The sequence below is a fragment of the Amphiura filiformis genome, chromosome 4, assembly GCF_039555335.1.
Source record: "Amphiura filiformis chromosome 4, Afil_fr2py, whole genome shotgun sequence".
Lineage (NCBI taxonomy): Eukaryota > Metazoa > Echinodermata > Ophiuroidea > Amphilepidida > Amphiuridae > Amphiura > Amphiura filiformis.
This window is the reverse complement of record NC_092631.1, coordinates 8,946,419-9,090,597: the sequence shown is the minus strand read 5'-3', so window position 1 is coordinate 9,090,597 and position 144,179 is coordinate 8,946,419. Positions and strand designations below refer to the sequence as shown.

Here is a 144,179-nt window from a genome sequence, read left to right as displayed (position 1 = left end):
CCCCATTTGATTGTAGGCCACGGTATTGGCGTCGTTATGTGGATGATGTGCTTGAAATAATAAAAACAGGTCAAGTTCAAAACCTAACCGATCATCTCAACACAGTCGACAAAACAGATAGTATAAAATTTACCTACGAAGAAGAGAATGAAGGAAAAATACCATTTCTCGACACGCTAATTGTCCGGAAACCTGACGGTTCAGTAAAGCTCCTGGTATACAGGAAACCAACCCACACTGGCCAATATCTCAGTTTTAAGTCAGAACACCCCCTCCATCAGAAAATGGGTGTAGCCCGCACCTTGTTTGATCGCATAGCGTTGTCACGGACGAAGCGGATAGAGCAATGAATAGAAACATGTGCGAGGAGCCCTCAAAAACTGTGGCTATCCTAAATGGGCAGTGGATCAAGTGAAAGCAAAAATGCAACAAAACCAAAAACCAAAAATAGAGCGCAAAGAAAGATCAAAAGAATGAGGACAAAAGCAAGGGTATGGTAGTGCTCCCTTTTGTGAATGGAATTTCTGGACGAGTTCAAAGAATTTTCAAAAAGCATAAAGTCGACACCGCTATGAAACCACATCAAACCCTCAAAAAAATCCTGGTCCACCCCAAAGACATTAAAAGAGACAAGCTAAAAACAGACATTTGTATTTACGAGATCGGCTGCCAAAACTGCGATCTCAGTTATGTTGGCGAGACCTCTCGTTTGTTCGGTATTAGGCTTGTGGAACATCAAGCGGAAGTTAAGAAAGCCAACGAGAAAAAGTTCACTCGGTCAGAACGTAGGGCATCCGAGCAAGAACAAACAAAGTCAGCCATATCGGATCATGTCGCAAGGGCAAACCACGTCGTCAATTGGGAGGACGCCAACATACTTGGCAAGGAACATGTCAGAAAGTCTAGAGAAGTACGAGAAGCGATGGAGATCAGAAAGAGGGGGACAAAGACCATGAATAGAGAGGAAGGCACCTATTTCCTAAGTCACGTATTTGACCCACTTTTGAAGACTGGATGTAAGACTACTTCTCCGACAACGACTGATGTAACATATCCCTCTTCACTTGTCCTGCGAAAACCAGCGAAGTCCAGTGAACACTTGAGTTTATGAATATCCTTGCGTATGAAATCCTCACACAAAAATGGCGTTGCTTTCTCCTTGCGTTGCTTTCTCCTCCAAACTTGACTCCTTGCGCTGTTTGCTCCAAACTCAACTCCTTGCGCTGCTTTCTCCAACCTTGGTGCTATTTCCACCTTTCACACACTATTTTCAGGAAGCAGGACTGCGATGCAGTTGTCCCCACTTATTTTGACAGTTGCGTTGAATCAAAATACCAGACTTCAGCAAGTCGACAGAAGAATATATTTCCTTTCTTGGAAGAAGTACGTTCTTTGACGTATTCTAGATCTTCTCCGACAACACTGGCAAATAGTAGTACTTTGACTACATAAAATATTTCTGGTTTGCAATTTCCTTTCTTTGAAGGAATTGGACTGTAAGCATAGCCCAGATCAACACTATCAACTGTGAATCATTGTTTACATTTTCTTATTATATACCAAGCCTGGGAAAAACCCCATTCTATTCTGGGCCATTTACTGCCTTCACACTATGCTCAATCTGGGAAATTCCCAAGCCTTAATTATAACATTAACCTTTCTCATTACATCACTTTCCTGTTACAACCTCAGGGGGTTTCCAAATATTCCAAATTAGATATGATTCAACTTGTTTTGCTCAATTTGAGAGGGGAATTCCCCCAAAATGTCATCACTCATGTAACTTTGTAACCAAAGATAAATCATCAAATTAAATTACTCAGGGCACATCACACTACTCACAACCGAAAACCAGTTTCCCGGGAAAGTGGATCAGATGCTCACATCTGATGAAGTCCTCCGATGAGATGGACGAAATATTAGTAAGTAAAAACTTACTGGTTTTGGCAAGCAAAATTACTAATTGAGGTTTAGAAATGTTCTTGTCATGATAGGAAACTTATTACCCATTCAATTACCCTCACGAACCATTATTCAAAATAGTGGGTCAAGTGCCGTAACACATTCTACGCATAGCATTACGCTAGCGCTTGGTTACGCGCACGATATTTACATGATACGCGCTTATGTATACGCGCTCCACCTTTAAGTAAACAACCTAAACAATTTGGGCAAAAAAAATGATATTTTCTCTTTGAATCGTTCCATTTTGTGGTAATTGAAAAGAAATAAAGCGTGTAGCGTTATCCTTTACACTCAAATAATGTGTCTTCGCAGGTAAAAACATTAAATAATGGGTTAGGCTGCGCCTCACCAATTATTTACGTTTTTGATCCATCGGACACATTATATGGGTGTAAAGGATGCTGTCTTTATTTCTTAATTAAAACATTGCATTCAATAGGTTAATGGGGAAATATAATTTACTTTCCGTTGAAACAGTTGATATACAGGGTGTCCCAGAAAAAATTACCGAGTGAATAAAATTGAGTGTAAGTCGAGAAATAGACATCAGAATCAAAAACTTGTGGCGCATAGCCTATTTTATTGTGCATCACATACGAAAATTTTATTTGATTCGGTTGACTGGTTGCGAAGAAATTAACGATTACATAATGCGCGCATCAATGCAGTTCATTCCAAATTTGATCAACAGGCGCTTTTTCATACTCGCTCACCGCTTCCTCAAGTTTGTGTATCTCATTAAATTATCCACATTATCTATTTTATAATCCGACGGCGTTTTCCATGCGTCACTGAAGATAAATAACAGTTTGTCCGAGAAAACTTCGATTTCTGCAATTGGAAGCTTTCCATCTTCAATTCTTTATGTTGTGCAAATATGTTATATTTTAACTTTTCAAAGAACATTTGAGCCAAGAATGACAATGATCAACTGCTTACAGTTTTACGTGTGATTTTTGATACTATACAACATTAATGTTTTGCATTTTAATTTCTTGGAAATATTCCAAAAACATTAATGTGTGTGAGAAATTTCTTAAGCCAGATGGAATTCTTTTTACAATAATTCTTTATGCAACATTTATATCAACATTAACGAAAAAAGATATTTACAAGTACCAAGCATCATGTTACATGCAAGCTTTCATTTTCAATATCGTGCAGGTTTTCAAATTTGAACAAAACCTAATCAGATGTTTTGAAAGAAACAGATTGTTTAAAAAGAACGGAAAGGATTTCATCGAACAAAATATGAAGCCCAAATGACAGTGTTAACCACTAGTGCGCATGGTGTTGAATGATCTTTCTTTCAAACTTGGAATGAAGTGAATTGAGGTATGCGTTATGTAATCGCTCATTTCTTCGCAATCAGTCAACCGATTCCAGTAAAATTATCGTATAAGATGCAGAATAAGATGAGCTACACGCTGATGTTTAGAGTTTTGGATTCTGATGTCTATTTCTCAACTTACGTCCAAATTCATTCGCCCGGTAATTTTTTTCTGGGACACCCTGTACATGTATGTGTGAAGCTTTGCAATTGTTTTGTAATGTTTTTGGGGGTGGTATTTCAAACACAAACACAAACGTTGAACAAATTATGTATAAAATGTGCGTATAGAAATTATAGCTCTAGTTATAGAATTTCGCTTTAACGAGTAACTCAATTTTGTAACACGACGCCGAGTGGATTTGCAATAACTCTTTTCACTTTTCTGTACGACAAGGGGGATATTGGCTGGACTACACGGACCCATCCTGTCTCTTCCACATGTAAATATGAAATGCTAAATTGATTTCTTCCACAAAAGATTATTTTTATGTTATGATAATGAAACAGACAAAAATGATTACCTGGTTCTCTCGAATTCATGTAATTAAAATAACTGTAAATACATTATCTATTTTGTTGGAGTTCTAATAAATAATGACCATTTTGCATAATCTGCATTAAGATTGCCCAGTGCCACATAAGTCCAATTACCATAATACGATATGACAAACAGTGATTTTCTACTAAAACATCTACCATTTTTCGGGGTTTTGTTCAATCTACTCACCCAAATCAAAATTATACATATTGTTGTTTCATTTGAACCTTATCATAAGCTGTAAAGAGGCGTCTGTGAAGATACGATTGCAATTTTGATGCCCTTTTGTAAAAGTACTGAGAACCTAACAGGTGCAAAGGCTTGGAGTTTCAAATGAAGATTTACTTGGGCATCGGGTACGGACAAAGGTCCAAAATAGCTTCAAAGAAGTCGGGGTATTAACTGTTTTAATAATTTTAGTTACTTCGATGGGAATCATGCAAATTTGTGATAACAACTAATTTATGTTTACATTGTCATGAAACTGAGTGTATAGAAAGCACAGCTGGTATTTGTATTATTTACCTTGCAATATTTTTTGACAAGCATTGCTTGTTTTTGTATTATGCTTGTTCTCTAATGTATTTTATTATATATGATCTCATGTGCATGTAATTTTCAGAAATGGATTAATAAAGTTTAACTTGACTTGACTTGACTTGCTTTTATTCAACTTTTTCAACTACAAGAAATCTTAAATTCATCCTACATTCCCCACCCTACTTGTTTAATATCTACACCGTGGGACGTAAATAAGCAGGCATTGAATATTTAGGAACTCGAAAAGTTGTACTTTCAATTTGAAAACCATATGAAAAGTATTATTAATATAAACCCAGTTTTCTAATGATTAGCTAGTAGGCTGACGAAAGCAAAAAGTATCATCTGAAGTATATCACAAGCTGCACTATTCATTACCAATAAAACTGACCTACATTAGCGTAATTATATAGTATAGTATATTTCTTTATATCCATTTCACTATTGTATATAATAAGAGATACCGAAATAATGACATAGAGGAGATGACCCAAGAGACAACAGTGGCCAGCAACAGTCATCCCTTAAAGGGGGGTGACCCTATTGGTTTTGGATATGGATTGTCTTTAAAATTACATATAATATCAAATATCGTCCCCTTTATGCCGCTTTGTGAAAAAACGAGAGCATTTTCAGCGTAAATGTGAATAAATAACAAAATTTACACTCCAATACCTTGGTATGCGTGCACTGCATTATGGGCAGGCAAGCAACAACCTGTGCCGTAATTCCCGTTCGTCATGTGCCGTGCCTGCGTGGTACGTTGCACTGACAACCAAGCTCCACCGGCCAAGTCCACGTTCCGATACTAAGTTGTAACATTTGTTTTCATATACCACTCCCCACAACCAGTTTGTTCATGTATCTCTTTATAATCATTCATGATAGATTTTTGTGTATAAATTATGGGCATGGCATTAGCCAATATTGAAAGCAATATGTACATTTGTAATGACTGTAAAAAAGTTTGGGTTGAAAATGGAGATGAAAAAGAAAACCTGACGCTACCGGGTTTTGAACCGGGTACCTCTCGCACCAAAACATAGTGCGCTAATCAACTGCGCCACGCAGCCGACTACAGCCATCTTTGAATTTTTAGAACTTTATACTATCGTTGTCGATCTGAAGTCTCCTCAGCAGTTAGTGTGGTTCGCTCTTTTCACGCAATGTGAATAGCGAAACCAAACTAGCTGTTGAGGAGACTATAATTAACCACGATAAGCCTGTCCAGAATTCCAGAAATGGGTAGCCACCAGGGAAGCTATTTTGGCATGAATTCTCCGATTTCTCCGGAAATACATCGACTTGGAGCGTCAAATTTCAGAATAGGAATGAGAAAAATACGAGCGATTTTGTGGTACCAAAAACTTATAAACAATGACAAAAATCGGGGGGGATGATGTTGTCGATCGGGTTACGGACCTTTTATGTACCACAACTTGAAGGGAAAATACATAATTAAATGTATGATTTACAATATGTGTTTATACGTCTTGTTACCTGACGCGTTTAGTTGTTATAATTGCCACACCGTTAAAACTTCAACGAATAAACAATGATTGTAAAACTAAAACTTTAGGGGTATAAGAGGGGCACAATCGTAGGGGTATAAGAGGAGCAAAATCGTAGGGGTGTAAGAGGGGCAAACTCGCAGGGTCGTAAACAGCAAATCAATTGTCAATATTGAAGTAATTTAGAGTAAAACTTAATAAACATTAAACACATAATAACAAGAACACACCAATTTTATGTTGTAACAGAATTCCGAGTATTTGTTTTCAAGAATTTGTTTCCAAATTGTTTCGCACTAATTAACATTTTAATTATCTTTATAATCGTAATGAAAATATATCAAACAAATCATCAGAAAATGATTCTAAATGCAATGACTTCCATAAAGAAACTGTCAATAAATCTTTACGTGACCCGACACGGACATAACTATGAAAATAATTGATTTGAAAATGCGCGCAATCCATCCTGCATTTCCTAGAGACATAACATGTCATTTTTATATATAGTGTGTTTAACAACCAACTAATGAGTGGGCAAAAAGACGACTCCGATTTGATAGGCACTTATGTAAATTGACCTTCTTCGTGATACTGTTCTAATTACAAATGCTTTTAGGGGATTTCTTGAAAAATGTTAGCTTATTTTTAATTAAATTTATTGTTCTAGGGCTGGCAAGCGTTTGTATCACGATTTAAATGTCTTTTGCAATATGTAGATACATATAGCAATTTGACAGTTTTAGTAGGACGATTAAGGTTGGGTTCGTGTGTAAATTGTATGGGAGAATGGGTGATTTTATGGCTACCACCTTACATGTTGAAATCAAATCTACATCTAAAGTGCAGAAGCATGTCCGCCAGGTGTGTAGATGTGAGTATATTGTTTAATACGTTAAGATACAGGTATGGTTTAAGCTTCGCATCTATGTCACACTTACAGCTGCGTCCAATACTAACAATCAACATGCACTTTAAAGGAATTTGAGCTTTTGGTTAATATGTTAACAAAGTAAGTAGTATTCTGGTCACAGTATAAATCATTTAATTTAAACGAGCATAAAAAGTCAAGGTTTAACTGGGTGTAATGTCAATACCATCGACTATTCCCTAGGGGCAAAATCAGCCTTTTAAACCTTTCATAAAAAATATGTATATTTGCATTAAGTACAAATATACGATTATCTTTCAATAATGGATGGCAATAAGAAAATATACTACAGTGTGGATATTATTATATTAAAATTTTCAAAACAGTAGTTAACGGATCATGAATGTTCTCAAAACATTCTGTAGTAATGATTGCTCTGTTTGGGCGTGATTAAAAGATGCATGTCACAGGGGCTTCCTTATTATATATATCCTCATGGCTAGGGTATTCATGAATTGACCGGTGGTTGCACGGTCACGAATTTGGTGAATTTCTTATACGCTCCATTACATGATAAGTGCCACTATATTTCGTATGTATAGGCTGGTTAATTTGAAAATCTTTACAAGATATTTATCACGTCACAGAGATGGACGACACCAGATACTAATGAAATGATTTGATGTGAAAAACGGATGTAGGCTATATTTATTGCATTTGTACTTTTTACTTAAGGGGTACTACACCCTGACCAATTTTGTGCCTATTTTTGCATTTTTCTCAAAAATTATAGCACATTGGTGACAAGTAAGATATGTATATTATAGGGGCAAGGACTACAACTACTGTACTGAAAATTCAGCAACTCAAAGCAAGAAGTTATTGATTTATTGATCAAATATTGGTTTTCCCTCATTTTTGACTGTAACTCCACAACTGTTGTCTGTACTGAAATAAAATTTCCAGTGCAGTAGTTGCAGTCCTTGCCCCTATAATATACATATCTTCCTTGTCCCCAATGCGCTATAATTTTTCAGAAAAATGCAAAAATAGGCACAAAATTGGGCAGGGGTGTAGTACCCCTTAAATCGTGAGGCATGTCTTTTGTGGTGTTGTGTACATGTATGTCGTGTGTTAAACCTGGTTTGCGTCCTTTAATTCTTTCTTCCTTCTTTATTTATTGGAGTATTACGTGGGTCATTCTGGCCATTTAACTCCTCTGTTTTTTACATAAATATTGATATTTTAAAAATAAGGTTGATTATATTTGACGAATAAACGTACAACAACGGCATAATCTCCATCTCTTCTTCTTCTTCTCCTCCTCCTCCTTTTCCTTTTCTTCTTCTTCTTCTTCTTCTCCTTCTTCTTCTTCTTCTTCTTCTTCTTCTACTTCTTCTTCTTCTCCTTCTTCTTCTTCTTCTTCTTCTTCTTTTTGGGATAATATAAACGTCCTTTTATTATATAGTGGTTAAATATATTTACATTAGTTCATCCATGTGGGAATTGAATGACTATGTTTTGATTTCAGAGGATATGTGATGTCACGATTGATGGTAATGCCAATGGTATAAACCACCGATGTGACAAAATCGTCGATATCGAGGTAAGGTATGGTCATAATAATTATAGCAAATGTATGGATATGGATTGTCACCTGAAAAGAGTTATGTATATACAACAAAGATTCCTTGATGTTCTAGAATTTGGTCACGTGGTTTCCATTGCCATAGCTAATCTCAGATCGGAAGTTGTTATCAATAGATTTGTCTCTATCCTTTGTTACAAACCGAAGACTTAGAGAAAATAATCGGTTTAACTTCTAATTTCTTATGTATCATCTGAACGTTTATCTTCCTGCTTAGAAATCAGCTGATCAACGTTTTTAAAATTTTCAGTATAGTATATAATAATTCTCGAGCACAGATAATTACAGCTACATTTTGTAAGTGTATAAATATATAAATAGTCCTGGGGAGTATTTCCTTGTAACGTTATATCATGGGATGATGAATTGACACACGTAGGCTTTTTACAGGAAAGTGTCGCACAGTGTCGAGTTCTAGCTCCTGGTGCTTGAGGTCCCGGTTGCGATTCTTGGTGGTGGAATGTTTGATGGGTCTCATGTATAATTATGTTTCTTTGTTATATTCCATTACTTTGTAAGAGTACCGCTCAGAATAAAATTCCTACATTTGAAAAAATAGAAGTAAAGTGTAAGGACCGAAACTATGTTTTTGTTACTTCTATACTTTGTATTAATAATTTTAAGAATGATATTATATATGACAATAAATAAATCATACAGAGGATTACTGTTCCGTGTTTCTTTGTTATTTCAAATACGCACCCAAATGACTGGGGCTAATCTAATGTCGACGCCTCCCACTTCTTCTTCTTCTTCTTCTTCTTCTTCCTTATTAGTGGTGGCCTCATATGTATGAGTATAAGCGCACTGCGTACAGACAAGCTGTATTAATCTTTACTCTGGAAACTAGAGTAGATGAGTGTATTTTTGAAGTACAGTCAACAGTACCGGGATGATCCCCTGCTCTTTTCGAATACCCTGTGACGTTCTTTAACGTGCACAGTGCATTTATGTCAGAAATACATGTACACGGGACGGGACCGACGGCTTAAAGTGCACTAATTTTTTAAACTCATATTTAGCCAATAATCCAGCGATACTAGCATGTTGAACGATTTAGCCAATCGTCAATTTCCCAATATTGCGAGGCGCACTCACATTATGGCGTCACGATTAAAGCACCATGTTGGTGATCTATTTGGTATCACGTGATGGAGAATGTCCCAAAACTATCCATTGGTATACAAATAGAGCAACACAGGTTGCTGGTACAAACCATCGCTTAGTAAAGTGTGTATTCTCTTTAGATACATTAATAAATGCATACATTGACAAGTGGAGCACATTTGTCACTTTGCGCCCTACAGACCCGACAGAGATCCTAGGTAAAGTTTAATCACCAAAGATTCCCAACTTCAAAACCCAAAGAAGTGTAAAATCTACAAAAACAACAGGTACCAATAAAAGGTATATAATACATCACTGGAACAAGTAATGAAAATCACTGTACATTATTTTAAATATTTTACAGTGGTATTTCACAAAAGACGAACATCGCGCCATTCCTTTTGCAATCAACCACTGCCATGTCAGTGCCGATTCATGGGATGCATAGCAGGCACGTGCCTCCCTCCCATGCAAGAAAGGTTTAAAGATTTTTCCACATTTGCCCCCTAATAAAATGTGAAAAGTCTCCACTTTTGAGGCAAAATAGGCACAATATTCGAAATGTACGACTTCTTTACATTCAAATGTCAAAATTTTCCACCGGAATTTCCTCCCCTGAATATTTGTTCAAATTAAGGTTTTTAGTGGGCGTGAACTTCCAAGAAATAAGTGATTTCAATACATTCTATTTATTTACTCGACTGCGTCATTCTGTAAAAACAAATTTATTTGCGGGACCAAAACTATGCCACGTTGGCACCCTATGCCTCTCATGTACCTGTTTGCCCATGCAATTGGAAACACTCAACCGCCTTGTGTGATAGCTAAGAGGTACGATCGCGTAGGATATCAGAACGATGGTATTTACATCCAAATCAATGAAGAATAATATAGCAAGATGAAGACCAACAGCGAGTAAGGGCTTTTTGTAGTACTAGTTTACCAGCAATATGATCCAATGCACGTGCCTTTAGCATGATTAATGTAATTTCTCTTCATGTATTGGGTACTTCATTAGGCTAAAATCTTTACTAATAACGTGTCCGATACCTTTGCTATTTCGAATGTTAAATCTGACACTGATAAAACAGATTGGCAAGCAACTGACTCTAAACTGTGCTTTTCCTATAGCATCATAAAAAAAGCAGAATATTTTGATTATTTCGTGATAATGTATTATCTCACACAAATAATCTAAATTACCTATACCTATAAAACAAGGCAACGTTGCATGCGTTATGATTAATATTTGTTTTCCAAAAGATTTTAAACGCTCTAGTTGTGTAATACAACTATAGCGCGATAGAGAAAATTCGAGGAAAACGAGATCAAAAGTATAGCTTTGAGGCAAGACTTGAACATGTTGAAGGAGGTTGGTCCGACTAACTCCCACTTTCCGTTGTCAATATGTGAAAAGCCCGTACTTTTCCTCATTGGCGCACTCACATGTGGTGTTGGGGGTCGAGGTTATTCAAGCAAAAGTGAAATAAACTCCTCAACAAAAGTTTGGATCTCAGATTATTTGTGACATGTTCCTTTCGTATTGCATATCAATGGACACGTAATGTAGTCCCTTTTACAATGAAACCACATTTGAAACAATCACCTTTTTTCCCTGTTGAGTACACATCTTGTAGAATATGTGTGCCAAATTGACTATTATTTCGTGCAGCAAGATGCAATCCCAAATCTTCACATTCTGGGACCTAATGCAATCCTCCAAGAAGACAACTCTCGCCCCACAGAGCCAGATTAATCAACATGATCAACGACTACCTAAAAATATGGGCGTAGTGAGAATGGAATGGCCTGCCATTAGCCCAGACCTCAACCCGATTGAACACTTGTGGGATCATAGGCGGATCATCGTATTACTGAAGAAGTCAACCGACCTGGTTGACGAAACTGTCCAATACCGTGAGTAGAATATTGGATTTGGCTACATAATTAACGAACTTTATGACTTGTGGGATCAGTTTGGTCGTGCTGTGTGTTCCAGAGTAGCCAATGCAACCACATTGAATAACCTGAAGAACTTTTGTTGAGGAGTTTTTTAAGCGCAATGTTTGCCCGAAATGTCTTTATCACGTTATACTATGTTGGGTTTGAAGATAGTGGAGTTACATATATCAAACAGCCATTTTTGAAGTGTTGCAATGAAAGTGATGAAAGAAATTATGCTGTAAAATGTTAATAATATTGCTAATGTTAATGTGTTGTATGCAAAATGTGGAAAGCTCGTTCTCTTTCAAACAAACGGACATTGAAGTGAAGTAGTGTATAACAGGGATGACATCCCGCGCAAAGGGTTACAATCCCATGTAGGAGAGACTGGTAGACCATTTGGGGTAAAGAAGAAAGAGCATCAGAAAGACGCAGAAAATATTGTAACTAAAAGCTTCACTAGAGCTAAACACAAAGCTTTCCACCGCAGAACAGCACAAATCCGCAATAACTGACCACGTTGCACAAGATCGATTGAGCCACTCTTATTTGACCACATCAAAAACAATCATTTTCGCTAGGTTATAGTCGTCAAGTTTTCATCAAGATTACATTTTGAATAAAGTAAAATGGCTAGTAATATCTTTTGATAAAGAAGAAGATTAATCGCCTTCAGTTTCTGATTACTTCCTTTTCCTGATACCACATAATGAACATACATTTAAGAACATCATTATAGCGAAATTTATAGCACATACATGTTTTGATAATAATATATAGACTTTCGTACCATTTCAGCTGCAAGGAACTCATCCTTCAAGTCTGTGATGGCGGGATATGTTTACATAAAAACCATGTAATTAAACATAATCTACATCGCCACAAACCACCTGCTTTATGAGGCTCAACAATGCTACCAACTCATGTTACGTTCTATAAAGAGGCAAGAAATCTCCGAGCAGCTGACTTCCTTTGCCATAAATTATTCGTTGTGTTACATTCTGTAAGCCTCTGGTAAGTATAGTTACTGTCAGGGTGTGATGGGATTTTGATCTTATGATTATTTGACTAAAACTATTGTGCGTGCATCGCTCAACTAAACATGGGTGTACGACTGTACAAAAAGCTGTGAGTTTTATAATCTTAGAGACGTTGAATAATATTTATTGCTGTCTAGTCAATAATGACATGTGATTTGTTGTGACGATATTTCATCCCAGCATAATTGACAGCTTGCCGTGATCGTACGCCCGTCTATTCACATTACGTTTCACTACCTGGAGAGAATTGATCAAAAATTGAATTCCCTCCTGAGCTTGGTACATGTCAATGAGTTGACCAGATCACAAGGATATTATATAGCTGTTGGCAGTATATATAACACAAATGGTCAATGAGTTACATAAAAATGACCTTGTGTGGTATTTAGTTCCCAGGAAGTGAGTTTTGCCTGAGGCAATTTGTGGTTAAATGTTGATCCCTCACTACAAGATTTATTACCGTCGATTTGGTTGAAAAAGGAGGTGAGACATGATCAATCCTCTCCAGGTAACAAAACGTAATGAAAATCTTTTAGCGTTGTGTCTTGCTTGATGGAATTGTTTGCAATCCTCTTCAGAGTATTCCATAGGTTTTCTACTGGATTCAAGTCTGGGCTCTTGAAGGCCAATCTAGAGTATCTATCCCTTCAGTGTCAAGAAAGATTTGTGTTACTTTTACACTGTGTGGTGTCGCGTTATCCAGCATCAGAATAAATCACCGATGACAGCATATGGGACTACTTCTGGTCGTAGCACTTGGTTGACGTATACCTGTGCATTGATTCCTCCTCTCAGAACAATGAGGTCGGTTTTGCCTTTTTCGCAAATATTATTCCTGCCCAAACCATCCAACTTCTCTCTCCAAACAATTTCACATTTTCATACTTGTATAGGGTTTAGTGCAACTTTTGAAATCCGACCCGTTATCATTGAAATACTTTTTTCAACAAGATCGCAGAGGTGTCAAATTTGGCAGTATAAAATGCTGTATTCAGAGTCTGCTTTATATGCTGTAGTACCGCACAAACACACCTTTGGGATACGTGAAAGCAATGATACCACTTTCTCAAGTGGGGCGCATACACATGACTCTCTGTGCATCACTTATTGACAGTCTCCTACCATGTAAAGCGTTATTATACTATCGCATCAGTTACCAATTTAATGGCGGAACCCTTTTGTTCGAAACAATGGTACCAATTTTATGAAATCAATTCGGCACATGCCATGTTCATATAACCTCCCTGGACGTGTCATTTTGAAACGCTTACGTGTGGATGTGGCAATTTATCATCAATTCTATTACCTCCACGACCCATTATTCAAAATCTCGCACTGTGATTTGTTGAAACGCGTCACGTGAGAGCCCATTATTCTGCAATAATGGGTCGAGCGCCGTAACACATTCTACGCACAGCATTACGCTTGGTTACGCGTGCAATATTTCCGCGATGCGCGCTGTCACTTACGCGTACCCGCTCCACCTTGAAGTAAACAACTTAAAAAATATTTGTGCCAAAAAATGATATTTTTCTTTAAATCGCATTATTTTCTGGTAATAGAATAGAAATAAAGGGTGCAGCATTATCCTTTACACGCAAATAATGTGTCCTCGGCAGTAATAATGTTTAAATAATGGGTTCGGCTGCGCCTCACCCATTATTTACGTTTTTACTGCCTCGGACACATTATTTGGGTGTAAAGGATAAAGCATTACCCTTTATTTCTTAAATAATAATAATTATGTGTCTTTAATAGCATCAAAAATATTTTACTGCTCTACATTATTCACAGAGAAATAATCCCTACGATTATTTGAACATCTTCTTTTGTCTCACAAAGGAGATAAACGTACCACCAGTGGCACCAGAAACCAGGAACTTGAAAGGACCCATTTTTATGTTGTGCATACCCTTGTCATATAATAAGCAATATCCATACGTTTGGCTAAAAGTATTATGACCTGACCTTGCCTAGAGGAATAAGATTTATCATATTGACGCTTTTGTCATATCGGTGGTTTACACCATTGAAATTACAATAAATCGTGACATCGCATGTCCCATGAAATCAAAACACAGTCATTGAATTCTCATATGGATGGACTGATGTATATTATAGTAGCTTTGTAAGAGCCCGCTGCTGTATGTTAAAATTGAATGTTGTTTCAAACTCACCCGGTTGTTTTCTTCTTTTGTGTTTTTTGTGTGTTTGTTTGTTTGTTGTTGTAGTTGTTGGGGGCGGGATTTTATCCTGATAAGAGGAATATAAAAGAATATTTTCGTTGTAATTATCTTTGTAAATATGGTCTATGTTCTGTTTTTCCATTCAATCCTTTTTTTTATAAAATGCTAGAGTGAACAACAGCCCATGAGGAGTGACACAAGTCAAGAACTTATATAGGCACCTAGGCACTATAAAAGATAACCACATGGGCCAATCCAATCAGTGGTTCACAGCATGTTAGGAGCAACAAGAGTAAAGGGGTACAGTAACTGTGGATGAAGGTCCTGCTAGTAGGAACTGGTACTGTGAGAGCATGGCAAGGCATGTACAAGCTGGAGCGGTTAGCTCTTCTGACTACAAATGGCTTTGGTTGCAGTGCCTTCAGATCTGGTGGGAACGAGCCCCGGGGAACGAGCTGGTATGCATTTTGTAGAGGACTGTTGCTGCAACAACTTGACGTCTTTGATGGAGAGATGTGATGTTCAGTTCTGTAATCGCTTCCTCTTTGCTCCCACCTGTCAGTATTTGGTGTCGTCCATCTCTGTAATGTGATAAATATCTTGTAAAGATTTTTAAACTATCCAACCTATACATCAAAAAACATAATGGCACTTATCATGAAATGGTGCGTACATGAAATGCACCAAATTCGTGACCGTGCAACCACCGGTCAACATGGTCAATTCATGAATATCCTAGCCACGAGAACACCTAACATAGGATACCCCGGTGACACAAACTCACGCATGATAATGTTTTGTATATTGTTCAATATCATGAAGCTTTTGTACATATGGGCAATTCCACGGTAACTCGTGCTACACTTTATGGCATCCTTTTGCATACTTTGTGCTCCAGCTTTTAAATTGATTTGATTGGAATCTGCATTTTTTGTATTTTAATACCCAACATTCAAGGCTAGATCCTCATAGTATTGCTAATTCAGGATATCAACTTTTGTATGTATGGGACAGCTGTGAAAATCGGTAACTCGTGCTACGAGCAGAGGACATGCTTAAAAATCACTCATTTTTATTATTTTGATGGTGTGCTAAAACAAAAAACACTAAAGCCTTATTGATTATATGATAAGTAATTGCTATAATAAGGTTTGTTTTGGTATACCTTAAAAAGTTGTGCCCCTCATAGTTTTACATTGACTGGCAAAAACATGGTAACTCGTGCTACGGTAACTCGTGCTACAGTTTGTCCGGCCATATATAAAATGGTATTGTTCATCTAAATGTCAATTTTTTTTTTGATAACAATTCCTCAACAACTGGTGTAATGATCAAATAACTCAATCTATGTACGACGTACAAATAACCCCCCAAATAACCCATCTATGTACAAATAACACTATTCAGTGTATGTACCAGCATACAATGTACCACACACATTATATACAAACATCCCAGCCTTACATACGCCTTGCTTGATCCTGTTTGGATATTTTATTCTGGGGCTTAAATTTAAACAGTTAAATTGAACAGTCAACAATTGATAAAACTTTTACTTCCATGTTATTTGACTCTAAATTCCCTCACAAAACTTGTAATGTTCATGGTTATTTGCTCTGTAAGATTTTAAAAAAAGATTTCCTGCTTGGTGCAAATACTCTACAGTTTGCCCGATTTCAATCACTTCACTAAGCTGGAAAATGAGCCTCATTACACTCAACAACAAACCAATTTCCAATACAAATCTCAGAACTATACAAATCTCAGTATCAACAATGTCACTGTGGCTGTTAATCTCAGGATTTCCAGGTCACTTTTCTCTTTAATTTTTGGCCCCCACACATGTGTGGTTGCCTGGTTGTTTGTTTCTTTCTTTCTTTGTTTGGCTGTCCGGGCGGAAGCAAATTCATTAATCCACTGTACAGCTCCAACACAATAACTACAAACTTGGTACTGGTATGGTGATAGAATAATGGTGGCTTGATGTGCTGTGTAGTTTTGTGTTATGTTATTTGCATATTTATGAATATTAATGAGCTTACAAATTTTGCCTACATTTTCATTAATCCACTTTGCAGCATTATAAACACAATAACCAATCAACTTCAAACTTGGTTTGGTTGGATATGGCGACCTGATGTGCTGTATAATTTTGTGTCATGTTATTTGCATATTTATGAATATTAATGAGCTTATTTGCATATTATTTTTTATTTACAAACCTTTGTTATTTACACACTTTTGTGTGTGTGTGTGTATGGGCACCTTAATTACGAACTGCATAATTCTAGTTTGTCATGGGGCAGGCTGGCTACACTGCTGCTAGAAGAAAGCTGTTACCAATATCATGGTCACATATAAATGCATATTCATGTAGTTGGGAGATCCTCTATTGCTGCCAAGTGGTAGATTCTGCATTACCTTTGCTGGTACAGGGGGAAGCGGGCTATGGTAACTCATGCTACATCGGTAACTCGTGCTACTGGTAACTCGTGCTACAGTTTTTAATGGGTCATTATTATGTGATGGATAGTGTTTTGTATATTAATTTCTTATTTTTACTCAAGGCACTACTAGTAGAAGGAAAATAATAAGTGGCATCAATTACATTGCCAACATTTTGAAAATACATAAAAAAATGCATCTTTCGGTAACTCGTGCTACGCCATATTTAGTGCTATGAAAATGCAATGAAAGAAAAAAAATTAGTGGGGATTATTTAAAATGTGTTGGATGTTTCTTGAAGACCATATTTCAGAGATATAAAATGTATCAAATTTAAAAGAAAAGTGCCCATGTTTAATAAAATAGGCCCACTTGGAAAATAGCTAAGTTGAACAGGAGTTTTTCACTTAAAATACACTCTCCAAAGAAACTTTAAAAAAAAACCAAAATGTTAGAAAAATGCTGAAAAAAGTTTATAACTTGAACCTTACATCTGTTTGGAATAATATAAAAGTTAAAAGAAATGTATATTGGCAATTTCATTTTTTTGAGTCATGTCCACTTTTGCTTGGAATTGCCCATATACAGAGCACATAAATAACTGTTTGAAAATGTAAAGAGAATAATACCATACTGATAATCTTTTACATCTAATTTTGCAACTTTTTAAATGAAAAACACCCCTTGTGTTGGCAATTTTGCGCATTTTGTGCCCTTCAACAATGCCCTTTAACGCGAATGGTATTTCAATGTGCATGAGTACATGCGGATACATGGGACCGGGCTCGTCTACACTATATCGTTTATCCGATGTCCAGATTGCCTTCACATTAAGGAAAAGCATAAAATAGATTTAAAGTGCGTGTTCAACTAAATTTGACACCTAAAACGACATGCTGCTGTACTTAAGATGTTGATTTGCTTTGAACATGTGTTTAATAAGGTAGCCATAAAAACACCCATCGGCATCCGCTCCTCTATGCAACACGCAAACCCACCCTCTTATTTTATTTATTTATTTATTTATTTACAACATGTTTACCCAGGGTAGCCCGATTCAGCCGAAGCTGGTCTAACACGGGGCCCTGCAAAATACATAAAAGGAATATAATATAATTATAAAGAATTACAAAGAATATATTTAAACAATTTACAACTCAAGCCATTATTAAAAGATACATTAAAAGAATATAAATCTCAAGAAAATACATTTGTACAGTTTGCAATAATTATTAAAACTCACATGCCATTATTAAATGAACATTGATCCATAAAAAACATCATATAAAACACATAATAACTCAGTAACATATATATTTCAAGATGTTATTTACATTATACACTATTTAATTAAAACTGGTGAAAATATACATTTTTGTAATACCGTTTAAAAGTTTGCACATTGATTGAGTTTCTAATATCATTTTCAATTTTGTTCCATAATTTTACACCACTGTAACTGAACGATGATTTAAAACATTGTAAGTCATATCCATGAATTGAAGGTGGCAAAGCCAACTGACCAGCAGCAGCCTGTCGTGTGTTAACATTGTGAGTTGTACATACTTGGTTAAACATTTTTGCAAGATAATGTGGCGCCAGGCCATTAAGGGCGAATTTCTCGACGGGTGGCTTAGCAATTGGCTTGTCTAGCCTCAAGGCTTAAGAGATTTATAAAACCATTAGGGCTTTAAAATAATCATTACGAGTGTGAAGTCGTTCCCAACCAAGAATTCTAAACATGAAATCAGATGAAGTTAAGTTGTTCACGCTCAAAATCACTCTTGCACAGCGTTTATGAAGAACATTAAGTTTGGAACTGTCATCTTTAAAACGACCATACCATGAGATATTGCAATAATCAAATATAGGCTGAACAAACGATTTAAAAATAACATTTAATGTATCAATTTCAAGGAAAGGTTTCAGGCGTCTTAATAGCCCAATCTTACAGAAAACCTTTTGAATAATACTATTAACTTGATCATGCCATTTTAACTGATCATCAATAACAACACCTAGGCATTTTGCCTTTCTTACTCTTTCAAGCTGTTTACCATTAACAAATACAGAAAAATCTTTCTCATTAACATTCCTTAACTTACTCGCAGTTCCAATCAACATAACATTTGTCTTATCAGAGTTCAAAAAACAATTTATTAACATTCAACCAATTCATTATTGAATCAAGATCAGAAGACAATTTAGCAGATATATCTTGGGGGTCTTTACCACTGACGGAGAGTGTTGTGTCGTCAGAATACATAGATATTTGACTATGGAAAATTACTTTGTTCATACTGTTGATAAATATAAGGAAAAACAATGGACCTAGTATACTGCCCTGGGGACACCTGTTGAAACAGGGCGTGAGTTTGACATAGTATCTTTAAAACACACTCTCTGGGTGCGGCACGATAAATATGAAGTGAACCACTCATGTGCAGTGGCAGAAGCACCCAAATTTTTAAGTTTACTGAGCAATATGTCGTGATTGACGGTGTCGAATGCTTTGCGCAAATCTATAAACGAAACACCAATCATTTTACCAGAATTTATACTATTAATCCAATCATTAACCATATTTAACAAACATGTTTCAGTAGAATGAAAAGGCCTAAAACCTGATTGATTTTCATTAATCAGCTTGTTTTCACTTAAATAATCATACAAATGTTTGTGAACAGCCTTTTCAATGATTTTGCTCACAACAGGAAGGATGGCAATTGGCCTGAAGTTGTTAATTGACATATCACCACCTTTGTGAAGAGGAACTACTTTAGCTTCTTTCCATAAATCGGGAAACACACCTGTTCTTAAAGACAAATTCATAATATACACAAGGCTGCTCAAAATAGCAGGTTTGGCCAATTTTAAAATTTTGCTACCAATGTCATGAAGACCAGTGGCCTTTTTCTCACTCATGAGGTCAATTTCACTACAAATAAAATCAATTGAAATAGATGGTAAATCAAGTGCGGGTTTAGAGCAATCGCCAATTGGTTTATCTTGAACATAAACAGATTCATCATAATTGCAAATAGTACCATTGCTATCAACAAGTTTAGCAGCAATAACACATATAACACTAATAACACATAAACTACATCATTTATACCAACACACAGACTCACCCACGGGCTACCCAACGCCAAACATGCCTTTTTACTAAAACTGTCCAACGTCTAATTACCTACAGATTTAGGACGAAACACAAATGCTTGCAAGCCCTAAAACACTTATATTTGTTAAAATTACAACATCCTGGGAATATAGCACGTAGCGACTCAATAAAAGCAAACATTTCACAAGAAACCCCCTGAAAGCATTTGTAATTAGAACAATATCACAAAGAAGTCAATATACTTAAGTACCTATCAAATCGGAGCCGTCTTTATTACCCAGTCATTAGTTAGTTGTTTAACACTACAATAAAGGACATATCTCATATCTGTCGCTAGGAAATGAAGGATGAACTGCGCCCATCTTTTTCCCATCATTATCATTTTCATAATAATGTCCGTATCGGGTCATGTAATAGACAATTTCGTTTCGTAAGTGGAACTTTTGGTTAAGGTTATTTTAATGAACAATTCATTATTTTTTAATTATTTGTTTGATATATATTTCCAGTACGATTATTAAACGCTGGTACTCTTAATTGCATTCTAAGGATATTACAATATTGATATATTTGCGCCTAAATTGCAATATTTTGTGGAAAACAATTTGGCATTAGGGAGGGATTCTTTTAGATTCTTGATTTTGATCGAGCCATTTTTAAATGGCTCGATCAAAATCAAATTTGGCAAGATTCAGAATACCAGTCAGGTTTTGGCATATTTGTTAATCAAAGGGGTGTAGTTATGGGCCTCTTTGAATAGTATACGCCACACGTATTATAGTCACGACCACTAGCCATAACATTACTTCATCTTTCACCCTCCTCCTCTACCGGAGGTATTTTTAGTAACACGTCTACCTTCCTGGGGGTGGTTGTTACAATCCTCTCTGAATACTAAACGTATTATAGCGTCGCTAAAGGCCTATTAAGCGATCCAAACGGAATTGTACAAAAAGTAAAATTGTGTATGTATTGATTTAAAAGTGAAAGATAAGTTAGTAAAATTGGCATTATGTATTTCTGAAATGAGTGTTGACAAAGTTGTAGCCTCATGTAGCTAAAATCTCTACTTAAAGGGGCATTTCGTGATCCACAGCCTCATCCCCCCACTTTTCAAAAAAAAAGTTGAGATTTTTACACCACTGGATACCTCTGGCTACATAATGTTTATGTACAAAATATTTCTTGCAGATTAATTCGTTTTGCAAAGATATCGTGAAATTTGAATTTCGTTCTGGTGCACCAGAACGAAATTACAACGCATTATCTATGGAGCAGTGTAATACACATAATCATGCATAACTCACGAACGCAAAATCGGAATCAACTGAAATTTTGAGAATAGGTTTTTTTCGTGGGTATCTAATGAAAAATGACATAAATAGAGGATGCTAGGATCACGAAATACTCCTTTAAGTAGAGAAATTACATTTTCATGTCACATTTCCTGCATTGTCTTTCATACACGGCTTTCGGCTTAATCACTAGCAGGTTATGTTAACACATCTATACTACGAACAAAGGTGCAAATAACTTAATTTGGATGATTTTACGATTTTCAGAAGGAGCAACTCACTGACTGCGCCTTTAATTACGTATAGCTATGAGTCTTTAATTATGCCATTATGACGTCATTATGTGAGTGAGTATAACGTCAAGAAATTGTGCACAAAATATAGGCCAAAAACTGTTTGGCTGAAAAACGAAAGCATTATTCTAATCTAGATACCAAGTTTGACATCGCAATACCTTCGAATGTGTCCATCGGGGCAAAAAATAAAGATAAACAAAAATACGCTAATGTTGTAGACCAACCCACCAAAATTTTCTTGGGTGGGTCCACAATTACCTGGGTAAGGCAGTTGGCCCTTTTGTACTTGTTTGGGGCTAAATGTGAGCGTTTTAGAGTGCCAGAAAAATGTGATAGGGAATAATGCCCCTTTCGGTAGTCGAGGATTTAGACATGATATGGTTAGAAAATGAAAAAATGGGGAAAGTAATTTCACTTTGTATTATTGTGTGCAAATAATCTTTCGATTCTGTTAAGGAACACTTCATCAGATCATAGAAATACTATTTGAAAATATCCGTTTCCGATTTGATAAAACACTTTTAGGTTTGGCGAAACCCTCGCCTTCCACGGTAGCAAAATAGTCGGAATAAATTGTTGGCTTATTAATTTTTGCAATGAGGGGTTTCTTAGCGGATCTTACTCATACACTGTGTAGCTTCTGGAGTTCCACAGGGCTTCGTTATATGACTCTTAGTACAGCATTCCTATTTGACAGACCATGCAAATCACAATATCAAATTGCACCTTAACTCTGATGATGTTCAGTTAGTCTTCGCTTTTAACTTTGACTACCTTGCTAATGTGTGCTGCTCCCTCTATATAACTCATAAATGCATTTTTAAATTATTATCTTACCGGTAACAAGCTTAACCAAATCAATCTCAATATGGTCAAGACCGAGTTCTTTACCGCTTCGGCTGCCGTCCATTAAACACCTCTGCAGAGTCACACCCTTCTCTTTGATTGACATGGAATATCACCCAGTCTGTCAATGAAAAGTCTATCTGTGGTCAGATTCCGATCACATACGAAGATGTCCGATCATATCGTTATGAACACGTCAGAGTGCCGAATACGCAAAATTGCTGTTCTGAGTAAACGGCGTTTGAAAATCTTGGTACCATTCCATTGGTCCTTCTAAAAATTGAGAACATTCTTGAGCACTCATTTGAAATGTATATTATAGAAGTGAATGTGCACGAATTATTTGCAATAATCAAATGTTCTGAAACAATCGATATCATCCCTCCAAATGGGTATTTACAGCTATTCGGCTTTATGCTGAATCCAAAATGTCTCTATCGCTGCACAAATAGTTGTATACGAGGTCGAATACGCATTCAACTACGTGTAAAACTATAGGAAGCATTCTTGATTTTGGGCTTTTGTGTAGAAATTATTGGTTTGTCAAAGGCTGTAGACTTTATATTTTATAGTTATAAAATAGTCATCACTGTAATATTTAGCAAAACCCGAGGATTTTAAACCAAAAATAACAAGGTTGGCCATTTTGCATACAATTTTTGGGATTTTACGAGGGCGCACTCACATTATTAAGCCATAGCGATATCATGTGGGGAATGTTTGTACTTATATTGGTATCACTAGATAGATGACACCTATAGCTATCCATTGGTATCAAATATAATAGTATAGGACATTTAATATAGAAAATTCGGGGTTTCCAGCAACAATACTACAGATCAACCTGATTTGGGAAGTATTGGATTCGTCTTTTGGTCGAATTCATTAATTGCACTCAGGCGCGATTCGTCCAAATCAAAATTTTAGTATCTACGTCAGGGAGTAACATTTACCATTAATTTTTGCTGGAAATAAAAGAATCACCTGAAACATAAGCATAAGCATACAATAACTCAATTTATTCAAAATTCTCGATTCGTCACTCTGCCGAATTCATAACGACACCCAGCTCTCTCGTTCTCTAAAATGGCAAATCCGGAACCTCAGCAGGATTAGAAGATTTCTCGCCTTTGACTCTTGCAGAAATAATACCCTAGTCCTGTCCAGGCTGCGCATCCCTCTTTAATCTCCTCAAAAATAACAAAGCCAGTGAGTGACTTGTGTTCCGATTGCACAGGGGCTGGTCGTGGTTTTTTTTCCTAAAGGAAAACAATTATAAATTATTGTCATTGAATAAAGCAGACGCAACAGAATGGTTACTTATGTCTAACATTATACTATAGGCAAATTATATGAAGTTAGCCTTAAAAAGGAATTAAAGGTAAGCTTATAATGCCTATATATCTGAGTGAGTCTTAAGCTCAACTCAGAGACGTCCTAACTGGCAGTTTGATGTGTGACATTGACGATCTACAGGGTGTCCCAGAAAAAATTACCGGGCGAATGAATTTGGACGTAAGTCGAGAAAATAGACATCAGAATCAAAGAATCTAAACATCAACGTGTAGCCCATCTTATTCTGCATCTTATACGCTAAGTTTACCTGAATCGTTTGACTGATCGCGAAGAAATGAGCGATTACATAACGCATGCGTCAATTCACTTCATTCCAAGTTTGAAAGAAAGATCATTCAACACAATGCACACTGTCAATGGGCTTCATATTTTGTTTTGTGAAATCCTTTTTGTTCTGTTTAAGGGTGGTCTGAACCCTGGAATTATGAAAACTTTTGGCCCTCATAACTGCTAAATTATTAGTCTAAAGAATATAAAAGTATACATTTTTAGAATGGAAATGACTTGATGAATTCATCTGTGAGGTCCAATTTGGGCAAAAATGCTCATTTTTGGAGAAATCCCAAAAAACGGGTTTTTTGGCCCAAATTTTTTCGTGCAACGTAACAAAAAAATTGTTTGGCCAAAAAAATTTTTTTATTAATTTTTAAAAACTAGATAAAAATATCTAGGGACTGTTTTTTTATTTTTTTGAATTTTGACCAACTTTGAGAAATTTGCACCAAAAATGGTCAAAAAATGCAAAATTTTCAAAAAATCATAAAAAAGCCTGATTTTCACCCAAATTTCAAATACTTTTGGTGTAAGCACTTGATCATTGTTATTCTTGACTCAAATGTTCTTTGGAAAGTTAAAATATAACATATTTGCACAACATAAATAATTGAAGGAATTGCAGAAATCAAAGTTTTCTCTTAAGTGAAAGCATGAATGACATAACACCGATTATAAAATAGATAATGTGGACTAAATTTAATGAGATATACAAACTTTAGGAAGCGGTGAGCGAGTGTGAAAAAGCACCTGTTGATCAAACTTGGAATGAACTGAATTGTTGCACGCATTATGTAATCGTTCATTTCTTCGCAACCGTTCAACCGAATCAAATAACATTTCCGTATGTGGTGCACAACAAAATAATCTATGCGCTACATTTTAAAATTTTTGATTCTAATGTCTACTTCTCGACTAACGTTCAATTTCATTCGCTCGGTAATTTTTTCTGGGACACCCTGTATGTCAATCAGCTTACTTACAGCAAAACAATGTGTTTGCGTGGATATCTTAATCATATTAATCCAAAAGTAAACTCAGAGATGTCCTAACTGACAGTTTGTGTTTTACTGTAATGCCTTAAGTTGAATGGATAGTTATGTCGCTTACATCTTGATATATGTGAAGAGTACAGCCGTGAACGTTGAGCATGGCGTAGTCACCATAGCTCCTTCTTCTGGTGCCAAGTGTCCTTGAATTGATACCCGACACGGCTCTGTTGGAGTTAATTTATTATGCCAATTAGTAAAAACTGTCATATGGGCATGCAACTTGGTGGGTACAGACAACATTTAGAGCCAAAATTGTGGAAGGTCATTTGGGGGTCATCCGAGGACACCCTAGGGTCATCTGAGGTCAAATTTGTAAAAACTGTCGTATGGGCATGAAACTTGGTGGGTACAGTCAACGTTTACATTTGTAGAGCCAAATTTTTGGAAGGTAATTTTGGGGTAACCAGAGGTCATCTGAGGTCAAATTAATAAAAACTGTCATATAGGTACAGACACCATCAGCCAGGTATGGTTTTATTTTGAGAAATGTTTTTGTTTTGTTTTTTTGTTTTTTTTTTCCTGCTATTTTATGTACTTTTGAGTTGTAACTATTTATTCATGTGCAGGATGAGTGGGCACTTATGTGTTTGGACTTTTAGCCCATTCACTCATCCTGAATTACTTGCTTTTGTCATGTTTAAGAAATGTAAAGTCAAATGTACTGTTATTTTGTTACTTTTGTATTGCAAGTAATTCAAATAAATATTATTATTATTATTATTATTATTATTATTATTAAAGGTAATCGCGCCCAGCCGAGAACCGCCAAATATGGGTAACCGCCTAGTACCCTTTATATAACCCGACATTTAAACGTTTTCTGACAACCTTTTTTAACTTTTTGCGAATGATGTCGAAAACGTTTTGTGTTTGCTGGGAAGGTAGCACAGGATAGCCACCTGGAGGAAGTGATCATATTCTGATATCACCAATAAGCAGCAGCGCCTTTGAATATGTCTATGATATTATATATTGGCGATATATAAATGTTGCTAGTTGATTGATTGATTGATTGATTGATTGATTGATTGATTGATTGATTGATTGATTGATTGATTGATTGATTGATTGATTGATTGATTGACTTATGTACGCTGATCAGCTTACTTACTGTAGTGGAAATCTAAAAATGTATTACGTTGGCATTGCCCGCAGAACGGTTTGATTGATACCTGCAGTATCAAAAGGCGATAAAATGTTGATGCAACACGCTATTGCCAGGAAATAAAGCTGATTTAAAGGTTTTCTTTTAATGCAAGATTACAATTTACCTCTTTTTCTCACAGTATAAACAACCGTTGCGGAAGTTGATAAAAGTGAAGATAGATATACAAAGGAATCCATGGAATAATCGACGATTTCTTTGCGTATGTATAATAAGGAGTGGCTCTGTCATTAAAATAATTATAGGAGATGTCAATTAATATAGTTATTGTGAAACAAACGTGGCTGGATCAAGAAAATATAGTTGTGGGTGAAAGTAAATCATTGTTCTATTTCAAAGTGGAATTATACGCCTACGATGTTCTAAAATAGAGTGGTTATTAAAGATAACAATTTCACTGTTAAATATATTGCAGACACTTAAAACCATATTATATTAAACGTTTTTATAAACTAAAATGTGTCTGAAGCTGCTGGCTGCCGATCCTAATTGGCACTCACAAACACAAAGTATGGGTTTTCCAATAGTATCCTTTTTTAAATCATCGATTCTACTTATGTTATTTTAATACAGCGATCTCCCAAAATTTCTTGATACTGATTTTTGTACACGGATGATTTATCTGTTCAGGCACTGTATAATCTTAATGCAGATTCAACAAAATGGGTTGGGTAGAATCTTATGCTTATGCACCTTATGGTGCCCAAAATAAAACAATATATCTACGAGTATTGATTTTTGAAGCTATTTGAATTCAATGATTTAAGAGAATGAGATTTGTAGAACCAAATATTTCGTACAATTTGACGGATCAACATGAACAAGTGAGCATCAGATAAGCACCTGTCTGCCTCATTATTAATAATTTAGCATTTCATATTCACAGGGTGATCTGCAAAATCCAAATATTCCCCGTCAAGAGACATGTTGGGTCTATAGCAGTATAGTCTAGCCAATATGCAACATATTTTGTCTTACAGAGGAAACGATGAATTATGCCAGAACAGTTATTATAAGTCCACCCAATGCCCTGTTATCAAATTTCATTACTCATTAAAGTGAAATTCTATATAAGTAGATTGAGGACTATGATATCCGTACGCATATGATTGTAATTTTCAAATATTTCTACCCTTTCATTTGTGTTTCAAATATTACTATTTCACAGTCAATCTTCTCACAAATTCATATTAAAGGTCTGTCTCGTGAATCACTAACTAATACTGAAAATGTTTGTGCTCATGCATTTTCAATTTATGATTGAAAAATTGAAAGGGTCTGACTTGTCATTCTACGGTGTGATAAACGAGTTATGCCACAGATATGAATACAAAGTTGAAGATAGACTATGCTATCAAATTTCAGATCAATATGTAAAAGTATACAAGCAAGTATGTTGAGTGTTGGATGAATTATAGATTATGGATGATTATGGTAGCTTAGGATTTCTGATGCATTCTGCCTCAACAGTTACACGTTTTTATACCATGGAGCAAACTGGTTATCTTACGTCATGATTACACACAAAAGTATATACCAAGCTTTACTTTTGGAACAAAAAATTTTTTAAATTAATTCAATCACTAATTTTCAACAATATGTGGCGTGTTTTTGACCCAAACTTAAAGAGATGTCCGATAATTGTCTTTAAACTAGATAATAAATAACTTGTAATTTTGTACTGCATGAGGAAATATAGAAACTATATTGTCCTTATATTGACGTATTTTCGTGCATAATTTACTGCTCACTATAGATTTTCACGTTCACTTCGAAGTTTGTGCTTCTGAACCACATATCGCAAACTCTTTAATGAATTAAATTTCACTGGGCCTCAAACTTCGACTGACCACCTGTTCTACCCTACCCTACTCTACCTTTCCCTACCCTACCCTACCCTACACTACCCTACCCCCGGACAAGATGGTAGGTCAATTTTTGCAAATGAGGTGCGCAAAGGACAAATGATGAAAAGTGAAAAATATATTAGGAGTTGGCACCTCCTTGGTAGAAAGTTACTAACGTCGCTATTATTTTATTTAATATTAAGAGAGGTCACATTGTATAACAATTTCATGCAAGGCGTTGGATATTATCTACACATTATGTTCTACCCGACTCTCTATTCTGAAATGTTGACCAATTATAACAACTTGATATGGGGACAATTGAAAAGAACAGGATGCAGGGGACAAGACATAAATGTAGGCAGAGATCAAATCACACATTGCACAAGGAGGATAGTCCAATCAACAACATCATTCCTCTAAAATATGGAAAGCACATAGTATTGTTCTTACCGTCCCTGTGAATTATTTGGGCTGAATAATATTTTATTTAGGTTTTGTATGCCAAAATGTGTCAAAGTGGGTTAATCCACTTTTCCTCACACAGTATTCTATTGGGCTTTCAAAATCACATTTTGGCTCTCATATCAAATTGAATTGTAATATTGGCATGAAATTACAGAGGTGGGGAGTGGAGTGAAAGTAATTGGATTATTTCTCCATTGATGATTCTGTTTATCAGTGTTCTTCGACACATTTGGAAGCTTGAATAGTGTCATAATTCAATTAATTTATTTATTCATTTTATTCATGTTTTTCTTTTCTTTTCTTTTGTATCAGTAATATCAGTATACAGTCCATGCAGCCAAGTGCTGTAACGATTTCGTAGAACAAATGTTTCAAATGAACAAATCATATATCAAAGTATTCAGAAGATTCTGGAGAATCTTTTCTGTTATGTTGTCAAATTTATAACCTGAGTGTTTTATTCCATTTCCATGGCAACGTTCTCGCTTTTTGAGGATTTTTGTCATTTTTACCCAAAAAAAGTCCAAAGTAGCTATTTCTTTTAAACTAATTTGAAGCTATTATGATAATTAAAAGAAAATGCAGTTTCCATGGCAACGTCTCATTTTCAAGCAAATTTTCCAAGTAACATTGACACAAATGGGTATAAATGGCCATTGCCATGGAAATGTTTTCTTTTTGATTTCTCCTAATAGTTTAAAATTAAAGAAGCATTGTAGATCTATAATACAATAAGTAATGCAAGAAATTGTGTAAAATATTATGGCGATATTTTCTTTCAATTGATTTACTATGCAAATATCACTACGGGATATTTTCCCACGTCGATCACGCTTGACTACAGCTTTGATGGGAATAGATCGTGTAGTACTGAATATCATTATGTTATGTTATGTTGTGTCGCAACACCTTGTTTAATTATGAATTGCAGAATTTTTTTTTATTGTAGTGAAGTTTAGATACAGTGTTCTACCTATTTCTTCACGTGTGTTTGTCGGTCCCTGGAATGACTACGAGATCCGTAGGGCAGCTATCATGGTGTGAAAATAACCATAATAGCTGGTCATCGGAACTGGATAGTTGACGTGTTAACAAAAATGATGGCTAAAATGCACACAGTCACTATAAAAAGACTAGTTCGTGTCTAAAATTCTGACAACTAGACAGAAAATGGCAAACTAATGCGCAGGTCGGCAACCAGCCAATCGCGGCGCGCCTTTACCCAGACATCAGACGCGATTTAGTCTTTTTTTTTATCTCTGTCTTTCATTATAATTCATGCATTTTACGCCTACTTATGAATTTTAAGAGATCATAGGTCAAAACCATAAAGTAATATACTTGACGCATAATCATTTTCCCATGTAAAAATTAAATTTTTGGTCAAAAATGCCAAACAAATCACTAAAAATTCGCCCACAAATCAAATGGTTTGAATTAAGTGATAATTTTATATTAAATATCCATGTGTTATATATTCAGCACACAAAATATGGCGCTTCTACTCCATTAAAGAAATAGCTTTTTAAAATGTGACATTTCTAGGTAAAAAAATGTTAAATCCTAGAACTACGAAGGGGGTGTACCACCCCTAAAAAAATTATCCGTCATAAAAAAAACGCACGTTTACGCCCAAACGACCTAGCATAGAGGGGGTGGTGAAGCCCACCATTGATTTCTACAGTAAAATCACTTATTTCTGTTTTGCTCTTGTAAAATTATTCCAAGAGCTACTGACTTTTTTACTTGTATAAGTTAGGTTGAAATAGTCAGTAGTTTTTTATATATTTAGGAGAAACTTTGGTGAAAATCGCATTTTCGTAGAATTTTGAGCGAAAAATCAATATTGTACATAGCCAGACTTTGCATGGGCGCCCTCACATTATGAAGTCATACTAGCCACATAATGTGGGGAATGTTTGTACTTATTATAGTATCATTGGATAAGAGAGATCCATAGCTATACATTGGTATCAAATATACTGGTATGACGTTTATGCATCCCACCCCTCTTTCGTAGTCCGTGTTACAAAATATGGCTTAGTAGTTCTAACAAACAATACTTCAATAGTGTAACTGTTGCAATGGAAACAGAATAGAACGCGCGGGTTACACATTTGACAACATAGAAGAAAATATTTCCTAGATAAGACTCTTCAGAATATTTTGATGCTTTTTCTATTTGAAACATTTGTCCAACGACGCGAAAAAGTCATGGGCTGGTCTCTTTTATATATACTTGTGTATCCATATATATTAGTGTATTTATTTATGAAAGTATTTATTTATTTATTTATTTATTTATTTATTTGTTTGTTTGTTTGCTTGTTTGTTTGTTTGTTTGTTTGTTTATTTGTTTATTTATTTATTTATTTATGTATTTATTTATTTATTTATTTATTTATTTATTTATTTATTTATTTATTTATTTATTTATTTATTTATTTATTGGGCACTAGCCTTGATTGATTTCTTGATTTGTTGCAATGTTATGATTTTATTTCTTATATTTTAGTATATTTTATATGCCCTATTAATTTATCTATTATCAATTTTATATACATTTTTTAAATTTATTTTTAAATTAAATTTATCTACATTAAATTATATTTATTATGTGATTTTCAAGTAATCAGTTTATTTCTATATTTAGCTCGTCACAAAAGCTACTATTCCTAAATAGGTTCATAATTAGTTGGACTGTCAGGTCAATAAAAATAAGTGATTGGTTTTGCCAATATATTGCATTCCTCTAAATTACCTTTCACTTTATTGATTGTTAATTTGTTGTTTTTAATTACGTTCTATTAAAATGATTAGTTTCCCAGTAATATCGATACAACATCACAGCAAGAATATTACTCAACCCACACTTACGAATTAAATGTTACTGACTTGACCAGATCTGAATTATCTGCTTTATCCAGTTCTTATTGGTGGTTATCGATTCACACGTTACATTATTAGCCTGTTATTAGCTCCATAGTACCTATAATTATAGTTAGTGACAATATTATAGCTTTCATTCTGATTAAATCACACCTCTACAACACAAGATAGGCGTACAATTAGAGTGGACCATAGACTCTGAAGTGTCTATGGTTGTATTATATAACCGTAATGGAAATTGTATTCTACGGAGCGTTTCATTCTTGTGTTATATATATATATATATATATATATATATATATTAAAATATCCGCTATTATAGTTATTAAGAGTTTACACAAATGAAATGGAAATACATACCCATAATAAGAATTATTACGATCATTGTTTATTTAACATCAAACATGTTTTCTCATTTGTTTGCAATAGAACTTCATAAAAAAAAAATTGGATTGGTTGGTTGGTAGACAAGAAAGGATTTGTCTTGAAAAGGTACTTTATTGCCATTACCGCATGGCACATTTGTGACATTGTTCGATTTGGTAAAATATATACATGTATTTTTGCAATCTCGATGTTCCATTTTCACACTTACTGATATCATGCAACCGTTGTAGTGACTTGAATATTTGAATTATTGTGTTTTCCCATAAGTGATGTCCTCACGTTTCGTTACGCTATAGGGATAATTGTAACTACTTGTATAATCTATAATATATATTTATATTTATTTCGCCTTCTGTTTTATGAATATATAATTTCCCTATGTGTGTATGTTTCGAATCTATACTATAGGTACATGCGCTGCCCGGTGGGGGGGGGGGCAATATTTTGTCCGTAGTTAACACTTGAATAGGATAAACGTATATACATAACTTTCCTAACCCTAACCCTAACCCTAACTCTAACCCTAACCCTAACCCTAACCCTAAACTTAACCCTAACCCGAACCCTAACCCTAACCCTAATAGGGTTGTACGGGACACCACGTTTACAGTTGCATAAACGGGCTCCCTATTCAAATGTTAAAACGGAAAAATAACCCTAGGTACAGGCGCTGCCCGGGGTGGCAATATTTTGTCTGGAGTTAACACTTGAATAGAAGAAACTTATATACATAACTTTCCTAACCCTAACCCTAACCCTAACCCTAATAGGGTTGTGCGGGACACCACGTATACAGTTGCATAAACGGACTCCCTATTCAAATGTTAAAACGGAAAAATAATTCGCGCCCGGGGCAGTGATTACAATAACATTTCATTAGGTTAATGTTAATAAATCATTAATTAGCGCTATAGTACATGCTAATACTTTTACAATTATTAGTTCCACCTAATAATCTGTAGAGGCTAGTATTTCATCAGAAATCTTAATTTGTTTTTGCTTATTAGCTTTATTGAAAACACTTCCTGAGTCATTATTTCAGCTATTGGAAATAACGCCTCTCTAAAATATTCATAAGCTATATAACCGTGAATGGTCAGTCGCACAATATGATAACTAAATCAGTGACTCTTTTACACGTTTGTTGGGTGCTTGGATATATTTATACATGAAACCTTTGCCCCCATGTGTGGATTATTTTGATGAAATTTATTTATGAAAAGGTTTAACTACAAAAACGATTCTCTTATGCAGTTACGCACAGTTTCCAATTCGATCGCACAGACCAAGCACAGCGAGTCTAGACTCTACGCAGACTGTGTTTAACTACATAACATCATAGAGCTGTTTGAGATCTATTGGAAAATAGAAATCTGTGATTTTGTCAAAAGCTCAAGTGTTCCCTTCATCCAATCAGATTTTTTTTTGTATCGAACGAAAGCTACCACTTCCTCCTAAAACACTTTTTTTTCGTTAGGTCAACATATAAAGCATTTTAATGTTTATAGCAAGGCGAATGTGGTAAATCTGTAAATCAAAAAAATGTTAAAAGTCAAAACCTCAAGCGTACCTTACAATATTTTTCAACGTTTATGTCAAAGAGCACACTTATATTGTCCATATACTAGTTTCATATTAATGAGCAATGCCCAATTCTCTTTAAATTGCAAATCTGGTGCAAAAAGTTACTATTTTCGCCTGTTTTGTCATACGGTTGTAAATTCAATGAACTATGACTTTGCTAAAGAGCGCTTACAAATTGATACGCTTTGTCAATAAACCACGTATGAAAGGACGATACCACATACTTCATTACGTAATAGCATTAACGTAAAATCAACTGGCTACAGACACTAAAAACATGCAAAAGAGGCAGGAATTTTAAATTGTAGTAAAGACATGTGTTTAAAAACGTTAGAGAACATGGAACCTATGGTTAATGTGTCTAGTTTGGAGCATTAAAGCCACAATGTACTTTTAAAATGAGTTTGGTCATTTTTTTCGGGGATTTGCCATTTGGTCTAATACCATTTGGTCTAATATTCATTTCGTCTACATCCATTTCGTCTAAACCCATTAGGTCTATATCCACTACGTCCAATAATCATTTGGTCCTTTAACCATTTGGTCCGATAACCATTTGGTCCGATAACCATTTAGTCTAATAACCAATAAGTCTAAAACCATTTAGTCTAACAACCATTTAGTCTAATACTCATTTGGTCTATAACCTATAGGTCTAATAGCCATTAGGTCTAATACCCATTTGGTCTACACACCATTTAGTCTTACAAGCATTTAGTTTATTGATAAATAGACGAAATGGTATTAGACTAACTGGTTATTAGACCATACGAGTATTAGACCTAACGGTTATTAGACCAAACGGTTATTAGACCAAATGGTTATTAAAGAAATATTAGACCAAATGGTTATTAGACTATATGGTTAGTAGACATACCGGTTATTAGACCAAACAATATTAGACTAAATGGACATTAGACTATATGATTATTAGACTAAGTGGCAATTAGCCTTTCTGGCAATAGACCAATTGAATATAGACTAAACGGGAATTAGACCAGATGGTATTAGACCAAATGGCAATAGACCTTTTTTCAAACCTGATATTTTTTGGCATATTTGTAATGCTTACACATGTCCTGACCTAATTTGATTCAACCAAATTTATTGTGTGTTTAGAACAACATAGCAACAAGAATTAAGATAGTAAGTGAGTTTTCTTTCATTTTATCTTCAACAACTTTAGTTCTAGAAAAAATGTCTGAAAAATGCGGAAATTAAGAAACAATTATTAATAATGGCATTAATTATCTCCAAAATAAACCAAAGAAAAACATACATTGTTTGTGCAAGTACTGGTCAAGTAAAGACCGCAAAATAATTAGAACAACAGACAATTGCTGCATCTTTTAACTCTGATTTAAGAACTCATTTATTGAAATCGGTTGGGAAAGAAAGACACGATGATCCAACATCCTAAGAAAGATACAAATTCAAAAGTTGCAATTTGCTCCATTGCGTGCTCAAAGCGTTCTCGAATAAGAGAACTAGCGCCATGCTTTCCATTGATTAGAACACTTTCTCAACCGAATATTTATCTTTGTTCAGGGTGTAGGGGTGAATATAACCGGTACCTTAATTCTTTTGCGGTCTCTATAGGAGCTGATACTCAGTAAGGATTAAACAATAATCGGCACATGCGTGGGGGATTCAAAAGATGACCTCTCTATCTCTATGTGCTACTACTTTTTTATGTTTAAATGCAACAAATATGGGAATAACACAAATAAAAGAGGACATATCTCGATCTTATGTTATTTAAATCCCTGCCCATTCCACGCATTGCAATACAGTATATGTAGAGCTTTGGTTAACCTTCTAACGCTGTTACATGTTCAAGTATCTGGTATCATATTGATGGTACATTCTTTATGCGATTAAAAAGAAATTTCATGAAAATAGCCCATAGATAAATTAGGCAAGGGATGCTAATCTGAAAAGGTACTAGTATACTTTCATATAAACTTTCCAAAACGGCTATTTATCAGAAATATTTGAAATCTATTTCCATATTGTTTCATATCAATACAAACATTGTTCTTTCCTGTCAAAAATGACACCAAATTTGTGACCATAACTTATTCCATGGTTGAGTAACTCTCTTTGAAAGACAAGGAGGTCTCAAACAAAATGTGCCAAATCTGCCATTGTCTGCGCCATTTGCATCAGTTAACATGAGTAAGGAATATCACACTGTTTCATTAAAAACGGTATCGAGTTGCTGCCAGCCTGTTGTACCGGTCTTCTACAGCAGTTGTTTTTTCTTGGGCGGCCACTTCTGGGTGTGTATTTGACATCTCCGGTATGACAAAACTTGGCTTTTAGCTTGGAGATCATACTGCGGGAAACTCCTAAAGTTGCCGCAACTTTATTCTGAGGTATGCCAGCCTCAAACTGACCAATAGGTTAAATACCACTAATAGGCCTGGGCGATACATTGAAATACGACGAGTAACTATTTGTTTTCATGGCATTCAAAAAAGACTGCATTAAAATCGCTGAAATTGATCAAGTTATATAGCCAAAAAGTACTTTTTAGAGTTTGATGCTTCAAAATGGTACATTTTCTCTCATTATATGACATTTTTGTTGTAATAGTACCAAAGTTCATACGCATGGCTTCGGTTTTTAGTAAATATTCGCCCTATCATATTGTAACTTTCAGCTTCGAGGGCGCACTGTCATTTTAAGGTGTTTACGGTTCAGTGCGTTAAAACAAGAAACGTCTCAGGTCAACCTAATGATGTTGAATTTTTGATCATTTGGCATCTAAATCATATAGTTTCACCTGATATTGGTGGCATTGAACTGTGAGAGTTCTGAATATGAAAAAATCCCACCCGAAATTAGGCATTTTCCCATTGAAACCTGTGTAATACATAATTAGTGGTATTTAACCAATAGCTCGAGCCTTATCCAGATCTGATAATCGAACCGTGGTTGATTTGAACTTTCTTGCAAATGACCACTATGAAGAAGTAACCAGCTAGAGAGATTGACTTGCGTTGATTCATTTGAATCCACCTGTAGAACTGTTAATCCCATCCTAGCACTTTTCATTCAAAATCATATACTGCAAACAACAATTTGTTCATTCTTTTATTCATGCATCAACCCACTCATTCATTCATTCAATCAAAGCAATGAGATGAGCGCAGGCAATGGTCAGTTTGGCACATTTTCTTTGAGACCTCTATGTCTTTCAAAGAAAGTTACAAATGAGGTGTCATTGTTGACAGGAAAGAACAATGTTTTCACTGATATGAAACAATATGGAGATTGATTAAAAAATTTACAACCGTTTTTGAAAGTTTCTTAACTTTTTTTGAGGAGTTTACTTTAGACCAACACGAAAATGTTCTTCAAATGTTATAATCAGATTTCGGTTTTATTCAAAACGTTTTAATAACATATAAATGTCGGGTTATATAAAGGTCATGAAAACGTTTATAAAGCGTTTTACATGAAAAAACACAACAACAACATGTTTAAAATGTTGTCAAAATGTTATTATAACTATATTTTTGGCAAACATTTATGTTAAAATGTTTTTGAAACGTTATTTAAACGTTTTATACCCTTTATATAACGTTTTCTGTCAAACGTTTTGTGTTTGCTGAGTTAAGAGTTTATGAGGCCAACAATTTTCCATAATTCCAGAATGAAGACCAACCTTATATTAAAAAACTCATATATATTTTTTACTCTAACTGGCTTCCGGTCATTAATCGGCTTTTAAGACAGAAACAATAATTGACATTATTGATATTTAAAAAAAATAATGATAGCTATGAAGCTTGATAACTCTGACTCAAGATTATCATTTATATTTCCGCTTCACTAACAAAATATTTAAGAAATTATTCATCTCGATTCTCACCGGAGAATCAGCAGCGACGAAATTCCTACAGTCAAATTATTCCGGTGACAGATATATATGAGTTGGTGAATCTTACTAAATAACCTGTCAAAGACTATTCCATCACGTTTCTAGTGAAGCACAAATTTACACTCACATGGCGTCTTGAATCGAAAAGATATATAAAATATTTTATGGAAATAACAAAATTGTCAAACTAACATCAAAATAGACAAATTAGTAGACATGCATTTTAAGCAAAATAACAAGAAACGGGTACTATCGGTTACACTGTAAAGTAAATATAAAATGTAAAAATAAAATTATTAAATATCAAATATTTAAAATTTTGTGTGTTCTAATATACCTTGCAAGTGAACAAATGACATGACTGAGAGTAACCTAACAATGACAACATTTGAAACGACAGTTTAGCACATTCTTCATATTTATTCAGCGCTGCCGTTTTCTTCTTTGTTTGCATTCTTATCATAAGATAATGCCCACTGGGAGTATAGCAGACACATCATTCACTAATAAACCATTCCTTTAAAAAATCAAATAATATGTAGAGCCCTTTAGCGAGGTTCATTGAAATTGTCCTTAGAAAATGGTCACCTTTTAGTTGTAATTCTCACCAGTTTCAGCGTTTAAAGCTAGATTTTTCATCAGAATGAACACAATTGCCACACATGCAGGACATGATAGGAATCACCTTAAGGACCTACCTAACATTAACCCTAGTTTTACCCCATACATTGCTATGAAATTTATTGATATATGACGATTATAATTGAAAATTGCAACAACCCATCTTCCTTTATAGTGCGTGTTACAAAATATGGCTCAGTAGTTCTATGGTTAAAGCGACAGAAGTTCGCGAGTAAATGGGCATTTGGGAAGCTCAAAACCATACTAGTACTAGCGCAGTGTCGTAAATTATGTATGTAGCAGGGAGGAAAAGCCGACGGTCAATTGAAAATTTTGACCTTTCGTATTGAAGATATGGATTTTTTCCCAAAAAGACCTAATATTTTTTTGGTGTTTTGGGAAAAGAATCCATATCTTCAATACGAAAGGTCAAAATTTTCAAATGATCGTCGGCTTTTCATCCCACCTACATACACTTTAAGTATAGATCATCAGATTTATAAAGTTTACTTCGAGTACTGTTAAATATCAAAAATATCAATTTTTAATCATTTGCCATAAAATGTGTATTACATTGCGAATTTTAAAAAATCAAAATTATTTGATATCAGAAGGACATTCTTCGTATTCAGAATGCAATTCGATATGTCTGATGTGCTCAAATGTCCCACAATAAATACTGTCCAAACTTTCATACCCCATCCCTTAACGAAAACATAATACAGACTTAATATACTTGAACCCTCTTTTGCATTTAAACTTTAAAATGTTAAAAATGTGTAATTGAAATTCACTTGAATTTGGTTGGTAGTTATGTAATGATTTTGAAATTTTGAAATTGTGTTATAGAAAGAGTACTTCATTTGTTATAGCATAAGGGGATGATCATTTCTCTTGAGTCTGAAATAGTAAAGGTAGGTATGGTAAAAACTATGCGTGCAAACCGTTGCAAATTTTGATGAAGCGAGCCCTCTTTCACAAGATATCTGAACATACCGGAACATGCACAGCTGAACGTATAATTAGTTCTACATTGTATATTGTTAATTGAATCACAATTTTATCTGCATTCTTAAGTTGACATTGGAATGCAGTTGTATAAAATTGAATTAACAAAACAACAATATTATGAAAAATATACCAGATTGGGAATCGAACACACGATCTGTTGAAGGCGAATTCTAATAATCAACTGCGAGGAAAAGTCACGAGAAAGAGCCAAGACGTAGCTTTACTAGCGACGTAACATACGTTATAACGGTGTACTTAACACAAGACATATTGATCCTCAGCTTATTCCTATATTGCAAAACTCACGCCTAAGACCAGACCATGATTATAAAGTCTTAATTAATATGTCGACCCGCATATCAAAACCTTGCTATTAAAATATCTTTGGATTTTCAAATGTAATGCGTATAGTTTGAATATTACTGTAGTGTGATTAACTATTACAATGATAACTGATATATTTTGTCTACCTTTTCAAAATAATAATATTTCAAAAACCAAAATCATACGTTTTCCGTTGTCATTATTGCTCTTTGCAAATCCACCAATGTTATCCTCTCACCAGATTCCATTTAGTAGTTAAGTAAGTACAAATTGTCTCGTTTTCTCACGATACATCTCCCGTAGGATATTAGTGTAGTATTTGTTTAGTGACTTGGGTAAAGCCCTGCGCGTGGACATGAATGTACGCTCTACACTTTCTTGTGGTTCATCAGTAGAATAAGAGTACATCTAACAGTGTCCATTTCATCGACAATTCAAAGTGTCGGCACTATAAATTTTCAAGAGTATTGCCAAAATCTTCTAGACATTAACAGATACTCTGTCCTGTCAAATAACACTTTAGAGTCTAAGGTCGGTATGCACAAAAGAGTTAGACCGGGTCTAAAGTTAGACCTGGTCTAAGCAGAATTTAATCATTAAAGATATTTGTCCACAGATGATTAACTGATGCACAATATGACACACACAATATGTATTTAAATAATCACATCTATGAGAAAAGGAAAATATATAGATAGTCAAAGTACAAACCCAAGAACAGACCCGGAAATCATGGCATAAACCGAACGATGGGTCCGATCAGCGATTAACTAAATTGATCGCCAATCAAACCGACACACTTAACATAGTTGATATATTTAGAACGAGGACTGTAACAGTTTATGTCATTATGATAATTAAATAAAACATTTTCAACAGAATTACCAAAGTGCTTTTGAAGCTTTGTTTAGCAAAATTCCAAATAGGCATCGTCTTTATACAATAAAAAAGAAATATAATACCTTACAAAGATGATAAAACAGCTCATTTATTTTTGAAAATTATCACAAAAAGTTCAGGAAAAAGAGCATAAGCCAATTCATCATCTCTATGTTGGTAGATTAAAAGTGTTCACCACATTTTTCTATATGGTATTGACTTTATTGATAGTTGATATTTTAATTGAGACAATATATCACATTTTTTTTTTTAATGGCATGTATTCAACTTTAAATTATCATCAAATATTCATTATTTTGACATGTGCCAGAACTAGATCGCACTTTCTATGGTATCTAGCGAAAATAGAACAAGTCGTAATAGAGACATCTAAATAATAAAAAGTGTTGCAACAGATTGCAAAGACGTCAGCAAAAGAACATTCAATTGCTGGAAGAAACAACACAGCGCGCATGTGCCAAATCGTCTGCAAGCTTTACAGACCAATAAAAAACCACTTGTGCGTGATGTCACTGTTCTACGTGGGAGTGTGATGTGTAAAGATACTTTCTCTACCATTCACAAAACGGGTTAGTATAAGAAGCAGAGGATATACGTAGTAATGTTCATTTTAGTGTTGTAAGCAGAGCTGCCTGAGTTTTTTTTATACAGTGAACGCACAGGACTGAATCATTTTGGACTTAATCCCACACGGACATCGGATTCATAGGCAATCAACGGGGGAAAATTACAGGCAAGATTATCTTTCATTTTACTTATTTTACAAATGGATATGTAGTATTATTATCAAGTTATCAGAGTTCAAAGCTCGATATTCTTTAGTTCTTGACAAAGATTTATCGTTATTTTTTGTACAGTTTGAAAAGGTATACTTTAAAAAGCAACGAAATGTAAGAAAGAACTCACAAGGCTGAAAGGGAATGAATGTAAGAAATTACTCGTGCTGCTGGAGAAAATTTTCAGGTTCAGTCTTTCGGGTCTAAATAATTCCAAAGTATACTTGTACTATGTTAATGTATTTTTTATGAAAATCAAGATAAGTTATTAAGACTGTAACATCAAAGACCTTTGGGGAATTATTTGACTCGTGCTTTATTAACATTGTGTACCTACATCACAAAGTGTTGAACTAGTTTTCTTGGGCGACAACAAGAACTCTTCGAACAAAATCAGTACTGTCATAACGTTTTTAGGATTACCGAGGGAGTTGTTAATTTTGAGTAGTTTCAATTTCCATATCTTTATTAGCGCCAAAATTACGTTTTGCCAGGAAAGCAATTCAACCTAGAATAACATCTCAAAAGCATCACTGATTGCAAGCCAGCTTAGAAATTAATGCTTTTTCGTTTCCAAAGAAATGTCTCATTTCAGGCGCCTATTTCTCGTGCATCTGATTTTTGGTTATCAACCGTTGCTTGCTATTAGCATTATTTTTGGTGTGCATTTGTATATGTATTGAATTCATCTAAATATAATGTATATTTTATATATTTTATATTTTGATATATTGTTGTATATCATAGTGTTGGTGGTTTTGTAGTATAATAATGATAACTTTCTGCGTATTTTCAGTTTAATACGTTTCCGTCGATTTGATACTTCGAATGAGCATCATTCTTTATATTGTATTGATCATAGGAATATAAGCGCATGATAAATATTCCAAAATAATTATGAAGATTCCATTACAATTCCTCAACAGATCAAACCAATGATTGGACTAAAGAGGAGATGACATTGATCTTATCAAAATAATACATGTAAACTAAGCCACACAAACAAAGCTGGACATTTCTCAGCGTGCTCGCTTTATCTCATTACTTAACTCTGATATCATCTCTTTCTGTGAAAGAATATCTCGTTTTTTACCAATTTTCAATTTCTTACGTCTGATCATATTGATAATTGAGTAATAGCATACTGTTGATACCTAAAACTACCCTGTCTATTTTGTTGTTTTGTTCCTGAAAAAGAGCAGTTTATCTGCTCCAAACTTGGTTGTTTTTTCTTTTTTTGTCTGTTGGGTTTAAACCTCTACGGGCTCTGAAATTAGTAACTTTTGGCCATCGAACTTTACCTACTTCAGTGCCTACATTTGTAATTTCTTGTCATTGGTTCGGTTTGACTGCCAATGTGCATAAGGCCAAAAAAAAAAGGTTTGTCTCAAAGCTCACGAGAAATTTAAAAACAAATGCGAAATGCGATTTTTTTTTTTTTTTTTTATTATTCCCGACTTTTTTTCATGGTATTTTGAGAAAAAAGTCTGATTTTCGCCAATTTTTTCTGGAAAAAACTATAAAAATTTTTTTTTGAAATAAAAAAAATTTCCGCATTTGTTTTTTGTCAAATCGTGGGATTTTACAAACGCGCGCGTCAGCTTTGAGACGAACCTTTTTTTTTTTTTTGGCCTAATGATTTTCATTACTTGTTCCGGTGTACATATTCCTGTTCGTCCTTTACGTTTTTACCAGTTAACACTTCTGCGGGACGTGGTATCGTTATTTTTTTGGCTATCGAACTTTACCTGCTTCTGTGACTACATTTATTTTGATGTCCCCTCTGTATACCGTTCAGTGTGTAAAATAGCCCACGTTCGCAAGTTCGGGATGGTCTACTTTGTTGTCGGACGTGTTATTTCTCTAACCAGCTTGCCCGACGGACGCCCCTACATGTACAACTAGTAGTGGCGTTCCGACCTTCGAAATACTGGGGTAAAATTGATCAGGTATATGTAATGCTCATCTTCCGTTTGGACTGCTTTACGCCAATTGTTTTACAATTGCAAATTTTCGTCCTGGTGCAGTCAATTTGGTAATGGGTTTAGCTGAACGATTGTGTCCACCTTGAAAAATTCGTCGGATACGCCACTGAAAACTGGACACTTGGCGGTGCCAGAGCACCAAAGTTAGACATAACATACATGGACAGTTACATTCAGGCATGACAGGTTACTTCTAGAAACAACGTGTCTTGTGTACTAGTTGCTTTTTTGCTGTAAAGTACACACTGATACCGTTGTGTGTTTACCTTGTTGTTTTACATCAAGTTGGTGTCCATTGCTCTCTTTTTACTTTTCCTCAATAGATCAAAATATCGGAATAATTCTGGAATACCCTGCGCACTACCCTAACTACTTTATAACCCTAGCCCTAACCCTGACCCGAGCTAAAAATACAATAATATAAAAAAACAGGTCAACAGCAAGTCTAATTTCACTTGTAGGTCAACAACAAGTGTAATTTTACTTTTTCGGGCAGACAGATAATTGATATCGTTAGCTTCAAGTGTAAACAAACGGTAAAAATACAGATCTGCAGCACCCTATTAAACAGCATGTACACTCAACTCAGGAATATCTACGGGTGTTTTTCAAAAAGGTAATGAAAGGGAGCAAATTTACTATTATTATTATTATTATTATTATTATTATTATTATTATTATTATTATTATTATTATTATTATTATTATTATTATCTTTATTATTATTATCAAAAATTATTATGTGTCCTAATAGATTATTAATACGATTAATAAGAATGTAAGCTTACTGCTGACCATTAACTAATTACCAATGAACTCATTAACTATTTACTAATTGACATTTATTTCGGCATTGATATCATAAAAATATAAGCATAAACGCAGAACCTAAGTATAACATCATTATAATGGTTTCTCGTCTATCACCATTAGATATTCCTATTTAGTCTATTTCCGCAATTAGCAATGTTGAGTTAAGTCATGGTATCTCTGAAAGATCTATATCGTTGTGAATTACAATTTATTGGTATTTGATTTGATGATTTTGACTCCTTTCTACGGATTCAATACAGCCATGACAGCAGTCAATGATCTGTACTTGAAATATCATGCACTGAGAAAAAAGAATGAGGTATACCAGCTTGATCTGGGAAACGGATACAAAATAGACAGTATACATGGGACAAGAAGTAATGAATGAACACAGAGAAGTAGGTAGCGTTCGATAGCCAAATATTGCCAATTACAAGGCCCACAGATGTGTTAAACCAGCCAAACTAACAGAGATCAACAAGAATACAGCAAACGTGCACTGTGTAGATTAGGATTGAATTGATCAATGAGGTGCAATTTTCAAATTTCCAACGTTTAAATATACATGTGGTAACGTTGCCCAATAACATAGATTCATTATTCTGTTTTGCTTTGTTGTGGTCTTAAAATACTCACAAATTAAATTTCCAACAGTACAGTTCTTTTAGAGACACTCTGCCCACCCCACAATAAGCGCACAATTTGCTTGACATAAATGTATCCAGAGCATGCTAACAAACTTTACTGAACCTTATAAACATCTTGAAAACTCATCTGCTATGGACTCTCATAATAAAAACTTGTAAATAAAATATGAAATACGTTAATGCACGTTTAAAGTCATAATGTACGATCTTATAATATGAATTTGGTTAATTTTTTTTCAAACCTGATTTTTTGGCATATTTGTAATGTTTACACATGTCACAACTTGCACCTAAATGGAATCAGCCAAATTTGTTGTGTTTGTAGGTAAACAGAGCAAAGTTCGACATAAAGTCATAATTCAAGAAATTATGACTTTATGTCCGCCCATAGAACTGCGTGTTAAACGGCCAAAATAACAAGCAGTGTTTCTTTCACGTTACCTCGTTATTTCAGCTCAAAATGGACAGAAACCATTCCCGATCATTATTACTAGTATTATTTCAGCATTTTGAGTATATAATGACAAATTTAAAATTTGAAGGAAATCGTACATTAAGGGATCTAAAATGAGCGTTTATGGCGTTTCGACAGTATTTTTTGTAGGACATGAGAGCACCTCAGACCTATCGAATTGCATTCTGAATACGAAGCATGTCTTTCTGATATCAAATAATTTTCATTTTTTGAAAATCACAATATAATACAAATTTTATGACAAATTATAAAAAGTTGATATTTTTCAAATTTTTGATATATAACAGTCCTCGAAGTTAATTATATAAATCTAATGATATATTTTAAAGTGTATGTAGCAGGAGGAAAAGCCGACGGTCAATTGAAAATTTTGACCTTTCATATTGAAGATATGGATTTTTTCCCAAAAGACCTTTTTTTTTGGTGTTTTGGAAAAAAAAATCCATATCTTCAATACGAAAGGTCAAAATTTTCAATTGATCGTCGGCTTTTCATCCCACCTACATACACTTTAAGTATAAATCATCAAATTTATAAAGTTTACTTCAAGTACTGTTTAATATCAAAAATATCAATTTTTAATGATTTGCCATAAAATGTGTATTAAATTGCGAATTTCAAAAAATCCAAATTATTTGATATCAGAATGACATACTTCGTATTCAGAATGCAATTCGATATGTCTGATGTGCTCTGATGTCCCAAAATAAATACTGTCCAAACGTTCATACCCCAGCCCTTAAGCCTTTAAATAAGTGGAAAAGTACCAGTTAACATCCTGACGGAAATTCTTTTAAAGCGTTTTTCTTTATCATTATTAATTATTATTGTTAACATCACGATCATAATGTCTAATACTAAATGCAGATTTGATATCCTTGAAAAGATTCATCAAATTTGTTATTTTCTTTAAAATATCAACACCAATGTACCGAATTCGACGACGTTACATCGCGATGTAACGTCGTCGAGTGCATCGTCAGCTAGTGCAAAAATCTCGTAAGGTTAAATACCACTAATTATGTATTACACGGGTTTCAATGGGAAAATGGCTAATTTCGGGTGGAATTTTCTCATATTCACAACTCTCACAGTTAAATGCCACTAATATCAGGTGAAACTATATGATTTAGATGCCAAATGATCAAAAACTCAACATAGGTTGACCTGAGGCTTTTCTTGATTAACGCACTGAACCGTAAACACCTTAAAATGGCAGTGCGCCCTCGAAGTTGAAAGTTACAATATGGTAGGGCGAATATTTACTAAAAACCGAAACCGTGCGTATGAATTTTGGTACTATTACAACAAAAATGTCATATAATGAGAGAAAATATACCATTTTGAAGCATCAAACCAAAAGGACTTTTTTGGCTATATAACTTGATCAATTTCAGCGATTTTAATGCAGTCTTTTCAGATGCCATGCAAATAAATAGTTATTCGTCGTATTTCCATGTATCGCCCAGGCCTATTAGTGGTATGTAACCGTAAGTGCATAGTAATAACACAGCATTTGCGACCTTCTTGCACTTAGCTTAAGACATTGATTTCATAAGCTGTGTTGCAATTGATAAAATGTTTAAATTATATTTAGAAAAAGAAGCTGATTATTTCCAAATGTATACTAGATTATCATTGTTCAGATAAATTAATGAAAGTGTCATAAACTATCAGAGTTACCGTCACATTTCCATCCTATCTCTTCTTTATTACTAAAACTAGTATTATTAATGGTCAGTCTTATTTGAAGACACCTAAACGATGGATTTACAGTTTTGGAAGACTAACCACGGTTGTATATACACGTCGTTTTGGTTCATTAATAATTCAACTATAAGATGATGAATTTTATGCATATTTGTCATAAAAAAGTCCTTTTTACTGCATTCAAACTGAGCACTTTCAATCATTGTGATATATGTCGCTTTTAAGATATATTTTATTATTGATATGTATGTTAAAAACCAGTACATTGTTTATTTTACATCGGACTCGTTGAAATGTGACTTTGGAATTAAAGATTCATGGAAATACCTAATATCAATCTAAAGTACTCTTCCATTTCATTCTGAAGGCAACTGGTCACGGTTTATGCACAAACTAAGTGACGTGACCTTGGAAGACCCTTTGAAAGAATGAACAGAAATCTAATTAATATTTCGAACGAAGTGTGTGACCTGTTGTTAACATTCACATGCCATCATAATATATTATATACAATACAATATTTTCAGCCTGGCATAGACTACGTTTACCTATATAGCTGTTGTTCGATGTTGGTAACGGGGTGAGTTTGTTCACTGCGTATTTAACATATTTATCATTTATTTCCTGATTATACTAATGTGATATTTACTCCGCACGATATACTCGTGCGATACAATTTTTTCATTTTTATACACCTGTATAGGAAGGTCCTTGTGCACAGAAAATAGGGAAAGGATTTAGCATAACAAAGGAATAAGCTCCGAGATCCTGCATAAAAGCCACGGAGCGTGAAATTGTTGAATTACATAACAAGGCACAACTTTTTTATTAGAGCCAACACCCATTATATCAATTTTGTGTAGTTCTGGAGAAACTCATTGTTTGCATGTTGGTCAATGCAATTTGTGACCCAAATTTCAGACAGACATGTTAATGGAAGTATTTGTTGTATTGCATATTAAAGGGGCATTTCGTGATCCACAGTCTCATCCCCCACTTTTCCAAAATAAAGTTGAGATTTTTACACCACTGGATACCTCTGGCTACATAATGTTTATGTACCAAATATTTCTTGCAGATTAATTCGTTTAGCAAAAAAATATCGTTAAATTTGAATTTCGTTCTGGTGCACCAGAACGAAATTACAACACATTGTCTATGGAGTAGTGTAATACACATAATCATGCATAACTCGCAAACGCAAAATCGGAATCAACTGAAATTTTGGAAATACGCTTTTTTCGTGGATATCTACTGAAAAATGTCATAAAAAGAGGATGTTAGGATCACGAAATCCTCCTTTAATCAATCATAATTATATAGCTAACGCTAAGATCATTCTTTCTTTAGCTATGATGGTGACAATCAGCCGGAGTGACAATGTTAGAGTAAATGTAATCAGATGGAATCTAAGCACTTAGCGATATGGCAATGACAGGGTTATAGTAATGTATTTCGTAAGACGATATGTCAAAGTATAATAATATGTCAATGGGCATAATTATGTTGCGCACAAGAAGTCATTTAGAAAATAAATATTTCGATTTTGCCACTGTATATGCCTATTATCGGGTGACTCCACTCCACTTTCAATGCGATATCTTGGGATGTGGATGAATAGCAAAAAGTGTCTACAAGGCACTCCAATCCTCATTGGGAAATGATCGCGTAGTGAGTGTGTTATTGTACATGTACGTGTAGGGCGCTCATGACACGATTACGTGTGCGTGCAGAGCGCTTATGCCGCGTTACCGTCTGCATGCACAAGAGGGGTCATCAAATCAGAGGAAAAGGTTTTAATGTGGATTCCGCTTCTTGTGCAAATCCACCTATTGCTATAGAGTCGATCATTAAACAACGCTTAAGCTCTATTTTTAACTATTAACTTTCCGTATGATTTCCGCTCTCCCTCTCTCTTTCTGTCTGCAAGAATGTCAAAGGGAGGGGGAGGAAGTTTTGAAAAAAAAAACTTCCCCCACTACATGAAACTTCCCCCAACTGTACAAATGCATGAAAATTAAAAAAAAAAACTTGCTGCCTTTGGCGGCGAAAAAAACAAAACTTCGCCGCCAAAGGCGGTGAAAAAAAACTTGCCCCGACCCCAACTTCCTCCACCCCCCCTTGAAGTCTAATGGTGCGTCCCTAAATGTGGCGTACTTCACAGACGTTACTACAGTACAGCTTTGTACAAAACTTACAGAACAAATATAAACTACGATACGACCAACGCATGCCGTAATTGGATAGAGTATTCCACGAGGTTATTCTTCTTTCTCTGAGTACAGCATCATGTGTTTAATGTTGCGTATCCCAAGAATATCTGTTTCTTAACATAAGAGGCTTTTCAAAATTTGTAAGCATAATGTGCTCGATACATTGACCGGTACTTTTCTCTCCTTGCATCCACGGATTGAAATAACTAAGGGAATTAACGTATATCAATCACATGTCGTTCATATCATGTGTTTTTGTGGCGTAAGCATTGCGCAATTTTGAAATTCCCCTTGCTTGTTTATTTTCCATGCCGTTTGATTAGAGGGTGTATGCATTTCAGTCAAGTATTTTAATATTAACTTTGCTTAATTACTGTTTCTATGTTTATTTTTGTCAGTTTCTTGATAGCATCTTTCATAAAAACGGTTTATTTACATTGATGTCAAATACGACATCACGCTGATCAACATATTTGATTAACAAATATATTTTTTTTAAATCCACGTTGATTACTTTCCTATATAAACTAAAGCATTGTTTTTTTTTAAATATATTACATTAAGCGTCATAAACCATCAGAGTTATCGTCACTTTTCCACATCTATCTTTTCTTGATTACTTATAACCTGTTATACGCGTTGCATGATTGATACTCCGTGTTGTTGGGAGACACTTAAACGATGGGTTATTCCTATACTACGCAGTCTTCTGGAAGACTAACCGCAGTCATTTTGGTTCACTAATACATCAACTATGAGGAATTTCATGCACGTCATGAGAACGTCCTTGATCAACGGAAAAAGTAATAAACCCAATTGCTGCATTCAAAAGGAGCACGTTCCATCAATGTGGAATATATCGCTCTAATATTTTATCATTGATATGGTTAAAAAACAAGTATATTATTTATTTGACATCAAACCGCGTTAAAATGTAGCTTTCGTAAATAATTTTAAAATATAGTAAACCAAAGGAAGACGACAAACCCATTTCTCATGATTCTTTTAAAGGTACCGAAAGTGTTTTTTCATTTGATTCGGAAGGCAATTGGTCACATTTTGCATGTATTATACACATCAAACTAGCGACCTTGAAGGACAATTTGAACACACGAAGAAAAATGTAAATTAATATTTCACTGTGTGTGACTTATTGTTAACATTCACTAGCTGCCATAATAATATTCTCAGCCTGGCGCAAATTGCTTTTGCCGATAGCTGTTGTTTGAGATTTGTAAAGAATTGAGTTAGTTTGTTTTTTACTTAATATGTTTCTATAACACACAGTTTCGTATTTTATTTAAAGTGAAATTGAGGCTATGGTAAAGCCATATTTACAAATTATTTAGCAGAACTTTATTTAGCAAAAATTTAGCCGTCGATTCCAACTCAGTGATGTACATCAGACGAAATAAGTCTGTACATGTACCAATGGAAGGAACACTTACTTGGGTTTAGCCTGGGTATGATTAGAGTTTAACTAGGACTTGCTGAAAAATTCAATCACTCGAAACGATCTTATTTTAAAGCTGCCTTCTTTGTTTTCCTATTGCTGTTACTTCTGCTGCTGCTGTTGTTGTTATTATTATTGTTGTTGTTGTTTTTGCTATATTATTAATCATTGGTGATTGGTCTGATCGGTCACTCACCTACATTCACCTTTAACTGCTTTATTGCAATTGATTTTGTGGAGTAATTCATTGGTGCTATTTTGGTTGACAGATTGATAAATAAAGCAGATGGCGACAATTAGCCTGATTGACAGCATTATTAATTACATACTAATATAATCAAATATAATAGAACCTAGAAGCATGACGATGGTCTTATAACCATGGAACTATGGAAACCTTTGGGCCTAATAGCTGCTAAATTGTTGGTCAAAAGTATATAAAAGTAAAGGCCTACATATTTAGAATGGAAAAACTCGATGAATCCATTTGTGATGTTAAATTTGGTAAATAAAAGCTATCTGTTTTGTATAAAATAACAAACACTTGGTTGTTTTTGACCCAAACATTTACGATAAGCCAATAACCGGTGCACCGCGGTGGTGGTAATGTACATCATGTACATGTACAGACACAACGATGACTTTGTCGTCAATGGCATAATGTTCCACACAAGAAGCCAATTTAGAAAAGTTAAATCCTTGGATTTGTTCACGATTTATGCGTATTATTACTACTAGTGAGTCGATCATTGAACAACACGAACGTTCCGTTCTATTTTTAACCATTAACTTTTACGTTTCTCTTCATTATTTACCAAGGAGTTTGTGGTAATAAACAATAAATAGTCAATCCAAAACATAAGCCGGAATTTTTGACAATATAGAAATTTGGACATCCGGATGATCATTATTTCTTTTATGAAAGACTTCTTGCTGTCATCTATTAGTCCATGACTAGCTTCTTGAAAAATGCAGGTATGATCGTCTCTTCCTCTGCCCTCCGCCCTATTTACCTCAAACATATCTATAAACAAGTACATTATATACACCAGTTTAATATTGTTAAAACATTCAAAATTATGCACCCACTAAAAATAGAGTGATGATGAAGTTAATACCCGTAAAGCAATCAATTAAACTGAAAAGTTCCTGCTTCGTTTCTGTTTGGTTGTCCAACTTCGTTTCTCTACCTTGCTACTATAAACTACGATGCAATCAACTATTACTATACTTGCATACAATATAGGTAGTATCCCACGTAATAAACACTTGGTTATTATTTGCTTTGAGTACAGCATCCAATGCTTTTACTGTCGAGAATACTGCAGGATATTTTCGTACTCTCCTTTGCATGAGTCGCTTTTCAAAATGACATGTTTGTTTGCATGTTGTGTTCCACAGTGATACTCGTCTCTCCTTGTACGGATTGAAATAAGGAATTACTCGTATCGATCACTTTTTCGATTCCCAATCACAATTGTCATTCATGTAAAGTGGCGCTTGAAGGGGTGATACTAACTTCTGTGACGTAAGCACTGCGCAATTTTGAAACACCCCCATACCTGTGGTGGGAAGCCTACGCAACATCACGGTCTATGTGAGTTTCGGTGAACGTCGAAAGTACAGCAATATTGCATGATGGGAAGAACAGCATCATACTGAAACAATGCTAAAAGTTGCATTATTCAATACCGGTACGAAACATTTAAGAATGTACAAAGCGTTGCTCACCTCTTCTGGATCAGTTTCAGTTGAATGAACATGCTGAACCGATAAAGGGCTTGTCATGGAAACAAACGTATGATTACGTAATTAAAAAGCCTATCAAAGAATACGTACATTACACGCACATAGATCAGGTGCGATAATGTGCAGAAATAAAGTCTGGTTCGACTACATTCCCCACATCTGGCATACGATCAACCGTCTTGGAATAATATTCATTCATTAAGGGGGGTAATTACTTTTTGGTATGTGTTATCTTTAATAGATTTTTAACCTTCATGTAGCTAACTGTATATTAAAGTGATAGACCCGTCACACACCGACACCGCCTGGCTAATAATTATTTGGTGCAGCAGAGACACTAAAATGAATACACGGGATCGATACACGTGAATTGCTATGCACGATTTTGATATCAGACGAAAATCTTCGGATACCGGGTTAGAAAATGATGAATATCTCCCGTAAATGAATTTTTCTCAAGAAACCAGATGTGGTCTCATACACTTGAAAATACGTGTTGAACAGATATGATAGTCGCTAGAATGCGCTTTGAAAATTGGCCGTGCGCTTTGAACTCAAAATCTAACCAAAACTCTAATTTTATATTGCGTTGGTCAAGTATGGACTACAGCGTGTAGTACAGCTGCACTCACTACTAGGCAGTATAAAAGTCGATGACCATTGACCTCAATGGGGTATACAAGCTTATTCACGCACAACCAAGATCAATTACCCGGCTATTGTGAGTAGCCTTAGTCATGTCCCTCGACTAATTATTCGTCTCAAAGAGCTTCAAAGGTCTGAACCAAATGGCCAATCGTGGCTGTGGATTCAACCTACCATGGCGATTTCTGCCATGAAGATATAGGGTCGATGACACTGTGCGTCATAAATTAGAGGTTAATGACTGAATATGATTTTGTTGTAGTGTAAATGGCAATAGTCAATGCACGCGACCTTTGACGATCCCAAGTGTATTGTGATGGGAAATATTAAAGGGCAAGTGCATTGATTTTTGTCATTTACACGTCAATAAAATCATATCAATCATTAACAGAGCTCATAAATATAATAAACCATCGTTGTTTAACAAAATCAAAGGTAAACTAAAAAGCGATCATTGGCGCCCAGAATTGTTCACCCGTTATTAAATTGACCAAGCCAGAGCTTCTTAGATTCTCGAGCGTCATGTAGTAATACGCGGACGCGAATTCGCGTCCGTGCAGTGACAAAAATCATGCACGAAACGCTGTCATTGGTTCATTGTCTCGTGAATATTAATACCGTTCATGAACTATAGGCTACATCACACTCTTCATGCTTTCCAATTGTTCAATACTATACTATATGTATAATATACACTAAGATAAACTAAGCTTCGCAAATCAAAACAAACCAGACAAAATGTCTCAGTTTTCTGCAACTTGAAACAAAATGAAGGTGCATAGTTTATACTGAAACTACGCAATAACGATATTCTTGAACAGACACAATATTATCAATGTTGAGTGTTTCTTTTCCGTTCTGTTTAATTATTGTTGAGTGTATGCACTTTGAATTCAAGTATTGTAATATTAACTTTACTTAATTACTGTTTCTATGCTTATTTTGGACATTTCGTGATAATATCTTTTGTAAAAAAAACGGTTTACTGTATATAATGAAACAGCCAATGCAATAAATCAAGGTAGCTTAGCAATGATAACAGTTTACTTTGAAATCGACAGATATTACAATGAGCCAGAAAGTGTAATACTGCCTTTTCTGGAGATGAGACTAATTTGTTTTCCTATTGTTGGAGGTAAATTCTTTCTTTTGATATGTTAGATATCCCTACTAAGATGTTATATGAAAGTGAATACAGAACAACGTCAAGGCGCAACAGTGCTCATGACTACAAAAGATTTAATAAGGTTAACTAACTGAAACATGAAACGACCCAATATCTTTAAGGGGTTACCGAGAATATTGTCGCATGCTGTAACATTGTGAAGAACGCAATAGCGTCCGATCAAAACTTTGGGAGATTGTTCGCCATTTTTGGTTCCACCATATAATTTATACAAATTGATAGTACGCGCCGGTATAATTACTGTGGAAAAAGTTTTAAGTTAGAAACTAAATTTTCAACTAAGTACAACATTGTTATTCTATGCCACTATTGAAATATAGGTTATATATTTTAATCCGTGTTTCCAAAACGCGTGTAATATATCCATTGAGTACGCACGTTGGATGTAGGAAACTATATTACCAGAACAAACTTTCATGCTCATATTTATTTCTTCTTACGATTGGGTTTTGTATTCCGTTACGTCTCCAGGGTAAAATGTACTTCTTGAATACGTCACCTACGTGAAACAAACTTTTATAATGTCAAAATGTGCTCCGTTGAAGACTTCTTTATGGCAACCATTACCACCGTCAATTAAGCATCATATCTGACAAAAAGAGAGCAAGAAATATTGTAGACTTCTTAAATATGGAAAATTAAATGTGATATACCAATTGTATTTGTCTCTTTTAATAACTCCGTTGTACCTCAGACTAAAAGAGTTTCCTTTCAAAATATGATACTTACATCAGAAAAGGTCAAGAAAAAACTTGTCCGTCCTCTGTTGTATATTACCTGCCAGGAAAGCCAAAACGTGTATGTGCAAAAGGAATAACTCATTATGACGGCCAGCCTACGCCTCTTTTAAAGGAGAAGAATGCGAGATAGGAATTATTACGATTGTATGTTACCTGTAGACACGAGATGAAAGCTTGTTTCATTTTTTAATCAATTTAAGACGTTGAGATGAAAGAATATTAGCAATGAAGTAATGAACTCAGAATGACAATATCTTCGATTAAGTAGTTCAGGGGTTATTGATACAGTTTGTCATGTTGGGGCAAAATCTTGGAAGATATGAACTTAATTACATTGCAAACCTAAAGGGGCGGCCAACGGGGAAAATGATTATAGTATAAGAAAATGTATTACAAAATAAGGTTCATTGAAAATCGTGAAGGTCACAACACTGAACGATATTTTTGTCTGTATGTGGTTTCTTGTGAGAGATTAATATTTTATGTTGAGCATCTCAGACATTCCAGGCAACATTTATCTGTGGCATCGAAAGGCACTATTTATTAATGAATTCCCGTCTGTTGTTTACAAGTGTGAACAGACATGACCTAAATTATATGATTACCTATACTTTGTATTTATGTGTATATGAAAGTCATCTACATTAAAGTAAGGAAAGATTCCAATACATCACCCTTTCAAAATGGAGCCCAAATGTTTAGTGCATTGCTTGCAACTCTCTTTGATCAAGCCTAAAACACTTAATCACTATTTCAAAATCTTTACTGTGTTACACCCAAATATTGTTTTTGACATTAAGCTAAGGTAGATTGTCTACATTTTGTCAAGCATTATTGTTCGACAATTGTCAACCTTAACTTGTCAAAACGATTTTCAATGTAAATTTCCTAAGCTAAGTTTTACAATAGTGATTTACATTTTAACGTGTTCTTAATACATCTCTTTAAACTCTAATTTCGGACACGCCAACCTAGATTGGAAAACACAAATAAATAAATAAAGCCTAGAAATAACAAGCAACCCCTATTAGCCGTGCAATGAGACATCGATCTCCGGTGTCTGGTTAGTAGTACATGCCAGATAGAAATCAGATGCAACTCTATGTCGAGTTTCCTAGCGTTTGTTGAGGTGCAATGTGAATCCGTAATTACATGTTCGGGGTTAACCGATGACAATCAAGTACATTTGCGGGTTCTCCTTTATTGCCGTCATTTCAAATAACCGCAAATTATTCATTCCTATTTTTAACTTCCAATACCTTTTTACTATGATAACCACCATCGATTTCTGCTTATTAGAACTTACAAACTTTGAGCTAAATAAAAAAAACGAGACGATGATTATGGTATACTTCTTTCCAACTTCCAAAGAAAACTAATCCAGCTAGACTTGCTCTGCTTTATTATTATATAGAAACCCCAATATGGATCGGGGATTTTTTTTTCATTAGACTAGAGTTACTTAGCATCGATTTATTTTATTGCTAGGAGGTCTGGTATCCTGCTAGATGTATGCTGTCAAAATATATCAAATAATTATTTCTGTAACATACAAATAACACATTGAGAGATAGACGTAGAAAGCTGGCTACATAAATTCATGTGATTGTTGCGTAAAATAGACTCGTGAAATTTTCTCGTGTTTCCTTAGGCTGAACTGAAAACCGAACGTGTCGAACCATATTTTGGTTTCTTTCCTTCATTGCAAGGAATCCAAAGTGCAGTCAATTTTATTTTGTTCGTTTATATTGACATCATCATGACTACGTGTTTTAAACGTGAGACTCAATAACTGTGTCACTTTTGTCTTTTGTAGTCTAAACTCCCTTCAGTTTAGAAATGTGTGTCATTTGAGACCATACAGCAATATTTGGTGCCGTTTTACATTAGCGTTGTCAATGAATGATGTCTTCAGAGAAACTATATGTTCTGAATATTTTAAGCAATGTCACGTTGTAAACTATAATCAATAGGTTAACCTAATATATTGCCCATTCATTTAGGCCATGATTTTCAACATCATTTGCTAAATAATATGTCTTCAGCTGATGGAGCAACAAAAGTAATCGGTTTTCTTATTGTAGCTTATACTTATGAAATACAGGGTAATGCAGACACCTAAATAATATGTCCTCGGCAGTAAAACGTAGATAATGAATGAAGAGTAGCCTAACCCAATATTTGAAGGTTTTGCTGCTGAGCACACATTACGACTGTCAAAAGTGGGTAAGTGAAATAGCTGCCATGTGTTGCTGTCATGTCTTAGACAATTAGTACAATATAATAATGTGAGAATTGCCAAGTTTTCACAGGGCAGCTAATTGCATTTACCCACTGCTGGCACGAAGCAGTCGAATATTTGGGTGTAAATGGATTTGTGCCATACATTTTGTATTATATCGCTAACTTCAAACAAATCAAAATTATTGGATATCAGAAAGACATTTCTCATATTCAAAATGCAATTTGGTGTGTCTGATGTGCTCTTAGATCCCACAAAAAATACGTGAAAATAGCGTTGTGCATAGTGCGTTCCCGTATAATGAATGTAAATATTTATATAGCGCTTTATGCCGTAAACAGCCTCAAAGCGCTTTACATTTATTCCGCCGTCATTAGAATATGTCAGAACCACGCAGCCTACAAGTGGCGCAGGGTCCATCAGTACAACGACTGTGACTACCCCTAACAGCTTCCCATTGCACCTGGGTGGGGTGAGGCAAGCGAGGCAAAGCGCCTTGCCCAAGGGCGCAACACGGTGGTGGGACGGGGAATCGAACCCACGCACGTCGAGCAAGCTCTCGGATTATGAGTCCAAGGCCGTAACCACTGAGCCACCGTGCCCTACATGTCCTCTGGGGTATGTATAGAAATGTATAGTATCGCGCTACATGTCGCCTGAATTTAGTGCGAGCACCAACGTTTATTAGGCAACTTGTACAAGCCACACAAACTGAATAATGTACCCTCACGTGACGTGTTTGGACAAATTATAGTGCGCGATTTAAATAATGGACAGTGGAGCTAATATAACATCGCTTGAAAACGATACACGTTATTGGTCGCTTTAGGAATGTTTAACGGTACTGAGTATGATTTCGTGATATACCCGTAACCTTTATCCAATATTTCATTCTACAAACTTGAAATTGGAATGTGTCACGCCATGTGGGTATTCTTAACTTAATATTTGTAGTGCCTACTAACAATATCTCTCATCAATACCCACGCACGACCAATCGTTAAGCGTGAGTGTCTAATTGAAACGCTGAGCTACCATATGTAGATGAAACACATCTTTATTTACGAGTGCTGCCCTTTATCCATTTGATTAACATTTCTATACATACCCCAGAGGACATGTAGATGATAATAATCTATGCCCGTGATTGTAAGCTCCAAACAATGATCTGAAGATGGGTGCCAGCAATCTGTCTAATTGAGCTGTTTTATAGTTGGTGTAAATGAATCTCTATTAACTCTATGTCGCTGACCATTGTACAGACACAACAGAATGAACAGGTGACCACTTAATACTGCTATTGTCTTGCTTTCAATTTACAAAGGTATTTACAGTATTGCATTTTTTCCCAAATGACCAAAAGATTTCAGTCATATGAATGATATAAAATTGGATTGAGCCCATTTTTGTTAGTCGAGCTATGGGTATGAGACGTAGTCGAGTCCAATATTTTAAAACTCATAACGAGACCAATAAATATTGCGCGTGAAGCATCCAATTTTATCATTATTATGTTTTTGATCAAATAATTTTTACACACTTGGATTCATCAAATCATGAGTGGAATTGCCTAGCTGATCTACAGAGGAGGACTACTACACACAGTGGTCAAAAGTATTGCAACATCGCTGTAAAAGAAGAATTTATCCAATATCCTGTCGATTCCACATTATGTTCTTTGCACGGAATAAGTAGGATCTAGCTAATCAATGGTATGGAAAGTTGTGGTGACATCATGCGCAGATTCCAGTGCGTACAATGGGGAAGAGACGGAAATATTTGGATACAGAGACGAAGAAACTTTAGTCCACAAAATGTAAAAATGTCTTTCAAATAGGCACAAAATAGTTTAGTTGGCGTTTGCAAGGTATAAGAAAAGTATTAGTAGAATGGTTCATGGATGTGTGTGGGGGAGAAAGTCCCAGCCTTACAAAGCAAAACCCTTTCAAGGATCTTCAGAAGAAAGAAATGTCACGTGGCTACCCCATGAGGCACCGGTGACTTAAGTACACCAGAAAACATTGTCTTGTGCAATTTTTGCAATTGAAATTTCGGATTACCCCAATCCTTGTGTCATTTTCGTCCAAAATAAGCACCACTTCTGTGTGACCGTCGTCCAAGCACCACTTCTGTGCACCCTTTTCGGCAAACATTTTCCCCAAACCTTGCAGAAACCAATTAAACCATTCGGCGACCATTGTAAAGGCATCTGGACATTTTGTAGACTTACTAACGTTTCTTCATCTCTGTGTGTTCAAACGGTTCCATTGTAAACACTGGATTACATACATCATGATGTCACCACATGTGACACCTTTCTATTCCATTGATTAGCCTGATCTTGCTTATTTCATTCAAAGAACATTGCCATCAAGGACGTAATGAGAAATCGACAGGATATTGGATGACAGAGTGTTGAATTCTTCTTTTTTCAGCTGGTTTACTTTTGGCAAGTGTGTGTACTTCTATTATAAGTAAAGCAGCGTAACTACATGTACCTCTGACCTATTTTGCTTCTGGCATTATATTGTCTGCATGCAGAATTAATATAATTAAATGACGTAATACTGCCTTAATACAAGGTGTATCAAAATGATTGGTACCGACGACTTTTCATTTTTGCAGATTTTTTTTACTATGTTTTGTACCAGTTTGGGGTTAATTGTTTACATATTTGAAATGATAGTAGGTTTATCTTCTCTACGAATTTTAGATCTTAAAGATAGCACATTCGGTTCAGAAGTTACATGATTCTAAAGGAAAGTAGGTGTTTTACACTTTTCATCGTAACGCTGGATCCGTAGCGCACCATTTTCAAGCTGTTGCGCTCTATTTTATTACAAATACCTGTCGAGAATGATATTTATGTTGAAGATCTTGGAAATGTTTTATTTTTTCCTTGCATATTTCTTCATTCACGATATGCTCTAATCAATATTTATTGGTTGATAGTAATGTCAAAGCCGTAATACCTTATTAACTTGAATTAAGAGCACGTATGCAATAAACATTTCAAGCAGTGAACATATTCATCTTGTTGTGTATAAGTAAAACCATGATTACGCCGATCTTCATTTAATTGACAATAGCTCCCAGATGCATCAACCTTTCATCGTCAGATTATTAGATCAATAAGTTAACATATGCCCCTTCTATTTATAGTACAAAAACAATATTAATTAGCAATCTTATATTTTTGATATATTTTTGAAAATGTCACATGTCTCGGTACCAATCATTTTGATACACCCTGTAATACCAAAAGAATGTTCTACATGTACCGACCTGAAACTAGGTTTCTAGTCTGGTTGAAATAGACGCGGTCGTCATTTTGAAAGAAGACTTTGGAATATAAAATGAAATGTTCTTAAAATTATGGTATCTATTTTAAAGGAGTATTTCGTGATCCTATCATACGTACTCTTTATATGATATTTTCCAGTAGATATCTACGAAAAAAGCGCATTCCCAAACTTTCAATTGATTCCAATTATTGCAATGCTCCAAAGGCAACTGTGTTGTAATTTCGTTTTGGTACACCAGAACGAAATACAAATTTGACGATATTTTTGTTTTGGACATAAACATAATATGCAGCCAGATGTTTCCAGTAGTATAAAAATCTCCACTTCTTTTGTGAAACGTGGGGGATGAAGCTGCGGATCACGAAATGCCCTTTTAACAAAATGTATTTTACAATAAACATTCAAGTATTTGAAATGAATTATTGAACAGAATTTCTGAAGAAAGCTAATTTAACAAATGTATTCTGCATAAGAAAATATAAAGACATGAACGAATGTTTAAATAGGTTCTAAATTAAGTTAAAAATTCATGTTTTTGGCTGAGGCAGAAACTGCAACTTTATGAATAACAAAATAGATGATATTGCAAATAACGTGATACCAGTTTTAATCTAAATTTGGTTATACCTGAGCATTTAATAAGAGATGTAGATGACTGTTTGTTTCAATAGTCAGTATTATCTCCAATAATGTAGTTAGTGACCTGAAAAATAAGATTTAAGTAAGAATTATTTTGGCGCGTTAATTATTGGGAAATGGTCTAGCCCAAAGAAATGTAACACATAGGAAAAGAACTCACCTACTCGTATGACGGTGTGCCGTCAATCACTGATTTCCATGAAAACGAGTTAAAATTGATCTCATAATTATAAGATGATATATAACTGTGCGAGGTCGCATTATTGCAATTTGCCTCGGGTATCAGGCACTGATTTTCTGCGTTTTATTTTGCTTCACTTGACTTATTGAAATGGACTAACGTATAGAGCCTACGTAGACATCTTAGATTAGAACTCGTACTGCTGTGAAAAGTAGGTATGGACGGTACATGTATTAACAAGCTGGCATAGATTTTGATTTTGTTTAATCGTGTGTAAGCAGGGTTAATAAATATTGATTATATGAACGGAAACAGGTAATTAACTATATACACAACTGAGTTTTAACAAGCATTTCTTATATATATTTATGTTAATATTTATCAAATAATATTGTGATGAAAAAGAAGAAGAAAACATTATTTTGTCGTTTTATTAGCTATACTTTCATTAATTGAATTTCACAATCTACTGTTCCACTGATGTAATAGTGTCCACTTTTCGTGTCCTAAATATGATGCTCTAAAATACCCTTACACGTATTACTTTGCAAAAGAATATTGTTACTGAGCAAAATTAAATACCACAATATGGTATAAGAAGATCTAGTGACAACTAGGTCCATATTCTCAACGTATATATTTTGACTTGCGTATCCTGCCATGCAGGATCTCTTCAGCAGATGAGTGGAAGTGCTCCAACTTGTGCCGGATATACACAAGTAGATATATCAACTAACTTTCAGAACACGAGCAACCGTGTGTATTTGTATTTTATGGTAACAAATGCAAACCCGCGGGTACTTTCAAATCAATAAGACACAAATGATGCCTACACACGAAGGTGTATCAATGTGTTTTTGTTTATTTTATGTTTGATTGTTTTTGTCACGAAACCCGGAAAGTCGGAAAACCCGGTCAAAATCAATAGAAATCAAAGGAGTTTTGAAGAAAAGTATTGAATTACGAGGAACAAAAGATGGTGCAATCCAAATATGCTACGTAAGCTTTTGATATTAACATTATATACAATCTTGGCATATCCCGCAATGAAATCTTGCGACTTTGTGCTGATTCTATGAGAACTCTGTTTTTGCATTTGTTTGTTTGTATCGTTGAATGAATATGTTTGTATTTCCTGAAGCTGATGGCATTGATTAAACACATTGTACCCTTTATAGTAACATCTTCCTGACGTCTTCCTGCAAAGGTGCTTGTGATGATATGGTTATGATTATAATGTTTATCATATCTTTACTTTATTGCAGCTCCCATAGAAGTATACACACATATCCTTCAAGATGAAGTCATTAACACAATTATTAACCATAGCATCACTCCTGGTCGTCCTTCTGGCTGTAGCCTCTGCCTTCGTACCTTTAGAAGACGATGAATTAGCAGCAGCTCAGGACTTTTACAATCAATATCCAGAAGTAGACCAATTTTTCCCAGGTGAGTGTTGTGACTATAATTGAAGAGACTAGTTTGCGTCTGACGTCAGGGCAAAGAAGCGACGTGATTGGTTGCTGACCTGCGCAGTACAGAATTTTTGGTCTGGTTGACAGGGCGTCATACGCAAACTAGTCTTTTTAATTCGGTCTTCAATTATAGTATACATACTCTATTCGTCATAAGGAAGAAAGTTAAGGCAAGTCGTATTTGTCCAGTTTTCGACATCTAACAAAAAACTGCAGTGCACTTAATATATTGGTCTTATAATAAATGAATAAAAAAAGCCAATAATCACATTAATGTGCTTAGTCTGCATAGATCTCGCGATTCTTGAGTTAAGGTCCATAACATATCAAAACGATAGGGGCTTTTCACTCCCCCCCCCCAACAAAATTAATAAAATCACATGGCGCTGAAATTACACTCCTTAAATCAAGCCTCGGGATCCACTTTGTGTATCAGATTTATTGGTCTTGATATTTCAGTTCAAACACCGCTAGGCCATGCTCTCCTCGATTTGTATTGCTTAAATCAATATATTATTGAAAAATAACAACTTGATGTGTTCCAGAAGTTCAGTCTACAAATCATATAGTTTGAAAACTTGCTTGATTTATTGTTGTTAATAAGTTATGTACATTTTACGATAGTAAAGTGGTTTCAGCCCTCTTTACAACATAACTCAAGGACCACAGGACCTCCAAAAGCATATCAATGATATTTTAATCCTTCTACGCGGTATGAAATGATCGATGCAATTTTTGCCAAAGCTCACTACCATTCATGCTGCGAATGACCAAATCGCAACAGTTGAAAATAGTTACTTTGTTGCTTTGTGTGTCCTACATAATATGTACGCAAAGGATACTTTCTTTCCGAATCAAAGGAGCCACACGCACTCCCACGCAGCGATAAGATATGTTAATATTTTGCGTAACTGCTCCACCAAACAATTAGCAAGCATGACTAGAACAACATGATCATATCAATTTATTTCATTATCTGTGACAAATAACTCGTGATGTAAGTGATATCATGACTATCCCGTGCGTCGATTGCTTGTTTCCGTATATTAACAGTTGCCACTTGCTCTAGAAAGAAAGTGAATACGTACTTTTATCCCATCTTCATTTTCAATGACATATTATTTTGCCCTCATTAAATCGCTCTCGATTGCCCTTTGCGCGGATTACCCACAAAAAACACCTACTTTTATAGTCATACATGAATTACATCTAGTTCACCTATTACGAGAGGCACTTAATAGAATATATTCAGAATGACAATGAAGGATTCAAACCAGTATCTATCGGATTGCTTTAAGCAATATGCCACGAGTACTGCGTGCAGTAGATAACATCCATTCTGTATGTTTAGGTTTGATCATTGTTCGTCAAGTTCCATAGCGGAGAACATCAGAACAGTATTTTGATATCAAACACAAATCACAATGGTTAGATAAATTCACTACAAAATATTCTGGGTTATTGAGATCGACAAGATTTTATCTGTCCCAGAATGAGCTGCTTCATCGTACAGTCATGTGTTTCTCACTAGGTACCAAAGTTAAAGTTTAAATGCTTCATGGATCAATTGACACGAATCTTGTCAAAACTATTAGTTACAGGATCAAACAAAATGATTATATCAGGGATTCTAATTACAAAAATGAATAGTACGCATTTATGCTGTATTAGCACATATTATGCTTGTCGCAAAAATGCTCAAATCTGAATTTTGATGATTTCAGGATGTTCTAACCGATTTTCTCGTTAAGGTTGATTTTATGATTCTAATGCTTTTGTTTTAGTGATACTCTAGAGAGCGTGCGTTCATTACATACTAATGTATATTAAAACCTTTACCTATAAAGGCATAATTAGGCAATTAACATAGTTTACTTAATAATACACTTAACCATTTTTACAACGGCTTCACATAATATGTCTTGAAACTACCTCAGACTTCGTACTTGATCGAAGAAAAAATATCATTGATAAAATGCACTCAGAATACTTGGCATAATTAAGATTCAGTTTTGACAAAAATGTATTAAACTTGCTCTATCTTGTATGAAATCCATCATCCAGATGTGCTGATTCATTTTCGATGTATATCTCGATATCATATTCTTGGATGTATTTTTTCTAAAGTTTTGATGTAACTTGATTGAGAGGTCAACATGATTATATATATTATCATGCTAGTTTATTTGTAGCAAATAAATCGTGATGTAAGTGATCATGGCTATCCCGTGCGTTGATTGCTTGCCTCTGTATGTTAATCATGGTTTCTGAATTCAACAGTCGCCTCTTGCTCTAGAAAGAAAGTGAATACGTACTTTTATCCCACCTTCATGTTCAATGACATATTATTTTGCCCTCATTAAATCGCTCTCGATTGCCCTTTACACGGATTACCCACAAAAAATACCTACCTTTATAGTATATGAATTACATCTAGGTCACCTATTACGAGAGGCGCTTAATAGAATGTATTCAGAATGACAAAGGATTCAAACCGGCATCTATCGGATTGCTTTAAGCAATATGTCATAAGTACTGCGAGGACATAGGTGCAGTAGATAACATCCATTCTGTATGTTTAGGTTTGATCATTGTTCGTCAAATTCCATAGCGGAGTACATCAGAACAACACATATCACAATGGTTAGATAAATTCATTACAAAGTATTCTAGGTTATTGAGATCTATAAGACTTTATCTGTCCCAGAATGAGCTTCATCGTCAGTCATGTGTTTCTCACTAGGTACGCAAGTTAAAATTTAAATGCTTCATGGATTAATTGATATGAATCTACTCAAAACTATTAGTTACAGGATCAAACAAAATGATTATGTCAGGGATTCTAATTATAAAAATGAATAGTATGCATTTATACTGTATTAGCACATATTATGCTTGTTACAAAAATGCTGAAATCTGAATTTTGATGATTTCAAGATGTTCTAACCGATTTTCTCGTTAAGGTTGATTTTATGATTCTAATTCTTTTGTTTTAGTGATACTCTAGAGAGAGTGTGTTCATTACATACTAATGGATATTAAAACTTTTACCTATAAAGGCATAATTAGGCAATTAACATAGTTTACTTAATAATACACTTAACCATTTTTACAACGGCTTCACATAATATGTCTTGAAACTACCTCAGACTTCGTACTTGCTCGAAGAAAAAAATGATTGATAAAATGCACTCAGTATACTTGGCATAATTAAGATTCTGTTTCAATTTTGACAAAGATACATTACACTTGATCTATCTCGTATGAAATCCATCCAGATTCGCTTATTCATTTACGATGTATATCTTGATATCATATTCTAAGATTTATGTCTCTAAAGTTTTGATGTAACCTGATAGATATTTTCACAATTCGATTGTTCACCACTATATATGACGAGTTTGAAGTGAAATAGATCAAATCAGATATGGATTTGTCACAGAAAAATTGTTAATACAAAACGCACATATATATGTATTATACATTTCTTTCTTTTTTATTTATTTACTATTATTTATTTATTTATTTATTATTCGGCAACTTGGAGACGTAAAAAGCACTCATACACGTAGTTAATTCAATTGATGACACAATTATATTGTTACACACTTGGGTACTCTATATGTAAATTTCCAAACAAAAGGTAAATGTGTATTTCCCCATGTTATGGCAGTAAATAAATATTTGAGTGTTCAACGGCTAATACCATTTCATATTTATTGTTGAGTCTCTCAAGATAGTTGTGTCTGCTTGATTTTACATGGAACACGACCACGCGTTTACACAATTTTATGTTTAAAACAATCAACCGAAAGAAAGTGGACTGTTTACAGATACACCCTAATGTATAAGTGGTCGCTTTGTATCCAAGAAAAAACAAACTCGTTTTTAAGAATGTGATATGATAAAAAAAAAACTCGTTTTTAAGAATGTGATATGATAAAATCCATCTAGGTTTGTAAATTTTTCAAAACAAAAGCTGTTTAGGTGAGATTCACTATCCATGTGGACGATAACTCGGGGTCTATCTACGGGGCTCATGATTCATTTATCAGCGAAATTCAAGATCTACAGCGTGTAATAAAAAAGCAACCCAGCTTGGATCCATTTTTTCTCATGTTTATTAATTGTCATATTCAGAAACTCCAACGTTTGAAGCATTTTGAGTTTATGAGATATATTTTAGGTAAAATGAGTCCGAATTAAGTTTGTCCATGAAATGGAAATCATGAGCATCTGAGTTGTATTGTTTGAAACGTGTCGCAGGGATTCTTTGTGTTGTCATTTTACCTTTATTATGATACACTATGCCTTCAATTGCGATTATAAGATCTAAATTTCAAAACATATTTAAATAAGTAAATTGAGTACATCTGACATATGATAAATTTGTGAAAAACATTTTTAACGAATTAATTTTAACTAACTATTCGCAATTCGTACAGTTCATACTCACAAACATGTTATTTAGGTGCAAAAATTAGCTAATCAATGTTTCTATTCCAATTTCAAATGAATATCACGTATAGCTTTCATAGATTCTTAGCAATATTGGTAACCACTTGTTGTATCGATTTGTTTGTCCCAAATTAACTGAAATTCAGCTTCAATACCAGAATAATCACAATCTCGAATCAATGTTTTTGATGAAGTTTCTCTATGATGCACTGTTGTCTGTTGCAAAACAACTCGATTGAATCATGAACAAAATGTCTCACCACTGTGGCCAGGGTTCAATTCCCCGCGGTGCCACCATGTGAGTTTGGTTGCCGATCCATGCTCGTACTCGCAGGTTTTTCTCTGGGTGCTCCGGTTTTCCTCCTGCATCTAGGATCGGACCTCTACAACTTGATTGAATCGTGAACAAAATGTCTCACCACTGTGGCCGGGGTTCAATGCCTTACATTTCATGATCAAATGTTTTTTGAAAATTCCCTTGTCATGTGTTAGTCTGTTTGCTGATGTTCTAATACAAGTGCCTACCCTTGTAAAGGTGCAAACAAGATTTTAGGTAAATAGCGCCATCAGTTTTCAAATTTTCTTTAAAATGACTCAGTTTTACATGCCATCAAACAACCGTGGATGCATGCATTATTCAAGTACAGGATGTCGATTTCATCGATAAGTTTGATTTTGACTCATTTTGTCAAAGACGCAAGATGCCAATTTCACGATTTGTTCGGCAAACTTTCTCAAAGACAGTACAGTTTATGTAACATCTGAATATTGTCTATAAATAACTCTGAGAAAAATTGATCAAACTGCTGTATATTATGCTATATTGATTCATTATCCAGCAAGAGTGAAATAAGTTCTCTAACTATTGCGACACACTCTCCTTTAGTTTGTGTACAATGTCTCCTACTGGATTGTGACCTTGGTGAGACTCGCAGCTTATAATTTAAAAAGCTGCGATTTATTTTTTTACTTTTCTCTCAAAATGCTTTAATTGGAACCTAAAGGTCGGCGCTCGCAATCAGCGGCATTGAATACTTGACAACACCTTTCGTTTATTCTCCATTTAATATATATGTGTGGGTCGAAAAACTCAAAAGGAATGGGTTCTGAAGTTGATAAACATGATACCTAATATTCTTTGCTACTCGTTTTTCATAAAACACATACTTGTGTGAAGCAATAATAGTTGTAAAGAAATTATGACATTATCAAATCTATTTTTTGCTTGGAGACCCTAGATGATATGAATGTTATTCGATTTCCACCGCAAACATGCGTCCCTTAATGTGATAAAAGAATAAAAGACGTGGCCATTAGGTAAATACAAGGTCATCCCACAATCTCCCTTTGCTTTTTAACTAAGTTTTATTTATTTCCTGTCTATTGATTCACTTTTATCCACAATTTTCTTAATGACGCATGTTGGAACTGTATATGTTTTTTTTATAAAAACATGGACAATATACTGTCAGGTAGGCCTTTCTAAATCCAATATACATCTTCGATGTGGAGCAGGTATCTTACGATTTATATATAAAAAGATAATTTTTCCTAACAATTATTTTCAATTTTTCGTCAGAGTGTCGCTTTTCTCATTTACCACTAAAGGAATAGGTAAAGTGGTAAAAGGTAAAGGGGCGGACTTGTGTTCACATGCCGGATCGGGTGCGATTGAACAGTGTACTTCGGTTATATCTATAAATGCGCTTTTATAAACACGAACGTGACCACCTGCGCGCTGCCATAACAGCTTATAGACAGTGAGTCTCGAAGTGACCTTCTACATAGCGAGTAGTCTTTCTATACATTTGAATGCAAAGGCGGAACAACATGAGACTGCTGTGCAACAAAATTGTATATTTTGTTCAACTTAGTGATTATATCGTAAACGTTTCCGCCGTTGAATATTTTTTTCCGTCGTCAAATACTTTCAAAATTGTGTTTTTGATAACATATTACAAATTCTGAATTGCAAAATGTGTAATAATTTTGCAATTCAAATTAATACTTCAATTTGATGATATTTATCTCTTTCTGCGTAGTGACCAATGCATGAGGATTTGGTCACGCTTGCTGGTCTTGGTATGTCGTGCCCATGGGACATGTGCGTATTTATAAAAGCGCATTTATAAATATTACCGAAGTACACTGTTGAAACAGACTCCTCCGTGAAATATTTCTGCGGGGGCGTCGCTACACCTCCTCCAAAGCGAGTCTGTTACCGTCCCGGCATTGAATAAATCTATTTGTACACATGGGTGGGGAGATGCAATAGGGTGAAGTGCCTTGCTTAATTCGGCTACACAACAGGTTGGCGCCGTAGAATTCGAACCTACGATCTCCAGCTACCTCTAGATTATGCACACTTACACTCTAAATTACAGGGAATTAAATTCAAATCCAAAAGACTTACTTTCAAAACTTTCAGAGACTGTAGTTAGGGACGACCAATCAATATAGGATTAAAATAAGTCTTTACAAAGTTTAATAAATTTCAGTCCCACGGGGATTTAAAAAATAAAACTTTCAGATTTAAAGTTTAAATCTACAAAGAGCAAATGTTAATACTTCAAAGACTTATTTTCAAGTCTAAAAGATTTAATTTTTAAATCCAAGGCGGACTGTAATTAGTAATAAGACTATCCTTAGACTTAAAATTTCAAGTCCTTGAAAGATTAAAAATGCATGTCCATTGAATTTGATATTCAAGTCCTTAAGATTTACTTTTAAGCATATCTGGTATTTATTTCAAAATAATATAAATCTTTATGGGGATTTAAATATCGATATTAAATGCAAGTCTGTGTGACTTCTTATCAAGCAATACGTCTATTCACGGCAGTAATACCAAGTCAGGACTACTTCTTTCATAAAGTTCAAGCAATAGTCTGCAGTAGCCGAGTGTGATCCTTCATGGAAATAAGCTTACCCATTTATAAATTATATTATGTGTATAGGTAAGCTTATACAGCAGAAGCACTGCAGACTACTACCTCGGCGATTGAAGATAATGTTCACATTGGCCCTTCGTGCACAACAATGTAAGCTTTTTCATGGAAGTTATAGTCACTGACATTGGCAATTACAGCATCTGGGATGCCGCAAAACAAATTCGTCCATGTCACTTCATTCATTCGCTCGCCACCACACGAAATCGCAAAAGAAAGACGGCGGCTGAGCAGTCCAGGAAAACGTTTCGATTTGATCACGTGCACGCACCATCGCGTTGTGATTGGTTTAATGTTTAAGTCTTTCAAAAGATTTAAAAATAGATTTTCTTTTTCCCGATCCCAAAGAAAATTTCAATCAAACCCCGCGTAAAATAAATCTTAAAGACTTAAAAATTTACAAGTCTCAACTGAGATTTTTAAGTCTTTCTAGTAATATTTAGAGTGTAAAGAATAATACATGATTGGACTCTCATTGTTAAAGGAACAAACCTAAAGATACTCGATAGACCAGTCGTCTCGGCATTGAGTAAAGCCGTAACCATTTGTGCACATGGGAAGGGAGAGGCAATATTGTGAAGTGCCTTGCATAAGTACACAACATGATTCGAACCCACGATCTCTATGACTTTATGACTGCTGCGTCACTCAGCAGCACTAAAGGAATAATACATGTTAAATGATTGCTCTCCGTTTGGAAAAGATCATCCTATTATGTATTTAAACAATAGGATACACCCAGCAGGGATATTAGGTTTACCCCATGGACAACCCACTCACTCAAGTGAAACTGGTGTGTGTATCGAGTAAAAATAGATAATGTAAATCTAAAAAGTAAAAATTGTAATGTCTTATTGGAGATTTATATGTAATCGACATTTTTAACTCCCTCGCCGTGACTTGATTAATTATCATCGATATGTTCGTTCCTCTAACTTCCAACACATATTCCTATACAATGCCGTGTAATGTGTTTAACAATTTCCTATCATCTTAGTATTGGTTAAAGACACAATATGTCGCATCATGGTTGGGTCCCCTTCGAAGGTGTTGATTCTATTCCTCAGATATTATTGACACATTTGCTGATCCTGCTCCTGAAATATGTGTTATGAAGTAAGTGTCTACATAAATAATATTGGTCTGGCTTTTTCTTTTATGATTAAAGTAATCGTATACGTCCTTGAGCAGGAATTTTCATTTTGCATGGGACACAAAATACTTTAAGAGGCGTGGTCTGATTTTTTTATGTTCTGTCTTTGATCTTACATTGAGGTCTACTATTAAAGTCAGTATGTTTCCAAATTTTGAGTTGTATTTCTCCAGCTGTTTTGATATGAGAAGCAAAAATGTGTATAGATGTTGTGCGAATTTTTGATTGGCTCCAAACAAAAGATTTGAACCGGTGTCCTTTACCGTAATCATGACGCAGTGTAGTTCATTCAATCAAATGTTATCATCACCCTATTTGATCGTAGTGTATTTGGTATTTGTGTGAGATGAACTGTCGCGGTAGATTGCAACATGCTTTTGTTGAATGCATTTGAGTAGTCCGTCATATTTACGGTATGATACGTCATATGCATAATAACCTCTATAACAATGTCCTATAGGACAGTACATTTAGTTGTGTTATACCACCATTCATTTTTGGATACCAAATTCTGTTTTTTGTTTTTACGAAGAAAAATGGGAGATGAGACTGTCAATTGGGTCAAGGACCTTTAACTAGTAAAAATCGGTATCTTTGAGTAGTTAGGTAGGTTTTATGTCCCTTCAAATTACATGCTTGGGTTCCGTTACCTATTTGAAAAATAGGTCACAGTGAATGCACATAGCAGGTTTCTCCTTTACAGGGCGTATCATTTGTATCATATTGGAAACAAAAGTAAAATAAGTGTCTCAAACAACATTTTACAGAGATGTTGGCCCCTTACCGAGCACTTATTATTTTTCTAACGTCAGATAAAAGATGACTGGTCTTGGTCCAAAAATAGCAACCGTTATCCTAAACTGCTTGTAAACAGTAAAAGCTTTATACCTTCTTTCTTATTTCCTTTTGTACTTCAATACCAATTTCATTATCATTAAGTTGATTGTATGTGGCTGATATACAGCTATGCATATTGCAGAGGGGTTTAACAATAGTCTATTTTCGGTTTCATGGAATCTATGTAATATGAAGTCTTCGAAAACCCATTACTTTTATTGCACTGTAAAACCCTGCATATAACTTGCTAAATGTCATCAAGAACTCATTGCAATCGAGCTAGGCAATGAGAGATGCATGATGCAATGTCTACTCTACAATCTGATGTAAGCACACAGGAGGCTGAGACGATGAAAAATGAATAATGTACTCATGTATTAAAAAGCAGCACTTTAAATCGGCAATTTTATATTGACATTTAGAGTAAGGAGATCATCAAACACCATTCTGATAACGAAATGGAGTACACCTGTAACAACAAAATAAACTATGTCTACATATTCATTGCCGACTGTCTCTACATACATTTCTGATCATTTTATGTGTTCATTTACGATACAGTAAGCCAAAAAATTAAGGTACCAGTTATGTTTACCCCCTGTATATCCTAAACAAAGACAGATATGTCATAATTGGAACCAGCAGCCAATAGCTGCATCTTTTAGCTCGAATTTAAGACCTAATTCGTTGAAATTGTTCAAGAAATAAAGACACGACGATCCAAAATCCCAAGTAAGGTCCCAATTTAAAAGTTGCAGTTTCCTCCATTGCATGCGCCATTGATTTGTACACACAACGTTCGCAAACAAGGGAACTAGCGCTGTGCTTCCATTGATTAGCACGTTAAAACTAGCGTATGCTTTCATTGATTAGAACACAAAAGTGCAACTTTTGATTTCGTCTCTTCAGTAGGTTTTAGATCACCGTTTCTTTAATTCTCAACCAATTTCAACAAATAAGGTCTTGAATCAGAGCTAATGAGTTCAGGTATTAGCTGCTAGTTTTAGTTTTGACATATTTGTCTTTATTTAGGATATACAGGGGTGAGCACAACTGGTACCTTAATTTTTTGGCTTACTATATAATATTGTGCACAAAAGGTATCCGAATACATAAAGTTGGTCTTAACCCTGGAATTATGGAAACCTTTGGGCCTCATCACTACTAAACTGTTAGTCATAAGTATATAAAAGTAAACATATTTCAGAATTGCAACGACTTGATAAATCCACCCATGGGGTCAAATTTTGGCAAAAAGTGTCAGTTTTGGAGGAAATCTCAAACAACCGTAACGAGAAAAGTCTATATGAATTTTGTCACTTTTGAAATAATCTTTTTTTATTCAAATTGGTATCACTAAATAGAGTCACATAGTATTAAATGAGGTATCAAAATACGCAGAATGATGTTTGCGTTTGTTTTAGGTGTTCGGATTTTTTTGTGCAGTATACTTCTTAATTTTCTGTATAAAACATTCCTTTTAACTTACAATTCACAATTATTGTAAATTGTAATTTGCCACCGTGTTGTGACAATCTTTGTTCGCATTAATTGACTGCATTTTTAGGTTTGGCCGTATCTTTAAATTGACAAAAACTTACATCATAAACAAAGCTATTACACAGAACAATCAATATTCATACATTAAGAGCATCGTCAATAGTATACGCTGATTGAATATTAATTCAATTATTGAGATCAGATTGGCAGCAAAGGGCACCGTATAGTACAATAGAGAAATGTCCCACCACGATTTATATGTAAAAATGCATACTATTCTCTGGGGTATATACTCGTATGCGATACAGAGCAGAAAACTAGAGCAACTTGGTGAGTACTTGATCGCTCGTATCATAATTATGAGTGCTTATAACATTGCGCAATTCCAGTCGATCACGTATAACATGTATAAGTAAAACTGCCTTTTGAGGTGGATGATTATTTCTCTGTTTCCATGTGGCTTCATTCTATTCATACTTGTTTCCGCATCCTTAAAACAAATCATCTATTAATCATGTCTTATATCTGGATTTTTTTATCTTGATTACATTTGTCATGAGTGCATAGGTTTTGTCAATTCCGAAAGGGTAATATATACGTATCGTTTACACCCAAAAAACGTAAATATTAGAGAGTTTGCGAAATGCGGTTCAAAAGCACAAACTTCAACGTCTGTGGATTATTCAAAACCACTCTGCCATTAAAGCTTCCAGAAGTCGAAGTGGACGCCTAAATCGATAGAAGAAGTACATTATGAACGCAATATTATGTCAATTTAAGAACACACGTTTTTACGCCTCATGTACTGCAACATTACAAGTTATGTATTATCTGGTAACAAGACCAATTATTGGACATTTCTTTTGGTTTTGGTAAAAAACACGCTAGATGTTGTCGAAAATTAGTGACTGAATTAGATTTAAACAACTTTCTGTTCCAAATGTCAAGCCCAGTATAATACTTTTGTATGTGATCATAACATAAAAATGGCGTTCCGTGGCTTGTCGTTACTGGAGCTAGGAGTGTAGCATACTTCTGGGGAGTTATTTGTGTTTGAGTGTGACCAATGGTCCACTCGAAAGAACAAAAGGGGGAAATGTTGCTGCAGTCGATTACACATGGCTTTTTATCACATATTGATACTACTTATGTTTAAGCGTCAAAACGCTGTTGGTGCAGTGACCAATGAAATGTTCGTGTTAAAGTAAATCAGAGCAAGAAAATCAGTCGATATTATGTTAAATTGATGTATAAGTTGGAGTAAATTTGCCAACTTCATTTCGCAAACTCTCTTATATTCTTTAATTATTTTACTGTAGAGGCAGATTTAGGTGTTAAAAAACCTTTATTCTTTTTTTACTGCAAAAATAGTGCGTTTTATAGAGAAATTTCACTGTATTACCTAAATATTTTAAGTAATAGGCAATGCGTAGCCTCGTGTAACGCTCATACATAGTATGTTTTACACTAAGCTTCAGACTCAATAATGGCACATCATTTCAAGTACAGTGCGCGATCTTGAATACTGGACGATGGAGGTAATAGATGAGTTGACTTCAATGTTTATCAACAAAGGCAATGGCCTGGTATATTGACATGCTTGAGCGTACTGCATACAACCACTGCACTGTTCAATAGCCTTATTGTGATATGGCGGGAATTTTAGAAACATGAGACCTAAACAAAATATGATGCGCGCGCATTCTGCCAGGCAAAATACAGAAAATGTGACGATTCGCGCTCATACTGCCAGGCAATGACGTCGCAAGTCAACTCATCTATAGAATTATTAATTATATGTTCAACTACTTGCGGCTTACTGGATGCAATTCTTTAAAACGTGTAATAAGTGTAAAACTTTAAAACGTGTAATAAGTTTCGGCAAACTTAAATGAAGTATTGGAAACTCATACGCAATCGTAGGACCTACCATTCATTCCCTTTCCGGCATACCCCAGTTGACGTCCCATTTCGGTACGCTTCTTAACCATTGGCATTTCTTAACTAAATATATTGTCAACTGTATTGGAAGCCTCCTGCATTTTAGTTTGTCTCAGAACCTTTTGATTTATCTGTGTTAGACGGATTGAGCGTTACGCTTAGAGCCTCAAATTTCACAAAATCCGTCAAAGCTCGAGGGCATATTTGGAAAATCCTTGAGATGATAAGCGAAACTCAAGAGTGCTTTTTTCTACGAACTATTCTAAGAACGATTCGCTCTGCATTGTGTCTGTTCTCATCCATGTAATTATAAAAAAGAGGGATTAGAATCAGAACTCGTTACGTAAAATCAATGTTTTGAGAGACTTTTTTTCCCCAAAAAATGACTTTTCCTTTTGCTAATTGGCGTAAGAAATCAAGGGTAATACGGAATCCAAATAATGTGTCGTGTGAAGGAAAAGCTTAATAAAATAATGGGAGAGGCGTAGCCGAATTTATTATCCGTTTTATTTGTAAAGGAAACATTATTCATGTTTAAAGGATACTAGGGCGACCTTTATTTCTATTTTATTACCTCATAAATAGTGCGATGGCGAAGATAATATATCACCTTTTGGCCCAAATATTTTAAGCCGTTGACATCAAGGTAGAGCGACATTATTACGATTAATAGACTCTCATGTGACGCTTTTGGACAAATCACAATGCGCGAAAATGAAATTTAAGGGATCCATAATGTCTTGTCAAACGGGTCACCCACCTTTAAACCGTTATTGTGGACATTCTAGCATTTTCTCAAGCTTAATTTATACTCCATCCATTTATACTGACAGACGAGCGATTGGTATTTGACCAATGAGGTAGCTTGCATTTGCAACCGCAGCAAAAAACGCGCTACTTCATTGGTTAAAAACCACCCATCAATTTTGTTTACATATTGCCAATTGTTTACAGAATTCATATTAATTATTCATTACTTTCAGGCAGATTTCCCTGTGTAACTTAGGCATGTTCTGGAAACCAGGTCAGTGCCTAGCTCGGTAACAACATCTTTACAAGATAGACCTATCCATCATGCACCCTTGATCACTCTAGACTGAATGTCCCAACCAACATGAAGAGGGTCCATCTCACTAATCAATGCAATTTACACAACAAATTTAAATCCAGTGTGATTAGCTACCGGAAACACAATACTGCATTCATTTACGTATGTTGCGTAGTGCGCATCTTATCACAGGCCAAGAAAAAAAAAGATGAGTTGTCAAAAGATGATTTTGGTGAAAAAACCTATCGTCGCCAGAGTGCTACACTATCGTAAGTGCAGTTTGGACAGTTTTACAGGAGGAGCATATTTGTGTTTTGCGTGGCTGTTTGTTTCCAAGTAGCCATAAAATGACATGGAAATGTAAAGCAATTTAATTTTAATAATGTAAACTATATAAATGGTGTTAAAGTTAATAAATCGATGAATTATTTACTGATTTAGATGTCGTAAGTGCCACATACGATAGTGTTCCACTCAAATAGAATTAGTATAGAGTTACACTAGTGTTCCACTCAAATAGAAATAAGTGTAGAGTGCAACACTATCGTATGTGCCACATACGATAGTGTAGCACTCATTGCTAAATTAGGATATGCGTAATATCGGCTCAAATGTCCAATATTTTGTCATTTTATGTTTCTTAACAAGTGTTAATTTATTTTGGCACATAATATTTACAATTGCAAGATACCTTTTGCCGTAATGTTATCTCCCAAGATTTATTACTGAATCTAAAAATAAAAACACCGGATTTATCGTCTCTATTACCAGTCATGGGAGCTATGAACTTAGCCAGCTTGATGACAACGCATACAGCCATCAGCGTCTCAGCCTGTGATGTGTTAGAGACTGTTTTGCACTTACGATGTTGTAGCATTCCGTGATTTTGTTGTTTAGGTCCAATAAAGTAGCGTATGTGGCACATACGATGGTCTTGCATCAAATGAAAAACAACATTAGCGTGCAAGACTATCGTAAGTGGCACATACGATAGTCTTGCATGCATTCATTAAAATTGCTTTGCACTTACGATATTTTATTTTATTAATTAAAAAATAATTAAGCAATTTTGAAACTTAAAACCTGGTTTAAAATGTGTGTTTTTATATGGCCTTCCATAATTCGTCAAAATCTCATTTTGGCCAAAAATGTCACTTACGATAGTGTAGCACTCTGCCGACGCTATGTTTTCTTTTTTTAAATGACCTACGACCTATGTGGTCCTTTTTGGAGCACTCTGTGCTACGAAAATCAAAATGAATGTGCTTGTCTGTCGGCATCATTTACATAAATTGACATGCTGTAGTTGGAAAATAGATATTAGGTAGAAACAACATTACAAGTTAAAACATACCTGCAATTGCGTAAAATGTCAAGAAATAGCCAAGGAAATTACTCTTGAAAAGACGATTTGTTAGAATGACGGGCTCTCCATACTGATTTCTGTTTTCAAAAATATCAAATGACTCAACCACATGAAAAATTGTTGGAAAACTTAGTTTAAGAACATCTGAGGATATAAGGAAGTTAAATTACAACTCAGAATCTTCCCGTGTTAATATGCTTTCTGGGCGCAAGGGTGATTTGGGCAAAGCTAAATGTAACCCATCATAAAACAAACGCTAGCGTGCTATATTTCATTTGACATAGCAATTCGCATGGGTCTCTAAGACAACCCTTTTTATTTTTGGCCTGACAACATGTAGTGTGAGTTCAGCCAGAAGCATTAGTGCGTCTTCTTTCTTGAACAAAACAGAAAATGCCCAAGAAAATGCAGGTCATCATAGAGATGCGATATACAGATTATAATCTGCCCTGATGTGTTTGGAAAAGTCTGACCCATCGCATCTTAATTAATTTCATCATCGTTGTTTGATCGGTAAACCTATCTTTCAATCAATGCCATCGTCCCTTCCTTTTATGATATAGCAACCTACTGATTGACCTGACGGACATTGAAAACCCTACAACTGTTAAAATGAATGAATCTGTCAAGATAATCAACAGGTTGCATAATACCACCTGTTCATTATCTTAACTCTTCCTGTTTTTGAACGCATTGTCCGGTTTATTCATAGAGTTTATAGTTTATAGTTGATTTGAAACATCATCGAGGTCAGGTTACACACGAAAAGGAAAGGACAACAATAACGATTCTTCATACCGGAGAAACGTCATACGCTTATTGATCGTTTAACATGGCAACTAAAGCATTTTGAATTTCTAAATCAATACAGTTACCTATGACACATTATTTTAATAACACATCCTTCAACTTAACATCCTATTATCATCCTTCATTTTAACCTAATTCCCAATATAATCATCTATTCTTTTTATTGTTTTCATTTTCAATATACGTTTAGTTTCGTACCTGGTACTCATTTTCTTGAAATAAAGTATCCCAGCAAACACAAAAACGTTATAAAAACGTTTTAAATAAGTTATATTTTGGCTTTTGGTTTAGGTAAAACGTTTTAATAACATTAAAATGTCGGGTTATATAAAGGTCATGATAACGTTTTAAAACGTTTTGTATGAAAACACACTACAACAATATTTTTAAATGTTTTCAAAAAATGTTATTGTAAACTATTTTTGCAAACATTTTTGCCAAATATTGTGTCAATACTTAAATAACATTATGTTAAAATATTTGAACCCAGCAAACACAGAAATGTTCTTAAAATGTTTTTTCAAAACCTTTTAATAACATTTAAATGTCGGGTTATATAAAGGTCATGAAAACGTTTTTAAAACGTTATTGAAAATATTTTGGGCAAACATTTTTCGGAAAAATATTATTTCAACCCCAAAATAACATTTTGTTTAGAATGTTTTGTATCAAGTTTTCAAGAATGTTTTTATACCCTTTATATAACCCGACATTTAAACGTTTTCTGTAAAACATTTTTGTTTGTTGAGCAGTAGATTATCAAAAAATGTTTTTAAGGTTATGAAAACGTTTTATACTCTTAATATACCCTTTATATAACCCGACATTTAAACGTTTTCTGACAACCTTTTATAACCTTTTGCGAATGATGTCGAAAACGTTTTGTGTTTGCTGGGTAACGACTTGCTGTGTGAGGAACTCAAGATCTATCCTTAATTTAACGAACTTATGAGTTGTAGAAAACTTATTACCTCAATATTATGCGGCAAGACTTCGGGTATCTCATCATATGTATAATGATGAGATCACGAGTTGCCTATAACTCGGCAAGTAATCGTTTTACTGCATAGATATGAGTTAGCGAATTATCTATACAGCTCGGAAAGTCAAAATGTTTCTATGTCATGTTGAGATGATAAAGTCGTAAAGTTGTGACAAGATATTGAGTCCCAAAACAGAAAGTCGTCATATTGCTTGAACTATAAAACATTTTCAATGTCTTTATACGCTTCCCTTAAACATGAAAGTGTTTGAAGATTTCACGGTTGACACAGATAGACGTAACACTTATGTTAAATTTACACATGGTACATGACACACCTGTTGGTTGTCGTGAAGTTTTCCAAAAGTGTATGTAGTCAAAAGCATTCTTTATCCTGGTAATCGAGCACCAGTACCAATCAACGGTGGTTTGTTTCAATTAAAGAACACAATGCAAACCTTGTTTCTAAATTTAGTATTCAAAATCTAATTTGGGACTTCTTTAATTTTCTTCTTTCAAAATATACTCTCTTCTGTGATTAACGAGCTCAACAGACTCACACATTTGACAAAGGGGATAATTATACAATTGACGCGCCTTAAAGCCAACAGCAGTAAGATCCTGAATCAGATTATATTTCACTTAATTTAAAAAAAAGCAAAACCAAATAACATTGCTACAAGGAAGCAAAACAATAGCTAGACACATTTATTTAATTCTTATGACAAATCCCCAGAGTGAATGCGATGTTGGAACTACTTGAATGTACATGGTGCATATGATGTAAAACGTGAAATCCAAACATTTATGTCAATGATAATGTAATTTTTAGAGAAAAAACGCGGCAAATTGGTGTAGATAAATCGACATAATAGAGAGATTGCGATGTTCCAAACGCAGCACGTGGACCGTACGTTTTCACGTACGTTTTTACGTACGTTAATACGGTGTTAAATATTGCTAGTCTCTGTTCCAAACTGGATTGTGCTCATTCGTCACGAAGGAGAACAAGTCGGCTGGAATAAAGACTATAAATCTGACCTAATCTAATCTAGGTCGATAGAGGGCAGAGTGATTGAAAAATTAACAGTAAGCGTAGTCTCTGCCTAATTCAAACAGCCCGCTTTTGATTTTGACTAAACTTTTGACTTAACATGCTGCTTAAACTTAATTGTATTTTTGTGCTCCCCAAATATTATAGTTGCCCAAAAACATATAGTTTGGTAGATTAAAGATCATTACATCCATATATCATGACTTTACTTTCAAAATGAGACTTTTTCGTCCTGAAAATTGGGCGCGTTGCATGAACTTCGACATGAGGTAAAATCATCATATTTCAACGTAGCATCTGCGTTTTATACTACGTTGGAATCCAAAATGGGAAATCGCAATGTCATTTTTTGTACGCAAAGTATCACATACATTTCAATGGGCAATCTCTGCGTATGGACATCGCGTATAAATTTAGTCGATTTTCAACACATCGCTGTAATCATATTATAATGATTTGTTACAAACAAAAAGGATCATAATAGTAATTAGACTTTCCTTCGTATGTTCATTATCATTGACTGTCTTTGACATATTGTGAAATGGACAAATTTTCAACGATGTATCTACGTTTATTTCGGACGTGGAAAATCTTCAAAACTGGCTAAATACGTGACCTCGCTTCGATACAGGAGAGTGGTTTAATTTTGAATAGATCAACGTACGTCCGATACCTACGTTTGGAAATCGCAATCTCTCTAATTATATACGCTCGACGTATGCGGAAAAGGTAATTAGTCTGTGATTCAGATATTTACGATTAGTTGAAGACGTCACATTTTATATCTCCGTATATGCAAAAAAAAAAATGTACTCAATCAAAAAACAAGCAGGGCCGAATCCTTATCTTAACAGCAGGCCTAAGTAGCTGAGGCGTTGTATTTTTATATTAACCCGCCCATATTTACATAACTTGCACCTGCAATATCTATTTGAGGAATTCGATCGTACCACTGCAATTGAATTTGATACGTCACTTCACTGGTAGCTAAACTACGTGAAAGTTACCAAAAAGGTGCTTTTAGCATTCTAATGCTTATCGTGGATAAGCGAACATAACCGTAATGTTGTGATGCAAAAGAAGGTAAAAACCCTTCAATTTGCATTCTACTGTCTGTTGGGAATATCAGCAAGCAAAAGTTTAAAGATTTCCGAGATTGTGTGTAGTATGTCCAATATATTGCATGATCAATCAAATTCAATTACGTACGCACTTGTAGCGCTTTACCAGTGACTCCAAGTATCATTTTGTTTTTTCAAAATATGGAGACCCTTCCAGCAGTAATTCAAGAAGCACCTGACAAAAACAGTCATTTTTTTCATCTTTATACTATATAATAAGGTGTCTTAAATTTTAATATTATCTAACATTTTGATTTCGTTGTCTCTGACCATATTTTGCAGACAAAAGGTTTAAAAACCCTTGCAGCGTTCTCTACTCATTATTAATCTTTTATCTAGAGGCCAAAGCAGATTTCATTTCTAAATCAACACCTTTGTCAATAGTGCAATGTTTAACCCTCATTGAATCAAGCAATTACCCGGAAATTGTACATCATTCAAACTATTTAATAAAAAGCGCGGGAAGGAATAGGGTAAAAAGTCTAGTGACATTCAGAACACGTGCTCAAAAATAATAGCTCTTACATCACGTGCTTAATGAACATGATGGAAGCAGGACTAGGTCGTATAATGAATAAATCAATTTGTATTTTTATTAAGAAACTGTTAATTTATACCCACTTGTGAATATTGAATTCTTGAATTTCATTTATGACAGACTTCGATGAATTAGATTATAATAATTCAAGATGTACTGCGATCGATACAGGTGAATTAAAAAAGAAGCAAATGAAAATGGACGTTTCGGAAAATGATTTAAATGTGTTACTCTGTTTTCCATGTGTTAGTGTGTATAGAAAATGACAAATATACCGTGTGTGACTTGCGTTCTTTACAAAATGGCTCTTATACTAATGTTATGAACAATCAGAAATATTTTAACTTACTTAAAAGTCGTAGCGATGGGGGTTTTTTTGTATTAACTATTTTTGCTACAGGGTGTCTCTGAAAAAAATGTATCGTCGTAAACTTAATTGTTTGGGTATTATTTTATCGCCTCAACTAAACATAACTAAATACTTGGTGTGGTTGAGGAAAAAATCAGCTATCATATACTTTTTAAATTTTAACAATTGACCTCATTTTCAAACCTTTCCACGGATTAAAATATCAATTAGTGATGTGTATGTCGGAGTACTAATCATTGTGCATCATCAGCGCATGAGGCGTCTATTGTCATTGATAGATAATTTGACTCCGAGGAACAGATTGAAAATGAGGTAGTTTCGTAAAATTATTTTATTTCAAAGACGGAGCGGTCAATTGTCAAAATTCAAAAAGTATGCGATAGCTGATATATTTCTCAACCACATCGGTTATTTAGTTGGTTTATGCCTTAAAATATCCTAAAAATTCTGTTCCCGACAATACAGTTCTTTCAGGAACACCCTGTATGTATCCGAATTTGTGTCGGATGTCATCGGCGTCATAATAGTGGAAATCCTCAACACGCGTCCGATGTGTTCTGGTTCTGGTTCAATACTACTTAATACCCCTGAAAGGAGTCGAACAAGCAGGTGGTGCTTTAGCTGCTATTCCCAGTTGCTGGTTGATGTTTTCAGTACCCACAGAGGGTCACAGACGTTTTAAGACAATTAGCCGGAATTAGAAATTAGATATCATTCATGAAGTTTAAAAGTGATCCACTTGAATTATTACCCTGTTGACGCATCCTTCATTAAGTTTCTGATACACATTTTCAGGAACTGCATAGTGTGGATCAACTTTGGTTAAAACAACAACAACAGCAAGTTGAGCTTAAATAACGCTAAGCATAATTACTGAAAAGAGTTGAACCATTTACTTTTACATTCTAATAACAAAATAACTCGAGCGAAGTATTCAGCATTGTTAATAATTTATACGTAATAGACGAGCAAGACATAGGAAAGAGTAAAATACTAGGTCAAATCTGAAAAAAACACGGAAATAGAGCGTGTATTATTGATAAGCATGAAAAATTTGCCAGTGAAATCGCAGATGAAACTTTACACGGCAAAATACGAAACGAAATATCGCGTTAAGAAGTATCTAGATTTTCTACTACATAACATAATTTACAAACATTGCAAGGCATGACTGAACATTCAATTATTTTTAATTCGCATTTTCTGTTTACATTGAATATGTGTAAAATAATTATGCACAGTAATATAAAGTTACCCTTACCTCTAACCGTAATACCGTTATGACGATACAATGATTAGTGTTAATAACTATCATATTAACAAGCGAAATCGCTGATTTATAAGTCTATGAAATCGCTGATGTGTTAATAAAGGTGTGAAATTTCATTAAAATTTTTACGATTCAATATAAAAAATGAAATATAATTATATTATAATAGAAACATACTCTCTTATATACGGATATTAAATGCAGATAGAAATGTTAAACAATGACAATTGAATACTTTCAAATTAATATCACAATTATTTAATATTTCTTTTAGAACGTCAGGTTCATTTTCAATTAATCAACACAAATTATACTCAGTAAGCATACAAAATCGTCAAGTCTAAAATAACGATATTTATAGACAATAAAAATCCTCGTTGTGATGCATTATTTTATGGAAAGTATTGTTATTCAAGATCGATTGATAGCATCAACGCATGTAATACGCTCTACTTGAGAATACCAACCCTTCTTCATAATTTTCGTATATAAAAAAACCGTTTACGCTTAAATATGGCTGCCTGTAAAAGTTAGGCTAAATCAAGTTTAATATGCAAATCAATATTGATTTAAGCCCCTCGCGAGCTAAGTCAAAACTTCTTAATAAGGAAAATCTAAAATTAGAAATAGCTCTGTTTGGATTATACTTCATCAGAACCGTTTTAGTTTATTTTAAATAAGTATTGCATGGTAGTCTTATTTTGTTATTTGCGAGAAAATCACTCAAATTACACTTAGAGATAGCGTCTTAGTCATGACGTTGATTTGGCATTTAGAAGAACATTTCTAACGTGCTTTGAAAGACTTAAAGTCGTCAATCAGCCACCCTAGGCGATTTAATTTACTCGTGATACGAATGCTATTTGCATGGTTTAGCAGTCTACACTGTGGTCAAAAAGAGCACTCAAGTTTACCTATCGCGCCAAAGCGAACAGTCGAGTTTACTTTTCTGGAGTGCTGCTTCTCGAGTCATTAAGGAAGTCGTGTGGCAGGGATTGAATTCCCGATACCCACTTCTCAAAATTATCCAAAAACATGAGAGTGAATGGAACATTTGAATTTAAATGTGAATGTTTGGAGGTATGTTGAATCATAGAGAGGAATTCAGCGACGTTCTGACTCGTTTGACGTAGTTCTTCCGATGAAACTTTTGATATGTCTTTTACAACCAACTGGCAAGTATTATGACCTCATTTTCCAATGAAAAGGTTTTTGTAAATATATCCAAAATACAGTTATTCTATTTGATATGAATATTTCAGTGTTATTATAATATTTACTGTTTGTCCAAATAATGATAAAGATAAAGAGAGATTTGTTTTCTTTGCTCACCATTATCCATATCCTGTGTAAAAGACCACTGTTTCTGTAAGGTTCTTGTTTGTACCTATCAGTAACTTCAACAACTTGCTATTTCGATTTAACTAACAGGTTTGTGTAACACTATCGAATCCAAAATAGAGTTTGTCAATACAGGTGAAGTACTCTTTCAAACCAGTAACATTTTGATTGAGTGTCTGTCGTGCAAATTTTGAGCAGTTGCTGCCCGTCCCAAGCAGATGTTTTAGTCAAAATGACGCCAGGAATTTTATTTGAAGTCTTTCTATGCAATGCTTACATTATATAAATGTATTTAAATTTGCTTGAATGCTAAATACGATTTTTATGCCTATATCTATTTGCAAGGTGTGCCTACTGGATTCTGTTTGTTCCGTTTAAAGTGTGGTACTTTATATGTCATTTAAGCATAAAATATAATATTTAATATAAATCGATCTGTTTACATTTTTGAGTGGATTATAATTGCCTGTTGTCAAGATTACACGTTAATAAATTCAACATCATTAAAATATATCAAAAAAATATTGATTTTAGAACAACATCGTTATGCTTTTTTGTTACAAATCGTGTCTGTTAACAAATCCGATCCTATTCGTTGCCCCATTTTTACCCACTTATGAAATCAGGTTGAAATTTATTTTTTAAATGTTTAATGTTTTATACCATTCTATGTCCATTCATACAGACCGTTTCTTTCAATTATTACTATTTATCTCTATCTGGAAGGTCAACTGTGTGTGAATTCAAACACGTTTTATCGTGGCTGTATGAAATGCTGATGTTCAATCCAAAAAGAATTTCAACATCATCGTTAATAATCAAAGTATCCACTCTCTGATCACAAATGATGCGAGTAAAATGGTATGCCGTGGCTAATTCCCTTTAAAATTAGATCTTTTATGACTGCTTTTTGTGCCGTTTTTTTTACCTGGATGATCAGATCATACACATTTACTAACATGAGACTTAAGGCATGGTGTACGAGCAGCTTGTCGTAACCCTGATCGGAACTGACTTAGAAGTTTTATCATAGTATTTCATTCAATTTAACCAATATGATATAAAATTCATCAATAAAATTGAGAGCATGATCGGTGTTTCTAAACATGCGATTATGCCCTCAATTATATTAAGTCGGTCGAAAACACCCTACCACGACTAATATCATGAGTTTAATCAATTTAACAATATTGATACATTTCTTCATGTCATTTTAGACGCTGTACCATTAAAAGGGGACTATTTGAGATGCAAACTTGCAAAATCAAGGGGTTTTCTTGACTTTCTTTTGAAAATCACCTGAAAAAAGACACCAGAAATGTGAGGAATGAACAATTTGGGGCCTTTTAGAGCTGTTATCATCAAAATTAATGGTCTTTCAGCACTCTGTTTAGGTAAAATTACAGGGTCTTTCGGAGCTGCGCGTCCAAAAACTGGGGTCATCCCAGGCGAGCGTACCCGTGTGGTCATTTGTGTTGAGTGTCCCCTTCCCCGAGGTCATCGGCGTCAAAATATTTGAAATCTTCAACCAGCGTCCGATTCTGGTTCTGGTTCAGCACTACTTAAAACAAGCAGGTAGTGCTTAAAATACTGTTCTTAATTGTTGGTTGATGTGTTCAGTACCCATGGAGGGCTGGGGCAGAAAGGCTTTAAAACAGTTAGCCAGAATTAGATATTATGAAGTTTGAAAGTGATCCACTTGCATTATCCTGCTGAAGTATCCTTCATTGAGTTTCTGATACACATTTTCAGGTAGTGCATGGTGTGGATCAACTTTGATTAAAACAATAACAACAGCAAGTTGCGCTTAAATAACGCAAACACGATATTGAACAGAGCTGAACCAGTTACTTTTACATTCTAATTACAAAATAACAAGAGCGCAGTATGTTAAAGGTCAGGTCTATAGCAAAAACAACATCATATCATTGACAAGCTAATATTATGAGGACAATGAAAATGACTCCTTTTTTGAGAAAATAAGACGTTTAAAATCGATATTCCGTAAAAACCAACTTAAGCGGTGAGTTCCTTCGAACGAGACAGATTTGGCCTAGAAAACCGGTGACGTCATGAAATGAGATGTGCCCGCTGTGAGAAAAGGGACTATAAACGCTCTCAATGGACAGAACGTATACTGTTGCTGTTCACAGAAAAATTCCAAATTAAGTATTACAAATTTCATGGTTTTTAAACATATGGATAAAATCAGCCCCTTCTTTTTTATATATAAGACAATTGTGATATTACAATTCATATGTATATCAATATCATGAGAAACATTAGGCCTAAAAATAAATACATAATTTGAGCTTAGAATTTCATCTGAGACTAGCATATAAACCGTGTTAGTCCACAAATTCATGCATCTGATTTCCCTGTATATTGCAACGCTATAGTTTCAGTTGGATGAAATAATACAAAGCAAAGGCATAGTAACAATTACTGGTGGGCTTTGTTGCCGAAAGAGAACAAAAGCGTGCATATTGTTATGCAGCATTGTTATGGTAAGTGATAGTACAACTCATTGTTGCTAATGTCAAACTTGTCAAAGTGATTGTGATTGTATGATGAGAGCACGATAAAGTGTCCGCTTCATCTACGTCATCAGTCAAACGGGGGAGAACGCGTACGCTTCAAACGGGGGAAGAACACGTACGAGGCTGAATTTTACCCACACAATTTCCCCTTTTTCAGGAGAAATACGCACAAAAAAATTGCAATAAGTGTCAACTTGTAATGTAATAATTATTCTCTTCGAATAGAGATAAACTTGTTTTGGCTATAGACCTGCCCTTTAACGTTTTATACAAACAATAGACATAGAAAGGAGTAAAAGACCAGCTTAATAACTAGGTCAAATCGAAAAGGAAAAAAAAACGGAAATAGAGCGTGTATTATTGATAAGCATAAAAAGTTTGCCATTGAAATCGCGGAAGAAACATTACACGGCAAAATGAGAAATTATCATCATCCGCATCTTGCTAAGAAGTATCCAGATTTTCTACTACCTAATATAATTTACAAACATTGCAAGACATCACTGAACATTCAATTGATTTTTATACGCATTTTCTGTTTACATTAAATATTATTGTGCATAATTATTATTTGTTACATTAAATATGTATAAAATTATTATGCGCAGTAATAATAAGTTACCCAATATATTTACCTCTAACCGTAATACCGTTATGACGATACAATGATTAGTGTTAATAATCATAATATCAACAAGCGAAATCGCTGATTTATAAGTCTATGAAATCGCTGATGTGTTAACAAAGGTGTGAAATTTCATTAAGATTTTTACGATGCAATATAAAATATGAACTAACGGATATAACATGCAGATGAAATTTTAAACATTGGCAATTGAATATTTTCAAATTAAGATAGCAATTATTTAATATTTCTTTTAAAACACCATGATCATATTGAATTAATAAACACAAATTATACTCAAGCTATTGTATTTGTGTTTATTGTTTTAAGGCTTTTTTTCTGCTATTGTATGTATGTTTGCCTGGATTATCAATAAATCAAATCAAATCAAATCAAATCAAATCAAATCAAGCTTCAAAACGTCATCTAAATAACGATATCTGTAGACAATAGAAGGCAATCAGTCCTCGGTGAGCTAAAAACTTTATGGAAAGTATTGTTATTCAAGATCTATATATAGCCATCAACACATGATATTCGCTCTACTTGAGAATATCAACCCTTCTTCATACTTTCCGTATATAAAGAAAACTTACCCTTCACGCTCACATTTTGCTGCCTGTAAGAGTTAGACTAAATCAAGTTTAATATGCAAATCAATATTGATTTAAGCCCCTCGCAAGCTAAGTGAAAACTTCTTAATAAGGAAAATCCAAAATTAGAAATAGCTCTGTTTGGATTATACTTCATCAGAACGGTTTTAGTTTATTTCAAATAAGTATTGCATGGTAGTCTTATTTTGTTATTTGCGAGAAAATCACTCAAATTACACTTAGAGATAGCGTCTTAGTCATGACGTTGATTTGGCATTTAGAAGAACATTTCTAACGTGCTTTGAAAGACTTAAAGTCGTCAATCAGCCACCCTAGGCGATTTAATTTACTCGTGATACGAATGCTATTTGCATGGTTTAGCAGTCTACACTGTGGTCAAAAAGAGCACTCAAGTTTACCTATCGCGCCAAAGCGAACAGTCGAGTTTACTTTTCTGGAGTGCTGCTTCTCGAGTCATTAAGGAAGTCGTGTGGCAGGGATTGAATTCCCGATACCCACTTCTCAAATTTATCCAAAAACATGAGAGTGAATGGAACATTTGAATTTAAATGTGAATGTTTGGAGGTATGTTGAATCATAGAGAGTAATTCAGCGACGTTCTGACTCGTTTGTAATTATTTGGCTGGTATAGAAGCTATCGATGACGTAGTTCTTCCGATGAAACTTTTGATATGTCTTTTACAACCAACTGGCAATTATTATGACCTCATTTTCCAATGAAAAGGTTTTTGCCATAATATCCAAAATACTGTAATTCTATTTGATATGAATCTTTTACTGTTATTATAATAATTACTGTTTGTCCAGATAATAGCGATTTATACATTTTGATAAAGAGAGATTATTTTGTTTTTCTTTGTTTATCATTATCAATATCTTGTGTAAAAGACTACAGTTTCTGTGAAGTTCTTGTATGTATCTATTAATAAGTTCAACAACTTGCTATTTTGACCGATTCTATTTCGATTTAGCTAACAGGTTTGTGTAACACTATTGAATCTAAAATAGAGTTTGTCAATACAGGTGAAGTACTCTTTCAAACCAGTAACATTTTGATTGAGTGTCTGTCGTGCAAATTTTGAGCAGTTGCTGCCTGTCCCAAGCAGATGTTTTAGTCAAAATGACGCCAGGAATTTTATTTAAAGTCTTTTATGGAATGCTTACATTTAATACATTTGCTGCAATGCTAAATACGATTTTATTCGTATACATATTTGCAAGGTATGCCTACTGATTTTAGAACAACATCGTTATGCTTTTCTGTTTCAAAACTTGTCTGTTAGCAAAGCCATGAAAGCCGAGGTTATCCTTTGCCCCATTTTTACCCATTTATGAAATCTGGTTGAAAATTATTTTTAGAATGTTTTCATTAATGTCTAGCATACGAATCGTCTCTTTCAATTATTACTATTTATCTCTATCTGGAAGGTAGCGAATTCAAATGCGTTTTATCTACATCTAGTCGTGGCTGTGTGAAATGTTGGTGCTTATGAATCCAAAATCCAACACCACTCTCTGATCACAAATGATGCGAGTAAAATGGTATAACTAATTCCTTTACACCAGATTTTTTTAATACTGCTTTTTGTACAGGTTGTTTTTACCCGCGTGATCAGACCGGGTGATCAGTTCAGATACCCTTTCTCCCATGATCAGATGATACTGAACGCATGTCTAACGGTGCTACTTTGTTATCCACTCCCTCTGACGCGTTGGAAAGTCGCATTTTTATCAATTTTACACTTTATTTTTGATAATATTTGATTGAAATACTATTACCGAATGCTGGGGAATGTATGAACGCGGTTCACTAATAATGTTGAGAGCGTTAAGCGATCATGAGCGTTTGTTTCTAAAGAAGCGATCATGCCCTCACTTATATTAACGAGCTGCTAATTCATTACACTAGATTTAAGTCGGCCGTAATTTCCCTACCAATACTAATATCATGTCACTTTAATTAAAATTAATTGTTACATTACTTCATGTCATTTAAGTGATACATGTCTTTCCATCTTGTAAAAGACCCTGCCTCTTTTTTGTCATTTCTATCAATCATCTGTACGCTGATACCAAAGAGGGTGTCCCAAAAATAAACGATGACATACGTATCTGACTGCCACACGGATGACATGTTTTAGTTATCGTTTTCATTTGAACTCATTTGATGACATGACATAAGTTTGAAGATATGACACCGAATGTAAACTTTGTTGCATGACTAATACTAATTTCATATGCACCATTGCACTTTAAATGATAAAATAAGTAGAGTTATAGCTCATGTATTTGAATCCAATTTATGGTTAATTATGTTTATAAATAGAATAGATATGTATCAGAAAAAACGTCAGTGCATTATGTGCGTTTGTGTGATGCGTAAAAATATTATCTTATTCAATCAAGCAATACGATATCCGATAAAGTCAACGAAAAATCACAATTTGGTATTGCAACAAGATATATGTTTGAATTAATTAAACGATTTCCTTAAAGGAACTTCGGTCTTTTTTTTCGAAATATCGCTTAAAATATAGTAATTACATTATTTTTTTTTTATTATTCCTTCTTTAACCCGGTTTGCTTCTTCAGTAGACAATACAATTAATCCTGTTCTTGATGCCAAGATCTGTTCTGTGCTTAAAAAAACACATTCTTAGTCAATTGGTGTGGTCTAGCTTGTAAGCGAGAAATCTCATGGGTTCCTGTGTGGCGTCTATAAGGCGATAGACGACAGTGGCCTTGTCGTCGCGGGGCACGCTTGTCGAAGCGCGTATGTAGTGCGTATGTAGGCGTAGACCTGGTGCTAACGCGATCGCAATGCTATACTGGTACTCGTAACAAGGTAACTTATTGCTGAGAAAATGTTAGACATGCCTAAACGACACGACAGAAGATATAAAACTAAAATTCCTATCGTTTATTCTCTAAATTGTTGATAACAACACATTCGCTGGACCACCTGTTGTTGTTTTTTTGGACACCCTGTATATTATGGAATTAGGTTTTAGGTAAGAGAGAAACAAAATATGTGGAATCTGTCTTCCTTTACATCTAACACCTGTACACAATAGCAGTGTATTTGCCCTTTGCACGGATAAGCCATCTTGCTACCAAAATGGGGTTCTCTCTGGAAACGCATGAACAAGCGCTTTTCTAACAACACGCCAGATGGCTTTCGCAACACGTACGCGGTAATCAAAGCATGCGTTTGACAGGCGTACGCACACACACAGCACACACTTTGCGGGTAGAGCCTCGTTTTGAGATTACATTGCGATCGGCTAATACAAAAGGTCATCGATATTATGGTAGTCACGGGCTATGGTGTTATGGGGTTTCAATAATTCAAAATAAAATCTGCGAAAAGAATGATCCTGACTGGGATTGCAAAAAGGTTGCAAAGGAGATAATAAGCATGTTTGCACTTGAATTTTTGAAAACTGTGCCATGCCGATATACAGTATGATAACATACATGTAGATTCGAACTTCTGACATTTAACAAGACTGTTCAAAATTAGTGCTATTTTTCGTATCACCTGTGTCTTCTAGACGGCGAGACGGATTACACCAGCAAATAAGTACCGCAATTGCTTAGCTATCTGAACTCTAGAAAAGGTCCTTTTCATCTAAAAGAAAATGCAGCGCCTGAATTTTATTTTGCTAACCGTATACTTGTTTATGGTGACCATTCAAGCGAACTCAGTTTCATCAATTATCCTCCGTTGCTACGTCACGCAATACTCTGATCAGTATATAATACACCAATCAAAACTAGCATAGTTTTTCTCTTTCATCTTTCATGTATCGGATATCCCCATAAAAACCCATTGAAGGACACTGTGTCTTAAAGAAAATATTATCCTCAATCTGTTATGTCCTAACGTACACCAGTGTCTAATTTACCTGCAGTGTGAAAACGTCCAATTTAGTCCAGATTGAACTGTAGTATATAGCTATTATAGCATTATTTAATACGACTGCTTCCAAGAGTCAACAAACATGGAATAAATATAAAAGTGTGTTTACCTAGGAAACGGAATCCTTCAGGCACAGATTTTTCATCTTAAGAAATTATGACGTATTATGACTGCCACTGATATCCGAATATTAAATCCTTATTAATATACTTTATGCGTACTATGTGCAATTTTGCCGATTGATTTATGATACTCATTCATATTTACTTCAGAATTGTTAGCAATCGTTTAATCCATTATTATATAACTTATATTTACGAATACTTTTAGAACTTTTGAGATTATATCGTCACAGGTCTTTCCTAAGACGCTGATGTTCAAATCCAACCTGACCACATATTAAAGCAGTAGAAGCGTCGACTTTCAATGGGCTAATCAATTTGAAATCCACACCACCACCGAGGAAGACAATGGAATTCTAATCAAATTCAACAGTTTAAATAATTCCAATCCAACCACTTTCATCTGTAAAAAGGGAAATACTCAGAATTCGACGTTGAAGATTTAGGAATTCCACAAAATCGTCTCATTTTAGGCAATATGATTTATTAATTCGCCCGGTCTGGGATCATACTTATTGCACAACCCCATTAAAGGTGCAACTGAAATATTGCGGTGGCAGTAAAATCTTTCATGTGAGACCATTCATACACAGAATTATGCGTGCCCCTTAAATTACTGGTCTTTTAGTGGCATATTTTCCCAATTCCCAAAAAAAGGCCACACATAAAAATAACAGATTTGGAAATAGGTACGGTACGGAAAATGATCGTGCGCGAAGTGTCATACTGGGTAAAGCCGAACTGCCATTAGATACCAGATGTAGTCCTACTAATTCATGGCATATTGGATGGTGTAGGGGAAAGTTATCCCGTTTTAGCAAGACTAATCAAATTCAACAGTTTAAATAATTCCAATCCAACCACTTTCATCTGTAAAATGGGAAATACTTAGAATTCGATGTAGAAGATATAGGAATTCCACAAAATCGTCTCATTTTAGGCAATATGATTTATTAATTCGCCCGGTCATACTTATTGCACAACCCCTTATTGCACAACCCCATTAAAGGTGCAACTGAAATATTGCGGTGGCTGTAAAATCTTTCATGTGAGACCATTCATACACAGAATTCTGCGTGCCCCTCAAATTACTGGTCTTTTAGTTGCATATTTCCCAATTCCCCAAAAAGCCACACATAATAAAAATAACAGATTTGGAAATAGGTATGGTACGGGAAATTATCGTGCGCGAAGTGTCATACTGGGTGAAGCCGAACTGCCATTAGATACCAGATGTAGTCCTACTAATTCATGGCATATTGGATGGTGTAGGGGAAAGTTATCCCGTATTAGCAAGACTATCCATGCCTTCAAGGTGAAATAAACCTACTCATGTTACCGTCTGCCAATGGTCTGGCTTGATGTCAGATCTTTTCCAGGGAAAGACGACATTCCAATCTTCCCCTTTAAAGGTATTTTACTCTAGTGAGTTGAAATAAAACAGTATACCTAGGGACCTGGGACACATGACCTCAATTCGCGAGTTATAAAAGGTTGGTGGGTATGGGGGTGACCAGTGAGGACCCCTTAACACCCTCCAGGTGCACAACCAAAAAAATATAGGTAACTTTTTATTTTACGGGGGTCATAAAAGGGGGGCCTCAATTATGGTAATTTTTTGTTCAAACTATATCGACATTGGACTCAAATTAAAGGAAATTTTGTGTAGATTATTGTATATTGCATTCATTTTGTCATCTAACCTTCCTGAAAGAAAATAATTTGAAAAATGTAAACCAGCGTGTGTTTGTAGTTGAAAATCTGTAAAAATTATGGGTTATGTGTATCGAAACAGGTATGTTCTTCACTGAATCATCAATCAGTAATCAATCTATAGCTTTTTATGTCTCTAATAATTGTATGATATATGATAGGAGCACAGTGGCCTAGCGGAATGGGCACTGACTCATAATCGGAAGGTTGCGGGTTCGAGTCCCGGCGACGACGTCGTGTTGTGCCCTTGAGCAAGGCACTTTATCTCGATTACTCCTCTCCACCCAGGTGTTTAAATAGGTACCGGCATTCTTAAATGCTGGGAAGGTAACAGACTCGCTGTAGAGGAGGTGTAGCGATCCCCCTATAGCAATATTAGGCCTACATGGAGGAGTCTGGCCCAATCGCCAATGAAACAGAGATGGGCACTCCGATCACTGTTATACAGGATCGTCTCCTTTACCTTTACCTTTTTAGTATGATATAATACAATAATGGTTGTCTCTTGTCTCAAACTATAAAAACACACAAAAGTTTTCAGAAGACTGAAGTGAAAGTGCCTACCCAATAATCAGAAGACTGAAGTGAAAGTGCCTACCCAATAATCAATCCTCACATTCACTCTCATCGCTGCTACTGCTGTCACTGGAAACTGTTTTGTGTGTCTTGCGCGACTACAGTTTGCAGGCAAACCTCTGCATGCACGTTTAATATAACATGGGTCGGACGTTTGGCACATGAGCAGTTGATGGTGCACTGTAGTACAACCACATGATAGTTTGCTGGCGGTACTATCTGGCCAAGAACTAGCTGTGATGGGTACTGGGACATAGTGGTGTCCTTCCAACTTCCATCCATAGTCTTCTGGTGATGGTATGTCAGGCTTCGGGATACATGCTATCTTAACACATCTATTATGGTTGCTAAGCTGCCCATTTCTGCCAGACTAGAGAAGGATAACTGGTCTTTAGTAGAACTATACACACAGAGCCATCAACAGTGTCCTAACTTGGTCTATCAGGCTTGTAGATACTGTGAAGTCACTCTCTGCGTAATAAGGGATTAACGCGATTCCATCTAACACTACCGTCTTGCTCTTGTCGAGCCACGATTTCTTTCCTTTGAAGAAGGGGTGGCTTGTTACATCTCTACCACAAAGGCTGTGAATAAACGGAAGGACATAGCATCTCTCATCACCAAGGCAATCAACAAGCTTGTGGATCGGCAAGTAACAGTCAGGCTGCGTTCTTATCGAATATGGTGAGGATTTTGTGTTTCAGGGTTCAAATCCAACATAGATTTTAACTGGAATGATGCAGCAGCTGTTAGAGACTTGGTGTAGACCCATTTTGTCTGTGCCGATTCATTCATTGTTATGCCATCAAGACCACTGGACTCTTTAGTATCTGCATTATATGTTTGTCCCAGTAGCATGTCTGGAGAAACAGCATTGTGACTGCCTGCAGATTGCATACCATCTACATCTGTGGGGCTGTAGCTACGGACGCCGGCGTCCATTACTGTTACAGCAACAACTACCAATAAAGTTCCCCTGTACAAATGAGTTATAGATGGTAGGTGCTACAGATTCTAGCTGTTTCATCTCTGACAAGTATTTAGGGAGAGATTGTTGACCATATTTGTAATGACCTGCAGCGGTTAGGTATGGTAGCATATTTGCAGTCTCACTTAGATGACCAAACCAGTTCCTTCTCGTTCATGGCACAGGAACTTCAGAAGAATATCACACATCTCCATAAATGTCATCCAGAGCTTTGCCGTTGGTTTGTCAGAGAGGTAGTCTTGGAATTCTTCCATGTGCTGGCAGAGAATCTCAATCTTGGAGTGAGATTTACTGATTACTTCTAATAGTTCAGCTCTGTGCAGGTTGTACTCGAGCAGTACTATCTGCAAAATCATTGAAATGTCATCAGCCTAATCAACATTGCTCCTTTCAATACACCAATCTTCAAATGCATTGTCGAAGAAGCGCCGCATCGCTTCATTCAAAATTTGCACAGCTTGAAGCATTTGGTAATAGTCAGCTTAATCACCAAACATCTTTCTGGCTGTTCCTTCTTGACACAGCTCACTAGTTTTCAGAATATCTTCACCACCACTGTCTCTCATAACTTTGCAAATCGCTTTAAAGAAGTTAAATACCAGGTGGTATCCTCCAATAAGTAGAATAACCTTTAAAACATATGATCTTGATTCTTGTCTACGATTGCTCTGGCAAGTTCAAATGTTATTAATATTATAGAGTATTAACAATATTTAGGGACATTAACATTAACAATATGAGGGCATTACAGATAAGGTATCTAATTTAATACAGATAAATAGGCTATAGGCCTACAGCTTAATACCATTTTGATAGTAAGTCATTCAGTAACTGTGATGAACTTGCCTGTTTTGATACAAAATACACACAGGTTTACATTTTTCAAATTATCTTCTTTCAGGAAGGTAGTATGACAAAATAAATGTCATATACAATAATCCAAACAAAATTTCCTTTAATTTGAGTCCAATGTCGATATAGTTTGAACAAAATTAACAAACATCGAGGCCCCCTTTTATGACCCCCGTAAAATAAAAAGTTACCTATATTTTTTTTTGGTTGTGCACCTGGAGGGTGTTGAGGGGACCCAACTGGTCACCCCCATACCCAACAACCTTTTATAACTCACGAATTGAGGTACCCCCTAAAAAGAGGGCTCAGGTCCCTAGGTAGTAACCGTGAAAGTTCTTTTAACAACAAACAGATTTCCAATTACACGAGACATCTGCAATACTCATTGCAACCAGATTAATTTTGTAGGCTAATTAACGGATGAGGTACGAGTCCAGTGACCAAGACATCAAATGGATTATTATACACTGCAATCTGGGCCTAGATTAATGCTAGCAAGGGAAAACTTTGAAATATGTAGGTTTAAGTGATGGTATAAAGGTTTATAAGGAAGAAATTGGGTTACGAGTAAGATTTGGATTGGTGTTGGAATTAGTACAATATTAGAAATGTAGATGTTATGAGTAGTGAGTGGGTTTCAGATTAGGATTAAGGGGTGGGGTTTGAATGTTTGGACAGTATGTTTGTGGTACATGAGAGCACATCAGACATATCGAATTGCTTTGTGAATACGAAGAATGTCCTTATGATATCCAATAATTTTGATTTTTGAAATTCGCGATATAATACACATTTTATGGCAAATGATATTTTTGATATTTAACAGTCCTCAAATTAAACTTTCTAAATCTAATGATATGTACTTAAAGTGTATGTAGCTGGGATGAAAAGCCGATGATCAATTGAAAATTTTGACCTTTTGTATTGAAGATATGGATTTTTTCCCAAAACACTAAAAAATAGGTATTTTGGGGAAAAATGTATATCTTCAATATGAAAGGTCAACATTTTTAATTTATCGTCAGCTTTTCATCCCAGCTACATAGATATCAAAAATTTTAAAAATATCAAATTTTAATGATTCGACATAAAATTTGTATTATATCGAGAATTTCAAAAAATCAAATTTATTTGATATCAGGACATTCCTCGTATTCAGAATTCAATTCAATTCGATATGTCTGATCTGCTCACATGTCCCACAAAAATACCATCGTAACGTTCATACCAGAGCCTTTAAGAGTCAAGCGACCTTTACTGTACTTTATGTTTCTGCAAAACAGAATGATATATCTTGTATCTCCCACAATGCGACTGCACAAGACAGAGCCCTTTCTATAAAAATAAAAATGGGTCCATAGAAGTACATTCTCAGTACTTATTTCAGTCCAGATTGAACCGGGCTTTAAATATGACGAGCTGATATCCGAATATCAAATAAACACATGAAAGCTTTGCATATGATACGAGGTAATGCAGCCGACTTGGAATCAAGTCAAAACAACGAAACACCCTAATAATGGTGAATAGGCTATTCCAGTTGAAATCCATACACCCCTATGGAATACACCCCATGTGTCTTCCAAAAGGGGTGTATAGCTTTCAACTGAAATATCCCAATGATAGCAAATGTCAATGGCGTGAGATTTGTTGTTTTGGTAGTACTAATGGAAACTACAGATGTAATAATAAAGTGCAACGCACAATAATATTAAAAATACCGATAATTTGTTTTTAACTTAATTATACACAGTTTTTTTTTCCAGATTATCGCATTTTATCTTGTGTATTGCTTACGGCTACTATCAAAGAGAAATATAAAATCTTTTCTGTCTAAAGTAACTGTCACAAAGTAAGCAATAGCTAGATTCGTCTTTCGTCCGCTACCTTAAGTTAATATAAATTTAGAATGTTAATGTATCACAATTTTACGAAGAGCTCAAAAACAATCTATATTCTACAGCTATAGTGGGTATGACTCTTGTAAAACATTTCTTAAATTTGGCACTTTAAGTAATTCTAAGCTAATTTTAATTATATGTTTTTCCACTTTGAAACGGGAACTGAATGTTTTAAGCAGAAAGAGTTTCACGCCTTTATTTATAGATTACCAAAGCGAATAAAACACTTCTAGCTTTTGCTTCACAGTTAATTTGCAAGTAACATCTAACACAGGCGGTGTGGTTAAAGCGGGGTTTCAATTATACATGTTATATATGTACTTATTTGGTATGATTGTAGTACCAAAATACTTCTAGAGAGATTCAACAAATAATCACAAAACTGTTTTTAATAAATTACTCTTTCTTTTGTAAACATAATACAAACGTTTCCTTTTCTTTTCTTTTTTTTCTTCTTGCAGAATACAAGAGATATAAATCAACTGGATTTAACGCAATTGACACACTTAAAATGTGGAGGGCACGACAGAATTTAAAGAAAATGCTCAAACCAAATCAATCAGGCAGGAGAAGACGACTTGCAGACCAAGAGTAAACTCCCACAGCAGGTTAGTGTGCAGATTAGCGAAAATGAGTTGATTCTTTAAGGGGGTACTACACCGTTGGCCAATTTTATGCCCATTTTGCATTTTTCTCAAAAATTATAGCACATTGGTGACAAGTAAAATATGTATATTATAGGGCAAGGACTACAATTACTGTACTGAAAATTCAGCAACTAAAAGCAAGTAGTTATTGATTTATTGATCAAATATTGGTTTTCCTCATTTTTGACTGTAACTCCACAACTGTTGTCTGTGCTGAAATAAAATTTCCAGTGCAGTAGTTGTAGTCCTTGCCCCTATAATATACATATCTTACTTGTCCCCAATGCGCTATAATTTTGAGAAAAATGCAAAAATAGGCACAAAATTGGCCAGGTGTAGTACCCCTTAATACCGTAGAATTCTATCTACAAAAATATATGTCTCGAATTTTTTTGTTGCTGTTGTTTGACGAAAGAGACAACAGGCAGATTCCTTTAACAAAACCTTTACAATAGATTGGTCTTAAAATAATAAATGTTTGTACAGCCGCCTGTGTCAGTAATATGTTTGCTCAAACTCCAAATAATGTTTTTGTGGAGGGCGTCTGCCTTTTGTCTGTTTCGTTATCAAAAACACTCATTTAGAGACATTATATCCTTGTATATGGAATTATATGGTACCCGAGGTCTGTGCAGCAAAATCACGTATGAAGAGCGAAGTTTTAAAATGTTAGCCCAATGGATGAATAAAATAAGGATATGATAATGGGAGACACGTTCGTCCAGGCCCAAGTTTGAGATTAACTGATACTGATAAACACTAAGATACCCCCAAAAGAATGCCGCCCTCGGATTTGTTTTTCTTTTCAAGATTTAAAAATCACTATATCACTCAAGTAAATTGGCGGGAATATTTTGACTACGGGCGCAAAACTATTTTTAAGAAATGTCGGCATTTTGGTGCACTAAAAGAATACATTATCGCTTCATTGGTGCAACAGGTGTACAGATCATTAAGCCATGCACCAGATACAACTTTCGTAAGCGTAAAGGTCTTATCACTTTTAAGCAAATGGACGTTTTGTGCATAATTTTGACATTTTTTTTACTAAAACGTCGATTTTCAGAGCTTACTTTTGACAACATTGCGATTTTGTTTTTGTTTTTTGTGATAAGATAACTCGAAAAATATGCAAGCTAAAACTATCTGTAAAAAATTACTAATTACTTTGTATGTTGTCACAAAAAGAAATTGAGGTAAAAATTTATTTTTTTTGGCGTTACCATAGGATTCATCGACTCATTTCTGTTCCAAAAGTATATAGTTTACGTACTTTAAAAGGAACCTTAGTTTTCAAAACATTTCAACATTTGAGCCTTCACATGTATTACACAATCTCCTTCTTCTGTTGGAATTGAAATCAATATTAGAATTTTTAATAATATTGAATCCTGCTATCAGAATTCTCAATTAAATCAGTCAATTTTTAACATAATTTTGAAACAACCCTTCCATCAACACGTAGAAGGAAAACTGCAGCCGAGAACATGGATATCGGTGGTAAAGTAATTGCTAGAAAAATTCAAAATCAGTTAGTCCCAAGTGTGTAAAATACCGTTTGCCTATAGATGGTCGGTGTATAACCCCAGAGTAAAGAACCAAGCCGACTATGCGACTTATTACATCACTCACAAAATTAATGCTACTCGCAGGTAATTCTCCGGGTAACTCAAAATACAGCGAAACTCGCCTTCTCTTCTGTTAGGTACAGATACACTCCAAGGTATCATTTTGTTTACAATACCCAAGGTCATTAAATTTAAAATGGGAATTTCCATTAAAAAAAATAAATAAAATAAATAAATAAGAAGGTTAATTACATTTATTCGCGAAGAAGTAGTGCACTCTGACCATGCTGACGACTAGCAGCAAGAAATATGTGAATATACGGTCATCGGTGAATGTAATTTTAAAAGAGCGTAATATTTCTAACCTTTGATGTTCGTCACGAAATTTTCGCACAAGTATGGGAGTGAAATCCCATTTAAATATGCCAAACTTATTCGCAGATAAAACGCTACTACAAGTACATATGAGCTGCGAAACTGACACCTGAAGATAGAGAGTGAGCGTTAAATGAACCGTATTCCTTATGAACGAAATATATTGACGCTTTATAAAGATAATACAGTTTTAGAATATATAAAACCTGAATAAACCTGAGAAACAATGAGTCAAAGTTGGATTCCATTTTATTTGCACACCCTGTATTTTGCTCATGTAGAAGGCAACACAGTGAACCAGATGATGGGTTTTCAATATCATTAGAGAATGCTCATCTCCCATCAATTCATTTGCATTTTGTCTATGCAGATGTAGGAACAGTTGTGGTTTATAGTTCAATTACATGAGATCATGTGCAGTTTCCTTAGTCATTGTCAGTGTCATGTCTTGTGTTAAATGTTGCCATCTTGAGGAGCTAATGTGATGAAGGTAACACGTTATGTGACATTTACGCGACTCGTTCAAGAACATTTCCTGCGTTAGAAACAATGAGACATGTGCTTGACACTACTTGAAAATACTTGAGTACTATCGTAAGTATAGACGAATCCAATTTCACGCATTCCTACACCTCACTGGTAACCATTGAGGGGATCCATCCCACCTGATACGGTATGTGAAATAATGCCGGGAATTTTGAATTGCATTCCATCACCCGTGTTACACGTAGACAAAAGAATGCTGAAAGTTTACAACCCAATACATTATAAGATCGATTTTTAGCGCCATTTACCCTCCAAATTTGGGCTGTCACAATACCAGTTTGGTGGAGATGGACTCCAGTAATGGCCAATGATCGTTGGCTAATTGGATTCGTCTATACTATAGGAAGACCAATTCGTTTGATATTATATTTGGGGTGGGGTTTGAAACATCTACGCTACGCTACTTTGGAATTTTGCTTAGAGTTAGCGATGATTATAGTACGTAGGATAATAGTAAGATTGTCCTAGCTCCCTGGCTTATATCATGACATGGAAAGCAAGCCCATGTTTTGAAGTCAGTTAACAAGAACTCCTTTGCCCAGTTGTAATTGAATCTTTCTTGCACTATGTTATTACTTTTTAAACCCATAGAGGTTGATTTTTCTGTAGACGAAAATAAACTACATAGATTTGTTAGAGCATTGAAAAATAGTTTTCAAATTACACCTTACGATTAAATTTGTCAGAAGGAATAAAAAGTTGACATGTATTTGCCCTATCAATGGATGCGCATGTAAGTCTGCCACCTTCTTAAAGGGTACCGCGCTTAATGTGAAGACAAGTACATCTCCAACGACGCGTTCTTATAGTCTAATAAAAAGAGAACCACGTTTGGTCACGGCTTCTCGACCGAATTGCAGAACCGCGGAAACCCTATTATTGGCATTTCAAGCTGTAAAAAGGAGACATCTGATGATTTCCTTGGTTAGATTTCATGAGACGGCGCTTAAGGGTCAAAAGCTTGATTGATAGTTTGGTAATATTAAAAAAGTAGTTGATTTATATCGGATTACCTTAAGATTCTGTTCTGTTTGCAGAAAGTTATTGATTTCTGTAGTTGTAGCATTGAGTGTCGAGCAGTGGATGGAAGAAGCAATGTTTACGAATAGACATGTGACTTGATTTCAAATATACAATAAGAGGATGACTGTATAGGAGATGCTTGAGATAAGGCCACATTGAATGACCAATGTGACAGTATTGAAGTATGTTACGGATGCTCAGTACGGTGGGGGTGTATATCAGAATAGGACAGGAAAATACATGAGTTAAGAGTTGTGGCTGCAGTTTAACAATATACGTGTGATATAAATAAAGTCTGCTTGTGATATCTACCTTCCTAAATCTCTGCCAGATTCCACAATAATAAAACACAATTAAAACCATCCCATCAATGCTGTCAATGTGGATTACGTCAGTCAATATGAAACAAACGGACTATTTCGTGTTAACCTAATAAATCCCAATTTTACACGCGTCATTGCAATAATTCCACCTTAAATAAAAGCAACGCAGTGTTTTGCAAACAAACCAACGTAATTTGTTAGTTTATTTTCGCAAAGAGTCAGTAAGTTGTTCATTAGGTTATCATGATAAGATGCAGTCAAGTTTGGCTAATCGATAGGAGTTCGACTATGGTGCGAGAGGTTGCTGTTCGAATCCTGGTGGTAGTTTAGTTAGCTTGAAAACCCCCGGGACTTACCGCTAATTGTCTCGTTGTAAGCCATACGAAACTCGAGGAGCTGATCCTGGCTGCGAAGTTCATTTGTGGAAATCTGAGTTGTTATTGAATGATTTATGGAATGATTTTGAGTGCTACAATCAGTAAAGTGTGCTGAGGCTTGTGGATCAACGTGTAGGGGTTATGCCTGTGGGTTGCGCCATATAAATCACTACGCTTTTCTTTTACTAAAGTATGCGCCTCAAGTATTATTGTATTGCTTCACCTTTCGTCGAAGAATCGCTTTTCTATTATATCATTTCTTTTAAAAGACCACTCACAATGACCTATATATCCGTAATCGTTTTTAGGTATGACTGTACAATTATGCGCATATTTAAAAGATCACAATAATAAATTTGGTAAATTGACATTTCGAAACACCTTTTCTGGGAGAATTCAACATGTATTATTATTTTATGTTCACTGAGCAATGTAGATTACCATCACCTGTGTACCCAATGCTTTTGATTACAAATACAGATTGAAAGTTCTTTCATGCACTTTTTTCTCTTGCATTATTAATGGTCTACAATTAATGAAATGCGATAGTTTGTCTTGCCTCAACTGTTTGCGTGAAACAAATTCTTACTCTCTCTTTTAAATAATTTAGATTGATCAAAAGCAATGAAGGAACTCATGAAATAAAAATCAGTTCCACGAATTACAATTGGGTATGTTGAGAGTTAATATCGCAAGTATTCGCCCACAAGGCACAAGGAATTAATTTATTGTTTTCCAATAAGAATAACGGAGCCAGAAATTACAAATTTATGTGTATTACTTTGTTTGCTGTAAATTGTAATTGTTGTTTTCTAGAATACAACAAGACTCATTAACAGTAATTATTTAACAACAAGCCAAGTACACACCGTATTTATTACCGATCTCTTACTAAATAAAAGTAACTAAGAACATTACGTGTCAGTATTTTCCCCAAAAGTGTTTACAAGCATTTTAAATTAATTAGAGATGCTCCTTCATTACAATAGATTGGAGCATACGTAGGGCACGAGTGGGCTCATACAAGGTATCCAATAAAAAGGTTGCATAAGGCATATTTAGCGTTAGAACAATAAAACAATGTCATTTTTTCAGATGATATTTATTCATCTTTAGTATTGTCTGCTAGGTGTCAACTCCGTATGTTAAAAGCAACTTAACTTGTGAGCGCGAGATGACAGGGGTGTCCAGAGTGACTAATTATCAAAATATCACACAACGAAAGTTGAGCACTAGCATACCTTTGTTTTCACATTTTGTTCTTTCTTCTTTTATTTTTTTTCCTTATCGCACAAAAGAAATATTGACAAAATTAAATATTGCACATCTGAAAATAAATCAGAAAATAAGTCAATTTCGCGTTAAAGATAGACAAAAATGCAACACCAATGTTTTTGCTTGTTAAGGAGTCTAAACACCCTCCCGAACAACATATCCAAAAAGGACAAAAAGGACATAGGGGAAAAATGGAAATTTGCATATATTAAAAATGGCCGCTAATGCATGGCTCAAATTTCAAAATTGGGCGAATATGAATAAAAACCATCTAATTGTATTCATCTCATTATTAGGATTCAGAAAAGTATAGTTTGACCTATCTCCGATGTACAGTTCTTGAGTTATAGGCATAAAGGTCAAATGTCAAATTTTGGTCTCGCCATTGTTCACTGTCTATTGTTATTCCAGAGGTGTTTTACTTAAGATGAATGATAATAGATCTGTTGAAGATCCCAGGGCAATGGCTCAATTGATTCAACACACAATTTGAACTTAAGAAATTAAAAATTGAGACTTATTTTGAAATTAATTCTGTATGGTATATGATGTTTTCCTCTAACGGATTGCACAATTTACGCCATGTAAGTGGTCAGTAATGTTGATAATCACATGATATAGCTAACATACCTAAGCAATTTAGTCCACTTTGTTACTTAAATTGTACTTTCTGCCGGTCCCATCATGGAATTTATAGAGTATCCATTACTATCTCGTATGCGCTCATGGAAGCGAATGAACCTTTAGATCACTGTTCTGTTAAGATTCGTTCATCATTCCTGTACTGTCATGCTTACAATGTTTGAAGGATATTTATTATACATTAAAGTGATGTACATGGATGCCAGACTTCAGTCAACACCTTAGAGGCGTTCGACCACAACTATATTAGTAGCAGCTTGAAAATGATATTATATGTGTTTAACATGAGCTCTATATAGTAAACCCTGGGTATTAAATGAATGTGCAGTAAAACACCTTTAATCTATGTAATATATCTTAAAATTAAAGGAGACCTTCAAGACTTGTTGTGCTAAAAGAAACATATGAATTTGAAAGCAGAATGAGACAAGAAGTTATTTTCTCTTCAATTTGCTTCAACCTTGGGTGAAGATCTTTGCCGAAGTGCACAACACGTTGACGCCGCAGGAACTTGAACCCACGACCTCAAGCTACGTCGCAATTATTAAGGATCTCACTTTTATATGGAAAGGATTTATCTGAATACAATACGCTTTTATAATACATCCGATTATTAAGGATCTCACTTTTATATGGAAAGGATTTATCTGAATATAATACGCTTTTAAATATATTCTTTTGCACTTGTCTATGTATGCAACCATGGTGTTACTTGATATATGCCCAATTAAATCCTTACTCAGAGATGTTGCTACTAAGACTGCTAAGCTAAGCTAAAGCTACAAAGGTAAATAAAGCAAATATTCAAACCAATCTAGGATCAAGTTCAGCCGTGTTAGAATTCTTCGCGATAATTATATTTAATGAGGACAAACACAGGATTGGTAACTGATTTTTGTACATGTAATACCATTACGCAGCTTAGACAATCTTCTTTTCGGAAATTGAGAGCAACTTATCAGACACTAAAGTCTAAAATATAAAGAATCACATTGAAATATTTTCCCAAATTACGTTGGCAGTTATGTATTTAAATAACACCCTTGCGGTACATAAAAGACTTTCTAAACAGTCATCTTAGGCTATTTGATAAAAGGCACTTAATTTAATGCCCACGTGACCCGAGGGCGCAGCCACAACAATACCACTAAGTGATCAGTGGATGTGCTACAATGCATGCTAACAGATAGGAAATTTTCAAATATCATCAAAATTACTATAAACTAGCGGGATACCCGCACTTCGCGCGGGTCCCCGCTAGATGAGTAAATGGGAGCGATCACTAAAACAAGAGGAATTACTGAAAAGGTAGAATCATTGAAAGGTAAATTTTATTTTTCTAAACCTGTCCCTTCTTGCATTTCCATTTTCTTTTCAGTTTTGTTTCTTTATAGCTTCATTTTTATCAGCTGCTTAGCTTGTGATTTCCCGTTTCCTTCAGTTGTTATTTATTTTTCGTATTTTTCGTGATTAGTTTCTAATTTTAACTTCTTTTTTCCCTTAATTTTCCTGATTAGTTTCTTTCTTTCCCTCTTTAGTTTGCTCCCGTTTCATTTAGTTACTGTAATCATAACCTGTATAATAGGGTAGGCCTACCTTTTTTGTCTTCTTCTTTTTTTTCTATTCATTTAGCTCCTTTCTTTCTCTTCAGTTTCTTTTGCATATGTCTATTTTGTTCCCATGCTGCTTAGCTCGTGATTTCCGTTTCCATGTTATTCATTTATTGAGCCCCGTTCCCATGCATTATTTTATAAATCTACCATTTCTTACATTTCTCCTTTTAGTTTTGGCTTTTTTTCTACATTTTGTTCCCATTTTTTCATATTTCCTGCTTAGCTTGTGATTTCCCGTTTGAATTTTATCTATTTAATTCTGATCTCATTATTTTAGTTTTTTTACATGAGTTATTTATTTATTTATTTATTTATTTATTTATTTATTTATTTATTTATTTATTTATTTATTTATTTATTTATTTATTTATTTATTTATTTATTTATTTATTTATTTATTTATTTATTTATTCTTTCATTTTTAGCTTCCTTCTTTCCTCTCGTATCCTCAACCCGACCCATCCATAGGCCTACCTTTTCAGTTTTGTCTTCCTTTCTTTTCTTTCCTATTTCTCTGGCACGGAAAGTTGGTCTGTGCATATTATGCATCCCGTACGTGCGCGTCACATTGCTCAGTACGCCGACGTACTAACGCCAACCCCCTGCTGCCAGTTAGTTACCTTACGCGCTACCACTGAGTTTTGACAACAAAAAATCCCGGGAAAATCCCCGGTTTTAACCATATTTTCACTGATTTTGAGGCCAATTCTTGGTCTTGACCGTTTTCAACCAAATAAAGTGCAATGCGTTCCCCGTATATTCCTCAATCTCCCGTATGAATGTGGCTGTAAAACTAAACGACGATTCATTTATAGGCCTAGAATAAATAATAAAATTCACGCGACGTAGCCTTAATCTCTTGGCTGCCAACTTCGGTGCAGTGGCGGAAAATGGGGTGCGTAGCTCTGCGTAGGGGCGAAAAGCTCGTAAGATCATTCTTAAAGTACGCGATGTTGTGCATCTAGATAGCCTGAATCATTTCTTGGCCACCTCGCAGTTGGCAGAAAACAGGACAATGTTGCTCTGCGTATGGTTTTTTAATGGAAATATTATTACGCGGTTCACACTGTCCTTATTACCCACAATGCCACTGCATGCGATTTTGCATAGCAACACGACAGTTTTTATGTTATTCTCTTAGTTACCATCAATTTTTTTTAAAATGAACCTCAGATGGTTTAATGGCAATATGTACCCGATCAATGTACGAATAAATCAGAGCTGAAAGTGAAATCATCTCTGAGTCTATTCGTGCACAAGATTTAGCGACTTCCTTTTATTTATATAGATGTGATAGACTAGTTCATTACACACTGGGAGATTCTGCTTTTTTACCGACGGAAAAAAGTTATCGAAGGAAACTCTACAAAGCTGCAAAACATAATTTGCTACAAAATCTGGACATGCATGCCGCGTTTCAAATTGAAATACACAGGAAGACCACCTGCTGTGCTAAAGGTCACTTTTCCAGACTTCCTGTCTACAAGTTGTAATGTCAGAGCCCATCTGGTCGCGTGGACATTATGCCTTTATTTAAATAGCCTAAGATGACTGTTACATAAAGCTTTTTTTTCTAGTAACCTACATTTGTAATACGCGATTCCTCTTCATCTTATAAACTTTTAAGTTTATAAGTTTGTAAGTTGAAAAGTATTTGTTGTACAATAATGTTCTATTAAATTGGTCATTAACCAATCGCCGTACCTAGTGGTTCATTTATGATGCCGAAATTAAGTAGAGATTTTAGAAAATAATAAGATAGTATACTCTTTTTGACTTTTAAAGCAGAACTTTCAAGTCGAGAAAATGTTGAACGATATATACAATTTTATAAGCGCAGCGATATTCTTATAATATCCTAACATGTATTTGAATACAAAAAATCGCTAAATCGAGTTTGATAAATAGGGAGTAGATAGCCATATTCAATGTCTAATATTATTAATAGTTCCCCGTATTAAGAGTAGACAGCGTCTATTAATATTTGCTTTAACATGCATCAGAAATAGATAGACGGAAGTGATTTTTCAATCTCTTTAAATTGAATTGCCAATTATTCCTGTCTACAACAAGTGATTAATGCACATCCTGTCAAGCTTGATATCGAATACGATCGCAATTCAACCAAAAACAATTCTTTTTTAAAGATGAAATGTTTTGTTTGGTCTTGACAGCTACGAGTGATCATATAGACTTCCGCATCCAGTTAGTGTCGGTTCATGTCAGTTGTCGAGGGGGGGGGCAAAGATTAAACAATCCTAATTTGCACCAGTTTGATCCGATATGTTCAGTTTGGATTCATGAGTTCCATCTACTTACTCCTTATTACAGAAAAATACAGCACTTACTTTTTTAATTTTTTTGCAAAACTGTTATCCTGTTTTGCCAAATGAAACAGCTAAATCCTAATCCTTTGGTTAGTTCCAACTGGCAATATAAGTCCAATTTTAATATTTTATCTAATTTTTCAATTTCATAACAGACGTTTCAATTTATTCTGAAAAATACAGGTTGGTCAAGTACAACTTGTGAACCCTTTGTTAGGACTTCGCAAAACGCGGAGAGAGGACAAACTCCTTTGATACTATAACTTTTTTGTTGATTTAAACATCTATGCCCCTGGAATTTTGCTTTTACCGGGAATGCTTTCGTGGTCCTTCCGCGTCGTCAAACATTGTTTAAGGATTTGTGCACTGAAAATAGTAAGATTGTCCTAGCTGATATCATATAAGCAAATAAAATGTGGACGTAGTAACGAGAAATCCATTGCATATTTATAATGCAGCGATATGTTATTACTTTATAGATCCATAAAGGTAGATTCTGTAAACAAAAATAATCTACATTAATTTGTTAGAGCATTGAGAAGTATATTTTAAGTCACACCTAACGATTAGATTCAACCGAATTACAGAAACGAGTAAAACCTATTATTGACATTTTAAGCTTTAAAAAAGGAGACATCTGATGATTTCCTTTGTTAGATTTCATGAGATGGTGCTTAAAGGGTTCATAACTTGATTGATAGTTTGGTAATATTAAGTAGTTGATTTATATCGGATTACCTTAAAAGGCTATTTTGCAGAAAGTTATTTGCTATGGTTGCAGCATTGAGTGTCGAACAGTAGATTGATGCAGCAATGTTTAAGAAGAGTCACGCGACTTGAATTAAAATATACAAGAAGAGGATGTCAGGATGACTGTGTGACTATGTGAGAGAGGCTTGAGATAAGGCCACATTGAATGACCAATGTGACAGTATTTGAAGTATGTTACGAATGTTCAGTATGGTGGATTGTATCAAGAATTAATAGCTGTGAGTGCAGTTTAACAATATACACGTCGTGTGATATAAATACAATTTGCTCGTGATGTGTACGCAAAAAGAAGCAATGACAACAGCATACCGTATATGTTTGAGAACAAAGTCAGAAATATTAACAAATGACTTTATTTTGCTTTCCTTCTTGAATCTGTGATAGACTCTGTAATATAAAAAAAAAGTAATAAATGTCAACGTGGATCACGCAAATGACAAACAAACGGATTATTTCCTAATGAATTCCATTTTTACAGGCGTCATTGTAATCATTACAATTCCAACGTAAATGAAAGCAACGTAGTGTTTTACGAACAAAACAATGGAAGTTCTTAATTTATTTTCGCAAAGGGTCAGTAAGCTGTTGCAAATGTGTATTTTACATTAGCTGGTTGTTCATAATGTTATCAATAGGTTGCTTTGTATGCGCTTTAGCAACATAGTGTTTTACGAACAATACAATAGAAGTTGTTATTATTTTCGCAAAGGGTCAGTAAGCTTTGTATGAGCTTTAGCAACATAGTGTTTTACGAACAATACAATAGAAGTTGTTATTATTTTCGCAAAGGGTCAGTAAGCTGTTGCAAATGTGTATTTTACATTTAGCTGGTTGTTCATAATGTTATCAATAGGTTGCTTTGTATGCGCTTTAGCAACATAGTGTTTTACGAACAATACAATAGAAGTTGTTATTATTTTCGCAAAGGGCAGTAAGCTGTTGCAAATGTGTATTTTACATTAGCTGGTTGTTCATAATATTATCAATATGGTTAGTTTGAAATTCCCCTGGACAAGGAACTTACTGCTAATTGTCTCGTTGTAACCTGTACGAATCTCGGGGAGCTGATCCTGGTTGCGAAGGTAATTTGTGGAATGTCTAGGGTGTGCGCTGTTGTAGCAGCAAAGTCCCTGATTTGTTGTTAAATGGTTTATGGAATGATGTGGGCCGTAGTGGTCATCGACCAACTGTAAAGTGTGCTTAGGCTTGTGGATCAAGGCGCTGTGCCTGTGCGTAGCGCATTATAAATCACTGCGATTTTTAAGCACTTTTTCTCTTACATTATTAATAGGCTTACAATTAACGTGATGCGATATCTTGCCTTGCCTTGCTTCAACTGTTTACGTTAAACAAATTCCTGCTCTTTATTTTACAGAATTAAGATTGATCTTTTGAAAAAGCAATGACGGAATTCATACAATACACTACAATGTAGTTCCACTAATTGGAATTGGGTATTTTGAGAGTTAATCTCACAAGTAATCGCCTACACGTCAAGAATTCATTACTTGTTTTACAATAAGAATAACGGAACCAAGACGGTGTTTTACTTTGTTTCCTGCAATTTTAATGGTAATTTCTGGAATAGAATCACAAAGGTCTACTGATAAATTAGAGGCGAACTACTCTACATGTTCACGTAACCTTCTTCAACACATTTACATAAATTTGGATACCAAGATCGTATCCTGATTCGTTGAACCTTCTAAGTAGAATCCTTTTGGATACCTCCATAATTTGGTATTACGTAATTAATTATCAATGCCCGTGCGTTGTTTATATTGTGAAGTCATTAGAGCTGGTTACTTGGTCAAACGAAACATGGCGAACATTTGCACCTCCCTTTCCATTACTGTCATATTATGAAATACCATATAGCTGAAGTGTAAGTGAAATATGTTAGGAAAATATTTCTGGCAATGACCCTAGCTAGCTGTTGTAAAATTGTGGGAATACATTTTAAGCACGTACCGACCCATTAACCGTAATTATTTAACAACAAGTATTACCTTATCTCTTACAGACCCAGGCCTCACTGGAATTAAATGAATTCAGCTATGGATGTGATCTTTAAACAACGTTGGCTTAGCGCATGCTTGTTTGATGTGATCATTTATTAGTTTTTCAAACGAAACATCATGTTTAATCCCATTTTAGGCTTAATCAGCTAAAAGCGATGTTATGCTAATGTATACAGATGATGTCATTTTAAACTTTACTTTCACCTCTTTTACAAAATGACTCACTTTTACAGCATTTTTTAAAGCTTTTTCGGATATAAAATGTATCTATTTATGACAAAATTGGTGGCGCTATTTAGTTACTGGAAATTACTCTTTCAAGCTTTTAATACAAAGAATTCCATTTATTTTTGGATGAAATATGTTTATACAATTTCTTTGTTGCTTGTTTCACTCGTTCCATCTATTTTAATGGCAGTAATGATCACCAACCCCTTGCAAATTAAGAAATATGATTTAGAATAAATAGCGCCACCTATAGTTTGCATTTACTTAATAATGAAGCCAGTTCTATACACATCAAACAACCGTGAGCGAAATTCATTTCGTCATAGGATAGTCTACTCATCATTTGTACTTAAGATTTGTACCACTTTAGGCCTTAGGCAGCGGAGCTTAAAATAAATCAGTGAACTTATTCACACAAATAAATGTTCCAAAAAGGCACCAAAATGAGCAAACACTTTGGAATAATCTGGTAGTCTGTAACAATTAGATGAAACCAAAACAGACGTACGGTCTTACATATGTAAAAAGTTGAAATTCTTAGGACCTTTCAGAAGCTATTCTTTAATCAATATTTGTGGTGTCAAATTAACAATTTATACCCATAACCCTGCTGTACACCATTCACTATGGACCACAATGGTCCCATCCCAATGGCATAGTTCAATAACTTCAATTAAACAATCATTGTGAAAAATTTGTCCTCAAGTTTCAAAGTATGAGTTTTTGTACCCAAATTTTCAAAGGTCATTCAGTGAATGTGCAAATGTATTGGGGTTAAAGAACCTTGATATTACCTTGATAGATGAGCATGTTGTGGATCCTAGTGATTGGATGTATACGAATTAAACTTACTACTGATAAAATCACATTATAGCGTGACTGTAACCATATCTTATTTAGATCCGTGTTTAAAGAAAAGACAAAAATACCAACTGGTTTTATATTTCATCTGGGTGACGGTAATATCAAGTGTAGATTGTGCGATAGAATCAATCGCAACGGGGTAGCTGAGCTATCTGAAAATCTCTCTGCGACCCATTGTTTGATTTAAGGTGTTGTTGGGTATACAAAAACGTTTGTGATGCGTAAACACCGATCAGGTTGCAATATCATGAATATGATGTTTTTGGTTTTTATTTATTGTTATTTTCATTTAAAAAGAGCAACGTCTCAAAGTAATTTCAACATTACTTGTCAGTATTTTCCCAAACAAGTCGGTATCACTGTTTTCATAGTATTATTTATTGACCAATTAGAAACGCTTCTGTTTTATCAATGGACTGCGGTATGCGCATGTCAACATGGTCGCGAGTGCAGGGGCTCACAAATCGGTCAATTTTTGATAGCTAAGATATCACATACCATCCTAGACGCATCATCGGCATACTGGTCTGGCGCTGAGTGGTTGACCCGTGACAAGATGAAATTAATGAACAATTTTCTTTATCTTATCTATCTGGATGATTGATAACATTCTCAAATATATTACACGGCATAGTTGGCCCTTGGTCCTTGGTTCTTTTTTTTTCCTTTCTGGAGTTAATTGAGAAGAAATTATTGTACTTTCATAGACAACATAAATGGCCCCAACAAACTGACTGCTGATTTCATATTCTGTTGGGCTCTTATTCTGCCTCTCAGTTGTGTAAATGTTAGCGCGAGTATAGCTGTTCTTTCTAATATTACCATTGTTTAAATTCTTATACATAAACCTGGGGTTGTAACGAAAAGGTTATGTTTGCAGGACTTTAAATCAACCATGCCGATTAGAATTTGGTAAAATTGTTGAAAGTTTGCGCTTTTGAAGTAGACCCTTATGTTGGTATTATTTGACTATACTTGAAAATATACAACAACTGCACCATTTATACAGCACAGACAAACACTGGGTTTCAGTAATTACGAGGGCGCCCAGCAAACACAAAACGTTTTCGACACCATTCGCAAAAGGTTATAAAAGGTTGTCAGAAAACGTTTAAATGTCGGGTTATATAAAGGGTATATTAAGAGTATAAAACGTTTGCATAACCTTAAAAAACATTTTTGATAATCTCCTGCTCAGCAAACAAAAATGTTTTACAGAAAACGTTTAAATGTCGGGTTATATAAAGGGTATAAAAACGTTTTAATAACATTCCAAAAACATTCTTGAAAACTTGATACAAAACATTCTAAACAGAATGTTATTTTGGGGTTGAAAAAATATTTTGCGAAAAATGTTTGCCCAAAATATTTTCAATAACGTTTTAAAAACGTTTTCATGACCTTTATATAACCCGACATTTAAATGTTATTAAAAGGTTTTGAAAAAAACGTTTTAAGAACATTTCTGTGTTTGCTGGGTTCAAATATTTTAACATAATGTTATTTAAGTATTGACACAATATTTGGCAAAAATGTTTGCAAAAATAGTTTACAATAACATTTTTGAAAACATTTAAAATATTGTTGTAGTGTGTTTTCATCCAAAACGTTTTAAAAAGTTATCATGACTTTTATATAACCCGACATTTTAATGTTATTAAAAGGTTTTTACCTAAACCAAAAGCCAAAATATAACTTATTTAAAATATTTTTAAAACGTTTTTGTGTTTGCTGGGCGGTCAGTAAGTAATGAAAGTTGTCTTGTGACTCCATATATGGATATTTTCAAGACATTTCTCCATGATCACATATACATCGTAACATTGTGAGTCCCAATTAAGGTCATCCCCAGAAATGTGTTTCTTAAAGGTTTGAACCATTCATGGAATAACCAATGAAATAATGTCTTGGGTTCCAGCAAAAAATATTGAATCGTAAAAGGGTACTTTTGGTTGCATAAAGGAACACGAGACCTATCATTGAAATAATTATATTCTTAATAAATTAGAATCAAAAACGTATTCAACGTATGTTAATGTATACAAACAGCCAAAGTAGAAAAGTATGGAATATGTGAAACCTAAATCACGAACATCTTAACTTAAATTAATGTAATGAAATGCATTTAAAGTGAAAGCAACTTTTATTTGACTTTTATTTCTCAGTGAAAATAATACAAAATGGAAAAAAAATGGGTGCCATATTCCAAAAGTGTTCCAAACTTTAAAACAAGAGCATTAACAAGTGGCCGTTGGATTATACTAAAGTAAATCTTATACTCCATCCAACATTTGTACTGGAACAGCCATTACTCGCTTGTGTACGTTCATGGGAGCGAATGAAGTTTTTGCTTAAAAGCAAAAGTATCACTTTTAGATCACTGTTAAGTTGCATTCGTTCATCATGCCTATACTTTCATGCCTACAATATTTGCAGGAGATTTATTATACGTTATAAGCGTTGTCTGCGAATGCGTGGCTGCTTCAGTCAACACCTAAGAGGCGTTCAACCACAACTATATATATTCGTAGCAGCTTGAAAATGATATTATATGTGCTTGAAAGGATCTCTATATAGTGAACCCTGGGCGTTAACGACCTTTATGAACATGTGCAGTATAAAACTGTGCAATATATCTTAAAATTTCTTAGCGGATTTATTTTTATTATTTTTAGAAATAACCAAAGGCGAGGAGTGATTTTTTATTTTGTCGTAATATGCCTTTCAGCCACTTGAATAAATTCAGTAGTTAGCCATGGTATCATAAGAAAGTAATAAGATGTTATAAGAAAAAAATGAAATTTGAAAGCAGAAGAAGACAAGAAGTTTTTTTTTTCTTAAATTTGCTTTAAATAACAACTCTTTGCAATGTTTGCAGCATGTTTGATTTTTAATGACTCCAATCTTTATTGATATTTATACTAACAAAATGATGATATCGATTTTTCTGATGATATCATCGATCGTGCAGTAAAATCCAATTATCTTAATTATCTCGTTATCTAATATAATTATATCCTTACAATTTAAAATCTTACATTTATCACGTTTACCAAATCTATATCATTGATTCATTTTTAATATTTCTGTTTGGGATAAATCTTCAAAACCAATACATTCAACCAAATTGCGTATGGCATTAAAGATTTACTTGAATTCTTCGAACTACAATCTACGAAAAAAGTCCTTGGAACGCTTGGTACACTCTGTCGAAATTCCGTGCAGAATCTCATATGATCATGGAAATGACGTATAATTTGCCTGGGAACAAGCATGACATCTACAACAATGATTTACCTTCCCTCTCCCCATCAATCAATGTTGGAACACATTGGGAAACCACTGAAGACTTTGGTATTTCTCAACATTGCACGGGGAGAGGGGTGACAGTTTTCCGTTATTTACACGCAAGCGTTCCAAGACTTTTTGCGTTGATTGTCTCTACCGAATGCAAAATATTTCATCTAAATTTCGTTTTTGTGTCATAACTCAAAAACGGAATGTCGTATGAGCTTCATATTGCACACGATTTGAGAGTGGATTATATGCTTTGGAATCATAACAAAATTGTTGATAAATAAATTTGTTTATTTAGGGAGTGGTCACTGAAACCATCCCCTATGCTAAGCAACACACGTTTCGTAATTATGGCTCTAAACTGCTCTAAAATGTTATTTTGTCCCATAACTTAAAAACAAAATGTTGTATGAGCTTCATATTGCACACGATTTGGAAGTATATAATATCCCTTTGAATCATAATAAAATTGTTGATAAAGATGTTGGATTATTTAGGAATGGTCACTGAAAACACCTCCTATGCTAAATTACACACATTTCGTAATTATGACTAAAATCTCGTTTTTGTCTCATAATTCAAAAACACTACAAATATAGTTTAAAAATATTAGAATGTTTGCAGCATGTTTTCCAAAATGTTTTTGAATTTTATTAAAACGTTCTGTACCCTGTATAATATAACCCAACATGTAAATGTTTTCTGTAATACTTGCGTTTGCTGAGTATAGGCTTATCCCAACGAATCAGAAAGATTATGATGTAACAATTTGAAACAACTCATTTCTGAATATTATTTATAATAAAATACGCTTTTGCGGTGAGAAAAAAAAAAGAAAAAAAAAAGAAAACAACAATTGAATACACTTAAAGAAAAAAAATCGACCACCACGGGGACTCGAACCATTCGCATCAATCAATAGTCAAAAGATTACCAGTCGAAGGACTAAGCCGTTGCGCCACGCTGCCATTTCGCAATCGAAGTAACCAGTTTTGGTCTTTTATAGTAGTCAGGTATCGGGGAAAGTGTAAAGCTGTATTATAGTGCAAAGGGCAAACTGCATCAGTTGACCATAGTGACAAAATGGTCCAAAATCGACCTTTTATGGTTTTAGGCCGCATTTCATGAAGCGTGACGTTCGTTTACATTGGTTTTACCAATTGAGAATGTTTGAATACAAAAGGAATGACACATTGATCGCATTTATGAAATTTGTTAGCAGTTTGCCATTTTGAATTGAAATAGATATCTATACGTATATATTAATATCAATGCAGGGCAAACTGCTCAGTATGCACGTTGTTCAATGCAGCAGTTTACCAACAGATTACCATTATGGGTTTCCACTTTACACCCTTTGACTAAATCGTGGTTTAATTGCGTGAATAATTGCTAAATTATGAATTCATTATTTTCTATGCTTCTTTTTTTTCTTTCTTTGTATTAAAAAGAAAGAAAGAAAGAAAGAAAGAAAAAAAAAGAAAGAAAGAAAGAAAGAAAGAAAGAAAGAAAGAAAGAAAGAAAGAAAGAAAGAAAGAAAGAAAGAAAAAGAAAGAAAGAAAAAAAGAAAGAAAGAAAGGAAGAAAGAAAGAAGGAAAGAAAGATCAATTAATGAATCAATGAAAGAATGAACGAAAGACATTTTAAATAAAATACTTAGTTTCAATCAATGAAAAAATGAACGAAAGACATTTTAAATAAATAAAAGCATGAACGTGGAAAAAAAGTTGAAGTGGCCGCTTATAGGTTCAAATTGCAAGCACCTTAAACACGATGCTCACGTGGCCAAGTGGTTAAGGCAGAGGTCTTATAAACCGGAGGGTCTGGGTTCGATTCCCAGGAGGTATCACTTTCTCTGTCTCATTTCTTATTTGCGACGGTGAACCCGGTGAAATTTTTTGTTTATTATAAATACACGAAGTATACATTTTTGCTTTATTTTTTCTTCCTTTCTTTCTCTATGTTTGATTAATTTATTTAATCATTTCTTTATTTCTTTCCCAGAAGCTCCCAAATGAAATACTTTCCGATTTAACTGTGATCTAATATAAGTGTTTCAAAAACCCCCTCCGCCCTACCCCACATACATCCCACGCCCTACACCATGCACGCACACACCCCCACACATTATACATACACAAAATTGTGAGGCACAAATCTGCTGAAGATAGTTATTACAGCATATCAAAAACAAGTTAATGCTATCTACTGAAGATAGTCGTAGTTTATTATTTACTTCATTACAAATCGTAACGTACATGCGGTTTTAGTATTAAATTAAAACTCAATTTTCTTTTTTCTAACGCCCATTCACCTATCTGACAAGTGCTATGAAGGTGAACTTTAATATTAATTTTAAAAATGAATTAGGCAACTCGGAATCATGCAGCTTAGAGCCGTAATTACGAGATATGTGTTTGAAACGATTTCTCGGTTTTGAGATATAGCATAAAAATTTCATTAAATGCGTGTAAGTTGGGGTATGGGGTGTTTCAGTGCCCACTCCATGAACCAACCAATTTCTTTATCAACAATTGTATTATGATTCCTAAGTACATTGTCTACTTCCAAATCCTGTGAAATATGAAGCTCATACAACATTCTGTTTTTGCGTTATGGGACAAAAACGACATTTTCGAGCTATAATGGCGAAATGTGTGTATTTTAGCATAGGGGGTGATTGCAGTGACCACTTCCTAAAGAAACCAATATCTTTATCAACAATTTTGTTATGATTCTAAAGCAATATAATCCACTCTCAAATTGTGTGCAATGAGAAGCTCATACGACATTCCGTTTTTGAGTTATGAGACAAAAACGAAATTTAGATGAAATATTTTGCATTCGGCAGAGACAATCTACGAAAAAAGTCCTTGGAACGCTTGGTACACTCTGTCGAAATTCCGTGCAGAATCTCATATGATCATGGAAATGACGTATAATTTGCCTGGGAACAAGCATGACATCTACAACAATGATTTACCTTCCCTCTCCCCATCAATCAATGTTGGAACACATTGGGAAACCACTGAAGACTTTGGTATTTCTCAACATTGCACGGGGGAGAGGGGGTGACAGTTTTCCGTTATTTACACGCAAGCGTTCCAAGACTTTTTTCGTTGATTGTCTCTACCGAATGCAAAATATTTCATCTAAATTTCGTTTTTGTGTCATAACTCAAAAACGGAATGTCGTATGAGCTTCATATTGCACACGATTTGAGAGTGGATTATATGCTTTGGAATCATAACAAAATTGTTGATAAATAAATTTGTTTATTTAGGAGTGGTCACTGAAACCATCCCTATGCTAAGCAACACACGTTTCGTAATTATGGCTCTAAACTGCTCTAAAATGTTATTTTGTCCCATAACTTAAAAACAAAATGTTGTATGAGCTTCATATTGCACACGATTTGGAAGTATATAATATCCCTTTGAATCATAATAAAATTGTTGATAAAGATGTTGGATTATTTAGGGAATGGTCACTGAAAACACCTCCTATGCTAAATTACACACATTTCGTAATTATGACTAAAATCTCGTTTTTGTCTCATAATTCAAAAACACTACAAATATAGTTTAAAAAATATTAGAATGTTTGCAGCATGTTTTCCAAAATGTTTTTGAATTTTATTAAAACGTTCTGTACCCTGTATAATATAACCCAACATGTAAATGTTTTCTGTAATACTTGCGTTTGCTGAGTATAGGCTTATCCCAACGAATCAGAAAGATTATGATGTAACAATTTGAAACAACTCATTTCGGAATATTATTTATAATAAAATACGCTTTTGCGGTGAGAAAAAAAAAGAAAAAAAAAAGAAAAAAAGAAAACAACAATTGAATACACTTAAAGAAAAAAAATCGACCACCACGGGGACTCGAACCATTCGCATCAATCAATAGTCAAAAGATTACCAGTCGAAGGACTAAGCCGTTGCGCCACGCTGCCATTTCGCAATCGAAGTAACCAGTTTTGGTCTTTTATAGTAGTCAGGTATCGGGGAAAGTGTAAAGCTGTATTATAGTGCAAAGGGCAAACTGCATCAGTTGACCATAGTGACAAAATGGTCCAAAATCGACCTTTTATGGTTTTTAGGCCGCATTTCATGAAGCGTGACGTTCGTTTACATTGGTTTTACCAATTGAGAATGTTTGAATACAAAAGGAATGACACATTGATCGCATTTATGAAATTTGTTAGCAGTTTGCCATTTTGAATTGAAATAGATATCTATACGTATATATTAATATCAATGCAGGGCAAACTGCTCAGTATGCACGTTGTTCAATGCAGCAGTTTACCAACAGATTACCATTATGGGTTTCCACTTTACACCCTTTGACTAAATCGTGGTTTAATTGCGTGAATAATTGCTAAATTATGAATTCATTATTTTCTATGCTTCTTTTTTTTCTTTCTTTGTATTAAAAAGAAAGAAAGAAAGAAAGAAAGAAAGAAAGAAAGAAAGAAAGAAAGAAAGAAAGAAAGAAAGAAAGAAAAAAAAGAAAGAAAGGAAGAAAAGAAAGAAGGAAAGAAAGATCAATTAATGAATCAATGAAAGAATGAACGAAAGACATTTTAAATAAAATACTTAGTTTCAATCAATGAAAAAATGAACGAAAGACATTTTAAATAAATAAAAGCATGAACGTGGAAAAAAAGTTGAAGTGGCCGCTTATAGGTTCAAATTGCAAGCACCTTAAACACGATGCTCACGTGGCCAAGTGGTTAAGGCAGAGGTCTTATAAACCGGAGGGTCTGGGTTCGATTCCCAGGAGGTATCACTTTCTCTGTCTCATTTCTTATTTGCGACGGTGAACCCGGTGAAATTTTTTGTTTATTATAAATACACGAAGTATACATTTTTGCTTTATTTTTTCTTCCTTTCTTTCTCTATGTTTGATTAATTTATTTAATCATTTCTTTATTTCTTTCCCAGAAGCTCCCAAATGAAATACTTTCCGATTTAACTGTGATCTAATATAAGTGTTTCAAAAACCCCTCCGCCCTACCCCCACATACATCCCACGCCCTACACCATGCACGCACACCCCCACACATTATACATACACAAAATTGTGAGGCACAAATCTGCTGAAGATAGTTATTACAGCATATCAAAAACAAGTTAATGCTATCTACTGAAGATAGTCGTAGTTTATTATTTACTTCATTACAAATCGTAACGTACATGCGGTTTTAGTATTAAATTAAAACTCAATTTTCTTTTTTCTAACGCCCATTCACCTATCTGACAAGTGCTATGAAGGTGAACTTTAATATTAATTTTAAAAATGAATTAGGCAACTCGGAATCATGCAGCTTAGAGCCGTAATTACGAGATATGTGTTTGAAACGATTTCTCGGTTTTGAGATATAGCATAAAAATTTCATTAAATGCGTGTAAGTTGGGGTATGGGGTGTTTCAGTGCCCACTCCATGAACCAACCAATTTCTTTATCAACAATTGTATTATGATTCCTAAGTACATTGTCTACTTCCAAATCCTGTGAAATATGAAGCTCATACAACATTCTGTTTTTGCGTTATGGGACAAAAACGACATTTTCGAGCTATAATGGCGAAATGTGTGTATTTTAGCATAGGGGGTGATTGCAGTGACCACTTCCTAAAGAAACCAATATCTTTATCAACAATTTTGTTATGATTCTAAAGCAATATAATCCACTCTCAAATTGTGTGCAATGAGAAGCTCATACGACATTCCGTTTTTGAGTTATGAGACAAAAACGAAATTTAGATGAAATATTTTGCATTCGGCAGAGACAATCTACGAAAAAAGTCCTTGGAACGCTTGGTACACTCTGTCGAAATTCCGTGCAGAATCTCATATGATCATGGAAATGACGTATAATTTGCCTGGGAACAAGCATGACATCTACAACAATGAGTTACCCTTCCCCTCTCCCCAGCAATCAATGTTGGAACACATTGGGAAACCACTGAAGACTTTGGTATTTCTCAACATTGCACGGGGGAGAGGGGGTGACAGTTTTCCGTTATTTACACGCAAGCGTTCCAAGACTTTTTTCGTTGATTGTAGCTATTAATAATCGACTCCCAAAAGCTTCTTATTAATATCTTCAAGACTTGATAACTATGCTTTTTAAATATATATCCAACAATTTTCCAAATTTGCATTCATGTTTTGAATGCTCACATAGCGATTTCGTTTCAATAGGGAAATAATATGTCTGAATATGATAGATACACTTTTATCATACATCCTTTTGAAGTTGCCTAAATATGCTACCATGATGTTACCTGATATATGCCAATTAAAGCGTGATTCCAAATAAATAACATAATTATTCAAAAACAGTCCATCTTTAGAAATCACCATGAGATTGGTAAGCAGTTCTTGAAATATGGTGCAACATGAGATGGCCTTCTTCCGCGAAATCAAAAGCATATGAAGAATCACATTGAAGTATTTAGCCAATGAATTATTTCGTAAAATAAAACATTCATTAATTAAGTTCACCAGGACTGTAATATTCCATTAATTCAGCATTTCTTCTATACATGTCCAATTGAAACACTTACTGTATGGGGTGTTACAAGAGCTAAAGGTCTGCGCTTTTCATGATCAGCCAGATGATGCACTGATCTGCTTGAGTTGTTGCCGTCAACTGTTGTTAGTGTCAACTGGCAACAACTCAAGCAGATCAGTTTATCATCTGGCTGATGAAAAGAGCAGACCTTAGCTCTTGAAACATCCCATACAGTAAGTGTTTCAATTGGACTTGTATAGAAGAAATACTGAATTAACTTAACGGAAATGAGTAAAAGGAAGCCAATGATCATATTTTATATAAGCCATTTCTTGAGTTAAGGCTAATAAATATTATATCAAAACGAAAGTTTATCAACTGTTTCCCCCTCTCGAGAAAATCATACACTTGGGGTGGAAATGACACACCTTATATCAAGCCTTGGGATTTTCATACCATTGCTCTTGTGTGTCAGTGTCTCTCAATATTTCAGTAAAAACACAATTTGGTCATGCAACCTTCTGGCGCGCCTTGACCAATCGCTATTTTGTCGATTTTGTTAGCACATGCCGAAAGTAAGTAGAGATTTTGGAAGAGTACTCCTTTTTGCTTTAACAGACATTCTAGTCCAGAATATGTCATAATACCATTAGGTCATAATAAATCTCATTATCAAATAATGTAGAAATATGAACTACAATTTTATAAATGAAGTGATATTGTCAGATAACAATGACATGTATTTAAATAAATATTTTGTGAAATCGAGTTTGACAAATACGATATGAAGGAAGTAAATGACCATGTGCAGTATCTAATATCATCAATCATCTTCCCTTTTTATTTCATTTCTGTAGTGAATCATCAGAAATAGATGAAAATGTTTTTTAAACTCTTCAACTTGTATGGCCGTTACCCATTGCGTCATGCTTGATACCGAACCGCAATTCAAGCAAAAATAATCTAAAAAAGTATATAATATAATATTTCTTTTGGTCTTGAAGCTATGAGCCACCATGGGCTTCAACGTTTCAGGTGTCTTTGTTAAGTTTCAGTTTTTATTTAATCCAAATTCAAATATATTACAAACTAAATCTGATACAAAATAGAGAAAAATATGATAAATCATATTATGCCTAAAGAACAAAGAGCAGTGGATGAGAATGCAACTAAACGCACAGCCTGATATTGTGGCATATAGTTTTAATTTGTGGCGTATTCATACTGGGTAAAAGCCATGCAGCGATTAATCAATTATGAACATGGCTATAATTGCTAATGAAATTCCTGCTACAGATTCAAGAGGCAATGCACAATGAATATGACTGATTATGCCTATTTCTGATTTGGTTTTGTTTTTCTCGTTGAACCTAGTCTGTTTTATGGCACGAGGTGTAAGTTTGGTGTGCGTTTATTCCGTTAATCTTTCCCTAGCACCCACAAGATATATGATTATAACATTATTGCCTATCTCATCATATCATAATCAAATCAGAAGTCTGACATAAATTTAAAAAAATAAATGTAGATATTTATATATTGCGCTTTATGCCGTAAACAGCCTCAAAGTGCTTTACATTTATTCCGCCGTCAACGACTGTGACTACCCCTAACAGATTCCCATTGCACCTGGGTGGGGTGAGGCAAGCGAGGCAAAGCGCCTTGCCCAAGGGCTCAACACGGTGGTGGGACGGGGAATCGAACCCACGCACGTCAAGCAAGCTCTCAGATTATGAGTCCAAGGCCGTAACCACTGAGCCACCGTGCCCTCATTGGTATGAAATCAAATTTATTGAAATGAAGCCATTGACATCTGAGTGGATCAGGGTCAATACTACTAGGTATATAAAATCAAAATATGGGCAATAATTTATTAAAAAGTGATGGATTTTTCAATTTAAATGGAGAATGTTTATCGATAATCCTTCCCCATCATTTCATCCAAATTTTGTATATACAAGATGCAGATGTAGAAATCATTGTGGCTATAGTACATATTCATATCTTTTATTGCATATAAAACCACAGTACAATACAAAATATATAATACAAGCGGAGCATAGCAATGCAATAATTACGCAACATACATACATACAAATACAACAATTTCTTATAAGGCGCAATATCCAGTTTGATCAAGACGCCATACAAAATACAACAAACAATACCACATGAATGAAATATAATACACAGTAAAAATACAAATTCAGATTAAAACAAATGAGTTTTCAAAATATATCATATTTTTATAATTATAGGTGTATTCATTTTAAGTTTCAAGAACGTTATCAATGTTGTATTTACATGCTGTTAAATATTTCTGATGATTGTGATATTGAAGGTAACGTAAATTCATCCGCATTTTGTCTATGCAGATGCAGGAACAATTAACGCTAATAGTTCAATTACGTGAGATCATGTGCTTTAAAAGATGATCTCTTCCAACGCTCTGCATGGTCTATTGTTCTATTGTTTCCGATTAGAGCGCTGACATATTGGAAAATGTTGCCAATCAATATTCATGAGAGTGTACATTTAACGTCCAGTTTTCGAAATTGGGTGACTTGTGTTTGGCAGGTGTGAAATACATCTGACCGGGCGTTTTAATTACGTAACGAATAAAGGCATTGACATCATCGAATGGCTGCCCAGTGCTGTTATGAGTTTAGTTATTATATAGACCTAATAATTATTATTAAATGTATTCATCATTCCTTTCTCTTCCCTTCTCTGTACTTATTCTTTCCTAGGCCTACACTTTACCACTCCCTCGCTCTCCTTGTCCCCTCTCACCCTCCCGCTCTCTCATTCCCATCAGTTTCCTTATATTTCTATTTATCTACTTGTCTTTATTATATCTTTTCATTTCTCCCTTCCTCTCTCATTCTCCATATCCCCTCCTCCCTCTTCCTCCCTCCTCCCCTCCCAAGACTTCTCACAGGGGTGAATCTGCCCCTTCCCAACCCCCTCCCCTCTTTGGGTACGCCACTATTTCTATACCAATCTCCTTCTTAAAATAAAATTAAATGGACATTTCTTAAAAACAACCTTTATAGGCCTATACTTATACTTACATGTATACGTATAGCGATTACCATTATAGTGTAATATATGTGGAAATGGCAGCCTTCATACATTCTAATGTGTAATCGATCAGCAAGAGCATTCAATTTATTTAAATGAAGCGCCTAAAGCCAGGTGGGTGGTAAAGATGATTGCATCGACAGCTAAAGCCTCCTTTATAGACTACAGACCCACACAAGCACACATTGGGATACATGGAAACAATGGTACCACTTTACACATGACTGCCCTTACACATGACTGTATTGTGGTCACTTATTGATACTCGCCTGTTGTGTAGAGCGTTAATATGATGCCGGATCAGTGACCAATTTAATGGCGGAACCCCTTTGTTTGAAACAATGGTACCACTTTTATGAATAGCCTGTCGCAACTTCTAATCGGCATCAAAGGAACAAAGCATTATATAATCTATTGCGACTCTATTTCTATTTAAAGCTCTTTGATCTCTTCAGTCATTGGCAGTGTAATGTCTTGTCTTGAACGTTACCACCTTGAGGATCTAATGTGATGAAGGTAACACGTTATGTGACATTCTTGTGACTCGTTCAAGAACATTTCCTGCGTCAGAAACCATGAGGTATCATTATCTATGTGCTTGACAAGTCGATGAATCATGTTATAATTGCTATTATCATAATTAATGTTATGACTTTTACAAAAGGTAATTGGATGTGCGTAACCATTATCTTTTGAAACTATTTAAGCCCGTGGTATTTAAGAATCATCGAAGGAATACTACGGGAAAACTTTTTTCGTCAAACATTGTTTGACACTTTGTGATCTAAAATAGAAAGATTGTCCTAACTCCCAGGCTCATATCATATCACCGAAAGCAAGTAAAATATTTTGAAGTTAGTTAACCAGCGATCCTTTTGACCAGTTATGATGCAACAACTCATGCATATGTTTTTCTTAAAGGTTTGAACCATTCAAAGAATGAGCAATATAGTAAAGGTCTTGGGTTCCAGCAAAAGAGATTGAACCGGAAAGACGAACTGTTGGTTGAATAAGATTTATCATTTTGTTATTACTTTTTTAAACTGGTAAGGTCCTCCTTCTGTAAACGACAATAAACAAAGCGTTGACAAATAAACGGTTCCAAAAAAATAAGTCCCCCCTAAGAATTGTTGGTATAATCCAAAAACGGCTTGATCAATTCTCCTGTTTTAAAGTTTGGAACATAGGCTGATTAGTTATGCATCAAGTGAACAGGGTTTTATTGTTATCTTTTATCATCTTCACTGAGAAACACAGCCATTTATACAATTTTCGGCCAAAAAAAAGCTGCACTTTTCTACATAGGCTTTTTATGCATGACTTTTGGTTTCAGACCTCTATCACTTGAAGAAAATGAATCAAAAAGGAATGTTTCTATATTTTTTTTTGTTAAATAACTTAAGTTAAGATTTTCATGAATTAATTTTTACACATTTCAAACATGTTTTATGGTTCAGTGAGTAATCATATAGCCATTTTTGACATTTTATTGCGTAAATTTAATAAGTTTTTCATTCTAATTATATTTATTAGGAAGGAACAACTGTAACTTCAATGATAAATCTTGTGTTCATTGATTAATTTAACCAATGGACCAACAGATTCCTGGTTAGATGTTTTATGCTGGATCCCTATACACTTGTTTCAAGTGGTTATTCCTTGAATGGTTCAAAAACATATATATGGGTGGCCATTATCAAGAATCAACTTGTTACAAGCGGACAAGTGAGGGACAACACCAACTTAGAGGACTTTACAGCAAATCCTGCAGCATGCGGGGAACCAGCTTGACCAACAGCAGAGAAGAACGATGCTAGAAGTCATCTCACATGAAGGAAGGCCTATTCATTATTGAAAGGCAGTAATAAGCTGCAGCATTCATTTTAATTTATTCACTGAACCATAAAAAAGGTGTTTGAATGTGTGACACCTAAATCAGGAAAAGCTTAAATTTAACTTAATTAAATTAATCTTCTTTTTGATTAAATTACTCACTTAAAGGGACAAAATTGTCAAACACAAATTGAAGCATAAAAAGCCTATGTAGAAAAATGCAACTTTTTTTCATAAATGGCTGCATTTTGCAATGAAGATGATAAAAAAAGTAGCAAAAAAAAACCCCGCTCACTTGATGCATAACTAATCAGCCTATGTTCCAAACTTTAAAACAAGAAAATTTATCAAGCCGTTTTTGGGTTATACTAAAATGTCTTAGGGGGGACTTACTTTTTTGGAACCGTTTATATTTCAAATTACACCTTACGATTAGATTTGTTTGCCCTATCAATGCATGCACATGTAAGTTTGTTAACCCTTTCAAGGGTATCTCGCTTAATGTGAAAACAAGTTCATCTCCAATGACACGTTCTTATAGTCGAATAAAAAAGAACCACGTTTGGTCACGGCTTCTCGACCGAATTGCAGAAACGCGGAAACCCTATTATTGGCATTTCAAGCTGTAAAAAGGAGACATCTGATGATTTCCTTGGTTAGAGTTCATGAGACGGCGCTTAAGGGTCAAAAGCTTGATTGATAGTTCGGTAATATTAAAAGTAGTTGATTTATATCAGATTACATTAATATATACTCCTTTTCTGTTTACACAAAGTTGTTGATTTCTATAGTTGTAGCATTGGGTGTCGAATAGTAGATGGAAGAAGTAATGTTTACGAAGAGACATGCGACGCGATTTAAAATACACAACAAGAAGATGACTGTAGAGGATAGACTTGAGATGAGGCCGCATTGAGTAGCGAATGTGACAGTATTTGAAGTATGTTACGGATGTTCCATATAGTGGATTGCAGTAAGAATAGGGCAGGAAAATTCGTTTGTGAGAGTTTTATGTGCATTTTAACAATATACCCGTCGCTAAAAAAAAGCAATGACAACAGTATGCTTACAAAAAAATCAGAAATGTTAAGAATTGGGTTGATGTTGTTTTCCTTCTTAAATCTAGGCCAGATTCTGAGACGGTTTATGTCGAGCAAACCTAACAAACGCCATTTTTAATGTCAAGCATATCTGGGCATTTTACATCTGAAATCTGGGAGATAATAATGGCGAAATTTCGGCAAGGCACAAGTCACCTGGTGAACAACAATCGGGCGTATTCCTTTGATCGGAACCGATTTTAACATGGTCTTTTTTATCATGGGGCATCTGTCCCGCCATTTCCAGTTGAGCCACGGTGAGAGCGGATTTTTTTTACATACGTCACTGTAATAAGTGCAATTCCAACGTTTATAAATAAAACAACGTAGTGTTTTACGAACAAAGCAATAGAAATTGTTGATTCATTTTCGAAAAGGGTCAGATAGCTATTACTATTTTTATTTTTATTATAACATTTCTATTTTACATTACCTTTTTTGTTCTCATGGCCACGCGTCTTAAAATAATTTTGTTTTGTTTCTCGTTTCGTCAACTAATGGGTTATCTATTGTATTATTTCCTTTCATGGACGTCTCACAATAGATAGCCCCATATATCCTATGCGATAGTTCATCTTGCGTCCAACTATTTACGTAAAACTAACTCCAACTCCTTATTTTAAAGAATTAATACTGATCTTTCGAAAAGGCAATTCATAAAATAAACCATTTCCACAATAGCAATTGGGTATGTTGAGTGTGAACCGATATGTTGACCATATCGCGCGTATTCGCCCACACGGCGTATAAAATAAGGAATTATGTACTGTTTGCGAATGGGGATAACGCAACCAGAAGTTACAAACCCCCGCGTTTTGATTTGCTCTTGTTCCTGTAATTGTTTTTGCTTTTGTTTTTGTTTTTGTCTTCCATATTGATAATACGGTTGAAAGAAAGGCCAACGCATTAACCGTAAATATAAATCAACAATCCGAGTACATGCCTTATATCTTACAGGCATCACTGTTGCTAAAATGAAAATTACTAAGTATTTGATCTTTGAACATACACCTTTGGTTCACCAAATACAGATCAAATCCTTTTGGACGGACGATTTAAATTGCTATAGAGCAATATCCAGCGATGCTTGCAATAAATCAGTGATCTTTTACATAGCATCTGTTAAAAGACACCAAAATGAGGAAATACTTTGAAAAATTATATGGCAGTCTGAAATAATTGGATTAAACCAAAACAGACGTATGGTCTTACAAAATATAAAAAAGATGAAATATCAGGTACTTCTTCCCGCGACACACAGGAAACTACTCTTTAATCAACATTTGTGGTGTCAAGTTTACCATTTATACCCAAAACCTTGCTGTACACCATTGGATGTATACGAATTAACCTTACTACTGATAAAATTACATAACAGCTAGACTGTAACCATATCTTATTCAGATTCATGTTTAAGGAAAAGACAAAAAATGCAAACTGGTTTTATATTTCATCTAGGTGACGGTAATGTGTGTAGATTGTATGATAGATTGAAGCGTAACGGAGCAGCTGAGATATCTAGAAATATCTCTTCCACCCATCGTTGACGACTAAAAGTCGTCGTGCAAGGTTTACAAATACTTATCTGATGCGCAAACGCCGATCAGGTTGCAATAGGCCTATATGTTTTTGTTTTTATTCATTGTTATTATTTATTCAAAAAGAGCAACGTCTCAAAGAAATTTCAACATTATTTGTCAATATTTTCCCAAACAAGTCGGTATCATTGTTGTTATAGTACCATTTATGGACAAATTAAAGACACTTCTTTTCTATCAACTACTACTGCATGCGAAAGTCACGAATGTGCTCACAAGTCAGTTCAAACAGTACAGTTAGCAAGGCTTTGGTTTTTACGTTTCGCGAGTTCAGTGAGCAGACATTAATTTGATGTCTTTACAGGGCCCGAACAAACTGACTGCTGATTTCTTTCAAATTATTTGGGCTCATAGTCTGCGTCTCAGTTGTATAAATGGTAGCGCATGTATAGCAGTTCTACCTGATATTCCAACGTTACGGATCAACTTCGTATATATAAGAGGATGAAACGTAAAGTTTCTGTTGGTAGGACCAACCATGTTGACTAAAATTGTGCTTACGGTATTAAAAGTTGGTGTTTTTAATATGGACCCTTATCTTGATATTATTTGACCAGTTACAATCATATTTTCTGCAACATGTAACAATCACATTTAAACATCACAGACAAACATTAGGCTTCAATAGTTATTAGGAAATTAACATATCTTACGGTGCCCACCCGGGAAGCCCACCTTTGTGGGAGACTGTAGTGCAAGAAAGTGCGGTCAGAGTTGTTGGCTAATTGTGAGCAGGCAAGCTAAGTATTCCCCCAGAACGATTTCAATAATATGGACTATCTTGTTCATTATATTGTTGTTCCAGTAGTGTTTACTCAAGATGTTTATAAATCTGTTGAAGATCCCAGAAGGGATTCAAGAGCAATGGCTCTCGTGTGTCACTTTAACACACTATTTGAAATCTGGCAAATGAAAGTAAAAAGAGACTTATGTCAGATTGTTCTGGAATTAACTCTGTATGGTGTAAATGCTCCGCTCTAACAGATTTTGCATTTTTTACCATGAAAGTGGTCACTAATGTTGAAAATCACATCATATAGCTGATACACTTAAGCTATTTTTCCACTTCGTCAAGTGAATGATACTTTCTGACGGTCCAGTCATCCAACTTTGCACCGGGGCCGTCATTACTTGCTTGTGTGCGCTCATGGGAGTAAAGTATCACTTTCAGATCTCTGTTAAGTTACATTCGTTCGTCATTCATGTACTGTCATGCTTAAAATGTTCGGAGGATATTTATTATACATTATAAGCGATGTACTTGGATGAGTGGCTTCAGTCGACACCTTAGAGGCGTTCGACCACAACTGTATTTGTGGCAGCTTGAAAATGATATTATACGTGTTTAAAATAAGGTCCATATAAATTAGTAAACCCTGAGCGTTAACGAACTTTATGAATACAATGTGTAGTACGAAACTTTAAAACTATCTTCAGGGTTTTTATAGATAACCGAAGGCGAGGAGTGATTCTTTATTTTGTCGTAATATACCTTTCAGCTACTCGTTTGTGGTTTCTTTATCAGCGCAACTTTAGCTTTTATATACTCTGTTCCTTTTAGTTTCAGGAAGCCCTCAAGACATGTTGTGTTATAAGAAATAAATGGGATTTGAAAGCAGAATGAGACAAGAAGTTATTTTCTCGTCAATTTGCTACAAATAACAAATCTCTTTGCTATGTTTGCAGCGTGGTCGATTTTTGTAATGACACCTTTCTTCCTATTATTGTCATCTAATTTTTTCGTCATTGCAATTGATATTAAAAATGATTATATTTTTTAATTGATTATATTTTCTGATGATACCACCGATCGTATAGTAAAACACTCATTATCTTCTTATCCAATAAATCATTACGATTTTAAATTTTACATTCAGCACGTTTACTATTGCAATCCATATCATTGACCCATTTTAATATTTTAGTTTGGGAAAAATCTTACTAAACCAAAACAATAAAGTGAATTGAAGCCAATGCTTATGGCATCAAGCATTCAGTTGAATTCTTCGAACTAGTACCAGTAATAATCGACTCCCAAAAGCTTCTTAATAATATCTTCAAGACATAATGGGTATGCTTTAGAATATATCCAACAATTGGCCAAGTGCGCATTTATGTTTTAGAGAGCAAATACTCTTGACATCATTTGAATATTCACATAGTATGAAAAGGCTGTATCTGAATATGATACGCTTTTATCGTACATCCTTTGGAGCTAGTCTATGCTACTATGTTACTTGATATATTCCTAATTAAAGCATGACTCTGGGATGTTGATTAAAGCTACTAAGGTAAATAACGTAATTATTCAAAAACAGTCAAGGAACAGAACTCTCCATAATTATTACGGTATCAGTACACACGTCCGTAAGATTGGTAAGTGGTTTTAGAAATATCATGACGCAGGAGATGATCTATATCTAAAGGTCTTTTTTTAAGAGTTACATTGGCTATTTATAAGTGACTTTCTAAATTAACCCTATTATACAAGGTTGTATCAACCCCTTCGGTTTTTCATCTGGAATAAAAAGCAACGCACGTATTTACACCCAAACGACTTCATCTAATCGTAGATCTATCATTTGCGCTCATTTTAGTGTTAAATTATCCCAACACCTAAACCCGGTGTTCTGGATGACCATTAAAATATCCATATGGGTTGTGAGGCCCACCATAGGTTTCGCCTGTAAAATCTATGATTTTTATTTTATGCTCGCTCTATGCCAAGAGATATTTATTTCTTACATGGTAATTAGGTTAAAAGAGTAATTTTGAATATTACTCTATGAATATTTGAATATCGCATGTTCGTAATTTTTTTAGCTGAAAGCCAATTTTGCCTATACTTTTTTTACGTACCCAGAATTTCATTTGCTAGGTTACGCTCACATTATGACGTTACAGCTTGTGATTATTTTGGTATCAATGTATAGTAGAGACCCATAGCTATTATACATTGGTATCAAATATAATGGCATAACGCAAAACCTCGTCTACAAGCATGTAGAGTGCTTCTGATGAAAGCTAAATTATTCCAGGCGTCATAATGGAGTTTGATCAAATAAATTACATATCCAAGCATGTACAAACAATCTATTGGTATATTTACGTGTGTTTTGTATTGATTAAGCTTTCATCAAAAACACTATAATTCTTGTAGACGAGGTTTTACGGTGTAATCGCCACTGCTAGTAATTTGACAATTAAACGGATTTTAAAAACCAAAAATTAAGTAGATGCTTTGGAAAATGATAAAAGAATATACTCCGTTTTGACTTCATCAAAGAGCTTTCAAGTGCATAATGTGTCAAATAATGTACTACAATTTTATATATGCAGTGATATTGTTAGATAATATATATGTTGCAAAAACGAGTTTAACAAGTATGATATGATGGAGTAGATAGCCATGTGTAGTGTCTAATATTATCAATAATATTTACTTAGCACATTGAAAGTAGACAATGTCCATTAACATTTCAAATCGTTTTGTAGCGAATCATCAGAAATGGATTGATGGAAGTGACTCTCAATATCTTCAAATTGCATTGCCAATGTTCATTTCTGTCTAAATGTTCATCATGAAACGCGTGATTAATACTCGTCTTGTCATGTTTCATACCGAATACGACCGTAATTCAAGCAAGAAAAATAATTTTAAAAAGATTAAATATTTTGTTTGGCCTTCGGTTTTGATTGAATATGAGCTTTTAAGGTACCCAAAGGATCTTTTGAAATGGCGGGGGAAATTGACAATATCACAGCTGTTTTATAGACCTTTTCATTCGTTCGTTCATTTATTCATTCATTCATTCATTCATTCCGTCAGTCATTCATGCATTCATTCACTCACTCATAACATTCATCACATTTTCAGCGATTGGTTCGATTCCAGCAATTTAAATACACCATGGGAACATGGGATGAGGCTGTTGTAATGTGGTGACTTTGTGGCCTGATTTGAGATTTAGATTATGCTCGTTGAAGACCAATTCAGTGATCCCAGCGCAAGTGCAAAAAAATTAAAATTGTTTATAAATTGCTTAAAAGTGAAGGAATGACAAATTTGGCAAAAAACGAAGAAAACAGCAGTACTCACGAAGTTGAAGCTCCATTCAAATACATTTAGCTAATTTAGATACTGTCAGTATCTATATTACAGATTCGTGTAAAATGTCATCTATGACAAAGGTACCAAAATCCGAATTTTGATGAATTTTACGATCATCCGGATGAGCAAATCACTGAATGGGCCTTTAACTCTTGCTTGTTCAACAGCTGGTCGGAAATCTTCTGAAATAAGTTCCGAAAGATATAAACAAAAACACTATAACCAAATACGTAGTAGCAAATCATACACTGCGTTATTCTGACTATGAACTAATGTATCAATTTTGTTTCACACAAAACTTAGGCTAATATTTTTTAATCTCACTGTGTATGAGGTGTGTTTGGTGTTTGTAAGTGATGGGAGGGTTATCGGGGGTTTAGGGGTGGGTGTGCGCATTTGAAGTGAATGTTCTATCCTTTCAACTCTGATTTACAGGTGTATTTCCAAAAGGTCATGGATTTTAATCAAGTTTGATCGATAACTTATTCAATAGTATTTCTTTCGGAATGCATTTTAGTTGTTCCTTGAAACATTATGCGTAGGCATATATTTTTTAAGTAATATAATACTAAGTTAGGCACGAATATTTAACGTACAGCAGACACGATCAAAAATACGCCAATTGTATGGACGTCGTGGGTATTTTCAGACCTCACCTTATCCAGATGGAACATATAATAGATCACACTCCCACCAGAAGTATTTGACATCTGTAACCTTTTGCCATCTTGTAACCTTATACCGAGAGAGCTTTGAAAACTAGTGCCTTTCGTGGATTGATATGCGTGGACTTGTTCCTAAATCTATATGAATATTTTAACAACGATTCATATTTTTAAAAGCTTATTGTTTAACTGTTTCAAAGTATCATTTTTCGCTGATGCTGTTACTTGCTGATCCCAGACCATGACTACGAGAGGCATTAAAATGGCCACCTGTATACTGAATAACGATTCGCATGAATAATTGAATTTTAATATATACAAAGAATGTTATTTAAGTACAATATTTTTTAGATTCCTAATCAGTAGCAAATAGCTGAAAGTAGTTCTGTGTCTCTGTTAAGAAAACAATTCATAATCGTTTTGTGTGTGATTTATAAGACATTTAAAACAAATATGTATGCCTAATGATTTTTCATTTTCTTTTCATTTTTCTTTGCAGATCTAATTTTATGCCAGCCAGTGCTTCATTATTTTCCGTTCTTTAAAGCTCCATTCAGGGTACCCAAGCTTTTCTACGTAAAACACCGATTTCTTTGACGTCACACACCACACATCTGTCAGATAGTTTCAAGGTCTACTTACTGGTTAGCACTTAACAATGAAGAACTGTTTTGGACAATGCGTCTGCTTACTGTTTTGGATTCCTTCATTTGGTTAGTCAAATCATGACCAATGAGTGTGGCTGTTTGATATCGTGGTGGAACGCTAATATATCTTTACCAATGAGGATCAAGGTTATAAATGTATAGACAAACACTATAGCCAATAGACGATAACAATTGACGTCAAACTTTGATATGAATGGACACAAGGATATAATATACAAATGTTAATTTCTGACGTCAAAGTGACTGCACTTTTCACGTACGAGTACCCTAAATGGCTCTTTTAAAAACCTGCTTAATTGTGTCATCAACATACATAACATGGTATCACAGAAAAAAAAATCATGCAATTTTTATTGATTTCAAGGAATTGGACATCTTATTATAGGAGCATAACATTAATTTTGCGCGCAAATATAGTTGCTATTTTTCTATGAAAATGTATCGTCTTTGAAGATGCCACGATATTTTCAGTTTTACTTAATTAACCCTATGATTATGTTACCCATAACTATTTCATATTGCAAAGATGTATCAAAATAAAACTTTCTGCATTCTTGAAAAAACAAGCATTCTTAGAAATAAATGTATATAAAAATCTCTAATACGATCACTACACTACTAGATTTATATCTTTTCTTATTTTTGTGATACGTAATAATGGTAAATGGTAAAGAAATACATGGCACCAAAAATTTAAACCATAGATATATTTTCCGGAATATAACAAAATGTTAGTATATTTGAAATGACCTTCCTTTGTATCTCCAAATAGAAGGAGCAAATTCTTTTTTTTAATTACATAGTTCTTATATCCATTAATTTAATCAACTTCCACTTACAACTGCCCAACATGGGCGGTGTTTGACCTGGCTCGCACAGACTGAAAACACCGCTACGTTAATTCCCAGGTAATTGTAAGACAGTTTCTTTCAAATAGTTGACAAATTTCATTTAGCTTGAGTTAAAATGAAGTGACAGAGCAGCATAACAACTGCATTCATTTGACATCCGTCGATGAAATATCGTATGTTTTCACTTCCCGTGCGACTTCAATTTACGTTTTTAATGTCGGTAGAATTCTAAGAGTAAAACAAGAAATGGTTGTAAGTTAAGAAAGAGTATACACACTTATTATGAAAGAGTTTGACATTATGACGTCAAATGTTTCTTAGCTCCTTTGAATTGACTTCAATTTTGCAACAATTTTGTTAACCCAGTCTAATATCAATAGGTCAGGTTGAAAATTGTAAAAAGAATCTTTCCTTTGCATTTGTGTACAGAATTATATTGGTAAGGTGCATAATTTCTCTCTAGGAGCGTCATTTTTAAAGAATATTTTTTATCAATATCAAAGCTGTCCTCTAATTACAAGGGAAAAACAGACAAATGCTGATAAATTCCATTATGGTTTGCATCTTCTTAACTGATTCATCACGCTAGAATAAAAATAGTTTCAACAAAACATGACCCATGCTACATAAGAATGATTAACGACATGGTGTGGAATTCAACACCCATGCTACATAAGAATGATTTATCAATACGGTGTGGAATTCGACACTTATGATTTACACAATTAAACAATTTGCCATCTTGATATCACACTGAACAATGCTTCGTTCATCAACCTCTTTGAACGAAACAATCTCTAAGGCTGCCAACCTTGATCATTTTGAGAATACTTAACACTTGAAAAAAAAAAAAAGGAATAATAAACTTCCGATTATTCTGAATAATGAAGTAGTTATAATTCATCTCCTTATAAGGTAAACATAAATACAGATTGTAATAAGTCAAAAATGGAACAATTCTCCGAATGTGCTTTTTGTTATTCATCATTTCCTTCTTTGGCTATGATTTCAACAAATAAGAAATGAGAAAGGTCACTGACATTGACATTGTATTATGTTCACCTTGTCTTTATTTACAGGTTAGCCACGTGCGATCATCGTAATGTTCTTAAAAGTTTAATTATAAGAATTATGTTTTATGTAAATCTTTTGTAGTTAAATGATCTTGCACATTGTAGTGCACAGTAAATTCTAACACAATCTTTAAATTCCCAACCATGGTACATACCGAAGACCTCATCAATAATATTAATCTCTGTTTCTACATCTTATTTTTCCAAATATTTATTGTAATGTTTGTAAATACTAAATGTATCAGTGAGTTAGACTAGGGGTTGTAGAATGACAGAACACATCAACAAATCTAGATAGTTACATTGACTTTCCTTTGTACAATTCATATCCAGTTGCAAACTAATAAAACCAATTACATTATTTTTATGCTTTGTGTTGTATTGTCACTGATTTTATGAAGTCAGACTACCACCCAACAAATATAGCAACATGTCATGATATTCATAAAGTTCCACTTCCTCATAATTCAAAAAAGTAAGGTCAATATCCATGAAATAAAGGAAACCTTGTGATTTTCTCCAAATTTTATTTCTTTACTCAAAATTAGCCCTAGAATTATGAAACTTTTGAGCCTCATAACAGCTATATTGTTGGTCTAAGTATAATGCGCCAAGAAAGTATCCTTACACTTGGAAAAATAATCACAATTTCAAAATTGAACCATATCGGGGAAAATTTGTTTTTTTAATAGATGCACTATCTAATCCTGCACATTATGACACCACATTGAACCCAATATGACCTCAAGAAGTAATGTTACAAGCAATTGAATAGACGAAGGTCCCGTTTTAAAAGTGACAAATTGGCCTATACAAGGCGCATAAGGATTCCAACAAGCGCAACAAAGAGACTACACAGTTTCTTTAATGAATCCTTATTTAAAGCAGTATTTATTTCAGTTTTTACTTCTCTGTACTTTTCATAACTTGCATTTTATTTGTCAGCTCTTTTGTTTCAGTTTTATTTTGTTCCTTTTGTTTTAAATTAAAGGCACACACAAATTAGCCATTTACCACTCTCAAACCAGATGTCCACTCCGTGAAGTTTTGAATAGGCCAGTGTGTCACATTGGATTCAATGGGGTGTCAAAATATGCCGGATTAGATAGTGCATCTATTAAAAAAACAAATTTACCCCAATACCGTAAACGTTCGCCTAATGGCGCTTTTGGATTCTTAGAAATGTGAGAGCGCCATCCTTGTAAAATCTCAACAGCATTAAGGATACGTGTATGTTAAATTGAGCAACCTGGACATAATGCCTCAGAAAAAAATATCGTGACATAACCCAAATACTTTAGGTCACTAGGTTAGTTGCTAGAGCAGCAAATGTTTTGGGGTTTCTTCAGGTATTCTTTCTCAAAGTGCCATTGGACTTAATTTGTAAATCGATTCATACGTTATACCTCATTTTGGTAAATCTTTTTATAACATTGTAATTTCTTCATATTTCTTCATATTTGTTTAATATTCTTCAGATCAAAATTACACCCTTCTGACCCGTTAGCTCAGTCGGTAGAGGGTGCGCCTTGAATGGTGAATGGTACTTGTTCGAATCTTGATATCTTCCCCCACTTTTATGTGAAGAAGGGTCAAGAAATGTTTTTGGATTGTGTCCCCATTTTACGAACGAATATTGTGAATTTTTTTAAATTTAATTTTAATTTTCTTATTTTTTCAGGCACTGCGAACAAACGGCAACAAAAACCGCTGACAAAATTTGCTCCACCTGCTACCTATCAATGCGTGATATATTCCACTACATTTAACAGTTAAATGACCTTTGAAAAATAGAACGGCCTCACTGTTTCAAATTGTGTAACTACATTACTTTATTAATTTATGCATTATAAATGATCAGCTATTTTTTCTTTTCTTAAAAGGATCGAACCCAAGTAGATCAGACCATTGATCATAATGTGAAGAGCTTTGTTTCAAAACCCCTTACATCCACTTTTGTGTGAAATTGAGTTATTGACATTATAGTGTGGGTAAAAATACACATTTTGGTGGTTGTTTGACCTTCATACCACTTTCCCTTCCGGAGATATGGTATATTTCCCGTTTGGGAAATCTTAGGGAATTTCTGGAAATCTGAACATAAAATGAATACATAATTGTTTTGTTTTAATTTTTTGATGTATACTAGTAGCATGGAATGTTCTTTACCTACTAAAACCAAAGGGAACTGTTTTTGGGTCACTATTTTTGAAAAAAAATCATTTTAATTAACAAAAGGTTTAGCTTCGGAAATACTCATAAAATGCCATTTTCCCGAATTTAATTAAAAATTCATAATTAAACAAGTAAATGAGATATTTCAATTTTTCTTTTTGATTTTGAAAGCATTAGTCAAGTTACATAAAGTAGTGCAAACAAGTAGTGCAAAGGTGATGTCTAGAAAAGGGGTAAATTTGTTTTGTTGCAAAAGCCCTTACATCCACAAAAGGCGCGATATAAAAGATATAATAAAATAAATAGGAAGGCTTCAAAATTGTGCCAAACCTATTCTTATAGTTTCTATTCATCAACACTTTATCCAAACCCAAATTGAATCAAATCGAACCAGTAATACTTGCACAATTAAAAAAAGCTGTTTTTCTCAAAAAGTCAAAAATGGATGTAAGGGGTTTTGCAACAAAGCTCTTCAATTATAACTATCATACCACGAAGTAGTTACGTAACTCCGTGATGGTATCGGAACCAAGTACTGTTTGTATGGCGATCATTACGATCACGCTATTTTGGTATGCCTTTTTTGTATACTGATTGTTTCGATCATTACTTAAGCGCGTGATCCCGTTGACAGAGTAACATTACGTAACTTCGATACCGGGCTTCGATACTGAATAGTTGTTGAGTGCACATAATATGGATAGCCATTGAGGTATTGTGTGCCTTCCAAAGCGCCTTATAACATGTTCTCATTGTGCTGTGGAATATATATAGCCAGTATTCAATGATAGCTATAGAGGCCTTGCGTAGTATCGATTGGCTCCAAACAAAGGATTTAAAAGGGTTTCTTCCCCGTAATCATGGCGCAGTGCAGTCCATTCAATCAAATGTTGTCATCAACCTATTTGATCGTAGTGCATTTTGTTATGTGTGTGAGACGAACTGTCGCGGTAGATGCAATCATGCTTTTGTTGAATGCATTTGAGTAGTCCGCCATATTTACGGGATGATACGTCATATGCACAGCCTCTATTCAGTTGGTCGTTGTATGATTTTGTTCGTTCGCTCATTCAAATTTTATTATATCATTTGAAGAATGAGCCTATTATGATACATCCTCCGTGGAACAGTTACAAACAAATATAGCTAGGGATTATTGGGACAGAGGTTATCTTTTGAATCCTCTTAGAGGGCTATCATTTTTTTCGGAAGGGGGTCCCAAATTTACAAAAAGTCTGCGTCAATAAAATTGCGCACTCCCTATTTCGGCAACAAAAATTTTATGATCCCAAACCCCAAAATTGTATTGAAATTAGTCTTTTTGAATAAAATAACACACTTTCTGTGGTCATCGTGTGACTCCCTACATTTTATAACCCCTCCTATTATTCTTTCCAAAACTTTATGACCCCCGTATATTTGGGACCCCCCCCTTCGAATAAAATGATATACCTCTTATGACCACTGATGCATAGGCAAGGACACTCGCGCGAATTGAAAGACTTGTCGCACGCGACAGTTCGTCTCACACACATAACAAATGCCTATACGCTGGCGAAGTTACGTAATAATCGGATTAACTACCATAGCAATAGGTGAAAACAATTTTTGAATATACCGCGCTGCACTGATACTTTCATGCGGTACCTCTGCATTGAACCATATCATGTTGATCACTTGCACCTGTAAGATTAGTATCATTGAAAAGACCAGTATTGTGTTCAATCTATAACTGCAGACATGCACAGGTGATTAGTTCAACCTGCTTGTAGTGCAGCGCGATATGTTCAAAATTGTTTTCACCTATTGCTATGGTAGTTAATCCGATTTATTACGTAACTTCGCCAGCGTATACAATCAAATAGGTTCATTACAACATTTGATTGAATGGGTTGAGTTACTCTAAAATGAAACGATAAAAACAAAGAATCATGAAAAAAGACACCTTAAAGATAAAATAATAAAATTATACAAACAATGTTAAAGATAAAATCAAGAAAATAGAGAATAAAATTTCCTCAAAACAGAAAAAAAACATTGACAGACATCATAATCTGTCAGAAATTACTGCATGAGATTCGAACCATCAATCTTCTCCACAAGTTCTCTTTATCCTTGCACTATAGTCTAATGCTCTGCTCACTGGGCCACAACGTATCAGGTGAATGATTCATACTGCAGTTACTGTCCGTTTTCCTATACACAATACACAGTGCTCTCACCATTGACGCGCGACCTTTACAAATAGTGTATGTTAGAAGTATATTGCATTTGCCTAGTTAACATCACTGTGTGAAAAATAACCGGCCAATATTTAAACTATTCTCCAAACTTCTAGCAAATATATTTCTCTAACATGACCTAAAATTACAGCTAGGTTAGATGTTCAGAAGGGGTCGCACTTTCGTAGAATATGAGTGAGGGCAAAGCATAGCTAGCTCATAGCTACCCAACTCCTCGTGTTAATTGAATGGAGATTTGACCGAAAATATTGAGCTATATTGGTAACGGACCGCTCCCTTCTGAAGGATGCCACAGAAAACGGTACAAGCTACATTTAAACTATTCTATGAAATTCTAGAAAATATAGTTTTGTAACATGTCCTAAATTTTTAGCTAATTTAGGTGTTTGGAGAGGTCGCACTTTTGTGTTTTAGGAAGGATATGTAAACGACAGATAACACCAAAAATATGAAGAAATTATTTCCAAACCGTGTTAAGTCAACAATCATTATGTTGCTCATTTTCAAGAATGCTGGTTAACAAAAAGCAGGCCATTGTCTCATTTTGTGAACAAAGGTCCACATACCATTGTTTCCTTGCGTTTCCTTTATAATCGGTTACCCAACTGAAGCTATAATACCAGCTTTATTGCGATATCGCACATGTAAACCAGACACATGTGCACAACCAGAGAAGATCCGATTTAATCAGTTGAGCTGTTTCAATGAGTGTTATCTTGGTTTAATAGCTTTTAATGGGGTTTAAGTCCTGCAAAGGTCGAGATGAATTCTACTGTAGACATGACTGCATCATGTACCGCATTATCATGAACAAATTTGTTCGATCTTGTTCATAATAATGTGTCGATAGGTTTCACCCTTTAACTACACGTACCCTTAATGATCAGTGATAATAGTCGGCTTTTACAGGGATGGCGCTCTCTCATTTCCATGAACTCCATAGCGCCATTAGGCGAACGTTTACGGTATGGTTCAGTTTTGAAATTGTGATTATTTTTCCAAGTGTAAGGATACTTTCTTGGCGCAGTATAAAACATATACATATTCAGAATAACAAAGTCTAGAAATCCATCTG

The 144,179-nt window shown here is 34.7% G+C and overlaps 1 long non-coding RNA gene across 1 annotated transcript; it reads left to right on the top strand.

Annotated features, from left to right (window-relative positions):
* Positions 1 to 41,050: 41,050 nt before the first annotated feature.
* LOC140150531 (uncharacterized) lies at positions 41,051 to 136,956 on the top strand. Its single transcript, XR_011858807.1, has 4 exons — positions 41,051 to 41,188; positions 62,480 to 62,663; positions 99,741 to 99,887; positions 136,594 to 136,956. It is a non-coding gene; the product is annotated as an uncharacterized lncRNA (long non-coding RNA).
* The last annotated feature ends 7,223 nt before the right edge of the window (positions 136,957 to 144,179 follow it).